Source organism: Mustela nivalis (genome assembly GCF_964662115.1).
Source record: "Mustela nivalis genome assembly, chromosome: 6".
Lineage (NCBI taxonomy): Eukaryota > Metazoa > Chordata > Mammalia > Carnivora > Mustelidae > Mustela > Mustela nivalis.
Genome location: NC_139025.1, coordinates 32,437,904 through 32,559,799, shown reverse-complemented (window position 1 = coordinate 32,559,799; position 121,896 = coordinate 32,437,904). Strand labels below are relative to the sequence as shown.

The 121,896-nt window shown below is 52.7% G+C and overlaps 1 protein-coding gene and 1 long non-coding RNA gene across 5 annotated transcripts; both read right to left on the bottom strand.

Moving 5' to 3' along the window:
• Positions 1-14,468: 14,468 nt before the first annotated feature.
• Positions 14,469-111,008, bottom strand: ACTN1 (actinin alpha 1). 4 transcript variants are annotated; one of them, XM_082733989.1, is made up of 22 exons: positions 110,288-110,892; positions 57,652-57,766; positions 53,538-53,657; positions 45,477-45,563; positions 43,534-43,621; positions 42,964-43,042; positions 39,484-39,565; positions 38,144-38,229; positions 30,750-30,842; positions 29,210-29,440; positions 27,315-27,462; positions 24,022-24,172; positions 23,458-23,566; positions 22,818-22,958; positions 22,211-22,393; positions 21,778-21,912; positions 20,387-20,566; positions 19,606-19,752; positions 18,548-18,628; positions 18,019-18,084; positions 16,651-16,809; positions 14,469-15,196 (listed from the first exon to the last, which is right to left on the bottom strand). In XM_082733989.1, exons 1-22 carry the CDS (start codon positions 110,390-110,392, stop codon positions 15,038-15,040), a joined length of 2,745 nt encoding a protein of 914 aa, XP_082590115.1. In that variant the 5' UTR covers positions 110,393-110,892; the 3' UTR covers positions 14,469-15,037. The 4 variants fall into 4 exon arrangements, with proteins under 4 accessions (XP_082590115.1, XP_082590112.1, XP_082590113.1 ...); XM_082733986.1 differs by lacking the exon at positions 18,019-18,084 and having other exon boundaries at positions 110,288-111,008; XM_082733987.1 differs by lacking the exon at positions 18,548-18,628.
• Positions 59,590-66,496, bottom strand: LOC309866354. Its single transcript, XR_014312595.1, has 3 exons — positions 63,011-66,496; positions 60,034-62,769; positions 59,590-59,899 (listed from the first exon to the last, which is right to left on the bottom strand). It is a non-coding gene; the product is annotated as an uncharacterized lncRNA (long non-coding RNA).
• Positions 111,009-121,896: the final 10,888 nt, after the last annotated feature.

Sequence of the window (121,896 nt, the reverse complement as noted above, 5' to 3'; positions counted from 1 at the left end):
AGCTGGCTCTCCTCCAGTTGTCCGGGCCTTTCTAGGCCATTCTCTCTGGTTCAGATCACTCCTTCCAGTCTTCTCTCCAATCTCAGGGTGTCCGGAGACTCAGGCAACTGATTGGGGTCCCCTGACTGGGAGAAGACCCCACCAAAGGCTGCTCTGCTCCCACCCCAAACTGCAGGCTCTGTGAGCACAGGACCAGACCCACTGTGCCACAGCTGCTTCACTGTGACATCTGACCACTACAGATGGGAGCGGAGCGGGGAGGGAGGTCTCCTGCGCTGGCCTGGTTCCCATAGGCCTGAGCTGGGCTCAGGTGGGAGGCCCCTTCCCCACCCCAAGTAATCTTGCTGCTCCTCAGTATCTCTACCACCTTCCCACCAAAACCCAGAGGCTGACAGGTTGGGGACTGATGTCCTCAGATCCGAGGCACTTCCCACCCCAAGCCCTAACCCTGGTCCTGCAGTTCCCAGCCCTCTCCAGCACCCCCTCCCTCCCAAAGGCCTTTGGTGGTTTCTCTCCACCCCCTAAGACCGCTTAGGGAGGATATTTTACTTTCCCAGTCAAGCTCAGAGATGCAATTTCTCCTCCTAAGAGGTTAAGCTAATTGCTCTTCCCAGAAGAAAATCCTCCGAGGTTTTCCTTGTGGTGGGATAGGAGGTTTGAAAATTATACGTTCAGGGCAACATCAGGTTACTATATTAAGTCCAGTTTCACAGCAGGGTGGCCCCTGGGGAGCACAGGCGCCACCTACTGGCCTAAAGCAGGATCGCGGCAAGGTCCTCCCAGCCGGACTTGATTTCCCTCGTTTTAAAAGTCCCGTCACAACTGTGGTGTCTAATTTATTATGTTAATTGTATATGTTAATTGTGTGATTTCCAGGGATGGAGATATTTAAACAGTGCCAGACACAAGCGCATCAACTTGTATACATTAAATATCCACAGCTTTCTAATTACCAATCAGACCTCGGTAAAGCAGTGTTTTTAAAAAGTCCCAGGCACACAATTTATAAACCTTTGGCAATGAAGAGATTATGTTTTTGCATTCACAGACATACAAATATGCTGACATCTAACTGATGATGATCCCTACCACTTTGCTTATCAAATTAGTTATGCAGCTTTTAACCTATTAGATGGCCTTTAAGGTTATTTATTTGTTTGTTTGTTTGTTTATTTTGAGATTTTATTTCTTTGTCAGAGAGAGAGAACACAAGCAGAGGGAGCAGCAGGCAGAGGGAGAAGCAGCTTCCCCGCTAAGCAAGAGGCCCCCATTTGAGTCTTGATCCCAGGACACTTAACTGACTGAACCGCCCAGACATCCAATCTTAAGCTCATCTTCAAACAAAAGGGTTTCTTAAACATTAAGGTGGGAACACAAATGAGAGGTAATTTTCAGCCTATCGGATTATAAAAGCACATACTCTTCAAAACAGCAATCCCATTCTTGGTAATGAACCTTACAGACACATCCACATTCATGGGTACAAAGATAATGTTCAGGAATTTCCCTCTGTAGCCTCATTAATAACAGCAACATACCAGGAAGTGTGGGATCTAATCCCAAAACTCACTCTCTTAAATTTTAAAAAAAAATCTATTAAGCATTTTCCAAAGAAAACCGCTTTACTCGGTGTCCAACTACCCAGAGTAAACTGAGTTCAGGGTTAGGGTTTCAGAGGTCACTGAGGAGGAGTTCCGTGAATGGGTCAGTAGGTTTTGGTGTGCAGATTTAACTTTCATACAAAAGAATAAGACAAAAAACTACAAACGATTTAACCAAGATATCTCAAAACAACAACAAAAAATTTTTGGAAACAAAATTTTGCTTCATTGCCATCAGCCTTACCTTAAAAGTGTGGCAAAAGGAAAGTCAAGTCATTGAGTTGGGCATTAAAAGAAAACATTTGACAGGACAGAGAATTGAAGGGACAAGGGCCTGCGTGGCACCAGCCTCAGTGGCCAGTCCCTGGAGTGCTACAGACCAAGGAAGCATGTGCCTGTTTCACTGTGTCCTAAACTTCTGTGTGCCTTAGCTAGGAGAAATCAGAGAGGCCTGTCAGCCTCCCAAAAGATAGGAGACCCATGTGGGCCCACATTCATAGCCCCTGGAGGACAGAAAGTCCAAGACATAGTCTGAGCCACTGTAGACCCTGACTTCCTTTCCCTTGAAACTGAAAGGACATACATACCCCAGCCCCCAAGCACCAGCAGTGGGAGGGCAGCAGCCTATGCAAGGGAAAGAGAGGGCAAGAGGTTCAGAAACCACGTCTTTAGCCCAGCCAGGGGCTGGGTGCTCAGAGAGGGGTTATAACATTCTACAATATTCCAGAGGCAGAAACGTCCAGAAGCATAAAAACCACAAATGAGAAGAAAAAAAGAACTACAGCATGTCATCAGTGCTAAGATGCGCATATTTTCACATTTTATTATCTCTGAAATCTGGATGGTCTTACCATTGACGGCAGATCAGTTAACATGGCCACTTAGTTTTCTTTCTTAGAAGAGCATAAAATAAAGATGATTTTATTTTTTAAATGAGGTAGAACTGACAAATAAAATGGTGAGATAAAGTGTACAAGATACACATGGTAAGGGGTGCCTGGGTGGCTCAGTGGGTTAAAGCCTCTGCCTTCAGCTCAGGTCATAATCTCAGGATCCTGGGATCGAGCCCCGCATAGGGCTCTCTGCTCAGCAGGGAGTCTGCTTCCCCCTCTCTCTCTGTCTGCCTCTCTGCCTACTTGTGATCTCTCTCTCTGTCAAATAAATAAATAAAATCTTAAAAAAAAAAAAAAAAAGGTACATGTGGTAAAAGCATTCTCCCCCAAAAGATGCCTCTTAAAATATTCAACAATATCTCCATAAACTGAGAAATAAAAAATTGACGACAGGTTAGAGTCGACAAAATCCAGTATTATTTATTGTACACCAATTATTGCTGGCACCATGTTGGTCAGCTAGCATTCATGATTACACAGCCCCGGGAGCCTGAGCTCGCAGATGAGGAATGAGACCCAAGGTAAATAGCCTTCCCCAGGTCACTAAGCTAGTAAACAGCCAAAGCAGGATTGATTCAAACACAGGTTTGCTTGCCCCTATGCTCCCCCGTAGGTTGTCCGAGTCTCATGCCTTCTAGATAAAGGGGGGACAAGATCAAAGCCAGTTTGTCATTTCTGTCCTCAGGCTCTGGCTAATTCTTCAGGATAAGTAGATCATTCTCATCTGCTCTATTTGAATCCTTAATATTCAGCTTCAAGCTCAGAAGCTTCTAGAAGGCCTGGTTCATGCCTCCTAGCTCACCTGGTGCTGCAGCTGTTCAACAAACTTGACCTCTCTGGCCTATCTCTACTTCCCGTCCTCCTAGTCTCTCACTGTGGGTTCCCTGTTGCCTTCCCAGCCCACTGGGTCTTTACTGACCCAGCTTGCTCCCCGAAGGCCCTGGGGAAAGAGGCTGCAGAAGCTTCCAAAGGTGGCAGTTTGGGGAAAGACACAAATTGCAATTTCTCTTGTTAGACTGGAACTGACGAGCAGGATGGCCAAATTGGGTCTCCCATGTTCAAAATTAGCTGGTGGGGCCACTGACGGGCCTGCCTCGCTTCCAGCCTGGGGGCTTAAGGAGGGCCAGTGGGGTAGCAGATAAAACCAGGGTCGCTGTCCTCCAGAGACTGAGGGACACTTCTCCTTTCTCCTCTTCTAGGCTGCAGCCGCCTGCTTCCCAAAGGCTTGACATTCCCCCACATGCCCCTTACCCACCCTCCATTGGGCTTTATTCTTGCTGACCGCTGGGTGTTCAGTTTCTCCCTAACAAGCCTGGTGGATTTGAAATTTATGCTCGGGGACTCAGGTCTCAGCCAAAAGACTACCTCCAGGCAGCCCGTGGCTCTCCCAAGCCCATGGGTCCCTTCCTCTCTGCCCAGACACAACCTTCTTTGCCGACCTCAACTCTCCTACCACTGTGACTTTGCTACTCTCATCAGCTCAACAAATATTCATACCCAGGTTGGAGTGGACACTGCTGATGGCTGAGATGACAGGCCACCACAGAGGCACCTGGAGGAGGAGCAGACACACACACACCTGCGTGCAGCGGGTGTTCCAGAAACAGGGCTGTGCAGAGCCCAGGCCCCTCCTCTCTACCTCGTGGGCAGGACATCAACTTGGTGGATGGAAGTCAGCCCCGGTGGGAGCACTCACATCCCAGAAATCAGCAAACTCTGCAAACCAGAGATTTTCCTATTTGCTGGATATTCCTCGGGGTCTAGCTTGTCAACGAAGCAGCAGCATGCCAGGGGCTCTGGACCCCCGGGTGGAGGGGCACCGGCTTGGTTTGAGTATTCCCTAAAACAGACCCTCGGTCAGGGATTTAAGAACAAATGGTTTATTTGGAAGATGACCACGAGGAGCCGCAGGGCTGGGACGCCCAGTTGCGAGCCAGCTAGCTTCCCTCCTCCCAGCCGGCTGCTCTGGTTCCTCAGCTTCCTGCACAGGACCTGTCCCTTGCAGGCAGCGTGTCCTGCTCTGATAGTGCTCTGTGGCCTCCCATGAACAGCAGCCCCGCGATGACTGCAACTTGGCTCCCAAATGGCCCATTGCAGCTCACATCTCCCACCCACTCCCCCAGATCCCAGGATTGATGCCCAACCCCCAACCCCTCGACACCTGGGACGGCTGCTCCATAGGCCTGGCAAAGCCTCCTCACGCCTGCTCCCAGCAGCTGGGGCATTTCCGCTCAACAATACAACTACCTACACTTAACTCTGGGCCCCTTGCCAGACAATGCAAATGTCCCCAGCAACCTCAAGGTGCTTAATTTCCACGGGGGTGTCCGGGGAAGGAAAGGAAACCTTTTTTTCCTCTACCCATCTCAGGTTCATTGACTGGGGCACTGTAAATTAGACTAACAAAAGACAGATTTCAGAAGTATTTTCCACTTTCTATAGAAGCATTTCTATAATAGCAAACGTAATGTTAGAACAAAAATTTTCCTCTGAGTTTTGTTTCCATAGGTATTTGGACTTGAGTCTCAAAAAAAAAAAAAAAAATGAACAAATACTTCACGACTTTGAAAAAGCAAGGTTAACAAGTGATAGGTCTTCTGGAATGACTCAGGTTATTTGTCCATTCTAAGCTATCTATCTATCTATTTATCTAAGCGGGCTCTATGCCCAGTGTGGAGTCCAACACAGGGCTTGCGCTCACGCCCCTGAGATCAAGACCTAAGCTGATATCAGACAGTTAACCGACTTCAGCCTCCCAGGCACCCCTGTCTATTTTATTTTATTTTATTTTTTTAAAGATTTTATTTATTTATTTATTTGACAGAGAGAGAGATCACAAGTCAGCAGAGAGAGAGAGAGGAGGAAGCAGGCTCCCTTCTGAGCAGAGAGCCCGATGTGGGGCTCTATCCCAGGACCCTGAGATCATGACCTGAGCCAAAGGCAGAGGCTTAACCCACTGAGCCACCCAGGTGCCCCCCCTATCTATTTTATTTTATTTTATTTTAAAGATTTTATTTATTTATTTGACAGAGAGAGAGAGTTCTCAAGTAGGCAGAGAGGCAGGTAGAGAGAGAGGAGGGAGCAGGCTCCCTGCTGAGCAGAGAGCCCGATGCGGGGCTTGATCCCGGGACCTTGGTATCATGACCTGAGCCAAAGGCAGAGGCTTTAACCCACTGAGCCACCCAGGTGCCCCCCACTATCTATTTTAAATGCTAGATCTTCCATCAATCAGATGGATGATTATTGATTCAAGCCATATTTCTCTGTAAAAATCATAAATCTGAAATAATGATCATTATACTTTAGAGGAAAACCTCAAAACAGAGGGAATTCACTTACTGCTTTGAAAGGTAGATAATTGAGATAATTTTTAATCTTCATATACTTTTTAATATACCAAGTTATCCTTCACTTTGAAGTACCAAAGGAAGTAAATGACAAAGGTTGGAGTTTGAATGAAAAAAAGATCAACAAGAGAAAAATAGAAGTTTATTAACACGTTCCTCCCACATACGCCAGAAGCGCTGAGCTGGGTAACTTAGAAGGGTGGTTAGAGGGCGCCTGGGTGGCTCAGTGGGTTAAGCGTCTGCCTTCAGCTCAGGTCGTGACCCCAGGGTCCTGGGATGGAGTGCCACGTGGTGGTGGGGGGGGGGGGTCCCTGCTCAGCGAGGAGCCTGCTTCTGCCTCTGCCTCTGCTGCTCCCCCTGCTTGTGCTCTCTTTCTCTCTTGATTTAAATAAATCTTTAAAAAAGAAATTGTATTAACTTAAAAAAAAAAAAAAAAGGGTGGTTAGAACTTGAGCTTAAACAGCACCTGGACAGAACAATACATTTTTAGGGAAGCAATAAGACAAAGAAAAAAAGACTTTGAGTTTCTAGGGCAGCAAATTGTGGGAAGGCAAATGCGGAAATGAATGGTAAGGAGGGGCTAGTTTTTAGCAAGGTTTGGTATGTAGGCTCCTCTGGGGCCGCTGTGGGCAGAGAGAGTTCTCTCTGGTGACCAACTTCCGTCTTTTCCAGTAGGGAGGGGAGAAGGGGACCTTTTCCCAATTGTGGGTCCTGCTTTCCGGCCAATAGGAGGACAGGGAGCCTTTCTTGAATCTGCTTCTCAATCACCTTCAGTTCAAAATAATCCCTGTGCGGAAGTGGCCTATTTCGGAGGGCATCATGGGAGACCCACTGCAAACCCAGAGTGGGATGCTGAACGAAAGGAACCTCGAGTAGAAGAAAGCCGGGAAGGGAGGGGTCGCTCTCTCAGAGGCATCGTCATCGGCACACTGGGGACACTGAGCTCCCACAGTTACCAAGGAGGGGGACTGAGACTGTGTCCATAAGAGCACCTATCAAAATGCTTGGCAAGCAGACGTGAATTCAATCTGCGTATAGGACTAGAAATTTCTTCTTGGGGCGCCTGGGTGGCTCAGTCACTTAAGCATCTTCCTTAAGCTCAAGTTATGATCTCGGGGTCCTGGGATCAAGTCGCTCATTGGGCTCCTGCTCAGTGGGGAGTCTACTTTCCTTCTGCCAACCCAGCGCCGCCCCCCACCCCCGCTCATTCTCTCTCTCTCAAATAAATAAATAAAATCTTAGGGGGGGAAAAAAAAGTTCTTTCTTGTGTCCAGACAAAATCATCCTCCTGGCAATGATGGGATTTTCCTTTGGTGCTTCCCAAAGTGCGCCCCATGAACCTTCTTGGCTTACTTACGGAATTCTACCCAGAACGTTCTAAGGACAGATTCCCAGTTGTCTTTGCCCCTCTCAGGCCCTACTCAATCATATTCTCAAGAGAGGGAGCCCCGGACTCTGCATCTTGACAAACTTCTGAAACAATTCTTGAACACAGCAGAGTCTAAGAACCACTAGCAGGTTGAATGAAACCCCGCTTCTACTTCGGGGATCAGAGGGACCTGCACTGATATCCCAGTTCTGCACTAACCTAAGATTTCTGTGACTTGGTTTCCTGGTTTTTATCTTTATTTTCTTACATATTTATTTATTTATTTATTTGACATGGAGAGAGAGAGAGAGCACAAGCACGGAGGTAGAACAGAGGAGAGGGAGTAGCAGTCTCCCCGCTGAGCAGGGAACCCGATGCGGGGCTCAATCCCATGGCCTGAGCTGAAGGCAGACGCTCAACCGATGGAGCCACCCAGGTGCCCCGATGTCCTGGTTTTTAAAGAGATAATAATAATCTGTGTGAAGATTAAATGCATGTAAATGACTTAAGACTTGGGCTTGAGCAAAGTTAAGGGCTCAAGAAATGTTAGCCATTGTTTTTCCCCTGCTAAGTGTGCACCGTTGTTTCTGCCATCCTTCTGTGGCACAAATCAAGGGCCCTCCCCATCCCAGAAATCACCCAGTCGAGACCCGTTGTTGGTAGCTGAGCTAATGGAAGCAGGAGAGGATGTCCCGGTGAGCGCTTTGGTTTTCCTCCCTGCTGTTCTCCACCTGCCATGCGCTGTAAGGACACACTTGGCCACTGGAGGGCAACATCGACCCAGCTCATGTTAAGACCCGCTTTCCCAAATGGCATTTTCAGGTAGTAGTGTGCAGAGGGAAGATGGAGGCCCTAATGGGGGCTTACTGGACTCTGGGTACGTTGTTTTACCGAATGCCCACCCTCCTCCAGGCAGCGCTTAGTGGACAGATGTGCCCTAAATATAACCTATAAAGAAAAGTTTTGCAAAAACAACTGTTTTCCCATTGCCTTGAATTATAAAATGGGAATTTTGCTCCTAAACCTGGGGTCTCCGGCAAGCGCCCAGGGACAGTTTTCTGAGTGCCCACCATCCTGACACCAGATTTCCCCTCTTCTCTGCAAGCCCACAGCAGGCTCCCTATCCACCCCCCACCCCGGCCTCCAGCCACCAGATTCACGTGAGGAACTCGCGGGGTGCAGCCTAGAGAAAGGAGACGGCTCCCTCCCTGCACACTTGATGTTTCTTTCTCAACCTGGCAGCAGGGATAGGTTCTCCGACCAGCAGGTCCCAGTGTTCTAGGACAGTGTTTGGACTGAGTGTGAGAATCCCTTGGAGTACATCTCAAGGGTCAAGCTCTCAGGTCAAGTTGCTCTCAGACATGTCCCCGAGAATGGGCTGTGTGTTCATTTGGCTTAGCCCCACAGCAGTCTCTTGGTGGCTGTTTGTGCTGTAAGCTCAGTGGGCAGCTGGACTGACTCCTGTTGGGGTAACACTGTGAAACTGCAAAACCCGAGACTCAATGCCATCCGAGGAGGAGGGAGCTGGTACGCCTTCTTCCTGGAAGCTTCTTCCTGGTAGCCCGCCTTGTCCTCGTCCTCAGCCAGCGTGGTGCTTGGTGGCTCTGGGAGCAAAGTCCCCAGGCACAGAGATGCAAGAGCTCGAGGTGAAAGTTGACTGGGTACGAGTAGGACAGTGACAGCAGTTGCCTCTGACTCGGATGCTGGCCACCCATGGTCCCAGCCCCAATTCTCCTGGCCTCCAGCTGCAGCCCCTCATCAGGGCCGGGAATCCATTCCTTCCCACTTTCGTGGAGCATGTCCTGTTTGTTGGCTGGCCAGCATCCACCTCTGGAGAGTCCACTCCTTATGAGAGTTTTGTGGGGAGGCAGAGGCTGTGTGTCGCTGGCAAGTAAGAGTCCTGTCACACCCAGTCCAAGTTCAGGTGGCCTGAGTGGGGCTGCACCCTCCACTCCCGGGGAGCACACAGGCCAGGCTGAAACCAGAGAGCAAATCCCATTGCCCTGGCTGAAGCCACCATGTTCCATACCTCTGGGGGACTTTATCCGGGTACTCCCGCAGCTCTGCCTCAACCTACTTCTGTGACCTCAAGCAAGGCATTGCTCTCTGGCTGTAATCTTCTCCTCTGTCAAATGGCAAGGTTGGACTCCGTGACCCCCACATTCCACACTAACATTCCACATTCTGGTCCTTCATCCCACCGTTCGCCCGCCATGGAGGCCCATTTAAGCTTCCCTGGAAATCTCTCACCCCTCCCGTGGCACTCCCCATGCTCTTACCTTGTAATGGCTCCTTCCTCTCTTCCTGAAATGCTGCTTTCCCCACTGGGCCCAAATTTGGAACTAAAAAGAATTTTTGCCGTGAGTAGAGCCTGAGAGGGCTCCCAGAAAATTCTGGGAAGGACAAGGGGACAGCTCCATTAGATCTGATCCGAGACGACTGAAAACGAAACAAAATCCTCAACTCCTGATCTTCTCCAACAACTTAGTGTCCAGACTGTGTCCTGCTTGCAGCCCTCAGCCCCGTGCCACCATCCAGCTCCCCCACCTCCTGCTGGGCCCAGCCATTCTGGCCCTTTTGGGTGTAGCTTCCATCTCCCTCCTCTGTGGGCTACTGTGTTTAGGGTTAGGGGGTCTGGTCCAAAGGCTGTGGCCACCCCCCAAGCACCAACATCGCCAACTCGGGCCTTTGAGCCTGGAGTGGTTTCTCCAGAGCCTCAAGCGTCTAACCCAGGCCACTGACATCAGGGAGGCAGTCAGGCTTCCCAGAGACCTGGACAACAGAGCATGAATTAGTTTCCTACTGCTGCTGTAACAAACTACCACACACATAGTGACTTAAAACAACACAGATTTATTATCTGTGTCTAGCTCGGAGCTCCCCCAGGTTCCATTCTAGATCCGGACCACAACAGAGCAAACATCACAATAAAGCCAGCCAGCTGAAATGTCTGGTCCCCCACTGCACAAAAAAGTGGTGTTTGCACTATACCGTGGCCTAGTATGTGTGCGATTAACATTGTGTCCCAAAAAAACGACGCACATGCCTTAATTTTAAAATGCTTTATTGACACAGAGACATAAAATGAGCAAATGTTGGAAAAATGGCACCAAGACTTACTCAACTCAGGGTGGCCACAAAGCTTCAACCTGTAAGCAACACATTATCTGCGAAGTGCCATACAACAGGGTATGCCTTATGCCTATGGTTTTGGAGTTCAGAAAGCCAAGGTCAGTAGCAGGGCTGCATTTCTTCGGGAGGTTCTAGGGGATAATCCATTCCCCTGCCAGTTCTAACTCCTACAGGCCGTCCACATGCCTCGGCTTATGGCCCAACAGCGTTCCAGTCTCTGCCTCCATCATTTCTCCTTCTCTGACTTAGACACTCTGGCCTACTCTTTCTGAAGGCCCACCCAGACCATCTAGCATAATCTTCCCATGTCCAGACCCTTAATTGCCTCTGCAAAGTCCCATCTGCCATGCAAAAGACGTCATCACAGGCTCCAGGGACCAGGGCCACGATTCAGCCCACCGCGGAGCTCTAAGACTGGAAGAGCACTCCCCTTACTAGGATTTTTCTAGGGCCAGGCCTTTTTGCCTTACGAATATTTAAAATAGCTTAACAAAGGACAGATAATTTAAAAAAAAAAAAAACTGTGTTAATACTTACTGTCACCAATTAAATGCCTACCACCGGCCAACTCAAACAGAAAACAGCATTGTTGACAACACGTGGTGGGGGGGGGGTGGTTAAAGATTTTATTTCTTTGACAGAGAGAAAAAAACAGCAACAGGGAACACCAAAAGGGGGAGCAGTAAGCAGGGGAAGAAGGAGAAACAGGCTCTCTGCTGAGCAGGGAGCCCAATGCGGGGCTCGGTCCCAGAACCCTGGGACCAAGACCTGAGCCGAAGGCAGATGCTTAATGACTGAGCCACATGTGGGGAGGTTATGCGCCCAGCTGGGAAGTAGCAGGGCCCACCCGAGCCCATGTGTCTCCTCTGAAAGGCACTGATGTCGAAAAAGGTTGTATTTCTTCCCTTGGTGACAGGAAGGCAGACCTGTCTAGGGCTGGGTATAGGGGAGGTGACCCAGAGGCATGCCTCACCCCACCTTTCAACACCATCCATGCCCAGCAGCCCTACCCTTTGGCACAGGCCAAAGAACCCACAAAGCCTCTAAGCTCCTTACAACCTAAGGAAACCTTATTTGTTCTCAGTTCTGGTAACCCGCTCACTCTACTGACTGTACCCTTCGGGCATCAGTCTTGTATCCAGGGGACTGTTCTGAGTTGGCCCAGTGACAGGACACAGCAGATTCCTGAGACAGGCCTGGGATGTGGAATGTTCGCAGCATTTTATGGAAGGCTTGACAGGCCAGAGAAAGAGCAGCTGTATTTACGGACTGGCCTTTATCAGGCTGTCAACAAAATCCCTCCAAAGGTATGCGGCAGAGGCAGATAAAAACACAGAAGAAATCCATGCCCTACCTCGGCAGGAAAGATGCAATGTGTTCATCCCACCGACGCAGGCTCAACCTTCGTCGGGGTAGGAAATTCCATGCCCCCAATCATTCAGAGTAAGCTGGAATGGTTTATGATGAAAAGTGGCCAACAGTGAGACACAAAAGACCATCAAGGGAGTAAGGCGACAGGCTGCAGAAGAAGTGCCCGAGGAGGGGCCTGGGCTCAGGGGCCCTGGTGACCCAGCAAACAACACCCGACTCTAGAATCGATGCCCTGAGATCCCCAGGGCCTTGGGGAAAACCCGGAAGTGGGTGAACGCCTCATCTTGTGTCCTGCTTCAGACTCCCCATGTGACACATGTCACAATCCTCAACCTGTAACCCGAAAACCCAGCAACGAATGCCAGGGGAACTTGAGATCTCCTAGGTAGAAAGAAATAGAAGGATGAAATAGATCCAACTCTTGGCATGAAGATTCAGAGGTTTTATACTCATGAAAACCTGTGGATTAATTTAAGGAGCTTGAAGTCCTAAGAGAATCTGGCATATATTCACTTTGGGGTTTTTACCTGGAATGTGAAATTGAGATTAGATGTGATTTTCATTTTAGAGGTAGAAGGGAACTGTCAGTAAACAGCTTTGAGTTGCCCCAGAGGACTCGACTTCCATTTATAGTATTTCAGTTGCTTTGTGCTGAGCAAGAATTTGTGGCCTCAATTTAAATTTGCCTCAGTGGGGAGCCCGATGTACCGGGAATAGTTATTAAAATCTATAAGTATGCTTAAAATATTTACAGGAACTTAATTATTTTGGGAGAGTTAAACGGGGTTGTTTGGGGAGTGGTTAATTGTTACATGTGTGAATGATTAGAAGCAAGAAAAAAATGACATTATCCATATAAGATGAGTGTGATGACCTAAACAGCTTCAGAAACGGATTTTAGAATGTTTACCTCTTTAACAGACTGAAAATTTTAAGTAACTACAGCCATCTGCACACACATAAGCACACTTGAATATTGGGAATATCAAGTAAGGGCATTTCTTTAAAGGATGTGGACTAACTCAGTAAAAGCATACTTTCGTCCCAATGACACTTACACAATTCTTTTCTAACCTGAGTGGTGACAAGGCCAATTGATCGTACCTCTAGAAACTGTGGTATAGTCAAGTGCTTGTACCTTGGGTTTAGGAAACCTTCGGGTTGGAACAATTTCCCCCTCCTCTACTCCTCTACCACTGTGCCCTCAGTTAGACTTGCAAGTAAATAGCTAATAAGACAGGGAATCTTGTGTATTAGCCTCTTTAAAAGAACTTTGAGCCTCTGAGGCCAGGTTCTGGCCTTGTTCCATGTTCTTCCCCCATGGGGCTGCACCCACGGCAGACCAACAGTGAGCATTTACCGGACTTTTAACCAGCTAGTGGTTAATCCGACAGGAATGTCCCCAAAGCAAATGCCAACCTCTACCCCATGTCCTTCCTTCTAAACAGTCTGCTTGCCTCTTTCCCTGGGCAGTGAGTATTCTAGAATGTTCTAAGATTCTAGGAGCTCTATGGATATGCACTGGCTTTCCAACAGCACTGTTATTGCCACTTAATGGCTGAAGGAACTATAGTACAGTCTCCCCACTTTGGAAATGGCAGTCTATTGCACTGGTATTACCACCGATAGTCTTCTCTCCCTGTCCTGTAAATAAGAAACAGCCTCAGGGAGGAGATACAGGTAAGGAGGAAAAACTGGAGAAGTTAGAGGGGGGCACACAGATGCCCTGGGGAGCTTGTTAAAATGCAGATTCTGAAAGTCTGGGGTGAGGCCCAAGACTGCATTTCCAGCAAGCTCCCAGGTGATGCTGGGAGGCTGCTATTTGCAGGACATTTTTTTTTTTAAGATTTTATTTATTTATTTGAGAGAGAGAACGAGCGCAAGTTGGGGAGGGGCAGAGGGGGGCACAAAAGCAGACTCCCTGCTGAGCAAGGGAGCCAGAGATGGGGCTTAATCCCAGAACCCTAGAATCATGACCCGAGCCAAAGGCAGACACTTAACCGACTGAGCCACCCAGGCGCCCTGACTGGATGACATTCTGAATAGCGAAAAACACGAGGACTCTTTAAGACAGTTCAGTGTGGGGGCGCCTGGGTGGCTCAGTGGGTTAAAGCCTCTGCCTTCGGCTCGGGTCAGGATCCCAAGTCGGGCTCTCTGCTCAGTGGGGAGCCTGCTTCCTCCTCTCTCTCTCTGCCTACTTGTAATCTCTGCCTGTCAAATAAATAAATAAAATCTTAAAAAAAAAAAAAAAAAGACAGTTCAGTGTGTTCCCTTATAGGAAAAAATAGGGAGGGGCACACAGGTATCACAGAGCTGATGCTACAGAAAACAAAGGTAGGACTTATCATTACAGAGTCCCTTCTTTACACATCCATGACCTTATCTTCAACTCATTTAAGAGGCTTCTGAGGAAACCACTTTTTTTTAAATTAAATAAACATAGCGAAATATAGGAGGATGGAATGTGCCAGGGTCAAAAACCTACTAAGTTTGGGTAGAGGTGGACCCCATCATCCTTGACCCCACACACCCTCCTGGAAAACAGTAAGCAAGGAGCAGGCCAAGAGAGGTCATGGTAGCGCTGTTGCTTTAATACGGTGTGTGACAAGTAGTATCAAAATCGTCCACACTCTCCAATCTTGTTCATTTTTAATCAGCAATATTAAAACTAAGGGAAAAAAGTGCGTTAACCACACCTCTGGGCTTAAAAACGAGAAGACAAGACACAGAAATTCTCTTCCTTAAAAAACAGCCATTTCAAAAGATTTTTTTTAATATCATAAAATATTTTCATGGACAAGTGAGCTAGCAAACACACATGCACCAATGTGCCTTTTGACAAGATATCCCCCTACCCCCACCCCTCCACTCCCACAGCAAGGTGGACATGAGATTGGAGAAATGAATACAGCAGATGATACAGAGAGAAAAAAAAAATTGATAAAAAGTATAGAATAGAACGTTGTGCTTGGTTATTGTCCTATGTCACAATAAAACAAAACATTTCGGTGCAAACAGTTAATTTTTCCTCTTTTCCATTTAAGTCTGGTGGAGAAAAAAATACTTTTTCTATAATAAAATATGTGGTTTTTTGGTTTTTTGTTTTTTTACTTTTTTTAACGTAACTTTTTTTTTTCTTTTTTGCAGAAAATAATTTTGTAAACTGTCACTTTGCGGGCAGGGAGGCTCGATGCCACGTGGGTCCCAGCTCTCCCGGTTCGAGGCAGAGCACAGAGACCACACCCGGGCGGGAGAGGGGGCAGCGGGGGCGCAGGGCAGGGGCGCACAGCGGGCAAGGCAAGGGCGCTGGCCTGGGCAGGCGGGTTAGAGGTCGCTCTCGCCGTAGAGCGCCGTGGAGAAGGACATGTAGTCCAAAGCACCTGGCACGGCATCGGGGCCGGTGTAGGGGGCCATCCGCGCGATGCAGTACTCGGCCTGGTCGGGCGGCAGCTCTCGGCGCAGCTCATCCACCGTGATGTAGTTCTGGGGAGAGAGCCGGCAGGGGGACCCGGATGTCACTATGGGCGACAGCACCCCGCCCCGTCCCCTACTCCTGCTTCTGGATACAGAGACGTGCGCACACGCACAGATCCACAGGTGTATTCCGTATACATATATAACGTGTGTTTTTATAATGCATACACGTGCATACATACATATGTGTGCATATACAAAATACATGTTCCTTTTCAATCTCCTGTTTGCCATCTCTGTAGCAGTCTGGCCTGTTTCCAAGCTAATTCAAATGCTAACTGTACCTGTTATTTCAGGTATCACTCTGGTCTGCAGCAATCACAGGCTAGAGCCACCCGCAGGGACTCTGGTAACACAAGGGAGGCACACCCACTCAAGCAAGCACTCTGAAGATGATGAATTTCCACAAATACAGTGAGCATCCAAGCGGGACATCGCCGCGGGGGGACAGCTACCTCCACCAGGTTTGCAAGATGCAGGCCTGCCCGCGCCTCCCTGGTCCCCAGCCCAGGTCTCTGCGCACCCGTGACAGGTCTACTGGGAAGTTGGTTCTCTGGGGAGTTTAGCCTCCAGAACAGCTCACTCGGAGGCTTGGCCCCACGAGGTGGGCCCCCAGCACCTTGCCCTACCTCTGCCAAAGCCCCCTACGAACCAGCTTTGAGGAGAATGGGGTCACCCCTAGGTCACTCCAAAAGCCAGGAACCCAGGCCCCTTTCTGGACTTGAGAGACCCAGAGTCACTTGAAGGAGATGGTTTCCAAGGGTCATTCCAACTCCAGGTGCCAGGACTCTAAGAGTGTGTCCTTAAACTTTAGGAACTGACCTTCAGGAACTTCTCTTGGCTCAATCTTTCGCTTTTATAGACTGAGACATTTCAGAAATGATGCTCCCCACTGGCTTTGGCTTTTTATAACTCCATTTTTTCAGTCTGAAGGAAGGATGGCAGAAGGCCTATCCTATGAATTTTACAGAAAGGAAATCTGACCTCCAGACATCCCCGCTTTGCCAGTTTCTGCTGGCACTCCCACTGTTCCACTGCCAGGCAGGGCACTGCAGGGAACTTGGGAAATTGGGAAACCCAAACTGACTGCTGCTCAGGGTAGACCAATCAGACACACGCTACCCTCCCACTCCCTGATGGTGGTCCGCGCCGGCGTGCAGCGCAATAGCAGGGTGAAGTCTGAGTTCTCAGACGACCCTTCCATCACCCGGTCACGTCCTCACCCCACTCTACCCGCCTCCACGACTCACCACTCCCACCTGACTACGAAGGGGTCCCGCTCCCCGGAAAGAGACCCCCTTAGACTCACGCTGTGCCCGAACACCTTAGCTGATCCCAAAACATTACAGAAATGGGGGGAGATGGACAGCAGGGGGAAGCCCAGTGGAAGAAGGGGATGCAGGGTGCAAGTGACCCCCCCCCCGCACCCTGCACAGACAGCACCCACGCCACCGGAGACCCACCTTGTCCCCAGCCAGGATCTTGAAGGAGGCCATGACCTGGTCTGCTGTGTCTGTGTCGGCCGTCTCCCGAGACATAAAGTCAATGAAGGCCTGGAACGTCACTACACCCAGGCGGTTGGGATCCACGATGCTCATGATACGGGCAAATTCTGCCTCTCCCTAGAGAGAAGAACCAACCCCAGGCCTGTCAGCCTCTCAGCCGCAGGCTGCCGGGAATGTCTCATACGGACCTACGCCCCTGGGGGCTCAGAGCTGCCTGAGGCTGCTGGGGGTGGGGGACACAGCGGCCCCTGGGGGCTGTCCTAAGGGCATCACAGGGACATTAGACCCAAGAGCGAAGACTCCGTTCAGGCTTCCCACACCCCCCAGGCTCCCATCGGAGCACATGATGACAATGCTGACGACAGCTGTAATGGCTGCCAGTCGCGACATGTACCGCGAACCGCACTCTTCTGACGGCTGGATGCCTTTCACCTCTTTTCTCATCCCCTCCCCCATTGTATGGCGCAGGTCCTTATTACTTCCATGAGGTTTCCAGATGAGCAACTGGAGGCCCAGACAGGCTTGGTGACTTGCTCAGAGTCACACAGCCAGCAGGTTAACAGAGCTGGGATTTGAACTTGGATGGTCTGGCTCCACAACCTGCGCCCCCCCCCCACCACAGTGTACTTCCTGTGTGTCAGACCCAGGAGCCACACTCACAAAGTTCCTTTGGTGAACCCTGGCCGCAGTCCCGTAGGGGTCCCCTCACCTCACCCCGCTCCCCAAGCTGGTGATGACAGAGCTAGGGTTTACTCCTGGGTTCCCTGCGTCCTAAGCCTGTGCCCTGGCCTGGCCTGGGGCAGCCCACAAGCTCTGCCCTTTGCACTGAGGCCTGGCACCTGCCTCGCGGCCCAGCTCAGGCCCCCGAGTGTAAGGTTATACCATGGAGGAGGCCGTAAAGGCCAAGGGGTGGTGGGCGTGGCTGCAGCCACCCCCCAGGGCAGCCGCAGAAATCTCTGTGCTTCCTGAAAGAGGAAGTCGAGCCAAACCCTACCCGGAAGTCCAAACCTCCAGTCCTTTTTGCTAGCCTTGGGGGCCAGCCCCACCAGCCACCATGGGAGAGGAAAAGCCCACCACCACAGGAAGTACCAAAAAAATACACCGGCACAGAGACCGAGGTGAGAGGGCCAGACCTCTGGGACACACGCTGTCCACGAGGCTGGGCCCAGCCTGCAGGGCTCCATCTTCCCCATGGACCAGAATCATGAGGCCCCTCCAGGGAGGGCAGCCCCTAGCCTGAGGGCTTCCAGCCTGCTCTCGCCAGGCCTCGGCTTTCCTGGCCAGACAGCGAGCCCTCGTCAGAACAGAGGGTGGGGTTTACATTACCATGTTGTAACCCATGGAGATAAGGCAGGCGCGGAAATCATCCGTGTCCATCATGCCTGTCTTCTTCTGTGGGGCCAGTGGCACCAAGACACAGGAGGGTCAGAGGCAGGAGGAGGAAAGGCCGGCCCAGGGCCAGGAAGACAGGGCACAGATGGCCAGAAGGGGAGGTCAACATGTATGATTGGGGGCGTTAGGAAGGAAAAAGGAACACAGGAGGAGATACATCCATGGGGAGGAGAGAGAACAGGGAGAGGCAACAGTCCGTCCACAGGATGGAGAGTGACGAGGAGAGAGGAAGATGGGCCCCGGGCAGGTTCCCACAAAAGACGACAGAGGTCAGAGGTCGGAGCAATGGGAAGAGGAGCCCGACACGGGCCAGGCAGGGACAGCAGGAGAGGACGAGCCCCCGAGGCCCACAGGAAAGGGGAGACAGGGAGATCCAGATAGAGAGAGAAAAGAGAAAGGAGAAACGCGTTATTTCTCGCCCCGGATGCCACCCCTGAGTGTGCTCCATGCAGGAGGCGAGTACCTGGGGGTCGTTGCCAATATCATAACCCAAGCTGATGAGGCAGGCTTTGAACTCCTCGGGACCCAGCGTGCCGGAGTGATCCTGGGGCCGCCGTGCGCCAGGCAGCGAGCCATGCGGTGCCAGGGAGGTGGAGGCCGTGAGGGGAGGGGGTGGGCCATGCCCCAGGGGGGAGGGTGGTGCGTGTGGGGAGACATGGGGACAAAGGCATGCGGAGGGAGAGGGTGGAGGGTGGAAGGGGCAGGGGAGGAGGGGAAATAAAAAGTGCACACAGTTAGACACACGGACGAGGCCCAGTGGGTGCCCTCTCCCTGGCACACGCAGCCCGGCTCCAGGAAGCAGGCCAGAGGGGACCATGGTGAGCCAGGAGGGTGAGAAGCTCCCCCAGAAGGGCCCAGCCCACCCCAGCCCCAAGGCCCTGATGCCGCTTTCCAAGAGGGCTTCACCCACCCAGGAGGCTGGAGGACAGGGAAGCAGGCAGGGGTGGTGGGCAGCACCGAACCCCAAGCGCCCAGCCGTCTGGCTACCCAGAAGCCCCAGGGCACTGGGAGGGATGGCCCACGTACAGCTCAACCTGTCCCAGAGCTGGGATGAGAACCCAGGACAAACAATGCTGATGCCCCCAGAGTCCCCCAAAGGCTGCTGGGGAGTGAAATAGGGGAGGGGGCCTCTGCTCCTCTGTCCTGAGGCAGAGGCAAGCTACAGTCCCCACAGAGAGGGGACAGCAGGCCGGCCCCTGAGGCTAGGGTAGCCTCGCTCCCAAGGACTGACTCCTCGTGGCAGGAGAACAGGTGTCGGGGGCCAGTGATCCTCTCTCCACTCACTATATGAGCTCTTGGTCCAGAAAAGTGGGGAAGTTCACAGCCACACCAGGACAGGCTTTCTGAGACCAGCTGTGCGGTCCAGAGTCAAGGCAAGCTGCCTTCCTGCTTCCCTCCTCCTCTCCCTCCCTTGCCCAGGAACTGGCCCAGCATGGCTGCCCACCTCCTGGGCACACTGCCTTCCAGGGCCCTGGGGCAGGGGCTGGGGACTGCTCTAAGTGCAGGCAGTGGGGCTCTCACCCGGTCAAAGTGGTTGAAGGAGGCCCGGAACTCATTCATCTGCTCCTGGCTGATGCCCTTGGCATCTCGGGTGAGGATCTGATTCTCCACCTCGTTGATGGTCCTGGCGATGGTGGTGAGGAGCTGCTCCCAGCCCACACGGATGTGCTGGGGGGATGAGGGGCCTGTCAGTGAAGGGGCCCCAGGCCTGGGCCTTGGCTGCTCCCGGCGACTCCTCCCCCCAACCGTGGAAATGGCCCAAGCCACCAAATCCAGACTTCCAGCCAGATTTATAGTATCACTGGGCCAGAGGATCCAGATGATGAAAGGGGAAGCACAGGAGGGCAGTGGCCTCCACCTGAGGCAGCAGAGACCAGAACTGGTGGCCCGAGTCAGGGCAGGAGGGAGGGCCCTGCATATCCGATTCCATAGCCACACACACTTTCCTTCATGGTCCAAACCAGTCACTGCTTGGAAAGCGGGTGTCTAAGCCAGTGTCTGGAGATCACCTGCAGCTGAATCACAGGGGCCTGTTCAAAACATAGACTCCTCTGCCCTTGCCCAGACCTAGGGAATCAAGTCCTAGAGCCGAAGGCTTGAAGTCTGCATTCTCGACAAGCTCCCTGGGAAATTCAGAAGGGCCCGAAGACCCAGAGCTCCAGAGGAGAGCAGTGGCGAGTATGCCCTCACTCCCAAGCGAGAGCTTGTCCTCCTACTGTGAGCACTTTCCTTGGAAGATGGGTAACTGCCCCCCTGCCCCAGCCTGGACGTCCCCTGGAGAAGCAAGACCGGTGCCACCCACCTCCATAGTGTAGTTGGTGTGCTTGTTGTCGAAGATGAGCGCCTCCTGGATGAGCTGGTGGTCGCCCTCCAGCTGGTCGATCTTGGGCTTGTAGTTGACAATGCTCTTCTCATACTGTCGCAGGTGGCTGAGCTGGTCCTCCAGAGTCCCGTGCATCTCAATGGAGATCCGCCCGATCTCCTGCTCACCGGGAAGGAAGCCCTTGTCAGACTGTCCCACTCTTGTCGCTGGGGTAGGGACTGGGGCACCCAGGTCATTGGTCAGCCCCTCACATGATTCTCCTTGGTGCCTCCCCTCGCCTGCCACCCCAGTATCAGGGAACCCATCAGTGATAATCAGTCCAGCAAGAACAAGATCCAGTCAGCAGGGACACACTTTGGTATGGAAACAGCATTGTAAAGGGGTATGAAAAGCACTATCACTAGATGACATACCTCCCGTCTCTCGGGTGCCTCTCAGGCTCAGAAGGGGGCGGTTAGGTCAGTTCCTAACCTAAATGCTTGCTCCTCTGCTTGCCATTCAAACTCCCCGCCCAAGCTGTGTTTCCAATGATCACCCACCTCAGGGACTCTCTCTGCCCACAGAGCCAGCTTCCCCACAGCCTCAGAGCCCTTGAAGTGTCTCCTCAGTGGCCATGCACCTGCTGTTCTGCTCCTAGGCTGCCTGCCTCCGCCTGCCTCAATCCTACCTGCCCCATGGGCCGGGCCTCAGCCCCCTTTCTGTCTGTACGTCATCTATGGAAACAAAACTTGTTTGTAAAAGCCTTTTCTGTGCACTCAATTCGACCCAGCAAGTATTTCCTGAGCAGCTACTATGCACAATGCATGGTTAAGCAGGTGGGGCTGGGGTGCAGGAGAGACAACCATGAGCTTGACATGGTCTCTGCCGTCAAGGAGCTCACGGGAACACCATGCTCTAACCCAAACAGGGCCCCTTTCCTGATCTACATATAGTACCCCAGGATCTGGCCCAATAATTCAGCAAAAAACCTCCACACTTGCCCAAGGCCCAGTTCTCTCTCTGTAAAGATCCTTCTCTTTGACAAAGTTCTCTGCTCAGAAGGAAGGGACACCTGGTCAGCCAAATAAGTCAACGATATATCAGCGATTCAGCAACGATACATCTGTGGCACTTTCTCGTGTGACTCTTTAGTGGCAGCCCTGAGTGGGTCTTTGTACCCAAACCAGAGATCGGGATCAACCCATTGGCCTTCCCTGACAGGCTCCATACCCCCTGTAGGGCCACAGACCCATCGTGGGCTTGGGACCAGCATTCCTCCCGGGATCCTGCCTAGGAGGAGAGAGGGCAGCCTGACTGGCTGGGACAGTGCTGGGAAGGGGCGGAAGCCTCCCGTGAGGGGAGCCATCCCTGCCTCCCGTGAGGGGACCCACCTCCATCTTGGTCTGAATCCAGGGCCCGATGACATTGGCCTGGGCTGCGAACTGCTTACGTAGCCTCTCATTGTGCTGCTGGCGGGCGTGCTCCTCCGTCAGGGCCTGGTCCCTCCGTGGCACCAACTGCCGCACCTGGGGTGGGGACAGTCACAGGACGTGGGTAACGGGCCAGCCGCGTGTCCCATACTTCAGACTGAGGAAATGGAGGAGGCATGAAGGGAAGGAGTGAGGCAGTAACAGAACAGGAGTGACCAGGTCCAGAAACTCCATCGCTCGTTAACTGGACAGATTGAGTGCTTACCGTGTGATAAGGAAAAAAAAATAAAATCCATGAACATCAATAAAAGTCAACCAAAAAAGGGGACAAAATCCATGCCCTTATAAAACCTTCTGTAGCCCAGCCAATGCCCCACCCAGCCCTTCCACTCACGTGGTCCCATTTGCCATTGATCTCCTGAGGAGTGATGGTTGTGTAGGGGTTGGTGCCCGCCATGTTGACGTGGTAGGTCTGGACGATCTTGGACACCTCGTTGTGGATACCCAGGATGGCCAGGCGCTCCTTGTCAGCATCAGGGAGGGTGGCCTTGAACTGCTCATGGGCTGTGGTCAGTCCCTGAGTGGAAGAGAAGTAGAATGACGGTGCCTCGTGTGGGCAAGATGAACTAAGGGAGCCCTACGGGTCCCACAGTAGGGGGTGGGGGCAGGAGGGCCACTGAAAGCCTGGCTCCACACCAGCAGGGAGATGCAGAGGCATCAACCAAGGATGCTCATGGCTGAGAACCAGGTGGGCAGGGCTGGCCACAGGGAGGTGAAGGCAGAGCCATCTAACAAGAGCTTCGTCCTCAGGACTGGTGAAATCAGGAGCAACCACCCCTAAAGTGTACACCACCCACTGTCAGGACAAGGACAGGGTCTGCTCCCCCAGGTGACCTTCCGTAACCCAAGCTCCCTTTGCAAAATCTCTTAAATCCAATCCCCTGCAGCTGTATAAAAGAATGGGGGAGCTATTTACTGCTATGCAATGAGCTGCAGCACACCTGGATCTCTTCGATGGTGTGCACGATGAAGGTGTCCTGCAGATCCTCCATGGCCCCCTCCATCCAGTTGTTGAAGGGTGCAGCCCGCTTGGCGTACTCCAAGTACAGTTGGTCAATGGTTTCCAGCAGCTTCTCTGTCCGCTGGGAGTGAAAATTGGAAGGGGTGGATAGGGAGGTATTCAGCAGAGTCCTATCCAGAATTGCCACTCTCTGCCCCCTGACCCCCATCCCAAGCCTCCAAGGTCCTGCTGTCCTGCCCCAAGGGGTCTAGGTGTGGAAGACCAGACTAAGGCAGGCAGAAAGAATAGGCTTTCTCTGGGACACTGGTTCTTAATGTGAGGTCTACAGACCCTCCCACACTGGATTCACCCAGCCCAACCCTCAGTCTGATCTGCAGAATAGGAAAGTGCTCAAATGGCTGGGGTTGGGCTGTGAAGTGCATGAGACAGAGAGGCCACAAAGGACGCATCTCCATCAAGGCAAAGCCCAAACCAGTGCCAGAGTGAACCTTCGACACATAGGCCACAGTGGATCCAGGGAACCAGTGGGGCCTTCTGGCCCAAGGCAAAGGGAATCACAAAGCAGCAAGAGGCTCCCAGAGCTGCTAGGGGCCGGCCCCCGTCTCCCTCAGGGGCCACACCTCCAGAGCTTCCCTCCGCTTCTGGGTTAGGGCTCCCAGGTTGTCCCACTGGTCACAGATCTTCTGGCACCGGGCGTTGACACTGGGCGAGTCATAATAGTCCAGCTCGCTGGAAGGGGAGAGACAGCAAGAGTCTGATGACCCGGGTTTCCTCCAGGGTCTGCTCCCCTCTCCCCAGCGCTGGGCACACGAGTGGTACAGGGAAGCCAGGCGTGCTCCCCAAGACCTCCAGGGACCCCAAGACCCCCCAACTCCTTGGTTTACGGAAGACTGCCGGGAGACAAATGAAGGCCAGTTCTCTCCAGGGGCCCCTGCCACAGCTCACTGGAGGTGGTCTTGACCCCCTGAGGCCGAGCAATAGCTCTGGTCCAGCACTAATTACAGGGAAGGACCGGATGCCCTCAGCAGCAGGGGCACGGGCTCATGCTCCGCCTGAGGCAACACTCACTGCCTTCTGTATGGGTGCCTTTCCTGCCCGGGAGCTCACTGTACCCACCCTCCTCGTTTTGCACAGCTACATCCCCTTCCCACTGCAGCCCCAGCCCTCGGCCCGGCCGCTCCTACTTGAGCTCCTGCGCAATGGCGGCGATCTGCTCCACGCGGTCCTGGTGCGCGGCCAGATCACTCTCAAAGGCCTCGTGCTTCTTGAGCAGGGCCTTGATCTCCGAGAGGGTGGCGGTCTCGTAATCCTTCTGCCGTAGCATAGCCTCTTTGCCTGCATTCGGGGGAAAGGGATACAAGGCTGAGCAGAAGCCAGAGGCCCCATCTTCTTGGACCTGCCCATCCACCCCTCAGGGCTCCAAAAGCCCCACTTCCAGGGCATGTCCCCAGATGCCCACCATACAGCGATCAACCATCGGCAGTCTGAGAAAGCAAGACGCAGCTGAACATCTGCCACAAGTCCGGGTTGGGGAAGGTGCTACTTTCCATGGGACGTGTATGGGGCCACGAGGAGTGGTTACGTCCGAAGGCTACGCTGGGCTATGCCCTGTGGTACAGCCGGGAAAGAACCAGCCAAGCGCCCCATCTTTCTCCAGCTACTGTTGCAGGCCCCCAGGAGCCCTGCAGGGACCCCTCCCCTTGATTATCTGGCTGTGGTCCGCATGTCACAGCACTCTACACAGAATCCAACAGTGGCCAGAACCTTCTGTGACTGTCAGGGGCGCTGCTCTCTCTTTAGGAACAGGGCGGGCTGGCACGTCTGGGATTTCTGCTTCCCAGGAGGAAATGGGATGAGAAATGAAGCCCCCAGGACTACTGCTACGTGACATCTGTCAGCTGTCTCATGAAGTGTCTGGTCCAGCACAGGGGACCCAGCCCGGCCTGCACGCCCCCACCCTGCACATCTCGCTGGGCCCGTCAGGGAAGCTCAGCCAGTCTCAGCAGATGAAGGCTGGGCTGTGGAGGCTGGAAGGACCGTGCCCAAAGGGGCCTTTCTTTCCTCCCCTCTACCTTTTTTTCTTTTTTTAAAGATTTTATTTTTAGGGGCACCTGGGCTGCTTAGTCATTAAGCGTCTGTCTCTGGCTTTGGTCATGATCCTGGCATCCCGAATTGAGCTCCCCATCGGGCTTCCTGCTCATCGGGGAGCCTGCTTCTCCCTCTCCAGCTCCCCCTGCTTGTGTTCCCTCTCTCACTGTCTTTGTCATAAATAACACAAAATCTTAAAAAAAAAAAAAAAAGATTTTATTTTTAACTCATCTCTACATGCAAGGTGAGGCTCAAACTTAACGACCCCAAGATCAAGAGTCACATGCTTTTCCGACTGAGCCAGATAGATGACCTGCTACTTCTTATTCTTTAAGTCAGAATAATAATATGTTAAGTTTACCAGGGAAAAAAATTAATGATGAGCCTACGTATCTACTCTTTTTCCATCTTTCCTTATACAGATGCCGTGTCACAACCCTCAGGGAGATGGAAGCTGTGCTTTCAAACATTCAGCAGCCCATCCTCAGAGTCTCTACTCTGGCTTCAGTTTTCACCTGTGTCCCCTCTGGTGGCTGAGTCACCACCGGTGTGACCACCTGTCCCCCTACCGTGGGGCGTCCAGACCCCTCAGCTTGTGCTATCAGAGAGGGTCTCCTGGCAAATCTCCCTAGACGTGTGATTTTCCCCACGTTCAGGGTTCATGCTTCAGACAGGTTCAAGAACTCCTGGGTCAGCAGGCGGCACCACGGCCAGGTGTGGACGTGCCCAGCGAGACTGCTTTGCCCAGAGGTTGTGCCCGCATTTGCTGCCCTCACACCAGCCATTCTCATGTCCCTGCTGGTAATGGACCGGCTGACGGGGCCAGCCCCTGCTCTGTACCTTCCTGTGAGCTGTGCCCGGGCCCTGGGGAAGCTGTAACTGACACACGTGAGTTGGTGTGATTTCTACTTCCACTCTGCACCAGGTGCACCTGGCAGTGGGGGGGCAGGGGGTTTGCAGAGAGCAAGCTTGCACCACTGTGTACTTGCAACATGGAGCTAACCCAGGCCCCCTCAGGCCAACTCAAGCACGTGCCCATCCCCCACCATGCCACAGGATATAGCCCGTCCCTCACCGTCTCCAGCCTGAGATCTGATGGGGGAGCATGGAGACACTGCAACCTACCTCACCAGCCAACAGAGGCTACGCCAGAGGTTCCAGCTGAAATGGCTGGACCCTAGGAGACGGGCAGTGTGGGTCCTTCTCCACCCCTGGCCCCCAGTTCTAGGAAAAGTCTACTCTAGGTATGACTCTTCTTTCTTTGGAGTTAACTTCAACTGCCAACAGGGAGACACCAGGTGTGGCCCCAAGTGCCTCCAAGTTTCACCTCTGTTAAAACGGCAAGGGCTCTAGGTCACTACCACTGGAGGCCAGAAAACAGCACCAGGGCATGCAGTGGAGGAAGAATCCCCAGGGCTACCATTTACGAAGTGTGCTCTACCTGCCAGGCACTCAGCTAAGCATAAAATGTCCTTACGATGCTTACCGCTACAGCAACCCTAGGTAGGGGGACGCATACCGAGTTGAATAGTGTTCCCCGAAACCCAGGTCAAGCCAGAACTTCAGAATCTGACCTTATTTGAAAAAAGGGTCTTTGTAGATGCAATTAGTTAAGATGAGGTCATAGGAGACCAGGAGGGCCCTAAATCCAATGACTGGAGGCTTTATTAGAAAAAGGAGAAACACAGAAGCAGCCATGGGGGATGGTGCAGCGACTGAACAAAGCCAATGACACCAAGGACAACCACTGAGCACCAGAGGCCAGGAAGCAACATAGACAGCCTCATCCTTGGAGCCTCCAGAAGGAACCAACCCTGCTGACCCTTCTGCTTTGGACTCCCTCCTGACCTGGGAGGGAGCACGTTTCTGCCATGTGAAGCTAGCCAGTGTCTGGCCCTTGGTTCCAGCAGCCCTGGATGCTGACACAGGGGAGGGCGCTTGGTCCCCTGCATGTCACAGATGAGAGAACAAGACCTGGAGGCTAAGTTGCTGGTCCAAACTTACTCTGCTTCTAGGTGGCAGAGTCATGATGAGAACCCAAGCTAACAGCCTTAGGGGAGAAGACATCATCGCGGTGACCAAAACCAACAATGAGTCACACATACATAGCCTCGTCCTAGGCAAGGAATCCTTCTCGGTGCTTCCGAGGTGCTCATTCATTCTGTTCCCCTAAACCTACCAAGTTGGCACTATGATTATCCCCACTCTACAGATGAGGAAGCAGAGTCCCCCAAAAGGCCAGTGAGTTTGTCTAAGGAAGAGCAACTAGTAAGAGACAAAGCAAAGCAAAACAAGCAGCAAGACAGAAAGGAGCTGGGGCTGGTGGTCTGGCCGGTGGAGCATGGAAGCTGGTATCCCCTGGGGAGGCAGGAGGCTGGGCTGGCGTTACCATCCGTCCAGGCCTCGTGGATGGAGGCCTTCTGCCGGAACTTCTCTGCCAGGTGGTCGAGCCGCTCCAGCCTCCGGATCTCATTCAGCAGCCACTCCTCGTAGCCCTTCTCCGCCTGCTCTAGGCAGCCCCACGCATTGTTGATGTCCTGTAGGGATGGGAGGCACAAGGTCAGGCCCTGCTGGCCCCCGAGAACCCCAGCCCCTTCCCGTCAGCCAGGCCCCCCCAGCGCCCCCCCCCCACCACCGGTGTTTCCCAGGCTCTGGGGCACCAGGCCTCCTGGGCAGGACATTAGGCCCAAGACCATATAGGCCACCCAGCTATAGGGCTTTGGCGTGCAGCCCTGTGGGGAAAAAGTCCGAGGCCCTCTGAGGCCCAGGACACTGACAATCACAGGATGTAGGGCGAGCCGGGGAAAGGAGCAACAACTGAGTGAGGGAAGCAGGGATAGGAGCCTCCCAGGATGCCCACATCTCTGGATGTGTCATGAGCTCTGGGCAGTCACCTGGAGCCTGCAGGGACCTTGGTCTGGCTGAGCTGGCCAAGCATCTGAGCATAGGGACAGCTGCTGAGCCCAAACCCACAGCCCTTCAAACCTGTAGGGTCGCGCCTACAATGAGCACAGGGTGCCCGCTGGGCAGACAGGGGCAGAACCGGCCTGGATGCCATCTGGGGGCCCAGGAACAGGCTGCACCCACCCGGGGGCAGGAGGGCCCTTCTAACTCACACAGCACCCTCCAGTTAGCAGGGGCTCTAGCCATCTAAAAGCTGCTATTTCAGCCTGGAATCTGGAAAAAGACTGCAATTGGAGACTCTTTCCTCTCCTCCAGGGTCCCCGGGGATCCTGCCTCCTTCCAATTTGCCTGCTTTCCCCATCCCCTGCCCTTACTGCTTTATATCCCCACACTGTCTCAGGACTTGTCATTTTAAAGGGCAAAAGCTTATCCTGGTGAACTTTTAAAATTTTTTTGCTTGTTTCCCTGGCTCATAATGTTCCTTCCCAAGTCTGAGGACAGGATAAGCAGGAAACAGAAATAACCTAAGTAACCTACAGGAAGAGAATTTAACAACTTGGAAAACCATTCATGATATAATTTTAGTTTTTTTTTTAAAGAGGCTTATGAAATAAACATGCTTTAGGATTTTCTTAAAAATGATATTTACATAAAGATGTTTTTCCAAAGAACATTTTTTTTCGTAAGTAGGCTCCATGCCCAGCTTGAACTCACGACCCTGAGATCCAGATCTGAGCTGAGATCAAGAGCTCGATGCGCAACTGACTGAGCCACCCAGGTGCCCCTAAAAAACATTTTCTTAAAGTTGATATTGACAACTGAGATTATGAGTAATTTCTATTTTCTGTTTTTTGCCTGTTTGTATCTTTGAAATAGCCTACCCCCCCCCCCAAAAAAAGCCATTACATTTTTTGTATGGTAATACACTTCGGGTGGCTCAGTCAGTTAACTGCCTGCCTTCAGCTCAGGTCATGATCCCAGGGTCCTCGGATCAAATCCCACATCAGGCTCCTTGCTCAGCAGGGGGCCTGCTTCTCGGTCTGCCAGCTGCTCCCCCTGCTTGTGTTCACAGTCTTGGTCTCTCTGACAAATAAATAAATAAAACCTTAAAAAAAAATGAAGTAAAATAAAGTGTATGAAAAGATTCCACAGCAGTAAAAAAATTATCCTGACTGCTACGGATGGAGCCCTGTTTGGCTGAATATGTAAAGAGGTATTTTGCTTACAAAGATGTTTTTTTGAGGGGTGGGGGGAGAAGATGGTGCTGGGAGGGCGAGTTTGGCCTGGAATAGTGGCGAGGAGGGGGCTGAGCCTGGGGGAGGGGCAAGCGGGGGAGCAGCTGGTGGTCCGTTGGGGGGCCCCGGGCTCCCCTGCACTCACCGAGACCATCCTGCCCTCGGAGGGCATGAAGGCAGGCCGGTTGCTGAGGCGCAGCTTGGTCTGCAGCGTGTTGAAGTTGATCTCCAGCTGGCACTTCTCCTGCACCTTGGGCGGCTTGTGCAGGCGCCGGTAGTCCCGGAAGTCCTCCAGCTTCTGCTGCATGGCCTGCATGGTGTTCTCCGGCGCCCGGTTCTCCAACCAGGGGATCGTGCGGCGGATCCACTCCAGCAGCTGGAGGGCGGAAGGGGTAAGGATGCTGGGAGCCGGTGGAGGGACTGCTTCCCTCTCCTCGTGGCCTTTTGGTCCTTCCCACACGGGGAGGGCCGGGGGGAGTGTGCCCTCCTGACGGTACACTCTGTCCCGACTCCCACTCCCCAGCCACGAGGCCAGGTCCCAGGCCACTCCCCACCCCAGTCTGGCCACCAGCCTCCTGTTTGCCTGGGGAAGAGGCTGACTCCAGCCCCTGCTCTGCCAGACCTCCTGGAAGGTCAGCTTGACTAGGAGGAGACCTGAGCTCGGGCTCCAGCTCTACCACCTGGTCGGGCCTCCGTGTCCTCAGCCGGATCAGGGAGGGGGTGCCCAGTTGTTTCCCAAGGCCCTTGTCACCTGGCCACCTAGAATTCTAGAATGAGGATCTCTAACTCAAAAAGGAAGGGGCTGGCTTCTGGGACACAGGCAGGGAATGACGGCCTGGATGAGGTGACGATGGTGGAGAAGGTGTGGGGGAGGGAGTGTTGGCGGTCACAGGAAATAGAATGAGCGCCGGAAGGGGTCAGCCTGTCCCCTAAATTAACTCCTTGGCATAATCACCTAACCCCATGGGGTGAGGTGCTGTGATCCTCCCCCAGGTTGCAGTGGGCTGACTGAGGCACCATGAGGTCACATAACCTGCCCAGGTGAGCAAGCCGGCACAGCAGAGCAGAGAGGAAGCCCGGCACTTGGGTACCTACTACGCTGGACGGCAGATCCCCTAAGAGGTTGGGCTCAGAAGGCTCAGTTCTTTTAAGGAAGAGGCAAGTGGAGCCTTCAACCACATACAGTCAATGGAAGAACAGCAGACCCAGCACTGTCTCCTCCTGTCCCCTGAGTAGGCCCAGCTGCTAAGCTAGCTGGAGCCAGCCCTGGTCCCCCTCCAGTTCACATCCTCCCTGAACCAGGCGTCCTCCTTTTCTAGGCCAAGCCACTCAAAGCACAACAGTATACCAAACTAGAAAGAGATCTCTTGGCTTAGCTCTCACCTGACAAGTGAAAAAAACCAAGACCCAGAGAGGTGCAGAGTTCTCCAGGCTCACTGTTTGTCGATGAGAGAAAAGGCCGGGGACTCGGCTCTCTGGAGCCTGCAGCCCAGCCCGCCTCTGCCTCCTGGGAGAAGGGGAGAGGAGCCCAAGCTTCCCTGGATCTGCTGTGCTGGGACCAAGCCTCAGACTGTGCCCCAGGGACGGGTTTGAGGGGGACACGTTCTGGGGGCTCCCTCTTTCCCGCAGGGTGGGGTAGCAGAGCCTTGCTTGAGCAAGGCCAGGAGAAGCCATGAGGTACCCACATCGCTGGCCAACTTCTCATAGTCTTCCATGAGCTGCTCATTCTCCTGGTTGACGGCCAACACCTTGCAGATTCGATTGGCTGCTGTCTCCGCCTGGCAACAAGAAAGCGGGTGGGGGGGATACGCACGGTCAGCCCAGGGTAGCAGGAGCTCCCACCCCAGCAGCTCCACGTGGCAGGAAGGCAGCTCTCAAGGCTCTGAATCCACATCCTCCTTGCCAGCCTCTCTACCAGCCCATGCTGGGTCCCACAGTCAAGGGAGCCCAGAGAAAGATCTTCGTAGCTGAACTGGGGATCCCTGGAGAAAGACCTGAGTTGGAGGCCAACCATTGCATGTTGGGAAGACACTAACATAGTAATGGCCGATACAATCAAAACGTTCCGCTCAGGTAAAGAGATGAGAAAATGCACACACAGCCTAGAATCCCAAGTGGAGGATTCCCAAAACTCAGGCTCTCAGGCTAGATCGGGTCAGGATCTCGGGAGATGCAGAGATTCACAGCTGGGAGTCTGGAATAAGGTGCTGACTGAGAGGCAACAGGGCCTCTCGAGATCGCTACTGAATCTGCTCCTGGCTCAAAGCCCTAAGAATATCAGAGAAGACTCAGAGACCCTCTACAGCACAAAGGAGAAGACTTAAGGATCAACCCAGCATGGGAAGAATGGCCAGGCAGGCGCCTGCGGGAAAGCTAAGCACGGGTCTTTGCGCTGAGTGAGAGCTGGGCTTCTGCTAGCCTTTGGGTCCTGGTGACAAGAGGAATGAGAGAGGACTGACTGGAAATCAGAGGCAAAAGCCCAGAAACTCCAGGGGACACTGCCTTCTTAGTCTATGAAGGGTGCTGTGGACCCAACACCAGCAAGGGCCAGATGGCCCTAAGTTACCAGTTGCTCCGGTGATTTTTAAACTCATCTTTTCGCATCATGACCCGCCTCCAAGGGAAGGGGAACGCAGAGCCTTTTGGGGGTCCTGGGATAGAAAGCCTAGGGACAGGAGCAGATAATACCAATGAAAAAACAGATATGCATTCTGGGGCCCTAGAGAACAGTGACCCTGCAGATGGCAAGAGCATAAGGGACAGAAAGATGGGACCTCACAACCAGCTGATGAATAACACAAAATGAGCTTTTATTGCAGCAAGATAAATGGAGGCTAGGCATAAGGAAGAACTTCCAGAGAATGAAGGTGCTTTCAACCGGAAAGAAATATTTAAGATCCAAGTGTTTTTTCTTTGCAGAACTTTTCAAATAGGACATATCCCACTGAATCATGTGACTACGAGAGGCTGCTGGGATGCGTGTGCGTGCGTGTGTGTGTATGTGTGTGTGTGTGTGTGTGTGTGTGTGTAAGCAGGTCAGCATAAAGGTCCTTTCGAACTCCAAGTCAAGAGACTGCACTCGCCAGGATAAGGTGTTGGAGCAAGGAGACCTCCCCCAGGTTCAATTGTGGGAATGGCCACAGGCCCCCAAGACGGGATGGGTGCTTTGAATCCCAGGTCTCAAGACACCGAGGCAGGGAGTCACATTCTTAGACCCTCACCCCTCTGCCCTCCAGCCTAACTCTGCCCTGGAGATGCCGTGGCCCCTTCTCACGTGGAACCCCTGAGGGATCATCCTTCCTCTTAAGAACAAACAGGTAACCACAGAAAATTCCAAAAGGTGACGAGGAAGGAAATTCCTTCCTTGTGGGGTCCTGGAAAGAGCAAGGTCATAGGAAACAGGCTGATGTGTCCCATGAGGAGGGCTGGGGATAGCAATCCACCTGAAGTCACCAGGGCCACTTCCCTTGAAGACTGGGGAGGGAGACCTCCAGGTGGGTGGGGCAGTGGTCTCCATAGTAACATAGGTAAGTCAGTCCAGCGTGCTGAGCAGGTAGGTAAGAACCAGAGACCGCCACGCACCACAGGCAGGCAGCAGCTACCACTGCCATGTTTCCTGGATAAAGCCCTCCTTGGCCTCATTACCTTCCTGATTCATCTTGAAATTCTGAGTTCAGTGGTCCTAAGCTTTGACCTGTGTGCTGCTTTGTCAAACCAACAGACTGAATGAGGCCTGAGTTCATGGCATGGTAGGAGACAGATCCTGGGAGCCTCCCCTGGGAGCCCTGCCCTTCCTTCGGAGCCTGCCTGCTCCAGGGTCAATAGAGGGTCCTTTTGGATAAAGTCTGGGGGAGCCAGTCCCACCTCTTTCCCAAGCCTGCAACTAGGCCTGCTCACACCCAGGTGGCTTTACCTGAGGAGACTGAGAAAAGCGATCATTATAACCAGGAAATGTGCCTTCGGAAAGAAAGCACAGGCGTCACAGAGCAAGAGTTTAGAAATGGCAACAGCCCATCTGCAAACTCCTCCCAGCTCCCACAGTTCCCTCTAGGAAAGAAGCAGGCTCCTGGAATCCAGACTTGATTTTAAGGAGAAAAAAAAAAAAAAAAAAAAAAAGACAGAAAGATCGCTGACCCGTTTCTTCCGCTCACTGCATAACTCCCCCTGTAGCAGCCTACAAGGTGACACTTGCTACCACACTGGTCCCTTAAAGGATCCAGTCATCCGCCACCCCCCACCCAGGAGGCCACAGAGGCCACGCAGGGAAGGCAGACCTGAGGGACGCACTCGCTGTGGTGAAGGCAAGTAAGGTCCTTGAGGGTGGGACCGAGGCCTACCTCAGTTGTCCCACTTTCTAGTTTTCTAGAAAAGATTTCTCCCATGGCTACAAGAACTTCATCACTATGGGGGATTCGGGAGAGAGGTACCGAGGACCACCAAGTCATAAAGACACCTCAGAGGAAAGATTTGTTCTAGGGGAGGAAACATTCATTGTCTGAGAGAAAGAGAAAGCGAAGCCCCATTAGGGGCTTACCACCCTGAGAAGTGCTGGCCTCAGGCTCTCCTGGGCTCTCCCAGCAGGAGGAGATGGGCTGCTTTGGACGGAGAGGAGAAACCAGACGACCCAGGCCTCTCTGATGTTAACAGAATTTGCAAGAGATAAGGGACATAAGCACAGATATCTTTACGGGGCTGAGAAAGTATTTTATAACATCAGGCAAAAGGACTACTTGTAAATGCCAAAGGAAGGCTTCTAGAAATTTGCATTTACCCCCCCCCTTGGTTTATTTTTTCATGACTTACTTTAAGTTGTATTATTATACAGCTTAATGCAGAACAATCTGTTTAGTTTCCTATGAGTGTTTTATTTATTTATTTATTTTTAAGTGAGGGACTTTTTTTCTTGGAGTACTTAACAACTTAGCTATCCCACGTGAAATGCAGCTCTCCCAGGCCAGACTGCTGCCCTACAAAGCAACATCAAATTCGCTGGTCCAGGTAGTGAATTCAGGTGGCGTCTCGTCTGTCATCCAAATGTGGCCAAATGACGCACAACGGCTCTGCCACCCACAATCCACAGGGATTCACGTGAATGCCACCAAAATGTCATCTGTGATCTTTTTCGTCAAAAATTTCCCATATCTACCTAGAATTGTCCATTTCCTTCCTCCCACAGCTCAGCCCTTCCCTGTATTTAAACCAGCACCCAACTCCAGTGTCCCCACCAACAGGGCCCACAGGGAAAGGGGCTCAGCACGCTCCCTGGCTGCCATCTCTGGCTTCCCCTGGGGGCCTCGCTCCCTGCTGGGAGACCTGGCCAGCAGGGCGAGCTCACCCTCCCCTCGCAGGCTGCACTGTCTCCCACACTGGGACTGCCTTCCCCACCCTTGCCACATCTTCACTTGAGGACCCCTACCCAACCCCGAAGACTCCCAAGCTCAAGGACCTCCTGTTCAAGAAAGCGTCCGCGTTATGCAGCCCAGCAGCCCCCCTGACCTGCCCCTCCCCTGCTCAGGTCTGCAGCAAAGTGGGCACTGACTGCACCACAGCCACCCATCGTTGGCTTCTGGGTGTCAGGGCTTCCCCTAGAGAGACCATGTATCCCTTGAAGGCAGGAATGGGGTTTCTTTCCCGCAGGAGATTCACAACATGAAAAAAAGCAACCGAAGGGCCAGACAGATACAAACATCACCATCTACTCCTCAAAGTGCCCAGAAGTACCTACAGCAGAGCCAGCCTGGGCCGTAGATCGCTATTTCTCACGGTCGTTCCCAACAGACCATGAACTTTAAAGCACCAACTACATAAACAGAAGCTGTTGCTTTCTGTTGATTCTAAATTGACATGGGGGAAGAGGAGGGGAAAAGAAAACTGAGAAAGAATCAGAACCCAAACCATCATGTCAAACAGAAGTTGGTCCTCGTCCGACAAGGAGGACCAAAATGTCATCTGTGATCTTTTTCATCAAAAACTTCCCGTTATCTACCTAGAATTGCCCATTTCTAGTAGACGTGCACTTGCACGCCACATACCTGTATGGGCAGGAGGACCACTAGACACGCGTGCATGCACACATGTGTAGACACGAGCCTGCACATGAGGCACTCTGCTGCCTTTCTAGTTCCACCCTCCAAGGCTTGACAAGAGAAAGACAGTGGAGGGGACAGAGGGTACTGGGCATGGGTTTCAGGATCGGCATGAGATATGGAAATGGTCAAGACAAGAAGAGTGTGTGGGTCTGGAAGAGCCCTCTTTCTTCCGTAGGAGAGGGCGAAGTTTCCCCTCCCCTGGCCCGCTTGGCTCTAAGCAGGTGCCTGAATCCTTGGAAGTGTTTAGGGTTGACTCTGGGAGAGGCTCTCAACCCCAGCCTTGAGAGGCACACCACCACCCTTGCCCCACTCCCCGCCCCACACTGGTGACCTTGTCCTTGAATGTGGACCAAAGGAGCATGAAATGGTTGCAACAAGGATGAGAGGGAGGGAGGAAGGCATGGGGGAGGTGGCATGAGATCGGGGTGAGGGCGGGGGGAAGCAGGCTGCTACATGCACACACACGTACACACACACACACGCTCTCGCACGCACGCACTCCCATCCGAGCATCATCATCAGCCAGGACACAGGGAAGGCCAGTGTCAGCAGGCATGAAGCCCAGGACAGAACCCTCGGAGGAGCTGCAGAGAGGGACGAGCTAGAAAGAGGGAAACCCCGCAGCAGAGCGCCCTCTAGCTATGGATGCAGGCAAGTGGGCCCTCTGTGGGTATCAGGGTGGGGGCCGGGTGGGGGGAGGGGCCGCGGAGCAAGTAGACAGATGCTGCTCACAGCCTGGCTGAAAGGTGGGGGGTCAGAGGGGCCAGAAGAAGTTGGCAAGAGAGCAGCAGCGGTGGTAGGACAGAGAGAAATCGGAAGCAAGAGGCAGACCAGAAAAGAGGCTGGAAAGGGCTGGGGATTCTGGGAGGGCCAGGACACCTGTGAGGAAGCCTCCAAGCAGGATAGCTTTCCTGTCTCCGTGCCAAGAAGGCGAGGCCGGAAGGAAGGCAAGGAGGGTTCTGGGTGCCCACCCAGCCAGGGAACAGGGCTGCAGCTCGCCCATACGGTGTCTCTGAGGAATGGCTTAAACGTGCCTCTTCCCAAGGCACTTCCAGTGGAAAACTATCATCCTGGTATGGTAGAGCCTATTTTTTCCTGCCATCTGCAGGATTACTTCAATAACAAGTATTCAAATCCCCACGGTCTATGGGGCACCCATGCCTCCCTTGTGGCGCGTGAAGCTGCACCACGTCTACGGGGGAAGGCAGGGCAGATTTCTCCCTGCCCTGTCTGCTGGGTAACTTGAGAGGATGGTCCTGCTGAAGTGGGAAGGAGAGAAAACGAAGGGGTTCCTCAATGTTTCAGGGAGTAGTCGGGAAGCACAGCCCGGAGCTCCACCACCTGGGATAAGGGCCCTCGACCTGGGGTCCAGGGAAGGAGCAGAGATCACAAGCTCCTTTCCCATCTAGGGCCTCCACTAAGCCCAGCGTGTGCGGACAGAGACACACGGGGCCAGCCAGAGGCTGGGGCTCCCCGGCACCTTCAGGTGTCCTGGCCAAGGTTCAGGAGAGCACAAGAGGCAAAGGGGCCTTCTCTAGCCCCTCCTGTCACTGCAGGGGCCACGGCCCCATCTGCCCGCGGCTGGAACATCCCCGGAGGACGGAAGAGGTGGGTGAAGGGCGGCAGGGAGAGCGGGCGAGGCCGAGGGAGAGCTCACCTTCTGCGCACCCAAGAAGGCGTGGCAGTGACATGAAACAATAGGTCACCTGGCCTTCCCATCCGGCCTTAGCGTGCCTACACATCTGCACAGAGAAGGAGAAGAGGTTGAGAGGAGAAAGGGGAGCGGCAGCAGCACAGAATAAACCCAAACAGCCGTGGTGGAGAGAGAGAACACAGGACAGTTGCAGAGACGGCAAATGAGGGAGGGGGCAGAAAGAGGAGAAATGAGATGGTGGGAGGAGAGGGGCGGGGGGTGCGGGGCAGAGCACAGGCTGAGACAGGGAAGGGGGGAAGAGAGCAGAGGGGAAGGCTGGGCAGAGGTGGGGGAAGCACCCCCATCATGCATATGGAGACAGGTCACTCGGACCCCATGCGGAGGGTGGGAAATTGGCCTGAGCACATCCACGTGATGGGACAGGTCCACGGCCTGAAACCACGAAGGCCCAGCCTGTGGTCTGTAGTTGTGTCGACCTGCATGTTGTGTTTGCAGGGTCCGGCCCGTGAGAGGGGTCTAGGAGAGGGGACTCTGCTGCCTGAGCTAAGCCGGGTAACGAAAATATTCAAATCTTCAATGTCTGTGGCATGAATGGTGCTCTTTAGTTGTGGTACCCTTGTGCAGTGCAGAATATGCACAACTGGACTCTAAACTCAGGTCTCCCTGAGCAAAACTGAGCCAGGACATTTGAAGGGGCTCACGGCTGCCCACCTCCTCCTTCCTCCCCCACCCCACTCCAAGGGTTTGTGCTTATGTCTGTGAATACAGAGTGCAGAGTGACCCCACATGCGGGTCCCAGGCAGGATACAGGAGGATATAAAAGGCACCAGGGTCCAAAAAAGCTGTGGATAGATTTGCTAAATCATGCCCGTGAATGGGAGAAAGGTGGGGGCTTCGTGACACCTTTGTAAAATAAGTCAGTGGAGACAGGAGATACCTCCCCAGGGGACGCCCCATAGCTCCATGAAAGCCTGTAGCTTCAACAAAGGTGGGCACAGAGGGGCTGCTGCCCACTGCGCCTTCCAGGCATCCAGAACCCCCAGCCTGATTTCACACATGCAGCTCTTCCTGCTCAAGCCAGCCCTCTGGGCCCCAGAAGGCAAGCTCTAGCCCAGTCTTCTCAGAGACTGCAGCGGAAGACGAGAGAAGGAGCAGAGATGCAGGGTAGGAGGCGCCGAGCAAGGACAGCACGCCACGCTGGCCCCACGAGCTAACTCTACCAGAGACAGACCCTCTAGGACCCCCTGCCAGGGAGAGGCGGGCAGGGCGGGAGCACATGGTTTGGGGCCTGGCATGAGGTGTGCTGTGCGAGGAAGGAGCAGGGGGCCCCAGGTACCTTCTGGGCTCCAGAGAAGGCATGGTAGAAGCTGGACACGTAAGTCATGATGGCTTTCTCATCTGGGCGGGCGGTTCCGACGATGTCTGGCAAGAAAAATCCGGAGTTAAAAGCCAGCTGGCGAACACATGACGCTCTTTGTGATGTGACGTGGAAAGAAGCTTACAGAACCTCTAAGTCTTCTATGCCCAAATGCTGAGCCTGAACCCTACCCGCTTCTGGCACCAGCCTCCACTTACGGGAGGAGAGGGAGCAGAGAAACAGTGTCCCAAGGAGGCAAACAACAAACCCAGAATAAGGACCATTCCATGAGCAGCCAGCCCTGCTTCTGCAACAAGTTCAACGACAAGAATAAAAAAGAACAGGGCGGGGGGATGGGGGGTATGCTACAGACAGGAAAAGACAGAAGACTAAATGCTACATGCAGTCCTTATTTGGATCCTGATTAAAACAAACCAACTCTCGAGAAAAATAATCAGGGAAATCTGATTTTGAATTGGGCAAGAGATACATCAAGGAATTGTAGTCACACAACTTCCTAGGCATGAAATCTGCTTTATGGCTGCAGAGAAAGAGACCCATTATTTTTAAGGCATGTATTCTCAAGTATGTAGTGGTGAAATGCTGTGATGTCTGGGGTTTAAAATATTTCAACTAAGAAAAATCAAAGGCGGGAAAAGTGACAAAATCTAATTGTGTCTTCGGGGGGGGGGGTATACGGAAGTTCATACACTGTTCTTCCTGGTTTTTACTGATTTGAAAATGGTCCCAGATAATGTCACCAACGATCACCTCTCCCTCCTAGACTCCTAAGGGCCCAGGCAGCTTTCTAAAAAGTCACTTGCTTTTCCATAAATGCTGACTGTCCCCCTCCCTTTCCTCTACAAGTCAGGTGTGGCTTTAGATCCCAAATCTCTAACCACCCCTGCCAAGTACTCATCACTGAGAGCTCTCTGTGAATGCACTTCTGTTTGCTTTTCTCTCATTAATCTGTCTTTTGCCAGTCTAATTTACGGGATCCCACCAGGAGCCCCTAAGGAGGTAGGGGAAAGAGTCTTTCCCTCCCCTACAACGAGGAACACTGCTCCACCCCAGCACCCACTACCCCAGCTCCAAGACAGAGAACCATCCTCAGGGAGCAGATGCCGATCAGGTAGCCTCCCCTTCAAACCCTAGGGAATGAGGAATCCCTCACAGGCAGGTCCCACCACATCCCCACCGGGGTCCCCAGATGAGGTCGCAGAACCAGGCCTCCCCCCCTCCCACCTCGGGCCCCACCCGTCTTGGCCACCATAGGCCAGTGAGGGAAGAGCCAAGGCACAGAAGGAAACACCTTTTACCTTCAGCATCCAACATCTTGGGGATGTCCAGGTACTTCTCTGCCACATCAAAGGCTGTGTTCAGATTTGTGAGTGGGTCATCCTAGAGGAAGAAGAAGATGAAGGCATGGTGGGGGGGGGGGGAGAAGTCTGGGTGATCAAAGATGGGGGCACGGACAGGATGTCTCTGGCCCCCTGGGTTTGATCCCCAGGGCCCAGCTCTTGGTGTGCACAAGGCTGGCTTCCCTCTAGAGCTTGCTGGGTGGGTGGTTAAAGGGCCATTTTTCCTCCTCAGTTTGTCAGAGAAAAAAGGTGAAGCGTATTGGCCTGCAGCCCAAGAAAAAAATGGCTAAAAAGCACACGCTGAGAGCAGATCACTGACCTGGGCGCCGCTCCTCCAGGCTTCTGGTTTCGGCTATGCCGCTCAGCACCCCAGCCTCGGCCTCCCCTCTGCTATTCAAGCAGCTCAAGGAGACCTCGAGCTGCTCCCTTTCCATGAAATTTGGCAGCTCCTTCAAACAGCCACAATGTGACTATCCTGACATGTGCTACCATCTCCAGAACGCGAATTGGGGACTGAGAAAGCAGAGCCCCTGGGCACACAGTGTGGGGGGGACTCGGACCGCCACAGGACTCACAACCCCACTTCTGGGGGTACCGCCCCAAGAACTGGAAGCAGGGACTCAAATTGCTATCTATCCGCCCATATCCAAGGCAGCATCATTCTCAAAAGCCGCGAGGCAAAATTGACACAACTGCCAGCTGCCACATGAGCAGGCAAACCAAGGCGGTGTCCCTATAATGGATGGGTCCCCGCCTTCCGAAGGAAGGGGAGTCACACCTGCTACCACCTCGGTCAGACTTGAAAACATTTGCTCAGGGAAAGAAGCCAGACACAAATACTGTATGACTCACTCACACGAGGCATTCACAGCAGTCAAGTTCAGAGTCACAAAGTAGGACAGTGGCTGCCGGGGGCCGAGGGCAACAGGGAGCGGGGCGTGACAGTTTCATGGGTGCAGGGTCTCAGCTGTGCAGGACCAAGAGCACTCCCGCCCCCGCCCTGAACACCTCAGCACGGCTCAAGTGTTTAGATCACCTATGCTTTGTGTTTCTACATACATTCCATTTTATGTTATGTAAGTTTACCATAATTAAAAGAATTTTTTAACGAGCGGGGGGGGGGGCGTAGAATAAAACCACCACACAGTGATGGGACTTCCTTGCTGGTCTTCCCACGCTATTTCTGGGTTCCCCAGACTAACCTACAGCAGCCTGGTTTTGTCAGCCCAGGACTCAGTGTCCCCATGTGCTAAGACGAGAATCACAAAGCTGCAAAGAAATAAATAGATTCACCCGGATGCTTTCAGGAAGAAACTGCTCAAACTAAGAGTAGGTAGAGTCCTCCTGGGAAAGTTTCTGATAGCTTCCAGAATGATTAAAAAAACAAAAACAAAAACATAAACAATGCCAAGCTGTGGAAATCACTTCCATCCAGGACATAAAGCAGCCCTCGGGACCAGGCTACACCTGCTGGCCATGCTCAATTTCCACAAACAGCCAGGGTCCCATGCCCAGCTAACACCACAATGGGAAGGAAGAGCTTCCCAGCCAGAGTCCCAGAGCTCTCCAGCATCCAAACACCGCTTGGCTCCAGTAACCTGTACTTTCTAGAAAGCATCCGCGGTTCAGTACGACCAGGTCTGTGCTAGTATCTGGGCTGGATTTTAATAATGCTACTGAATTAAAAAGAGGAGAGACAGACACAGTGAAACAGTGAAAAGACAAGACACATGAGTGTGGGCAGCTGACCAGGCAGCAGACAAAGAGCCCTAGATTCTCACCTCCTGGAAGGCTAAGACCCTGTAGTCTGTGGCATGGGGGAAGGGACCAGACAGCCACTGTCAGCAGGGCCCCACTTTATACAGGGTGACAAACAGCTATGGATTAACTAACTGGCTGTCCCCTCAGCACACAGACACACAAACAGACACATGCATGCCTATGACCGAGGTGCATCAGACAAACAGTTAGGGGGTATGTGATGATGCCTTTGAAAAAAAAAAAATCATCACCTCTAGGGTTTCCCACCTCAGCTCTGTCTGATTCGGCCACATAGCTTTCAGGTAAGTCAGGGGATTCTCAATCTGATTTTCTTCCTCGCAAAGCAGCTGAGCTAGAGCACAGGGACCCTTCCACCCACTAAGATGATGGCTTGGGAAGAGCTGGACCACTGACCAAAAACATGTGCAGGGCCAGGCCGTGGGCGAGGGGCATCTTGGTGGCTCAGTTGGTTAAGTGTCTGCCTTTGGCTCAGGTCACGTTCCCAGGCTCTTGGGATCGAGCCCCACATCACGCTCCCTGCTCAGCCGGGAGTCTGCTTCTCCCTCTGCCCCTCCCCACTGCTTGTGTGCTCGCTCGCTTGCTCTTTCTCTGTCACTCACTCTCTACTAAATAAATAAAACCATTAAAAAAAAAAAAGAAGAAGAAGAAGTGGGCCCAGGGCCCAGCCTCAGACTTTGGCCCGGCTTCGAGCCACCAGAGGAAACGGGAGTCTACCCCTTTCCTCCGCCACACCCTGGAAATGGGAGGCCCTGACACCATCACAGAGTTGTCAGGGCAGCTCCCACAGTGGCAACATCAAGCCTGGCCTCTGAGGCCACAAGCCAGGTGGGGTCTTCATTGAACACTGCGTTCTCCAAGCGTCAAGATCAAGTGGAGAACAGGCATTCCTAGAAGCTGCCTTGTCAAGAGAGTCACACAGGGACTGACACCATTCCAACCTGAGCTCCCGATCATCAGCTGGGGGTCGGGGGAGGGCTCCACGGGCAGCCTCTGGGCACCGGAATGGGCTCAGAGGAAAGCTGGTGAGTGAGTTCAGAGTGGTCCCGGACAGACTTCTCCAAGGTCTAGGCCAGCCCAGACCCCAGAACCACCTCAAGATTAAGAACAGCTTCCGCCTCCCAGTCTGCCTCTCAACCCATGCACAGGTTCAGGAAAACCCCCGCAGCTTCAAGCCAAGAGCCTAAGTGAAACTGAGCAGCAGCTAAAGGAAATCCCCCAGCCAAACTGCAGCAGTGAGTCTGGCGGGAACGTGCAAGGGCTGCCCAGCAAGTCCTGGCCCTGGATAGGAACAGACGCCCCTAACATACAACAGCTTCAATTACGGAAGCAACTACATCCACTTTATAAACCCCGGAAAATAGAAGGGGAAAATGGTAGTGAGGGTCCCATGACCCCAACAATGCCCTACGGTGGTTCCCATACGCTATGGGCTGTTCAGGTCAGCAAGGGCACAGTGTCGTGCACGTGGGACACCCACGTGGCCCTCACAGGGAAGAGGCTTTCCTCTTACTTCTACAGATTGTCTCTGGGGCCAGTCTAAGGGGAGTGACACCCTGACCATGGCCATGGGCCCTCAGAAGAGGGCCCCGGTCCAGCCCTTCCACCCCCCGCCAACACCCAGGAGGGACCCAGCAGAAGTCAGACAGGCTCACGTACCTTCCGCAGCTTCCCGTAGTCAATCAGCTCAGGTCGGTGTCGGTGGATCAAGGCACAGAAGCCAAGGCCGTCCTTCCAGCTGCCCAAGGGAGAAGGTGGGGCAGGCTGGTGAGTGGGGCCAGGCACCACCCAAGGGGAAAGCTCTAAACCAGGACTGGAGGGGCCCACCTTTTTTCCAGAGATGAACACACAGTGCTTCGGAGCAGGAGTGACTTAAAACAGGATGGGAAGGAATATTTCTTCCTGCCACAATCCCGGGCCCTGGGTTCAAGATTCTGGGGGGCCTGGGAAGCTAAGACACCTACTGCATCCAACTCTACTCTTTACCCAGGTCTCTGTTGTTCCCCTGCCTCCCCCCCACAGAACTTTCTGGACACTCTCCTTGGGGGGGAAGGTGGCATTGGAAGGTATGTGGCACCCCTCACCCCCCGCCCCGCAGAAAGTAACTTCTTCTCCAGGAACCTCTGCTCTGTTCTAGAGCTGAGACTACCCCCAGCCAAAGGGAACCAAGGAGTCTTGGTGGGGAACAATCCAGGTTCTGCAAGAACCTGTCAGCCTCCAGCCACTGACCTTATGTGGAAGTTCTGGATGTTGACGTTCTTGTAGGGGGCTGTCTTTCTCTGACACCACAAGAGCAGCCCTTCTTTTGCAGAAGTCTCTGTGAGGAGGGGGACAACGGGAGCAGAGGTCAGTGGGCTGGCTCAGCACAGGCAGGGGTGTTGGCTCATGGGAACCCCACCATGCCCACAGGGTCCATGCTCATTCATGAGGGGTCCATACAAAGACCCCTAGATTCCAACCCTGGGGCTACTAGGCCACTAAGTCTGTTTCCTCAACGAAGTTTGACAAGTTATTTGAGAAACAGAGAAGCAAGTGAGGCAGCTTTTACAAACTAGCCACATAACACATTTAAATACTGATATAATGGCCTTCCAAGCTTTCAGAATATCTCCCCCATTATTTCCCTTAATTCAAAGACATGGAGCATTACAAAGTAAATCAGCAATCTATGTCAGGTCTATGTCTGATCCATCTATGAAAAGTCCCAGGATCTCTGGGGAGGGGTATTCCGGCCATGCAGAGTGCACAGAGCCGTGTGTGGGGCAGAAGTGTTAGAATATCTAAGAAGTTTCCTTATATTTAATGCATGGATGGACATCACTGCTGTGTGAAGCAGACCCGTGTCTGTAAGGTAAAGCAGGTGGGTGTCTGAGGGGACCCCAGGAGTTACGAGCACAGACGGCAAACCACACTGTCCCCTTGTGCTCACATCCATGAATTGCAGAAATGGTACCCGGAGGAGAGGGTTCATGGGTGATCTCATTTACTTTCAATTCACAAAATGGATTTTTAAATGACATGAAATGATTTCTGCAAAGATAGTATTTCAAGCACAAACAAACAATAAAAAAAAAATCAGCAAAGCTAATGCTTCTTCTCAGCTCAAGCTCATCAGCTATTTTACAAGACTGAAGTAACGACAACTTAACCAGAGCTGAGAAGGAATCAGTCCCCAAAGAATCAAACTGAGCTCATCAAGAAGGCAATTTGAAAATGGATTTATAGCTACCATCACTAACAAGATCCATGTTCGAAGTGACTACTGTGGACACCTTTTCAACTACTTCAGCCCTAAACGTAGGCCTTCCCATGGTTGTAGCATCACATGTCAAACAAAAATTTCCATAACAAAGCAATTTATTCTACATTCTTTCCATCAAAAGAATTACTTTGAATAAAAATCTACGATTCCTGGGCCATGAAAATGAATAAAAACATATTTCGTAAAGTTTATGTGTTTATTTATTTATTTATTTATTTTAGGAATCTCTGCACCCAGTGTGGGGCTTGAACTCACAACCCCAAGATCACGAGTCAGCACACTCCACCAACTGAGCCAGCCAGGTGTCCCATGAATAAAAAATACTTTAAAAATATTATCTCCATCTCACCTGTTTAAAATTTGTTTTGGTATGTGTGTTTCATGATACAAATAACAATATCTCAATATAATTTATTACAAAATAAATGTACACACATCAGATATAAAGCTCAAAAAATGCCAGAGTGTGGGGCCCCAAGTTTAACGAGATGGCAGCCCCAACCTAGAGCGGCCTCTTAAAGATCTGTGAAGTGGCCACAAGAGGGAGCTATGGGAGCAAAGTGGAGGACCTCAGGTCCACCAGGAGCCCTGCTATATGGCCTCCCGGCTGCCCTTTTGGATTTAACAACCCAAGAGCCAATACTTCCCCATGCACCCTTGGGCAGTCCCCAAGTGAGTGGGATTCCCTGGGGCCAATGCACCAGTGGAAACCAGCACCTGAACAGTTCCAGTTTCTCTACAGAAACTAGATGCCACCAATGGGCAAGAAACCCAGGAGGCAGCCCATGATTAGGCCCCCACTGAAGGGGGTCAAGGGTTCCCCAAGCTGAGCTCAGGGAGGAAGACGTGATGGTGAGGGTCGGGGAGAAAAGGGGGCTTGGGAACTAACAAAGCAAAGCAGGAGACTCACCTTCCACAGAGATGTCCTGGATGGCAAAGCGGAGGATAATGGTCCAGATCATGCCCAGGGTCATTTTCACGTTCCCATCCACGATTTCTACAGAAATGGCATCGGGACACTATTAGCTGGGGCAGGATTAACACTCCCGGAGTGCCCACATCACTGCATGAACCATGCAGGAAATCAAAGACCACACAGCTCCACCTCTAGGGAAAGGAAGTTGTTTTTCAAAGTACCATCAGGTTATCACAGGTGCCAGGAGAGAAGCCTCCTTGGGGGTGACCGGGACACGAGATAGGTGTGATCCATTCTGGTGGGTGCATCACAGAAGGCAAGAGAGACGGACAGAGAAGAGGGACAGGTTTCTAAATCATCACAAATGTTCTGGCAACTCTGTGAACCATCCACACCCAAAAGTGCAGGCACAACTGAGAGGAATCGATCAAAAGGAATCAACCCCATGCCATTACTTGGGCACTAATGTTATTTTTAAAAAATCAAACAACAAACTTCACAATTAAGAGATAATCCATTAAAAATTCAGTCTAAGCAACACTTTAAGAGACTTTTAAAAAATGCTGTAAATTCTATGAAGTCATTTTTTTCCTTTACCAGGCCCGGAGGCAGGGAATATAAACAGAAAAGAGGAAAAAAAAAAAAAAACCTCTCTTTAAGGAGCCTAAGACATGGAGCCACTTAATAGTCTTGGGAGCTGAACTGATGCCAATCAAATGTAGACTCCTTACCCTCACCTGTTTCCAAACCAGGAGACAGTAACCCAGCCCCACGGCAAGGTACTCAGCTAACCATCTGGTATCCAAGAAATATCTTATTTTTTCCAACCTGAAAAACTGACTGTAGGAAAACCCTAACAAGACCGGGAGAAGGGGTAACTTCCAGGAACTCCCAATATCCCGAGCCCACGTCCACTAGGGTCTTTCCCGCAGACCCTTTAAGCAAGAGTGAATTCCACTAAGGAAATTACATTCTAAGATCTTATCATCTTAAGACCTCGAAAGGGAGGGCAAAACCGCATGCTGCTGTAGGCTCAGCAAGGGGCAGAGCATTGCCGGCAATACCTGGGTGGGGGGGGTGGGCAACTCTGCTGAGTCCCCATCGGGGTGCCGAGGAGGAAGAGGGCCCATGTCGGGCAGTGGACAGCCTGTGACTCTTCCTGCTCACGAGGGCCTCACACAGCCCTCCCAGAGCCACAGACACCAGTGGGCCACAGACCAGAGTCAGACTGCTGGGTGAGAGATGGAGAACTGAGCAGCACACAACCACCTTCCTTAAGCAGTAGAACAGCCAGCCGGCACCGCGCAGAGCACAGTGGGAGACGCGGTGAAGGTTACTCAGTGAAGAATCAGTCCTTCAAGACTTGGTTCTTGTGTTTTGTTTTGTTTTTAAGATTATTTGTTTATTTATTTGACAGAGAAACAGCAAGAGAAGGAACATAAGCAGGGGGAGTGGGAGAGGGAGAAGCAGACTCCCTGCCGGACAGGGGAGCCCAATGCGGGACTCGATCCCAAGATCCTGAGATCATGACCTGAGTGAAAGGCAGATGCTTAAAAACCGAGCCACCAAGGCGCCCACAGATTTTTTTTCAAAAACGCCCTTTCACTTGTGATTTCCAAAGGTTTCGTAACGTTTAAAGGGTTGATATAAATTGATAAGGAAAAAGGTCTAAATTCACAATAAGCGAAAGACTTGAATAAATATTTCACAAAACACAAAATATAACCAATTTATACATATGTTCAATCTCTCTTGTAATTAAAGAAGATAACATTCTGGGACGCCTGGGTGGCTCAGGTGGTTAAGCGGCTGCCTTCGGCTCAGGTCATGATCCCTGGGTCCTGGGATCAAGTCCCACATCGGGCTCCTTGATCCGCAGGGAGCCTGCTTCTCCCTCTGCCTCTGCCTGCCTCTCTGTCTGCCTGTGCTCGCTCTCGCTCGCTCTGACAAATAAATAAAAATCTTAAAAAAAAAAAAAATAAATAAATAAATAAATAAATAAAATTTAAAAAAAAATGTTAACATTTTCCTAGCTATTAAATTAGCCACTTGAAAAAACAAGGAACACACACCTTCACGTGGGTTAATGTGTTAAACAAAGGCTTCCGACCACACTGTGGATACAAGTGTAAACTGGTGTGAAAAAACACTTTCTGGGGTGCCCGGGTGGCAGACGCAGTTTAGCATTCGACTTGTGGTTTCGGCTCAGGTGGTGATCTCTGCGTCGTGAGATCGAGCCCCGTGTCAGGCTCCATGTTCACCACGGAGTCTGCTCTAGATTCTCTCTCTCTCTGCTCCTCCTGCCCACACATGCTCCAGTGCTCACTCGCTCTCTCTCTCAAATAAATATAATCTTTTTTTTTGAAGATTTTATTTATTTATTTGACAGACAGAGAACACAAGTAGGCAGAGAGGCAGGCGGGGGCGGGGCGGCGGGAAGCAGGCTCCCTGCTGAGCAGAGAGCCTGACACAGGGCTCAATCCCAGGACCCTGGGATCCTGACCCGAGCCAAAGGCAGAGGCTTTAACCCACTGAGCCATCCAGGCGCCCCTCAAATAAATAAATCTTTAAAAACAAAAACACACTTTCTGGAAAATAATTTGGCAACAGGATCAAGCACCCTGAAGTTTTTCGACTTCCGGACAGTGAACTCTCCCTCTAGAAATCTATGCCGAGCCGACGGTCGGACACGCGGCGTAAGGCTGCTGTATGACAGGGCCTGTTGTAGGGTCATTTCTTGTGGCCCGAAGTTGGAAAGCAGAAATACACCCAGTACAAGGTGTGATGGAGTAAATGCCCTCCCTGCCCATCACCCATTCGCTCAGGACCTCGGTGGTTTCCCACCTGCCTCAGAGTCCACGCCCATGACCAGTGGGGCCCTGACAAACCCCTCCCAACTCTCCCGTCACGTGGCCTCCCCACAGCTCTCTCCTCCCCAGATAAGCACGAGACTTGTCCCCCACCTCCCTCCATCTCCGTTTCATCTTCTCCTGGAAACCTCCCACCTGCACTTCCTGCTGGAATCTTCTCCACCTGGGGTGTGTGTGTGTGTGTGTGTGTATCTGCGTGTATGTGTATCTGCGTGTGTGTATATCTGCGTGCGTGTGTGTGTGTGTGTGTGTGTGTGTGTGTATTTTCTCTCTCTCCCCTTCCAGACCATAAGCTCCATGAGGGGAACAATTTTTCCATTCTGCATCACTGCTTAGAGTCCAGCAGAGGGAGTGCCAGGCACAGAGAAAGCCCTCCATCAACATCTATTGAATGAATGAATGAATGAATGAATGAGGGAGCACTGGAGGGCACAACCCACGTGCGGGTGAACGGGCAGAGGTTACTCAGGCCCGTGGCTGGGAGATCATAACCGCACTCGGGCTCCTCCAAGGCAGGACCCAGGTCTGGAACAGAGTGCCGCTGTGCTCAACCATGAACACAGCCACTAAGAATTGCCTTCACTAGTTTTTAATGACCTAGAGAAATCTTTACAATATGGAAAGTGGAAAAAGCAAGTGTGAAATTTTTCATGGACAGTGTTTCCAACACACGGGATTATTTTTTTAACATCTAGAAGAGGCTCAGGTGGCGAGGTCTTAACCTTTCCGAGGGCAGAGGCTGCAGCACTGGCCCCCTGCCTCTATTCCATCCCATGGCTCCCCCCATACCTGACCTGTGAAGGCCAAACACCTAGGCCTCCTGTGGCCTCGAGTGCAGTGCCCTCCCAGCACTAAGGGAGACAAGAGGGGCTTCTTTTTTGCCTACTTATTCCTCCCTCCCTTCCCTAGAAACCCCAGGGATTTCTGCTCACTGAAGTCTCACTCATACCAGATCCTGTAGGACACAGGAGAGCCAAGTACAGGCAAAAAGAGTGGGTTGACATCCCCTACGGCACCCCAGCCTCAGGGCCTGCTGCCCCCCTATCCCAACCCCAGAGCATAGCCCCTGCCCCCCCCCAACCCCGAGGGTCCCCAGAACAAATCCTTTTCCCAGGCATCTGTGGGTCTGGATCACGGATGCCCATCTCACCAGAAGCCTTATGTCAGGGGACTGCCAGGAATGCTGGGTCTCAAAGGAGGGTCCCAAGGCCACACTGGGCCATGGGGACAAAACACAATGACAGACTAAACTGTCTACTATGGGTACAGGAAGAAGGGGAGCCATGTTTCTGCCGTTCCTGGTCTACAGCCTGCCACGACGCATTCACACCCTGCACTGACCCCTGCCCCCACCCTATGGAGGCAGTCACCCCGTGCATGACTCAGATGGTAAAATGAAGACATTCCGCATGACAGAAACTAGACCGCCGGGGGTCACGGGCTCCCAGACCCATGCTTCACCCCCAGTACAGGTGACCCATCATCAAGACCACGCCGAGGCTCCTGGCACTCAAAGCCATCAGGCCTTCCCCGCCCGAAGATCTTCAGATAAAAAATCCTTCTGGTCCTCTCACAGGGTTAAATACCAACCACTCACCTAAGTCAAGTCTCAAGTCCATGAAGTCTAGACATTCTAAACCAAGTGTATTCTAAACTTTTTTTTTTATAAAGATTTTTTTTTAATTTATTTATTTGACAGACAGAGATCACAAGCAGGCAGAGAGGCAGGCAGAGAGAGAGGAAGGGAAGCAGGCTCCCCACTGAGCAGAGAGCCTGATGCGGGCCTCGATCCCAGGACCCTGGGATCATGACCTGAGCCAAAGGCAGAGGCTTTAAGCCACCCAGGCACCCTCAAGTGTATTCTAAATCAAGGATCTATTCTAATCCCACCTGGATATAAGGAAATCCCTTACTTTCGGCCTCTGTGCAAACACCATCGGGGACTGGGACCACAGGCCCCTCCAGAGCACCCATTCCATTCCCAGAGGGCCACCTGGGCCTGGGTTTGACCATCAGGGGCTCACCAGAGTCTAGTCCTGCACCCTATGATAATCCTTTAAAGGTCTGGGGTCTCGCCCACGCCAGGCCTGCCCCCGTCAGCTCAGGATGCCCCTCAGCATACCCAGCAACATCTCTCCCACCCAGACCCCCATGAGTGCTCACTCCGGGGATCTGCTCCACTGCGTTTTATGTTAGTCTACAGCAATAAACCGCATCTCATTATAATAAACAAACCCCATTTGTGGCCTCATCCAGTTTCCTGGCACAGCAGGGCAGGCATCCCAGCACATGATCTTAGAGCTCAGTCTGAAACAGGAGAGGTGATTTCAACGTAGAAGGCTCGGCCTACAGCAAGGAATCCCGAGGGCAGTGAGGAGGTCAGGATTATCTCATTTTAAAGGAGCCTTTCAAAATCTTCAGAGAAGCGAGGCCCGTGTGAAACAAATCAGAAATAGTGGCCAGCTTGGTTGACTTCCTGGAAGGTCAAAGGCACCGGATAGAGTTTATGCCTGGGTCTGTCTTTGCTCCTCACCCTCTGCCGGAACAGGCACAGCCAAGCGGACCCAGCCCTCCGTAGCTGAGGACAAGCACATAGTAAAGTCCTGCCCTCGGCCCCCACACGCCGTGTCTGCAGCGATGGGAAGAGGTTCAGATCTCAGCTCTGGAGCCCGAACTCCCGGGTTCAATCTGGCTCTGCCCCACGGAAGGAATCTACCCACAGCCTGTGCTCAGCCACACCACCGGCTTCCACCCGGGCAACTCTTCTCAGCCTCAGCTGCGGGGATTACACAATGTGGCTGATGACAACCACCCGACAGGCCTGCTCACGGGCAGAAAGGGAGAGCCCAGCCAAAGCATCCTGTCTAGCCAAAGAGCTGGGAGCAAGTGCTCTTCTCTCCCATCTTCCCCTTTCCTGCTCCCCTTCGGACCTCAGAGGGTTCTTTTTAATTTTAAATTTTAATTTTTTATTTTTTTAAAGCGTAGAATTATTGCTCAGAGTTTAAAAAAACAAAAACAGAAACAAACAAACAAACAAAAACCTGTTAGGTAGCTGTTTTTCTTTCTAAAAATCTGGATTTCTGGCTTTTTTCGAAAAAAGATGGAAAGCTCTTGCCATGATGGACCTGTATCCCCCCGCCCCACAGCAACAATCAATCAGACCTGCCTGGCAGGTGCCCCGATTAGGAGGAAGGACCTGCTTTCCCCAGTTCTCCACAATCCCCACCCATCCCTACCATCACCCCAGCTCTCCCTTACACATCCTTTACTGCCCTGCCCCAGGGGGACATGTAAGCTTACACCAGACCACCCCAGCCCTGCTTCTGGTTTCCCAGCCCTGCTTCATGGAAACTTTTTCTGCCAACTCTTTAATCTTCCCTAATAGAGCAAACTACTCTTTCAAGAAGCAGAGACTATGTTTCCACTCAAAAAACAAGTACCCCGCTAGGTGTGAGTCCTTCAAACATCTCCTGAGCACCTGCTGTGCGCGCCACACAGACGCAGAAGACATGGACTTTGCTTCACAGCCGAGGGTGTGCTGGGACACACTTGGTGGCACCCATGACCACTCAAACGTGAACCTGAGTCCCCAGAAAGCCTGGGCTTGGTGAAATTGTTCTGCAAAAGCCTGATAGGAAGTATTTTCAGCTCTGCAGGCCATTCGGTCTCTGTCACAACTTTTCTGCCAATGGTAGCAGGAGAGCAGACAAAGAGAAATGTAAACAGACAGGTGTGGCTGGGTTCCAGCATGTACAAAAACCCGTGTCGGCCGGATCTGAGACCGTGGACTGTGGTTTGCCGATACTGCACTAAAATTTGCCTTTGATGTAACAATATAAAATCCCTCCATTTCTAGAAAGGAAGGTGGGGGCGGGGAGAGCTTTAGACTCCTCCCACCAGAGAAGAGATGTGCTCCTCTGGTTTACTGGAGCGAGCCCCCCACCCTCTTCAAGAGAGGGGTGGGGGAGATGGGGGGGGGGTGATTTCTCCGACACAGACCTGGTCTCAACTCTGGCTTTGCCCCTTATAGACACTGGGACCTTCAGTACGTTACCTCATCTCGTTAGGCATCTGGTTTCTTCTCATCCAATGAGGGTAACGCCGAGAGCCACCAGGAGGCCATGTGAGGGATCAGTGAGATCGTCTCCCGCCCAGAACCCGCCAGGGCGTGAGTGCTCCGGCATTCACAGCCACGCGCGCATGTGAAATGGTGAGTGAACGGATGGAAAGATTCCCAGCTTTAGATTTCTGGTGCTGCACCACAGGTGCCCAGGGAGTCCTGATGAATCCACGGGGCACAGTGCTGACACGGCCTGGCTACGGTGTTCCGTTCTCCTCCACCCTCCCCAAATCCTTCCAGAACACCACAGTGCACACCGAAACAAACTGCACTGCCTCGTTTAAACCATTAAGAACAAATAACAATGGGGACAGTTGGTTAAGCAGCTGCCTTCGGCTCAGGTCATGATCCCAGCGTCCCGGGATCGAGTCCCGCATTGGGCTCCTTGCTTTGCAGGGAGCCTGCTTCTCCCTCTGCCTCTGCCTTCCACTCTGTCTGCCTGTGCTCACTTTCGCTTGCGCTCTCTCTCTGACAAATAAATAAAATCTTTAAAAAAAAAAAAAAAAAAAAGAACAAATAACAATGTATACTGAGCTTTAAAAAAAAAAAACTGTTTTCAAGTGAAAGGAAAAAAGTCAAGAACCTAATCTGTAGAGAAATGCTATTAGGAAACGTTCCTGAAGGCTTCTGGACATCAGTCTTCCCCACAGACCCCTGGGAAGACCTCCACCCAGCGCATGTCTGACACTCTCCAGGCAACAGAATTCTCTGCCTCAGGCAGCAGAGTGCAGGCAGGCCCGTGGGTGAGGGAGGTGGCACTCCACTCTCACAGGATCTCAAGGCACCAGGATTCAGCTGGGGGTGGGAGGGATCTAGGTCAGGACCAGGGAGCAGGTCCTTGGTTTTCCAGGGGGCAGAGCTGATGTGGGGGGTGCCGAGATTGGACGGAAAGTGCAGCTGTTACATGAAGAATCCGCAGGTTGACCAGATGGAGGTGCTCGCTGCCCCCCACTTCCCAATGCACCCAGCAGCGTGGGAACCCAGGAGTCAGGGCAGAAAAGGCCAAGAGAACAGGGAGCAGAAAATCAGGCTCTGCCGAGCAGCCAGACGGCGGGCCTCACTCACCTTCAGCTCCAATGGACACGAGCTTGACCCCCTTGCTGGCTATGAAATCCAGGGCCTTGTTGACATTGGAGATCTTGTGCACTCTCATCTTGCCTCTCTCCGGCTTGGCCAAGCGCTCCCCTGCATGCAGATCAAGAGGGAGGGCAGGGAAGGTCGAGTGCTGCTTCCTGGGAGCATGGCTGCTCTCGTGACACTCTCGCCCAGGAGCAGCGAGGGGCCCCCTCGCAGGGAGTGACAGGGAGAGTCGACCCTGCCTCTTTCCTGCCACTTCTCAGACCTCAGTGCTTGCCCCCACCCAACTGATCTGTATTAAGCCGCTATGTCTGGGACCTGGCAGGCGCTAGGAATACAGGGGTGAACAGAACAATTCCCTGCCTTTGCACACTTCTGGACCAGGAGGAGACAGAGCTTCAACAGAGAAACACACAAATACGTGTAAACGTATTTGAAGGATAAATGCCTAAAAAGAGGATGCAGAGGAGGACAGGTGGGGCATGAAGGAGTTGTGGAATAGTCAGGAAAGGCCTCTGAGTGGGAGGGCAGCTGCGCTGCGACAGCAGCCAGTGATGATCAAAGCAGAAGAACAGCACATGCAAAGGCCCCGAACCCCTTCTACTCTATACTGCTTGGTCTGGGAAGATGTGTGGGCACTTTAGAATATTCTGAAAAAGGCCCCTAGTGTTCAAAGAAAGCTTCCCACGGTGTTCCTCGCTTGCTCGAGAACCACCACCTCCTGTGGGCATCCTTGGCTCAGCTCCAAGCCAACTCCCCACCCTCAGTCCACCCCCTCCTCCAACACAGGTTCCAGGGTCAGAAGCTGCAGGCAAAGAGCTGGTTCTCCAAAGACCCCATTAAGAGCACTTTCAGCTCAGAACAGAGGCATTCAGGGACCTCTTTAAACTAAAACTCAAAATTAAAATGTGCAACATGCATGCCCATCCCAGGGAAGGACACATAGCTTTAGAGTCTCTAAAAGGCCAGGGATCCCAGGAGGCTGAGTACTGTCCCAGAGCCCAAAACTCAGGACCACTGCACCTGCCATGGTCTCCAGCCCCACCCAGCCACAATCCGCCCCCCCCGCCACACCCAGGACATTAGCAGCCTGGCCAAGAGAGCTCAAGGAGCAGGACAGCCACAATGTGGTAGCAGCGCTTCTCCAGGGGGCCTCCCAGGCCCCCTCCACCCCAGCTTCTGGAGAACAGACTTCCTGCCACAGATGTGATTAGGCCTGGCAGCTCCCAAGGAAGCACAGCTGGGGTTTAATGATTAAATTAAGACCTTCCACTTGCAGCTCTCCCAAGGCTGTGGCCCCTGCTCAGCCTCCAAAGCGAGGTACCCCATCAATCCCCTGGGCAGACGAAATGCCCCGGGGACTCCCTCCCATTGGACGGATGAGGCAGCACCCCATCCCGCCTCGCGCCCTGAAGCTCTCCTGCTGAAGCCCTAGCCCTTAGGTCCTGCCAAGCCTGAGCTCCCCAGCCAGCCCCCCAGCTGTGTACCCTGGCTGGAACAGGACTTCTCCATCGGGACAGTGAAGGCAGCGAGGCCGAGGCCGGCAGTTCTCGCAATTCCAATGCCCAGCTCCCTTCCCCTGCCTCCTAATTTTGGAAATTAGGAGGTCTGGGGTGTGCCTAGGACTTTGCATGTGGATAAGCTCTCCTGCAGATTCTGGCGGGGGGTGGTCTGGGGACACTCTTCAGAGGACCACTGGGGGCACCAGCCCCTTCCTTCTGTCCTCCTACTCCCCTCGCAATGCTCAAGGAAGAAAATGCAATGTCTCAGTGACTCAATGTCCCCCACCCCAAGGAAAGAGAGAACCCCAGTTCACGGACGTGCACAGGTCCCCTTGGGCACAGGCCCGCCTGTTCGGTGGGGAATATGCAGCTAGTCCTGCTGAAAAGCCGGGCATCCGGTCACTCCAATATTTGCCGGCCATCACACACATGCCAAGCACCGTTCTGAGCCCTTGGGACACAGAGATGAGACCATCCCTGCCCCAAGCAGCTGAGAGTGGGATGCGAAAAAGCACAAATGGGCCCAAAATGATCATACCGTGGGCAAATGACATGACAGGAATGACAAGAGGAATTAACGGGGTGTGACAGGAGCCCAGAGCTCCTGTCACTCCTGAGGACAGCCACTCATTCGGGGAAAGCCTTCCTGGAGGAAAACCCTGAGCTGAGCCGGGAAGAATGAAAAAGAGCACCACCAGGTTTGTGTAAACTAAAAGAGGAGGCAGGGGAGAACACTCAGAAAGGCAGTTGGAGGAGAACAGTACGGTGGATCCTAAAAAATTAAACCTAGAATTACCATATGATCCAGCAATTCCATTTCTGGGTATTTACCCCAGAGAACGGAAAGCAGGGGTTCAAACAGATATCCGTACATCCAAGTTCACAGCAGCGCTAGTCGCAAGAGCCAAAAGGAAGAAGCAGTTCCAGTGTGCACCAGAAGATGAATGGGTACACAGAACGTGGTGTGTATGTACAGCGCAATGTTAGCCTCAAAAAGGAAGGGGAGAGGACACATGGACGAACCTGGAAGACATTATAATGAAATACGCCACAGAAAGACATATATTGTAATTCCACTAATTCCACTAATATGAGGTGCCGAGAACAGTCACACTCATGGAAACTAAGACAAGGGTGACTGCTGGGGCGGAGGGAGAAGGGAGCGGGGGGGGCGGGGGGGGCTGGTGTTTGATGGGCTTGGGGTCTCCATGCGGGGGGACGGAGAAATCGCAGATGGATGCTGGTGTATCTGCACAACAAAGGGACTGTACAAAATAGTCCAGGAAATCGAAAATGTTCAAAACACTTGATTTTCTGTTTCGTGGGTTGTACCGCACACACACAATCCCTCCTTCCCATCTTCATTCACCCACACACAAATTTCACCTGCAGGAGGATATTTAAAAGTTCCGGGGAACGAGTTGGCTGGAGCTGGTGCAGAAGCACAGAGGGCAGAGAGCCCGTCCCTGGTGAGGACTGCGCGTCTCTTGGGGTGACAGAGGGTCTGAGGTCTGATACCTTTCTGGGAAGTTAGCTGAAAATGAAACAGGTGCCAGCTCACAAAGGATCCTGCAAGCTATGTGAAGGAATGTGGGCTGTAGGCTTCGAGCCCTGGGAAGGCACTGAAGGGCTCTGAGCAAGAGACAGCGAGACCTTATTTGGGCCTGAGCCGGCCCCTTGGGCTGCCATGCAGAGGATGGACTGCGGTGGGGAAGAAGCTGGGAGGGGTCCAAGGCCTCTGCGGATCATCTAGGTGAGAGCTGGCAAGGCCCACACTGATACCACATAGCAGAGGTTAAAAAGGCTAACAGAAGAAGGAAATAGAAGGAATGGAACTTGAATGCCAAGTTGGAAAGCAAAGCAAAGGAAGCATTGTCTCAGAGCTCTACATTAGGTTTAGGAGAAGAAGACAGAGAATATAGGAGGAAAGAGGTCTGTCGGGGCCAAGGGTAGTCTGCATAGTCTTGGGCACACTGAGGGGATGCTGGGGGGACATCTGGGTGGAGGTGGGGCCTGAGGGAAAAGGCTGGACTGAAACCAGGTCTGAGCATCACCGATAATTGAAGTAGAAAGTAAAGTGAAGAGAGTAGCTAAGATTACCCAGTGTATAAACCAAGGCGTGAATGTTGGAACCACCAACCTCGAAGGCATGGTGGAGGAAAGGTATTCCTAAGAAGGCAGAGGACTACATTCAGGGGGAGTTTGTCTCTCCAGATTTCTGGACATCCAAATTCTTCACTGGGGGCCAGATAAGGGAGTGGGATCATCTGGATAGAGGTGGAGAGGTACTAGTAGAGCCAAGTTTGGAGATGGTCAGCCATGGTGGACCTTCTTTCTTTTTGCCAATGAGGGTGCTGAGGCAGAAAGACAGTGACTTGTCCAAGGACACGTGAATGGTTGGCAGCAGAGCCAGGACCAAACCCAGTCTCCTAGTCTGAATTCACACATGGCGCCCCCAGCTTCTTCCAAGAGACCCACGGCTCACCACAAGCAAAGGCAGAGTAGAAGCTAATGTGTCAAGGCAGCGTTCCCCACCCCCACCCCCGGGGCCGAACCCAGCAGGCAAGCACCTCACCCTCGGCCGGGGTGGCCCCCCTCACCTGAGATGACCTCCAGCAGCAGCATGAGCTTTAGTCCGTCCCGGAAGTCCTCCTCGATGTTCTCGATCTGCGTCCCCGCCTTGCGGAGGTGGGAGTTGCACCATGCCGTGAACGTCTAGGCAAAGGGAAGACGAGCAAGTGGTCAGGCTCCCCACACATCCCAGAGTCCCTGAGGCCTTCATAGGGGCCTTGCTGGGTCCCAGGCCCCGCCGACCACGCCCTCTCCGGGCGCTGTGTGGATGATATGGGCGGGCAACCCTGGGACGGACCCTCCTTTGCGGCCTCTCCATGCGCCGTTAGAAGGGCTGGCAACTGACCTCTTAGGTTCTTAGGCTTAGTTTCCATCCTCATAGTTACAAGGCAGAATATCCCAGGGGAGGCAGAGTGAGCCTTAATTAATTACCAGGGCAAATGAGTTGAATAAATCTTTGTCCACTTGGCAGCTGGCTTAGGAAAGAATTAGTGAGTCTTGTTGAGTTCACAGTTCACAGGCGGTATCAGGACAAGGAGAGAAAGGGGAGGACCCCAATGCGCCCATGTATGTATGTGTGTGTCTGTCTGTCTGGCGTCAGGGTGTCAGGCACTTCCAGCTGCAAAGGTGTGAGGAAGAATTCCAGAAGGGACTCTGAGGAGACTAAATGAAAGCCCATTCCAGTCTGCGGGCAGGGGTTGTGGCAGGGGCAGGGGGCAGGGGAGAGCAGCAACACTGAAGAAGCCCGGGATCAGCCAAGCAGTCCCGCAAAGACAGCGCCACCTCGTGGCTCCCACAAGGAACAGGCTGACCCCAGGAACAGAGACAGAAGCAGGTGCTTCCATTTCCCAAGCCGGCCTAGAACTGGGGCGGGGTCTCTCCCCAGAAAGAAGAGCTCTCCAGCTTCAGATGCAATCTACTTCTTGGCAACTCCAGAATTCTATGCACCAAACGGCATCTTCAACAACACAGGGTCTCAAGGGCCCATGTCCAGCCCCCCGCCGCCCCCAGCAGCGCCAGTCAGCAACCCTCCCACCCGCCCTGCAAAACTGCAATGGTGAGCGGTGTGTTACTCAACCAGTAGCAGGCACACCAGAACCACCCCTCCTCCTCAGAAAGGTCACCAGACTCATGACCCCCTTCCCCCACCACTTCCTCTTGCCCTGGGGGGGAACAAAGGGAAGTGGCAGGGAACAGGCAGAAGAGAGGAATGGCACCCCAGTGGTCGTGAGCAGAAAAGAAACGGCTGCTCGGGTTTCTGAGCAAGAGCTGCAGAGCCAGTGAGCAAGAAGGAGGGACACGGTGTCAGTCCACGCAGGTGGGGAGGAGGAGGCAGCGCGACAACACCCCAAAGTCCAAGCCTCGTCTTTAAATCACGCCTCACGAGGCGACTTCGCTCTCCCTAAAATGCTACTCCACTCTGCCAGTCGGCTCCCACGATGGAGAAGAGGCTTGCGGGTGCTATCCAGAAGCTTTGGGAAGACTGACACACAGATGAGGATGAGCAGGGATAGATTCTGATCCTCAGGCTGGAATGTCCTCCATGCCACGCTTGGCTAGCTCACACTCATCTTCCAAGATCAGGCTCAGCGATCACCTCCTCCCGGAAGCCTTCCTGACAGCCCACCGCCACACCTGGTTTGGGGGCATAGAGCCCAAAGCACCCTGCACCCACGCCATGACTGCCCCTATCCCAGTGCACGGTCACTGCCTGGACACTTGTCGGAGAGAGTGTGGCCTCAGTGCTCTGCCTAGAGTTCCAGAGCACAGGGTAAGGGACACAGCAGTGACCAAAAGAGCAAAAACCCCTGCTCAGCAAAAACCCCCTGTGCAGCAGACATTCCAGACAATGTAAAAACTGGACAGCTGGGTGAAGGAGCATGGTGAAGGAGCCTTGCAAAGCTAGGGGGATGGGGGGATGGTTCTAGAAGACCCAGATGCACTTGTGGATGATGCCGGGAGGTATCCGGGCATCGGGCTGTTGGGCCAAACAGTGCCCTTGGGGACCCTCCACCCTCCAGAAGCGTAAGACCACTCAGAGGAGGTCTGTTTATTGGGTGCCCTGCCCCTAGTGTTGGCGCAGCGAACTGGCAGGAGACTAGGGGGTACTTAGCCTTTTTCATTTTGTTAAAATTTTTTTGTTGTAAAACATATTAGGGAACTTTCTCATGTTGAAGAGAATTTATCTTGTGAGTTCCATATCCTCTCCCAGCTGTGACCTGTCCACATACTTCCCGCCCCGGGTGTCACCACGATCGGTATGCGGGGGGAGGGCAGCTTCTTCTCATCTACCACCATCTGTAATTTCCACCACGCCTTGCTCTCACCTCCCTTCCAGGCCCACACTCAGCCTCTGCCCGGGGTTTCCTACAGACTCCAAGGGAAGTGCCCCCCCGCCCCCGGCAGGGGACAATTTCGGGTCCAATGTGGCCAAGGTCCTGGTGGGGATCACCCACACTGGCCACAGCTGGGGGCCATGAGATCTGTTTATCGCTCAGCTGTGGAGCGGGGTTGGGGATGAGAGGAAGAAGAGGCTGGTTTTGAAAAAAAAAAATACTGCTTTTGCAAGAGGAAAATGCTGTTGAAAGCAGCCGACCCCATTTCCTGGGGAAGCCAGGCTCAGCACTCTGGGAGACAGAAATGCACCTGTGTTTGCTCATGGCTCCCACACAAAGCCCTGGTTCTGAGGCCTCTGGAGCTGTGCGCCACTGGGAGACCCTCAGTCTCCCATCCTGGGCCCCACAGGTGACTGCCTTGAAGGGGCGCCTGAAGGAAGTTCCACCAATAAGCAGCACCTCTCACGCTGCTCAGGCCACGGGACGGAAGGGGTGGAGGTCACTTGCGGGCTGAGACCAGGCATGTCGGGGTGCACCACATCTGGTTCAACTCTTTTCCAGCTGTGTGACTCGGAGATTACCCTCCCTCAACTTCAGTTCCCTGACCAGTAAAAGCCAGACAGTGACGGTGATTTATGAAGTCAGGAGGGTTAACTAGAAAACACTTGTACATTGCCTGTCACTTTGAAAGTGTGCCATCGGTGATAAGGAGGAGGAGATAAAGCAGCTGCCCTCCCGGTGGACTCACCTGCTCTGTGCCCCCAGCCTGCAGTCTCCTTCCTGCCCTCAGCCACCAAACTCTGTCTGGGTACCACCCCAAAGTGCAGCCCTGAGCTCCCAATATGACACCCCGTGTGTCTGAGAACTCTGCTGTGCTCTGGGAAAGGACTAACATTGTGGTGTGGGGTGCAGGAGGCCCATGACTTGGACAGCGGCTCTGTGGATCCTCACCAAAGAAGAAACCAATGGGGCAAAGGAGTGGGGAGGACAATGTGAGCACCACACAGCCATGTGCTCGCCTCCAGCGTACAACCCCACTGTTGTGTCTGGACTGAAGAGTCATGGTTCCCTGGCCAGGGCAGCCCTCCAGGAGCTCCTTAGTGAAGGACTTATTAAACTAAATTCAAAACACAGAGTTCCAGTCATTTCCACCAGATGAACAAAGGATGGAGCTGTCCCACTTGCTGGTGAAGATGTGCGAACAGACCTTGGTCTTTACGTTCACCCTCCAACATTATCACAGAGGACGACACCTGCACCTGCTCCTTGGCAGTGCCCCAAAGCTCCAACAAGGACAAAAAGCCAACAGCTACAAGTGATGCCCATAGTTAGAGACCCAGGGCCCAGCGCCTCCAGCCCATGCATCCCAGTGTGGTGAGGAGTGCTACCCCAGCTGGGCTAGGGTCCAGCCTCACTCAAATGAAAGGCAGGGGGCCGTCTTATGGCCTTAGTCCCAACCTTGCCTCACCCTATCGGACCTTCCTATTGCTCCAAGAGCCCCATCATTGGGTCCTTCTTCAGATCAGTCTAAAGAGACAGAAGCTGCTGATGGGGGACACCTGGGTGGCTTAGTTAAGCATCTGCCTTCCGCTGAGGTCATGATCCTAGGGTCCTGGGATCGAGCTCCCTGCTCGGTGGGGAGTCTGCTTCTCCCTCTCCTTCTGCCCCTCCCTTTGCTTGTGGATGCTTCCTTGCTCTCGCTCAAGTAAATAAATAAAACCTTAAAAAAAAAAAAAAGAAGCGAAGCTGCCAATGGGCCTTTGGTGGATGCACTCTGCAGCAGAAATGGGCTCAGGGGTGCTGGGAGATCTCAGGAAATGTGCTTGGGGCCCCATGCTGGAAGGGCTCATTCCTTTCCCATTTTACCCTCCTCCAGCTGCAGCCTCGGAGGGTGCTGGGAGACAGGGAGGGGCTGGCAGAGAACCAGAACCCGGGTTCAACCTCTCTCAGACCTGGTCTACCCACCTCCAATCTGCATATCTAACCCTATCTAATGGTTGAAAGTCAGGGCTGCCAATAGGCCTGGCCAGGCCCCAAGTTGGGGGTGGGGGGACAGATGGACATGTCCTGACAGGGGAGACAGGGGAGAAGAAGGAGGGTGCTTGAGCCCAGGCTGAGTTCCATGGAGCTAGCCATGGGGAAGCACCTTTGTCTACCTTCTTTCTCTACGGGCCTCAAAGTCCTGCTGTCACAGAAAATCCTCTAATACTTTTCCATTACGTCTTTAACAAGTAAATATTTCCCCTAAAATGTGCAGAGAAAACAAGTGGCTTTTGAGAACGTGCTGTCGCCCACTCCCAGCTCAGAGACACCAGAATGGGACTTGAGTCACACGGATCTCCTTGAGCTTCTGTTTTCGAATCTGTAAAATGGGAATAGACAATAGCATCTAGTCGGCAGAACTGTGATGAAAATGAAATAAGATATAAAAGTAGACAATAAAAACTTAGAAAAAAGAGAATATTAACCTTAATATTACTAATTTATGCTAATGATGATAACATAGTATTAATATACATCTGAAATACAGTAAATGTGTTAGAAATAGTCACTAGCATCATCATTATTGTCTATACCTTAAGATTCCAAAAGAGTATCTGTATTATTATATTCAGCTTGGTTCTGGAGTACAGAGGATCACCCCATAAGCACAGGTCAGAGGCTGAACCTTTAAAGTCAAGCAGCGTTCAGAGCCTTCATCTTAGTGGGAGAAGGAGTGGTCAAACGTGAGATGCTAAAACACGGGAAGTCAGGGCACTTGACTAGAGGATCACTCTGGACAGCAAGCATTTGGGAGTCTGGAAGGATTCACTTTATTTTTATTTTTTTTTATTTTTTTTTAAGATTTTATTTATTTATTTGTCAGAGAGAGAGCGAGTGAGAGCGAGCACAGGCAGACAAAGTGGAAGGCAGAGTCAGAGGGAGAAGCAGGCTCCCTGCGGAGCAAGGAGCCCGATGTGGGACTCGATCCCAGGACGCTGGAATCATGACCTGAGCCGAAGGCAGCTGCTTAACCAACTGAGCCACCCAGGCGTCCCGCGGAAGGATTCACTTTAAAGAAGATCATGCAAAGCTGGGTCCCACCACTTCTGGGTCACGTGGTAATGGTGGGCAAGCGACTCAGTGTGGCTTTGCTCAAGGTGTTCACCTGTAGAGCGGGTTTAATATGAAGAGGGTAAAAACACATGGGGCCAGGGGGTTCCCTAAGATGAGGCATTTAAATTACGGAGAAGAGCCTGGGACAGAGTGGCTGCCTGATAGTTACCTATTCTCACTGCTACCACAATAATGAGAACTACCATTATTACAAGTTTTTGCTGCCCAATACATTTTGCTGAAGAACGTTAGAGCCAGAAGCGATGCTAACAGCACCCACGTCAAAGCCTCCCTTTACAACAGAGGACACGTGACCAGAGAAGGCAAGTAGCTCTTCGCAGGCCACCAAGTCGGGTATGGTCGCAAGCCAGCCTCCTGACTCCCCGTGCCACACACTTTCCGTTCCACCAGGACACTGCCGATTTCAGGCTGCAGGTACGGTGGGCTGAATCTTACAAAGTATCATTGAAAATGGGTCACTGTGAAATGACACCAGCAACCAGATGGAATCTGGGTGACTCGGGTCAGCTGTGGCACAGAGTCTGAGCTGATGGCCCATCAGGAGAGCTGGTGTGGGAGGGGCAGCCTGTCTGGGGGCAGCGTGGTAGAGAGGTGACGGGAGCAGAGCCAGGAAGAGGCAGGCGGTCATCAAGACATGGGAGAGCATTCTGGATGGCGAACAGATCAGAAACATGTCTTTGCGGGAAACTCTGAGAACTGGGGCTGTCTGACCAGAGGACAGAAGAGAGGACTCAGCGGCTCACTTCAAAGATTTGAAAGACCTTCCCGTGGATGAGCAAATAAGTCTGCTGGACAAGTCAGGAGGCAAAGTAAGGAATATAGATTTGAGAGCAAGACTGACCAGGCCCAGTCCTAGCTCCTGTGCGACTGTGGGCCAGTGACTTCACTGGCTTGCCCATCTGTAAACTAGGTGTAAGAACAGAACCCACCTCCAAGGATGGTGAGGGGATGGGTGCAGCAAATACACGGCAACCGCTGAGCGCGATCTCCCATGCGTTAGGTTCAAAGAATGGTGGCTACTAGTATTAGGATGGAGGACAGTGCCGGGAAGGCTAGAGCTCAGTGTGAGAACAGACCAAATGTCCAGTGTGCTACCTGCCAACAGCATATGCTTGGTGAGGGTGCTGCAGAGAGATCCACACACCCCCCGGCACGATGCTGATTCTCTGAGAGACCAAGGCAGTCCTTGAAAAGGTTACTTTAGAGATATGTTCAAAGAGCTCAGTTACCAAGAGTCACACTTAAAGGTGTGGGCAAAGCTTCTCAACCTCTGTACTATTGGTACTTGGGGCTGGTTTCTTGTCAGGGGTCGGGGGGGCCTGTCCTGTGAATCACAGATGTTCAGGATCTCCCCTGGGGGCCCTCCCGTGAGACACCACTAACATTTCCCCATTTCAAGTGGTGACAACCAAAGGTCACCATCCCTTGAAAGCCCAGAGGAGACAAACACATGCCCTAAATAACAATATTAGCAGCTAACTCTACAAGCACATCTGTGGACTAGACCGTCTTCTGAGTGTTTCACCCTCTTTAACTCTGACATCTTCGCAACACCACTCTGAAGCAGGGGCTCTTACCGTCCTCATTTTACGGATGAGGAAATGAAGCCTCAAAGAGGTTAAATAAATGAGCAGAAGGGGCAAGTGTGAGGAAAACGGGACTGGGGCGCCTGGCTCGCTCCGTTGGCAGAGCAAGTGACTCCTGATCTAGGGGTTCTGAGTTGGAGCCCTACATTGCCTATAGAGATTACATAGAAACAAAATATTTAAAAAAAAATTTTAAAAAGACTCCTAGGGTCTCTTAGCCCCTTAATGGGAGAACATGGAATCTTCCTAAGTCTCCTAACAAAAAAAGTGGCACACACAGGAACAGGATCGTACAAGGTATTGATGGCAAGTACTAAGCATGCAATGGTGTGTGCATTGGCACCCCTGCAGCCACCACAGCAGGGGTGCCAGCCGCCTAGGGATCTTGCAGCAAAAGCTGACAGGACTTCCTGTCGGGGAGGCGGTGGCTCCCCTCACTTGGGCTGGATCGAGGACTGATACCTGTCACCAGGGAGGACAGTGAAAGGTACCACTCACGCTGCCATACTTGAACTGAAACAAAGGGTATCTTATCGACTGTCACTTGTTACCTTGGCAAAAGTAAGTTTCTGTTCATTCCCATGGCAGGGTGGGTACCCAGACAAGGCCCCGCAAGATGTCACAGCAGGCGGGGATGACGTCACAGCGGGCAGGATGACGCCCTACGTCTCCTGAGGAAAGCTCCCCACCAAGGGGAACTGAAGTGCACGCAAGCCCTAGCCCAATGCTTAGGCGCTATTCTGGGCAAACACTGCTAAATTAAGGCCACGAGTAAGAAAATGTTCTTGTCAGCATTACTTGAGAGGAAAAAATTAGAAACGGCCCCAATTATACTAATAAAGTATCAGTAACGTAAATTATGATTCATCCACTTAATGGAACATTACACAGCCAAAATGAGAGGTTCTGAAACTATGTATTATTATGGAAAGAACCCTTAGATACAATTAACCAAAAAGCAGGATACAGAACCGTATGTACAGCAGCAGGGTCAAAGCTAAGTGAGTGATCCCAGGAACGTGAAAAGCACCTGAAACAAAACCCATCCACACGTGAAGACGCCATCCACACGTGAAGACGCCGGGGCTTCAGGAAGCGAATGCCCGACATTCTCTGCTTCCCTGGATCAGGCATCTGCAAATACGACCTGCATTAACGATCTGCTCCCTCGCCCTTCTCCCTGCGAGCACTTTCCTTTTGGATGTTTACTTGCCTCAGAACACAATCCAGGCCGTCCACTCTTGGCTGACCTCACCAGAGAAGCCTCTGTTGACAAAGGTGCCTTTTCTATTGGTCGCACGACAGAGGAAACAAGATAACCCACCTGCAGCCCAATAAGATGGCCTGGCCGTGGTGGGGAGACAGCAGCGCCGTCTCATCCCGCCGCCCATCCATCCAGGCCTTGGGCTCATGTGCAGCCCACACCTCTCCCGGGCACACCCTCCCACTCTCTGGGATCACTCCAGGGGAGCCATTGTTAAGAGGACCTGGTGTGCGCATGTGATCCCAGATAACTGACCTCGACCCCTTCCAGCTATGGAACCCCAAACAAGTCCCTCACACCTGGCAGGCTGGAATCCAGCGACTTTTCCCATCATAATGTGCCTAATTCAAAGACGGAAGCACAGATGAGAGCTACAATTGGGGTGAGCATAGCATAAGGTATAGAATTGTCCAGAATGACTACTGTACACCAAAAACCAATGGAATGCTGTGGCAACTATACAATCAAAAAAAAAAAAAAGAAGGCACAACCACAAAGAGCACCAGGAGCAATCTTCTGTTCCTTGTAGGGCTGATTCCGATTGATAGGCTCTGCTCCTTATCAAAAGAGGCCAATATGGGACGCCTGGGTGGCTCAGTTGGTTAGGCAGCTGCCTTCGGCTCAGGTCATGATCCCAGCGTCCTGGGATCGAGTCCCATATCGGGCTCCTTGCTCTGCAGGGAGCCTGCCTTCCACTCTGTCTGCCTGTGCTCGCTCTCACTCTCTCTCTCTCATAAATAAATAAATAAAATCTTTAAAAAAAAAAAAAGAGGCCAATAAATTCCATTAGGGACAGTTTCATCTCCATGAACTCCAAGTATGATCAGTGTTTCAGTCTCGAGACTGACAGCTGACCTGCTGGGAGCTCAGGGGAACACCCACAGAAGCTGTATGCTGGAATGTTCCTGGAAGAGAGGGGAGCTGGGGCCTCCTGACAGGGACGGAAGGACATTTGTTTTTTACAGAATACCCTTCTGTTTCTTTTGAATTTTATACTGGATACAGTCATTACCTATTAAAAAAAAAAAAAAAAAAAGAGCTATGCAAATGTAAGAAAAGTCTGTCTGCAAACATACGCATTTATCTAAGTTAGACCTCTGGGATGGGAAACAGGGAACTTCCCATTGCTCTGGGAATTCTGGGGGGGGGGGGTGCGTGCTCATGTATTATCAGGGCGTGGGGAGATGTTTCCAAAGAAAAAAAGTAATCAAAAGGAAAAAAACTGTCCCATCTACTTAAGAGAATTAGGAAGAGAATCAAATAAGATACCACACAGAGAAAGGGTTCTGAAAAACTTTCAAGTGCCTTATCCATGTAGAATATTCCAGGGAAAGTCATAATCGGGGGCAGGGACAGGAGGATAAGCCAGCAATGACACACACATCCACCCCAATAGCTGGTAAACTGCTAATCGTGGGGTGAGAGGAAAGGCAGCACTCCCTAGCCAAGAGGCTCCAGAAAATCCCAGTCTAGTTTCTCAGCCTCTTAAAGGTGGTATGTGGCTGCTCATTCTCAGTGCATCCCCTCTATCCCGGGAGCAGAGCAACCAGGGACGTGGTCTAGGCTCCCAGAGTCAAAACCAGTTCTGCAGCAACCCCTCCCCACAGGTGCTCCACCACAGCTGCCAGTTGGCACAGTGGGTGGGCATCGGGCCCGGGACCCTCAAGGGGGCTGGGCCAGCACATGCACAGGGTCGAGTTCTCTGCAGCATCCATGGGCACTGCCAGGGTGCCTTCTCTCTCCCGCCGGCCACCCTGCAGACCCTCTGGTCCCCACCCGTGGCCAGGCCAGCCAGGGTGTGGGCACTGGGTGGTGTGTGTAGGCCAAGAGCTGCCCAGAAGTGATCTCAGATGCCCACTGCTCTCATAACATAAACAGGAGTATCTGGTTCACTTATCAAGGGCACGCTGCCAGCCTTTCAAAGCAAGCTGTCAGCTGGCTCGCTCGGAGATGAAAAGCAGAGTCCTCAAGAACATCTCCACCCAGATCTGTGTACTTTCCCCCAAGCTGGGAGCGGTTGCTGACAAAGTTGAGAACCACCGGGCAGCTTCCTCTGTTTGGAAAGGGTACCTCTCGCACAGCTTGCCCCCCAGGCCACATGAATGCTGGCATCCTAGAGACTCAGGGTGCAGGTGGCTGGGGCGCCCCAGGGAGCTGGACTGCAGAACCGGGCAGAGCTGGGGCTGCGGTCCTAGTCTACACCTTTCACCAGTTCTCTCTGGGCAGGATTCTTGGTCTCGGCCTCAGGATGCCTACCTATAAAATGGGGATAATAAGACACAGCAGGATGCCTGGGTGACTCAGTAGGTCAACTGTCTGCCTTCAGCTCAGGTCATGATCCCAGAGTCCTGGGATCAGTCCCGCATCTCAGGCTCCCTGCTCAGCGGGGAGTCTGCTTCTTACTTGGCCTGCTCTGCCTGCCATCGCCCCTGCCACCCCCACCCCCACAACTTGTGTTCTCTTTCTGACAAAAACCAAACAAACAAAACCACAAGACCTACACAGCATGGCATCAGAAAGGACCAAATTAGATCTTATGTACTTAATCAAAGATGGCCTGGCGCTATGTCGACAGCAGACTCAAAAAATCTCAATCCAGGGGCGCCAGGGTGGCTCAGTGGGTTAAAGCCTCTGCCTTCAGCTCAGGTTGTGATCCCAGGGTTGTAAGATCAAACCCCACATGGGGTTCTCTGCTCAGCGGGGAGCCTGCATCCTCCTCTCTCTCTGCCTGCCTCTCTGCCTACTTGTGATTTCCGTCCGTCAATTCAGTAAATAAAATCTTAAGAAAAAAAAATCTCAATCCAGCCCGCCTCCGTTCCTCACTGGCTGCGGGACCTGAATTAACCTGTCTAGGCTTCCATCGCTTCATCTGACAAATGGGGACACATACTATTCCTACTTTGCAGGTTGCTGTCAAAATGAGGCCAAAGGAAGCAAACACAACAGAGCAGGAACCCATACACATCTGGGGTCATCCTGCTTTCACTTCCCAACCCCTTCTGTTTAATCAAGGTTAATCATTCACAGAGCTCTACAGGCTGGAAAGAAAGCCGTCCTATGGTGGTTTTTCCTGTGGTTGTTTTTTCCCCCCCAAGGAAACCTGGAAACCAGCCTGCCAGCCAGGGGAGCAAGGGCCTGCCCATTCCCTCGTTTATGTCCACCTGCAGCCCAGGATGGGAGACAAAGGAGCAGGGGCCTGACTGGCTCAACCCAGCAGGCCCTCCGACCTGATGAACACACCCGGGTTGGGGAGAGCTCGCACTGCCTCCCTGAAAAGGCCCTCAGAAAACAGAGGGGAGCCTGGACAGCTCAGCACCTTCCCTCCTGTGTAGGTGGAACTTGCCAGCTTCTGAGAGAATGGGAAACAGTTTTAAAAGACTGGTGGCCCTGTGATCCCTGGGAGGAAGCCAAGGCCATCCCCTGAGCTCCTGGCCCACGAAGGTCCGCGACCTCCGCCATCTCTACGTCCATAGCCAGAGACCAAAGAGTGGCGGTGCAGCCGTCGGCCACCGTCAGCCAAAGATCCCCATCCCGGTGGCCTTTGTGATCCCGATCCGCCGGGCCTCAGTTGTCACATCAAGAAGACAAAGACAAATATGAGCATCTACTCCTCACGGTGGTTGGGTGGGAGGGTTGTGCGAGCGAACCCAAAGGGCTTAGCCCATGACCAGACGCAGACTGAGGGCTCGCTGGATGTTCAAAACCAAAAAGCTATCTACAGAGACACAAAGTGAGTCCTCGGTGCTTAGGACTGGGAGCAGAGGAGAAAGCGGGGTGAAGCGAAGGGGCACAGGCTTTCTTTCTGAGGTGATGAAAATGTCTTCAGGGGAGCCTGGGTGGCTCAGTCATTAAGCATCTTCCTTCAGCTTGGGTCATTATTCCTGGGTCCTGGGATCGAGTCCCACCTGGGGCTCCCTGCTCAGGTGGGAGCCTGCTTCTCCCTCTCTCTCTCTCTACCTGCCACTCTCCCTGCTTGGGCTCTCCTCCCTCCAACTCTATCAAATAAATAAATAAAATCTGACAGGAAAAAAAACTATTCTCAAGCTGACGGTGAGGAGGGTTGCACAGCTGTGAGTACGCTAACTGCCTTCCAACCATACCCTTGACATGGGTGAACTGTATGTAAATTGTATCTCAAAAAAGCTGTTATAAAAAAAAGACAAAAGTAGACTAAACTGTTCCAGGACCCCACTAAGCCTTTTACTGAGGTGCTGTTGTTGTTTACCCGTTAGTCCCACTGGCAAGAAACCAGCCACAAAGGCATGCCCTGGACCCTCCCCTTGTCCAGGCATCCAGGCGCGAGGGTATGGACTGAACCAGGCGCGAGGGTATGGACTGAACCAGCCAGCTACTGACTGTGGCCCGAGAGCAAGCTAGCAGGAGGTTTCCAAGGTGACAGGGACGGGTCTCATCTTTGGTAGGGTCAGGCCTGAACCATGAGGTACAGGAGGTACCACTGGCCTTCTTGATGTCTCCCCAAGGAACAGCTAGCTACTCTACGGGGCAGCTCAGAGCCCACAGCATCTGCTCCTGGCCACCCCTGCCGCAGAGCAACACTTCGCTCTGGAGACCAGTGTGACGACAGCCTGATCCCCACCGTGGACCCAGAGCGGGCCTCGCCTGGGACGCCTCCCCCACATCTGGAGTCCAGTCCTGGCCCGCAGGTCCGCTGGCATACAGGCCTCAGGAGGCTGGAGCTCACAGGAGTAGCCCACACATTCCTTCTCCAAAGAAGGAAAAGCCACCCAAAAGTGAGGTCATTTGGTTTTTCTGGCACTGACGCTCACAGCTATGGGCCACTCGGTTCCACAGAAAGCTTCCCTGGATGACAAGGATTTGGCCCAGCCTCATATTCATAAAATATGGGGCTCTGTGGTCTGGCTGACTTGCCCATAGCTGGAATTCCCTGTGTTGCTGAGGTGTGACCCTTGACTTTGCCTCTCAAAGCCTCCATCTAGGAGACCACACTCCGCAGAAACAGGCCTCCAAGAGGACGTGCACTGTGTGCGAAACGGTCAGTGGGCACCACGCGGGAGTGCGGGAGGTCCCCTCGGTGCGCGTGTGTCCCTGAATCTGGGTCAGCACGCTGTGGCGGGCCCCATGGCCCAACACCTCCGGCCCTGGCCTCCTTGACCCAGCCAAGGACACATGACCGATGGGCCCTCGGCACCAACGCCAACGCCGCGATGCTCCCACCGCACTCTGGAGGGGACTGCCACCCAGTCCATGTGACCTCCCACCAAATACAGGTAGAAATGTGGCCTCCCAGGGGAAAGCTCCAAGCTCCGGGGAACCCAGAGATGCCCCAAGCAGAAAGCAGAGGTGGCGGTGCCAACTCAGAGTCTAGGGCAGTGTGGGAGCAGCACAAGCGGGTTGGGGGGTAGGGCGCAAACTTCCTGAGCAACAACAGACTCAGTGCCACTCCCCCAGGGAACGGGGCTTTCTGCAGAAGATCTCTGTCAATCTCCCTTGGGACAGCAATTACCCCATGCCTAACAGGAAGTTTCTGGTTCCTGGAGCCCTGAATGGAGAAAGGGAACGAGAGGCGGGGCACAGAGTACCTCCTGAGTCACACAATTGTCCCTTTACACCTAAGAGACTGGTCAACAATTAGGATGTTGTTGGGGTCCAGGGAAACAGGGACTCGTACGCCCTGCTGGAGAGCAACCCAGCACTAGGTCGGGAACGACGGTGGGCACACCTGCTCGGCCCCCCAGCAATGCTCTGGGCTGGAAGTCGCCCTCCCAGAGACCTCCTCCCGCGGTGACCACGGGGTCCAAGGGAGAAAATTCATCTTCCCATCAGCTGTGTTGGAAGGGGTGCGGTTGGGAACAATTCGCAGGTCCACTGTAAGGAAGACAGTGGGTAGAGTGGCCGGACACGGACCTGCAGTGACAGTGGGCTGTGAGCTGAGGGCCTAGTTAGGTCAGTTCTCCTCACCGAGGTCCCGGAAAATAAAGTTTCTTCTCTCAAAACCCAAACACAGATCAGCACATTATAAAGCAACACAGAAACCCCCAAATCCCCCAGTAAGGCCCCAGAGACAACCTGTGAGCCAAGGAAGAGCACAGCCAGGCCCAGGCTGATGCCACCACTGCCCACACCAGACAGGAGTATAGGGGTACGGCGCATTGGCAGCCAGCATGGCAGGTCTGCTGGCCACGTGGCCAGCCCAGCTCAAGGGACAGGGCAGCAAACGGATCAGCAGCAGGAAGCAGGAGGCTGAAGAACAGGAATGTGTCCACATTTTAGGCGGGGCAGGTGGGGAGGAGGAGAAGTGTAGTTGTAGGTGGGTCTGGCCAGGACTCTCCAACTCTGCTGGGACCAGGCAGGACATGGGGCATCTGTCTGTGGGGGCGTGTGATTGCAACCTCCCCCAAAGCAGGAAGAGCCACAGGCACTCTGTCCCCCAATGCTGGGCTCAGCCTCAGAAACTGTGCAGAGAGCAGGGGCAGCCAGAGGGCAACATAGCCTCCCCCTAGTCCAAAGAAAAACAGAGTGTCAAGCCCCCCAACAAAAGGGGCACTAAAGGCAATGGGGACCTCTGGCCTCCAGGAGGGGGTCAGAGAGGGAATGAGATCAGAGAGGTTGGCTATCCTTACCACTTTGTGAGGCACCCAACACTTCAGCAAACCTACTCAACAATCCTGTGCTAGAGGAGGAAACCAAGGGTCAGAGGTGCTCACAACCTTCCCAGGCACCCAGCTAGTGAGAGGCAGAACTGAAATCTGAACCAGGGTCCATAGGACACCAAAGCCTCAGCCCCAGGAAGCCTTCTATTTTCACATAGGCTGGGAAATAAAGGAGGAATCAGCCAGCACCACCTGCCCCAACCACCCAGCTTCACCCACCATCCTGCATCAGTCCTGCACCTGTCTAGAGCCACACAGGTACCTGTGCAGCTCAGGCCATCCCTGGGCCTGGATCAAGGAGGGTAGCTAAAGGTCAGCCTAGGACACAGGGCTAAGAGTCACCTCCAGCGCTCAGATCCAGCCATAAGAGAAGGTGCTGGACCTGGTGGCTCCCTGGGGATGCAGAATGGGCCAGGCAGGTTTTTCTTCAAGTATCAACTTTAGGGAGGTAGAGAGAGGGTTTGAACTCTGGTCTCTTTTGGCTTTCTGAACAAAGCCCATTGACAGAGATCAGGAATAATTAAAGGGGCAGCCAAGTCAGGGGTGTGTATGCCAGAGTGTGGGCAACTGGCTTGTTTGGGCTTGGACTGGCCTGATGTCAGCAGCCTCCCCCAGAGCGGTCCACTGCAGATGCCCTGACTCGCCCAGGCTCCAGGATCCCCTGCCTGGGAGCCGGGAGCTGGGAGCCAGATTCACATGGGCCCTGGGGTCACACGCTGGGCTCCTAAATGAAGGAGCCTTCAGTCTGCTGGGGATGACAAATGTTAATCATTCATATAAATGACTGTATATTTGCAAGCTGAGATTAAATGCATATGGGGAAAGTTCCAGAAGATCTGGGGCTAAAAAGGGGCCCTAACCTGGTCATGTGTGTGCAGGAGTGTGCATTCACACCCATATGAACTGCTGCCTTGAGGAAGTCAGTGGATATTCTTCTTTTTAAGATTTACTTATTTATTTTAGAGAGCCAGAGAGTGCAAGTGGGAGGGGCAGAGCAAGAGGGAGAGACTCTCAGGGAGACTCGGCCCTGAGCGTGGAACCCAGCACGGGGTTGGACCTCAACACCCTGAGACCATGACCTGAGCCTGAGATCATGACCTGAGCCAAAACCAAGAGTGGGTCATTTAACGGGCATTTTTAATGAATTTTAATAAATTTTTAAAGCTGGGATTTTAATTAGATGAAAAGACTGTGAACGTGAAATTACCAGGTAATTTATCATCCAAACCGGGGCACTTCAAAATAAAAGGAGATGCTGTTAATAATTACATCGGGGATATCAACTGATGAACAGATAAAGAAAGTGTAATATATATATATATATATACACACACACACACACACACACACACATATATACACAATGAAATATTACTCAGCCATCAAAAAGAAATCTTGCCACTTGCAGTGACACGGGTAGTACTGAAGAGTATTACACTAAGCGATATAAGCCAGAGAAACACAATTATCGTATGATCTCACTCATATGTGGAACTGAAGTAACAGGACAGAGGAGCGTAGAGGAAGGGAGGGAAAAACAAAACAAGACAAAATTAAAGAGGGTGACAAACCGTAAGAGACTCTTAATCACAGGAAACAAACTTCGGGCTGCTGGAGGGGTGGGGCTGAGGGAATGGGGTAACGGATAATGGGCATTAAGGAGGGCACACGATGTCGTAATGAGCACTGGTATGGTATGTAACTGATGAATCACTGATCTCTGCCTCTGCAACTAATAAGACACTGTATGTTAACTAATTAAATTTAAATTTAAAAAAATAATAATTACATCAGGGTAACAGGTGCAAACCAAGCCACAGGGTCACCCTATGCAGGTGTGTGGGACTGGGCGTGGTCAGGCGGCGATTCCCCATGCAGACGGGGCGAAGGATCCCAGTGCTCAGGCACAAGGACCCCCTTGCTCAAACCACTGGAGATGGTGCAGGAGGAAGGTAGGGGGCGGAGGCTGAGGTCAGCCAGCCACCAGGACTTGAGGTTTTGCGGGAGGTTAGGATGGTTTCTCCTAAGAACAACAGAAGCGCCTGAAGAAGTCTGACTTCAGCGGAGGGTCGAGGGGTGAGGATGAGGTGGGTGCTGGAATCCGGTACTGGCTGACCCACAATTACACCTGCATCTTGGAAAGAGACTCCTAATTTTGGTGCGAAGCACAGATCAGACGTGGACAGGAACGTCAGCAGAGAACGGCCAGGGGACCACACAAAGGCCCGGGCAAGAGAGAAAAGTGGCTTAGACCAGGGTGACAGTGGTGGAGACAGATAAGTGGGTGGGCGCAAGTACACCTGGGGGTCAGGGAGGGATCAGAGGTCACCATCAGATTTCCTACCTGAGCCAAGAAATGAAGGAATGAATGGATGAAGGTGCCATCCACCGAAACCCGGCTTTCCACCAATTCCCCTGCCTACCCAGACACCTCCAGCAGCTCACCATGACTACCAAGGAGGGTCTCGGCAGCTCTCAGACTGACAATCCAGTGTGAAAGTCAAGAGAGAAAGGATCTGAGAGACCAGGATACCCTCCCAAGCCCACTGTCAAGTACTCGGTCAGCATCGGCACCATTAATCCTCCCAATCTCCCTTATGAGGTACATACTATCATCAATCCCATTTTACAGATGAGACAGCACACACAGAGCTCACAAAGTCACTCAAGGTCACCTCAAACAGCACATGGGGGAGCCAGAATTCAGGCTGCAGAGCCCATGCTTCTAAGCACAGGCTCGGTCAGCCTGGACCTCCTCTCTCCTGACTCTCCCAAACGCCCAGCAGCAGGTGATGTGCACAAGCCCAGCATGAGGCTTGTCCCCCCTCACTGCCCACTGGCCCATGTCCCGCCAACCCAGGCAGATCACCCTCCAGGTGTGGAGCCCGCACAGGAACACCTGAAGCTCCCCAGGGAAGCTATCCTAGGGAAAGGCAATCCTACTGCACAGAAGGGACAGACAAGCTGAGCCTTAGAGCAAAGAGCCTAATGGAGCAAGTCCAGTGAGTCCCACCCTCCTCTCCGAGACTTTCCACCAAAATCTGGAGACAAGCAGGCTGAAATCATTAAGAGCTTCTTGTAGGGAAACTGAAATGGGGGGGGGGGGCACACAAAGAACCTAAAAAGGTTTTCCTTCCATGGACCAAGCCAACCTTGGGAATAGGGGAGGCAGCAGACTCCTGCCCCTGGAAGGGCCATTCCTCACTTCCCACACACTCTGCCCTCCACTGTCTGAGCTGGGGGTTCGCCCTGCCTGTACTTCTAGAGGGCTTCCCAGACCTAATCATAACAGGGGGGAAGGACGGGAGAAGTAGACACTAGCTACCCACAGGACTTCCAGGATTCCACCAGCGGCCCTGTTCACCCGGCCCCTCCTGCCTCCCTACCCTCCTTCCATCTGTGGATCCTCAGTGGCCCTGGAACAAAGCCCACAGCTCCCCATGCTCAGCTGGGGCCCGACTTTCAGAAGGCACACCTGGGGAAGCTCCACCTGCCCCACAGCCCTGCCACCCACTCACTGTAGCTGGTCTGCAAGGGCCTCCCTCAAGGGGCGGCAGCAGCAGGTCACCGCTGTTCCTCCCCCCTGCTACCACCACAGCCATGAAACTCACCTCCTTCCTGTCACCCCACCTCTCTCCATCCCCCACCTTTTCCATGCTTCAGTAGAACGCTGGCGGGCACAATGGGCACACACGGCACTGCGAGGTCCGAGTTCTAATTCCGCTTCCACCACAAGGGAACACGGGGCCTGAGTCTGTCCCAGGAGCCTCACGGTCTCCTCACTAAGGAAGTCTTTGAGAGGTGGCGCCTGGGTGGCTCAGTCGGTTAAGCCACTGCCTTCGGCTCAGGTCATGATCTCAGAGTCCTGGGATCGAGCCCCGCATCGGGCTCTCTGCTCAGCAGGGAGCCTGCTTCCTCCTCTCTCTGCCTGCCTCTCTGCCTGCTTGTGATCTCTCTCTGTCAAATAAATAAATAAAATCTTTAAAAAAAAAAAAAAAAGTCTTTGAGGTTATGGGGGGGCCATACCTGCCTCACAGCTGTCTCCGTGGGCTCTCGTGAAATCAAACAATAACAGCCGCTGGGACAGGAATCCGAGAGTAGCAAATGCGAAGAGTTTCCAAAACCGGCCTCATTATAAAACATGCTGAAGATGCAGATCCCACCCCAAGAACCGCCGTTCTGGTTCAGGAGTTCTGGGGTGGGACCCACGAATCAGCATTTTAACAAGTAACAAGTACTTCCAGTGAATCCTGTCATCGAGCAAGCCGGGGTAACTCTAGGCTCTAGAAACGCAGAGGAAGTCTGCACCACCTCCCCTGTGCAGAGAAGGAAAAGAAGGGTTTGCTGAAAGCGCTCCCTGGGTCTGTGCGCACATAGCAAGTGTGCAGGGAGCCCACGCTTAGGGAGCCCATCAGGTCCTGGACACCCACCAGGGTGGCCGATGTCCCTCCTCTCAGTTAATCCTGGCAGTGACCCTGCAGGACAGACTGCAGGACACAGGAAGAAGATGGCAGAGCTTCCCTTCACCCCGGAACTGCCCACACAAAGCTGGGCTCCTCTCAGCACACTGCAGCCTTTGAAAGACGGACTTTCCCGCAGGGTAGGACAAAAAGAAGACAGCAGCAAGCAGGACTACTCCTGCTCCCTCCCCCGAGCCTGGATGGGATCCAAGCACGGGTGGTCCCAAGCATCCTATCCTGCAGGAGAAAGGGGCATCCACTCCCTGGAGAGGGAGACTGCTAGAGTCCCCAAATACAAGGAGGACAGGAGTCCTGGAGCCTGCAATCTAGGAAGGTAGGGGGGACCCACCTAAGAAACAGTCATACGGTGACCCAGCTTAGAGAGAGTAAGAGGGTCTGGCAGGAGAGGGTGCCGGGATCTAAGAACACGTGGCACTGGAATGAAGCCCAAGGTACCCCGGCCCTTTTCTTCCTCCAAAACACGTAATCCCTGCTAAGCGAGATGCAGCTGCCCCCATGACAGTGATGGGGGGTGGGGGGGGAGATCCACCCCTCCTCTCCTCATCCAGACTCTCCCAGGGGGCTCAGGGCAATGGAGGAAAGCACCAGGCAGTCCCCAGACCTCGCCTTCCTGCACTGGGTCCTGACCCAGGCCTGCTGGCTGGTGGCTCCTCTCCCACTTAAGAGGACACGGCAATGCCCACAGCTTACATTCAGTGACACCTGCTTACCAAGCAAGCACTATGTACCGGTCATCACGTGGACTCTTCACCACTACCTTGTAAGTCAGATTTTGACCCCCATTTCAGAAGTGGAAAAACTGAGGCTCCAGAGGGTTAAGCACCCCAGCTGGCAAAGACCAAGCCCTCAACCGAAACCCAGGAGTTCCCTAGCACCCAGTTCCACAGTTCCTTCCCCTGCTGCCTCTGCCTCCCTTGCTGAGCCTCAGGGAGCCAACATGGGGCAGAAAGATCACTACACACATTGCCAAGTGGGGCACCCAAGAAGGAATGATGCACAGATCCCTGTAGGGAGCCAGGGTCCTGGCTAGTGGTGGAGGTCTACACCAGCCAGCAGGCAGAAACCGGTTTACTCCACACGCGGCTCTGGGATGGAGCCATATTTGAGGGCCCAGCTTGAACCAGTGGTCCGCCACAGGGGCAGCAGATGTGGAGAGGAGTTCCTGCTCTGTTATCAAGAAACAGACAGGGGCTCCTGGGTGGCTCAGTCGTTAAGTGTCTGCCTTCGGCGCTGCTCATGATCCCAGGGTCCTGGGATCGAGCCCCACATCAGGCTCTCTGCTCAGCGGGAAGCCTGCTTCTTTCTCCCTCTGCCACTCCTCCTGCTTGTGTTCCCTTTCTGTGTTTCTCTCTGTCAAATAAATAAATAAAATCTTTAAAAAAAAAAATAAACAAAGAGGACTGCTCTCCAAAGGAAGCTAGGAAATTTTATATTAATCTCTGTAACGGGCCAAAAATCGATCTCACAATTACCCTCCAGGAGAGCCTCTGGCACAGAATCAGCTCAGGACAAGGGGTCGGGGAGAGTGGGGCCCGCAGGTTCTGGGTCCCCACTCCTCCCCAGAGTGGCCAGGACGCTGCAGTCCCCCTCCCAGGATCTGTAGCAGGAGCAAGGCTGGGACCAGGGCCAAAAAGGCCCTTCTTCAGCAGAAGATGCCAGAGCTTCTCATTAGCTCAGTTGCCCCAGACTTCTCCAGTCTTCTGTGCTACAACCAGCAGTAGCCACAGTACCCCCGTGGTGACCCAGCTGGCCAGCCTGCCCACCTCTGCGGGCAGCTACTGGGGCAAGGCCAATGGACCAGGGACCTGGCCCTGAGGAATGAGGAAAAAGGGCAGGTGTCCAGAGCCCTCTGCTAACCTACCAACCCTGCCGTGGGGGCTCAAAGTGGCCAAAAAGCATAAACAGTCAATACAAAAAAATAATAATAATAAAAATACAAAAAACAAAATAAACAGCCAATCCATAAAATGTAGCAACTGCACTTCCGGGTAGATACAGAAAAGAACTGAAAGCAAGGACTCAAACAAATATTTGTATATTTGTGAATATACAAATATATTTGTGAACCCGTGTTCACAGCAGCATCACACACCACAGCCAAAGGGTGGAAGCGATCCGAGTGTCCGCCGAAAGATGAATGGGTCAGCGGCATGTGGTGTACGCAGGCCAGGGAGTACCGGTCAGCCAGGAAGAGGAAGACCGTGCTGACACAGGCCACCACACAGATGAACCCGGAGGACAGGAGGCGAAGCGCGTAAGCCAGATCTGAAAGGACAAAGGGTGCACGACTGCCCTTCAACCCGGTACCTAAAGCAGTCAAATTCACAGGGAAGATGGAAGGGTGGCTGTCCTGGACCGGGAGGAGCGGGCCATGGGGAGTTCGTGTTTAACGGGGACAGTTTCAGTTTTGCCAGATGACAAGTGTTCTGGAGCCTGGATGGCGGTCTAGTCACACGACACATTCACAGTAAGTGAATGCACTTACTGTCATTGAACAGCACACTTAAAAATGGTAAAATGGGGGGCACCTGGGTGGGCCAACTGGTTAAGCATCTGCCTTTGGCTCAGGTCATGATCTCAGGGTCCTGGGATCGAGCCTTGTGTCGGGCTCCTTCCTCAGTGGGGAGCCTGCTTCTCCCTCTACCCCTCCCCCTACTCACGATCTCTCTCTCTCTCTCTCTCTCTCTCTCTCTCTAACTAAAATCTTTTTAAAAAATAGTAAAAGTGGTAATCTTATGTATACTTTACCATAAACTCTCTCTCTCTATATATATATATATAAATACAGAGAGATGAAGATTAAACACAAAACCTTATGTGTGGCATAGAAAAAATAACCATTTACCTGCGGGGAATTTTTTTTTTTTTTTTACCACGAGCAAGTTATACTCTTGTAATAAATCAGACATAAAGAGTTAACAACCCGACACGATTCAAATCATGACAAGGAGCTGCCCACTCCACAAAATGGGGCAATGCCATCGCCCGACTGTCCCCTTGCCACCAGCGCCAGCCTGCCCAAGAAACACACCCCGCCCTGAAGGCAGGAAAAGTGGACTTTCGGGTGGGGGCCAGCGATCATGCCCAGGGCCTCCCACCCTTTATGAAAACAGCAGCAGAGCTGTGCCCCCAGGGCCAGAGCCCAAGGACTACTAGGGTGCCCCTCCCTGGGCTCAGACTCCAAGATGACTCCAGCTCTGGGAGGAAATGAGCCAGTCTGCCCCAGTTCCCCTTCTAGGAAGCCACGAGGGAATGACTTAGCCCAGTCCCTGCACAGGAGGGCTCTGGGGAAACCACCGCCCATCCTCCACCTCCACTTCAGGGACACAGGAAAAGGGAGACGGAGAAACCGTTCATCTGATGGAGGAAGACACAGGGTGGAGAAGGCGCAAAGGACAGGCGGGCCTTTCCTCTCTCCACCCTCCATTCCCTCCGCGAGCACACAGGACGGCTGCAGCTCCTTTTGGCTCTGAAACCAAGGGCTTCCGTACCCGCTGGCTGATATTCCAGAACTGGGAAAGGGCTGGAGAAGACAAGACATGGCCTTGGAACAAGGAGAGCCTCGAGACAGGGACCCATGCCCGGTACCCCCCTGCCCCCCACCCCCACCCCAGGAAGCAATGCTTCTAACAGGAGCACTAAAACCCCCACCCTCAGACCACGCCACTCATTCACTTCATGTTTTCTAAGCTCTCGCCCTGTGCCAGGGGCCGTGCCGGAGCTGGGAAACCAGTGAGCTGCCCAGCCTCGAGGCACTCACAGCCTCCCGGATGTCTCCACCCACCCCCTGTCCCCATGCCAGCCCTCAGAGCAAGCAGGACCTGCAAAAGTAATACAAACTGCAGGCAGAAGGAGAAGCCAGCCATACGGGGCCCGGAAAAGAGCACCAAGTCAGCTGAGAGTCAGGAAAGTGGTTTGAATCCCACGTCTGCCGCTGATTTTCTGTGTGACCTTGGACTAGCTTCTTCAGCCCTCTGGGCCTCAGTTTCCTGATCTGTCAAAAGGGATCTGAGGCTGGTGTCTGCAGGACCCTCCAGTTGACAGCCTGGAACGCTCCTGGGATGCCGGGATCCCAGCAGCACCGCTGACCCCTGACCATCCGGGACCTGCAAACTCCAGACAGGCTGAGCTGACAGCAGGCCAACTCCGGGGAGTTCTGGGGCACCAGGGACAGAGCTCAGCCCCGCGATCCCAGCTGCTGGAGGCCGTCTGAAGGCGAACATCTGCTGGAACTTCAGGGATAAAATGGACGTCAGAGAGTTCTCAAAGTCGGAACCTTTCAGCTCAGAATGGGGTCACAGGACCAGGAGGAAGCTTTGTGCATTCTCGGTGCCCCAGTGCCTAGTAGGGGAAAGGGGCGCCCCTCCCGCCCCAGCTCTGCCGGATCTGAACCATAAACACAGCCCTTTTCTGAAGGGAAGGGCTTAACACAAACCAGATGTGGTAGGGACTTTCCCCCACCCCCTCCTGGCCCTAAAATTAAACATTTGGTGTCTCCTCTGCCAAACTCACTTGAAGGCCGAGCCTTAAAGAGCCAGCACCTCCAGTTCTCACTCTCACACGCTCTCAATCACATCCCTGCTTAAACAAAATGTCAAAGTCCCCAAATGGTAAGTGTGGATGGGGCGGCCCCCCAGAAGCGCCTGGCACCGAGGCAGGCCAGGGACAGATTTAAAAGGAAAGGTCCCTGGAGAAGAAAGGCCGCTCCTCTACCACCAGCCCAGGAGGGACCAAAGGGCAGTCTACCAGAGGTGGTTCCTGCGCCTGGGATTTGCCCCTGGAAAGTGCGGAGAGGGCTTGCAAAGTCAGGGCGGCTGGCTCCTAGGGAGCACCTGTCCCTCGAGGACTCTGGAGATTCCTAGAAGAGTCCATTTTAGGCCTAGAGCTGACAGTCTCTACAGATGAGTAACAGGCGTCTTCTTTCTCTCTGCTCTCACGCCAAGGCTGCGAGGACCCAGGCAGAGCCCACCTCATGAGAACTGGACTCTGCTGGGCTGCCAGACTGGTTGCTCCCCTGTCTGGAAAGCTCTCCTGGTCCTGCAGGTCCTTCCCACCCCAGCTGAAGGCCCAGACCATCCACCTATCCTCCGCCCACCTCCCCAGGCCCCTTATCAGGGCCAGGGCCATGCCTCAGCACCAAGCACTAATCAGCAGGCCCATCTCCCCAACCAGGTGACACATGTCCTGCCCTTCAGCTCCGGGGAACCACTCTGTATACCTTCTGTGCACTCCACACAGAACGCGGCATACACTGAGCATGCTCAGTACACAAGGTAAAATCTCACGGAGCCGCCATTACTCAAGCAAAGGGCCGGTGACCTCAAAAAAATATTTGGAGAGGGATGGTGCTTCAGGTAGAAATTACCTGACTTGGGGCGCCTGGATGGCTCAGTGGGTTAAAGCCTCTGCCTTTGGCCCAGGGTCCTGGGATCGAGCCCAGCATGGGGCACTCTGCTCAGCAGGGGGCCTGCTCCCCCCTCCCCCTGCCTGCCTCCTCTGCCTACTTGTGATCTCTGTCAAATAAATTAAAAAAAAAAAAAAGAAAGAAAAGAAAAGGAAATTACCTAACTTGCTATAAAACTGAAATACTATTTTTTCTTGAAAAGTATTTCATCCCAGGGCACCTGGGTGGCTCAGTGGATTAAGCCGCTGCCTTCAGCTCAGGTCATGGCCCCAGGGTCCTGGGATCAAGGCCCCAGTTGGGCTCCTTGCTCAGTGCAGAGTCTGCTTCTCCCTCGCCCTCTGCCTGCTGCTCCCCTGATTGTGTTTGTTCTCTCAAATAAACAAAATCTTAAAAAAAAAAAAAAAAAAAAGTATTTCATCCTACAACCTCAACAGAGACATTTTCATTTTTGCTTCTTATTTTTGTTTACACCAGTTTTGACGGCTGCAATGGATTACAAGGCACATACCGTATAGTGTTCTGTAATAATCAGCAGACCACTGAGTATTTCATTTCTGTATGATCTTTATAAATGTCGTTTCAAAGGCTGAAGAAATGTCCCGACACTATCAGGTAAGAGAAGGTTTGTGAAATTCCTCCCCTAATGTTCCCTAGACATGGAAGCTTGGGAGCTTTTTTTCCCCAGATAGCACAGAGAATATCCTTAGGCATTTTTTTTTTTTAAAGATTTTATTTATTTATCAGAGGGGGGTGGGGAGAGAGCGAGCACAGGCAGACAGAATGGCAGGCAGAGGCAGAGGGAGAAGCAGGCTCCCTGCCGAGCAAGGAGCCCGATGTGGGACTCGATCCCAGGACGCTGGGATCATGACCTGAGCAGAAGGCAGCCGCTCAACCAACTGAGCCACCCAGGCGTCCCTCCTTAGGCATTTCTATTTCAGCCGGACAGCTGTCTTCGGACAAAATCCTGGAGGCTGGGGGTGTAGAACCACCTGGCCGAAGGGTGTGAGCACTGGCACAGCTTTCACCACCTTAGTGAGCCAAGACACTGACCCACGGGCCACACCAATCCCGAGCACCCTCAGAAAGCCGGGGACCCACTTGTTTAATCAACTAGAACCCTGCCCGACTGCATGCTTCTTCTTGGCGAAACTGTTTCTCAGTTAACTGTATTGCCTGGAAGATTTCGTTATCTCTGGGCCTTCAGAATTAAGGGCGCCACGGGTCCTTTAACTTGTGCCTTTGCTCCTCCTCCACACTAACCCTGCTAACCCTAGTCCATTCTGATGTCACGAGCAAGTCAGGGCTCCCCTGAGGCCTGCTCTACCAAACTCAATCTCCCCCACATCTGAGATCCCTGATCGCCTTCCCACACGGTGGGCCCCGCAGTTCCACATCCCCCCTGAGAAACTCCCAAGAGAGACAGGCAGCCAAGGGCTCCTTGACCTAGAGCCCCCAAAATGATGCCCAGGGATGTCGAACTACCCTGGTAAACGGGAGTCTCACAGGCCTTGTAGGCTTCCCGTTGCCTGGGGCCACCTCCAGCGGCCAGTCTGAGTCTGTGCCAACAAAACACACTGCTACTGGCAGCCGCCCAGGCTGGACAGACCCAGGAGCGTGACAACGAGAAGGCGCCCACGGTCCAGAGCCAACCCAAACCCCCCCAGTCACGCCGTCTGCCTGAATGCTAGAAGCCAGACAACAGTCAGCATCTGGCTCCGTGGACACTAGAAGGTCAGAGGTCACGAAGGTGGGACAGGGCAGGGTGCAGGGCGAGGCAAGATGCAAAACTTGAAAAGCCCTCTCTCCACAGGAAACCAAACAACAGAGCTGGACGGTCACTGGAGGACACAGATGTTTGTGCTGGGGGAGCAGGGAGGGTCACCTGTCTGGCAGAGGGGGCCCCTCAAAAACCTTAGGGTGAGAAAAGCACGGCCTCTACCTTGAGCACTGAAGGATTCCTTTTTTCTTTTCTAAAGGTTTTATTTATTTATTTGACGGGGGGGGGGGGGCAAGGGGGATGCACAAGCAGGAGAAGCAGGAGAGGGAGAAGCAGGCTCCCCACTGAGGAGGCAGCCTGCCTCTCGGCTCAATCCCAGGACCCCAGGATCACAGCCCAGAGCCAAGAGCCAAAGGCAGGTGCCTAACTGAGCCACCCAGGTGCCCCCTGCAATGCTGCATTAAAGCCACCTTGCAGGAGCACCTGCTGGCTCAGTCAGGAGAGCAAGCTGACTCTTAATCTCAGGGTTGTAAGTTCAAGCCCCACAATGGGCATGGAGCCTACTTAAAACAAAAACTGGGGCGCCTGGGTGGCTCAGTGGGTTGAAGTCTCTGCCTTCGGCTCAGGTCATGATCCCGGGGTCCTGGGATCGAGCCCCGTATCGCGCTCTCTGCTCCACAGGGAGCCTGCTTCCTCCTCTCTCTCTGCCTGCCTCTCTGCCTACTTGTGATCTCTGTCTGTCAAATAAATAAATAAAATCTTAAAAAAAAAAAAAACTGAATTAAATTTAAACATAAAATAAAACAGCCTTGCAGACAGCCAACTGGCCCCAAACAATATACAGCCAGGAAAGCAAGAACAGATTTTCCTTCCTTTCCTTACTTTCCCACTAACTGATGTGGGTTTAGAACCCAGAAGAGACACTTGGTTAACATTCTGGGAATTCTTCTACATTCAGACTGAAGCAACAAGATTCTCCAGGGAATCCTTCACAGAAGTCTCTAGTGTCATCCAAAAATTAAGCAGGGTGCTTGCTAAAAATGCAGATTCCTGGGCTCTGAGCCCAGAGCATTTGGTTTGGCAGGTCTGGGCAAGGCTCAGGAGGCAACAGTTCATACATGAACCTTATGTGGGCCAGGGACCCCCTCCCCTTTTAGTAAATATGGCCTTGGAGTGAAACTCTCCCCGGGGGTGGCAGAGAGTGGACATGCCCACGGGAACCAGAAGACCTACAGGGAAATTGTGGTCACCTGGAGTGGGTCCTCAATCAATCAAGTGTAGGCAGGAGGCCTGTCACTGTCCTCTGCCTCACTCCTCAGAGCAAAGCACAAGCCGGCTGGCTTCCTCAGGAGTCCTTCTCTCCTTCCCAATTACCAGAAGTCTTAATTGGACCAGCCTTGACAGTTCCTTGCGGTTTTCTGGGTGGGGAGAGGCGAAGAGGGTAGCGTGTCTCCAAATCAGACAGAACAAATCAATCCCGGCCCGTGCACATGGCCGCAAGCTGGGGCAGCGTGAGGCCCTGACAGGAAGCTCTTTACCCGGACAACCCGAACAGCAGCTGGGACATTCCAGTGGCTTCCCCCTTCAGTGCCCCAGAGAAAATGTTCCAATGCCAAGAATCCCTCTGGCGAATCCCACGGCTCTAAACGTCTGGTCATCCACAGCCCTTGGACACCGGAAAGCTGGGCAATATGTTAGATGGGCTGGTCATAGGACACTCAATGTTAGGGACACTCAGCATTAGCACCCATTAGCACCCCTAGGTGCACCTCTGATACACCCACAGGTGGGCACAGAGGCTTGGGGAACTCTACGACACCATCACAGAAGGGCCACCCTCTTCCTCCCCCAAGAAACACCCATGGACCTCCAGATGCGGTGCCCAACCAAAGCACACCCAACTCCACATATCCAGGGCTCAGTGAGGCTGAACCACAGGGAGGGCCAGAGCTGCAGGAGAAAGGAAGCTTCTGTGCCTCGCCTCTCACGCCTCGAAAATGATGCAAACATCCAGGGGTGTCACTGGTGCATGAGTGCTCCAGATGCAGCACCCATGTGGGCATTTGAGGCCACCTAGGAAATCTTCAGCTGGCTCTCAGAGCTCCCAGGGACTGAGGCCTCCGCAGGTCAAGTCATTTCATGAACAGTCCAACTTCCTCTTCCCATCCCAGCATCTGGGAAATTCTGTCAGATACGTAACCACGCAGGTGAGAGCAGAGCTGCCCAGGGACAGAAGGAAAACCACAGGTTGGGGGTGCGGCCACCCTCAGCCCAGACCTAGCGGCCCAGCCAAGAGTTCAGCAGGGGCCTGGCCAGCTCAGGAAGCCGGCCCTCCCGCCCCCAGGCTTCCTCCCACAGATAGGGGTACACGAGAGTGGAGCCCAGGCCAGGGAAGTGAACGGGGAGAAGTGAGAGGCGGCAGCTTTAGTTCTCTTCTACAACTTAACCCACTTCCCTCCAATGTTACCAAACACCCTGGTCCTTCTGACAAGCCTCACAGAGAGACAGGGAACTTGGAGACTGTGGTCAGCAGCCAGATCTGGGCAAAAACTTCCAAGACATGGATTCCATTTCTCCCTGAAAGCTCCTTCAGCTTGTGCCCCTGGCCCTGAGATCTCGCCCTGGCATGCTTGGGGCGGGGGGGGGGGGGGGGGGTCCTGAAGAATCTGCTAAGTTGTCACTGGGGGATAATATTTCACATCTTCCTCCCAAATATTTAAGTCCTGACAGTTTTCTGAGTCACCTTCCACACATTTAACACTAGATGAGCATGTGAGCAAGGCCTTCAGGTTAGAAATGTAAGCCCACACCCAGGCAGGCTAGTGGCTAAGATATTTTGGGTCAGGGGAAAATCGGGCACCCCTGCCAGGTAGGAGACACCTAGGACGGCCATTCAGAGGAGACTGTCCCAGCTCCGACCCCGGCCTGACAAGGGGCAGCAGGTTCACTCCAGCAGTGCCCAAAACCAACAACTCCATACTCTTCAGCATGGTAGAATTCCAGGTCATCTCTCTTCCCGTCCTTATACTTGGCTATATTTTCCACAATAAGCATTACTTTCCTTTTTAATTAGCTAAAAAAAAAACCCAAAAAAAACAAAAAATAGGTTGTATATTGCTGGTGGCATATTAAGTCAATCCATCTTACAAAGGCGACTGATGAATATGTAAAATGGTCATCTCCAATTAACTCCGATCCCAAATATTCACCTAAAATGCAGGGAAGTGTCCACATGAAAAGAGTATTTACAGAGGCATTAGCTACGATAGCCAAAAACTGGAAAGCATGGAAATGTCCACCACTGGGAGAAGGAAGAGGAGAAAACTGTCACCTCGGTGAGGAGAGAAGCAGCTGGTAAAGGTGCCACGCCAGGCACAGCCTCAACAGGCAAGCCAATTTCCCCCCCGCAGGGCCTCATCCCTGCTCTGCAGCAAGAAGCCTGGGCCAGAAATGCCTGGCTGAGACAAGGAGCAAATCCGAAAGAGCTTCTAGGGGACATCCTTGACCTCTACCGCCTTCCTTCTGAAAAGGGAGATGGGCCACACTCTCTCGTTTTCCTAGCAGAAGAGCAGTTTTGGTCCTCACATGCCTCATACCTCAAGCAAATAATTCTCCTCTCTGTAAAGCTCTTGGAAAACCTCGAACAAATACAGCGCCAGGAGTCCACACGGAAGGCTCTCCAGGCCCGAACAACCGGTCTCAAGTGAGGGTCTCCCATAAGAAGCATCTGCAAGGAGTAAGGCCTCACCTAGGCTGAACCTCTAGAGGCAGAGGATGACATTTCATTATTGTCTTTTCACAGAAATGCCTTCATCTAACTGTGACTTAACATCATGTCTCCTGGGGTGTGACTTAAGAACCAATATGCAGGGGTGCCTGGCTGGATCAGGTGGGACAGGTGACTCTTGATCTCAGGGTTATAAGTTGGGTGTGGACATTACTTAAAAATAAAAATCTTTAAAAAAAAGAAAAAAGAGAGGGCGCTTGGGTGGCTCAGTGGGTTAAAGCCTCTGCCTTCGACTCAGGTCATGATCCCAGGGTCCTGGGATCGAGGCCCGCATCGGGCTCTCTCCTCAGAGGGAGCCTGCTTCCCTTCCTCTCTCTCTGCCTGCCTCTCTGCCTACTTGTGATCTCTGTCTGTCAAATAAATAAATAAATAATCTTTAAAAGAAAAGAAAAAAGAGAAGAACCACTATTCAAAAAAAGATCTCTGTGTTCCATGAAACCACTACTGACAGCATCGGCTGGCGTACCACTCTCCTAAAATGGAAAAGTTCCTGGTATTCAGTACTTAGAAAAAAGTCTCTCTCTCATGAACTGATATACTTCCTTTTATTAGAAACAAACGTATGATAATTCAAATTTCCCCTTTTGCTCTTGCTACCAGGAAGCTCCAAACTAGGGTCAAGGCAAACTTACAAAAACTAACCTCTTATAACACGGTTTTCTCAACTGCCTCCTCCTCACCCTGACAAAACTCAGATCTTGCAACTTTAAAACTTTGTTATACAAGAGTCTTCTAATGTGCTCTTCTCTAACACTTTCTGGAGACAGGCAAAAAAAAAAAAAAAAAAAAGGTACAAATAAAAAAATATTCATGAAGCAAACTCTATACTTGGATCTCATTTTCTCCAGGGAAGGAACACAAAGGCTGTGCAGCTATGTATGGAAAAAAAAAAAATCTTTGATAAAATCCCATGTGGAGAAATAAAAAGCAGAACTAAACTGTATATATACTATGATTACCACTATCAAAAATAATGCATGTATGAGAGTGAAAACAAAAACAGGTTTCTGAAACAATGAATTGTGTGTTTAGGCAAAAAGATTCAATGGTCATTTTTCACCCCCCGGAAGTTGTTTATCTTCTCGAATGGAAACAGAAGCCCATGTGGGTGAAGGAAGGAGGCAAGCAGAAGCCAGAGCTCCCTGGCGGCTCTGGGGACCCGCACCTCTACTGTGTCCAGTTCTTCTCCAGAGACGACAGCCCACGTCAGGCAGAGAAGTACTGGTGGTCTGAGGCACAGCCTCGCCCTGGAGAGCAAGTAGGAGGCTGACTCACCACCTCGCAGGTGGAGTGAGCTCATTCCCTTCCAGGGCATCCTCAGAACTAGAAACCCACAGCTGAGATGGTTCCCATGGCAACCAGCCAGCACCTCCTCCACCTGTGCCAGGGGTCACCCACCCCACCCTCCCTAGCCTCAAACCTGAGACCAGAGTGAACCGGGGCCTTGGGGGCCGGGCAAGGCAGGGCCCTCCTCCCCCCATCCCACCCCCCACGGGCTTAAACAAGTCTACCCAAACACACCCGAGACCAGAAAACTCATGACCCCGCAGTTCATTCCTTCTCTGGAAAGTCTGATCAATTCGAGCTAGACTCCATCTCCCCCACACAACTCCCACCAGTAGAGTACTTCTCTCCCCTGGGCCTTGCTACATGGCCTGGAGACTTCTCTACCCAGCCAGGATCCTTCCACGACTCCTGACACGGCGGGTCCCATCCTCCCCACCTGACACGGCGGGTCCCATCCTCCCCACCAGACCGCATGGCTCTCCAACTCTCTCAACATGCAGTGTCCAGTTCAGACAGCCGAGCAGGACTCAGGACAAGCCCAGAGCCCGCGGCTGCCCCCTAATATGGCCGCACTCGCCCCTCTGCTGACTCACCGGGTATGCTGCCACCCACCCCCAGGCCTCTTTCTCTCCGGCTGCTCCCAGCCCACTCCTTCTCGCTCATTCCCTGCCCCACCCTGGCCAGAGACTGGTACTCATCGCTCATGCCTTTGGTCACACTCTTTGCCTGGTTCACGTCCCCGCCCTTTGCACCACCCCCCCGGCCTGACTCACCCGGACATTCCCCAGATTTGATTTTTAGCTCACTTTATAACTCCTACCTGTCTCCTCCAGGGTGGGTTGAGACCTTCCCCAGGCTCCCTTCACTAAACTGCATGTGACATCTTTTACTGTGACGAGGAAGAGCCAGTTAACAGGTCTGCCGCCCCCTGGCCTCTCAAGTACCTGACCCTGACCTGGAAAGAGCAGGTGCTTGATACCTGTGAAATCTAGGTGGTCAGCACATCGGTTTTCGCTGTACTATTCTCCATACTCTTTCTCAGATTTAAAAACGTCACTTTAAAAAATGAAATGACCCACAGTGTGAAATAACTAAATGAGTGTGCAGATGATCATTGGCTACAAGGCCTTCGGCCCTACAGTATGTCTCACCACCTCAAATATCTGGCTGAACTCATCCTTCGGAGACTTTCTTCCCACCCTGGGGCTGCGGCCGGGCCATGTGGCCAGTTACCAAGCAGTTCAAGCCTGGAGCACGGCCCTGTCCATGCCCGGAATGGAGGTGACACGAGGGTGAGTTTGCATTAGGGCTGTAAGGTCACCTCACCTGTTTGTCCTTTGTACACGTGAGTAGAGCCGTTCACGCGACACGCAAGCACACGCATCTCCCAGCAAACTAGCCCAGAGGGCTAAATGTTAACAGGGCAGTTTCGCTGCTGGGTCATAGGTACAGTGGGATTCATTATTCCATCCTCTACTCCTGTATCTGAATCTTCCATAGTGTAAGTTTTTGTTTTTAACTTATTCATGCAACTAATATTCCCTAAGTGCCCTACCACTTGCCAGGCATTGTAGATAAAGTGAGAAATAGGAAACAACCCCCTCTCCCCTGCCCATGAGTTGAAAACTGGATTAAATTCTAAATTATTGGGCGCCTGGGTGGCTCAGTGGGTTAAGCCTCTGCCTTTGGCTCAGGTCATGGTCTCAAGGTCCTGGGATCGAGCCCTGCATTGGGCTCTCTGCTCAGCAGGGAACCTGCTTCCCCCTCTCTCTCTGCCTGCCTCTCTGCCTACCTGTGATCTCTGTCAAATAAATAAATAAAATCTTTAAAAAAAAAATCCTAAATTATTTGCTATCTTATTCCTCCTGGAAAATTCAACACCTGATGGCACGTGCGACGTGAAGACAATTCTGATCTCCCCAAAGGGCAGAAGAGCTAAGGAGGGGCTTTTGGGTGCCGTGTCTCCTGGGCTTGTCTCCTCAGCCCTGCCTCCATACTAAATGGGACAGCCCCCCCATTTAGTACATGGCTGTGGGACGCCAAGGGTGGGCCGCAGGGCTGCTGCCGATCTCCCAAGCCCACGGGCAGCCAGGCCAGGATACCTGCCAAACAAAGACAGCTTTCCCTCAAAGAGCAGGACCCAAACGCCCTTCATTCTATCATTACAACCTTCCTAAAGCCCTCTGAGTATCAGGGGCTAGGCCAGCTTGGGAGATTGAAAAAAATTCCACACGGAGGTCCCCGACTTCAAGGGAATCACGGTCCTATTGAGTGGAAACCCTTGGACTCAAATCCTTGCTCTGCCACCTACTACCAGCTGCAGGACTCAGGGTGAATTACTAAACTTCTCTGGGCCTCAATTTTCCCATCTGTAAAATGGGGATACTAATGCCCACCTCGAAGTGGTGGTATGCGATTTTATGGGTCAGCGCATGGAAAGCCCTTGTCCCGGTGCTTCGTGGTAAAAAGCCAAGCCCGGCGTCTGGCACTCAGCATTAGAAGAGTCACTTCCAATGACTCCTGCATGAGTGTTACCCACCAGGCCCCTCTGGCCTAGAAACAGGCCCCGGTGATGATGGAGCTTGAAAGGCAAAGAACAAACTCCCAGAGGCAAGGCTAGATTCCAGACAGGTCCAGACTGGCTCTGGCTGTCCTTGCACCAACACCCTGGCCTGCCTGAGCTATCTTGAGTGATGCCTCAGCACAGCCTAACGGGTAAATGTTGCCCGCGAACCTGTAAAGCTTCCCATCCGGCCAGCGCCTCCTTCTCCCCAGCCTGCCCAGACCCAGGATGCTGCAGCCAGGCTAAGCACTGTTTCCTTGCCAGTTTGGGCTTTTGACTTTTGGAGCCAGCTGCCACAATTTCTGTTCCCTCTGGGCCTTGGGGGGCATGAGCAATTCAGCCCCCACAGACCTGATGACTCTCAGGTGCAAATCTGAGTCTCCAGCACATTTGACTTCTTGGGGTTTTGATCCCCTCACCTGTAAATAGCCTTGATGCCTTGTACCTTGTTGTGGGGATAAAGCAAGAGCGTGATGTGAAACGCAGGGCCTACAACCACCAGAACTGGGCCGGAAGGGAGAACCTGGGGCACCTCCACAGACACGGGGTCAGCCCAACAAGACATGGCCAAAATCTTGAGGTGCCAGGGCAGCCAGGAGAGGCACAGCCAGCACCCCTGGGCTCCCAGGAAGGCAGGGACTTCCGCCTCTCCCCAGAGGCAAGGCCCAGTAGAACCTCATTCCCAAGACCAGTGTTGGGGATGGCCAGTGCCTGGGGTGCCACATGGAGCAAAAGGGGAAGAGAAAAGACATGGGGAAGAAGGGAAGAGGCCAAGAGAAGCCCACATCTAGCCCTGACATGTCCACTGCCTCACACAGTGCGGGACCTGGGTGTGCAGCAGCGCTGACAGCAGAGCACCCCCCATCCTATCACTAAGCCCCCCACATTGTAAGGTGAGGTGCAGGGTTGGCTTGTCCAGCATCATGCAGCAGCCATGGGCAACCCGAGGTTCTGCAGTAAGTGAAGGAGTGTGTGTGTATCTGAGGCCCAAGGAGGGTGGAGACCCAGTTCTGTCCCTCATGAGGGGCTCTCAGTCCCCAGTCAGGGTAGTGGTGAGGACTGTGGGCTCTGGCCAGGCAGCCCTGGTTCTAAGGCTAGAACACCACGCAAGAGCTGTGTGGGCTGGGACAATTATTCGATCTCACTAAAGCTCAAGTTCTTGTGTAAGTGGAGATGAAAATGGAAGAGTACCTTTACTCCACAGTGTGGAGTTTGTGGTTTAAAGCTCATCACTGGGTGATGCCACAGGGCTGGGTATGCGGGCGTGTTGAGCTGTAAATATCAGGACCGCGACCACTAGTCCCATCCACGCAGCCAGCCCTGACCCTTCGGCTCATTCCTCCCTCCCTTCCTCAACGGCAATCTCAGAAGGCAGTCCCAGGAACATCTGAGTATAAGGACAGTCATACAAACGACTCACCTGTCCTTCACCACCTCCAACCAGCTGCCGTCATGTGTGAAACCCACCTGAACTCAACCACCCACACGCTAACCAGAACTGCAACAGCTCCATTCCTCTGCCTTTGGAAACAGCAGCTGAGGCTGCCTGCCCGCCTGTCTGCAGGTGTTCTACAGCCCACCCACAAGCATGACCTCAGAAGATGCTGCACAGGGGCTTGAATAAACAGTCCTTAACCAAAACCAGCCCCATGAGGAATGAACCCAGGGCAGTGCTTCCTTGCATAAGTCAGATTACCACTATGGACCTCAGTCTCTTCATCGGTGGGGGAAGAGGGGGGCGAAACCAGGTGACAGTACAGTCCCCTCTGGCATTCTATGGTTTGATTTCTTCCCACTGCTGCAAGGGAAAGAAGGGCTAGAGCTGGGTTCTGGAAGTAAACAAAGTGAAGGACAAGGCCGCCTATTGACACCCCTTGGGCGGATTCCAGGCTGAAATCCTTGCTCCCTGGTGCAGGCTGGAGTTTCTCCCACCTCGCACCAGTCCCGTGACGCAGCTAAGCCTACACAAAAGACAGATTATGAAAGGTCTACCTTGCAGTGGGCAGAGATGCTCTCCCACCCCCAGACCGCACCTGGAGCACCCAGGCCAGAAAGCAGAGCTAAGGGACCCTTCACCAATCCCAAATAAGGCTCCCTCCCCTCCATAGGCATCAGGCTACCCACATGGCCACACCCAAGCAGGCATTTCCAGAATAAGAGTACATGCAGGGCCCAAAACCCAGAGCACCACTGGATCCATAAGGGAAACTCGTTCACCTGGCCCCACCCACACCCTGCCTAGAGGGTGGGAACAAATTCCTGAAAGCTGAGGACACGGTAGACTTCTGAAGATAAGAGTCTCTGTGTGTTGGCAGAATAGTTCAGTTCAGGGCCAGGCTGGGAAGCCCAGGAATCAACCTCAAGATCACCTCTAGAAGTGCTTGGCTCTACCAACCCCCATCAAGAGGGCAGAAACATGGAATGCTGGCATTGCCCAGACCTCCTCCATGTGATGACACAGGTAAGCCATTTACAACACGGCCCTCCCACCGTGCTCTAACCCAGCCCCCTCATGTTGCAGGTGAGGCTCCCCGCGTGGCTTGTCCAGCATCACACAGGGCCTGGTACATCCTGCACGCCTGTTCTCCGCATTCCCAGGCCATAGAACAGGGTCCTCCATGGCACTCCCAAGCTCTCTGAACTGACAGTCCAAAAAGAATGGCTTTTCCACACCTGCTCCTTTCCTAAACGCCACCCACCAGGGTCCCCACAGAAAGGGAGGCAGGTGGACCAAGGTCCTGCTGGACTCCACATGCTGGTGAACGGGAGGCTCTGAAGCTTCTGTCCGGTTCTACCGCCCCCCACCCCCAGGCTGCTGTGGCCAAGGACAGCAGGCTGCTGACATCCTCTGCCTGAGAGAGAACCCTGAGGGCTAGGGCTGGAAGGAGGTTTTACTTCCTTGGAGGCCCCAAACCCATACAAGAAGACCAGAAACTCCCTAAGATTTTCTGAAGTAGGGGCCCTAGCCAAATGCGACCAGGGCAGGGAGCAGAGGGATGTGTCAGCATGGCCAGGACCTCAGCAGAGGAATCCGAAGTTGGCCACTGGCCACAGGAGGAAAACACACAGCTGGACTGCCTAAGAGGGAGCTGGGGGGGCGGGGGGGTGGAGTGCACAGATTCCAGGCCGACCAGCATTCAGACACCCTGAGAGGGGGTGCAGAGCAGCATAGCAGGGCCTGAAGTCATCCTAGTCTCAGACCCCACCTCCAGCTGATGCTTCCCTGGCCTCTGGCCTTCTCCAGACTCCTGGCCACATACCTCTGATACTGGGGAGCCAGGAGGGCTCTGCTCTGGGCCCTAGATTCAGCCCCTACTGCTGTGCCCCTTGGTGACCTGGGCTTTTGCCACCCTGCCACACCCCCTCCCAAGGCACCCACTGTGACCACTCAGCACATCTAATACTTGCTGAGCACCTACCCTGTGCCAGCAGGGGTCTCCCGAGGAGTTACCCCGCTCACGGTGCAGGAGCCCATCTCCCTCCCCAGGCCTGGGCCACCCAAATCGAGAAAGAATGCAGCTTCTCCTTATTTTAGGGAGAGGGGGAGGAGGCACTAGGTGGTATCAGCAAAGTCACTATCTTTATCAGGACCTCCACAGCAGACTGCAAAAGTAGCCCCATTCTTCGCCCCTGCCTGTGTCTAGCTCCTTTGCTAGTAAACTTGAGGTGCCTGCTTGCTTGTTAAAAATGCAAATTCTCAGGCTACGTCCCAGAAAAACACAAACCCTGACAATGGCATCCAGCATCTGTATTTTACCAAGCCTCCTGGGTGATTCTGGAGCCACCCTTCCACACTTCCAGGCTCTGGGATGAGGTGCCGTGAGTCTGTCTAGATCACAGAGGCATAGCCTCCAGGAGGCCCAGATAACAAACCCCCTGGGGGGGGGGGCTCCTGAGACTTCCCCCCCCAGGCCCATGTCCAATCATCCAAGGAGCCCCAAGTCATTCATAGATCAGTGACCTCCCGAGAACTCTCCAAATGTCCTCAGAGCCAAGCGTTTCACAACAATGCCCAAAGCGAGGGTGATGAGGGCTGCCAACACGCCTGTCCCTTCCAGCTCCCCCCCCCGCCCCGCCCATCCTCTGCCCAGGTGCTAAGTGGGCGAGGCAAGTGCTGAGGGGCCAAGAGCCAGCAGAGAAGGAAGAAAAGGCCAGAGCCAGGAAACCAGGCCAGGGGCACGGAGACATAACTGGAATCCCACCGGCCACCCCTGGGGCCCGGCCAAGAAGGGCTCAGATGTGGCTCCCCACCTCGGCCTCTTCCCAAACCTTACATGCAGAGGACAACTAACTTCCCAATGCTGCAAGATGCCAGTGTGAGACATAAAATGCAAACTCATTTAGAAGCACTCCCAGATCCACAGTAGCTTTCTGTCACTGCGCATCTGCTTCATCATGAAGCCATAAAAACCACAACTGCTACTCTGGGAGGAGAAAAACTGGCAAAGCAGCGAGTCCCTAAGAAGCTGACTCTTGGAGGCCCCGGGAAAGGAGGGTGGCGGGCAAGGGTGCAGATGGCCCCCAGGAAATGGGAGCCGGGTGCCCAAACACATGTGGGAGGAAAGGAAAGAGGAAACTGAGGCTGGTGTGCAGTTGCCCTTCCTCCTCAAATACCAGGAGTCTTTGAACCCGGGAAGGGGGGGGAGGGGCAGGGGGCAGAGCAGCAGGTGTAATACCGAGAGCAACCCGCAGAGGCAGGAAACCCAGCTTCTGGTCTTGCCTCCACCTGGAAGCCCCCGTGCCACCAGGTCAAGTCCCTCAGGTCCTTCAGCCCCTCCAGGCCTCCACCGTGGTCTCCCCCATGAAACGGGGTAGGGTAGCGGGCCAGGCCAACCTCAACGGCTCCAGGGCACAGGAAAGGCATGAGCAGAAAGGACAGCATGCACACACGGTGCCGTTGGCTGTGCCACCACTTAAAATACAGATGACTACACAGGCAGGGATTGCACAACACAACACACCCTGAGGACAGAAAGCACAGAGCACCAGACCGCGGTACTTCCAGGGAGCATGGGAACAGCACAGGAGACGGGCACCCCAGCACCTCACCTCTACCAGTAACACAGGTGGTCTTCGCACACCGTCCTAGAAAAAACTAGAAATACCAGCTGGAACTGTCTGGGCCTTTCAAGGCCTTTCTAAATTTCTTTACCTCCAGCTAAGTCATCTCATAAGGGCGCTGTAAATAAATGAGGGGTGCCTGGCAAATAAGTGAAGCGTCTACCTTTGGCTTGGGTTACGATCCCAGGGTGCTGGGATCAAGCCCTGAACCGGGCTCCCTGCTCAGATAGATAAATAAGTAAGTAAATAAATAAATAAATAAATAAAATCTTTTTAAAAAGACTAAATGAATTACTATCTGGGAAACACTTGACCATGCCTGGCCCACAGCTCCCTACTGGGCTGGTGCACGCGGGGCGGGGTAATGCTTGGCTCCACGTTCCCAGGCCAATTCCCTGGGCCTGGGCCTCCTGAACCAGCAGCTCCCACAGAAGGGGAATCAGGGACAGGTCCCCAAGCCTGACACCCCTGTGCCCCACTGCAGCCTTCCTGCTTGTGGCAGCAGCCCACACAGGCCCAGTGGACGGACACCCCAGTGCAGCATTCCTTAATTTTTTTTTTTAATTTTTAGTTATGTACAACGAACCTCTAAATTAAGTACTGTTTAACTGAAGCAAAAACAGTGGCTTTCACAGAGACTCAAGTTTGGGGAAACGTCGAAATTAAAAGAAGGCCTTGGGGTTTCATGCCTGCAAAGATGCCTCCAAACAGTCCCAGCCAGGATCCAGGATGAAGGGCAGGAAACCAGGGGTCTGGCCCCGCTTCCCCTGCTCCGGGAAAGCAGGACTCAAGAGCCGCCGCCTCCATCTCCCGGCTCCCAGAGCCAAGTCTGGAAAAGTACTTCAGGTTCCTGGAAAGAAAGGCCTTTCCGAAATATCAGGAACTCCACTGGAAATTGCCATTATATATGACCAGGAGGATGTCTGTGGTGTTTGCAAGGGAGCCACTCCTCTGCCAAAGTCAAGACTGCGGCCAAAATCAACACAGGGGCTTCTGAGAGCCAGAGAGACACACACATGTACCTGCATTCACACGTGTGCATGGCCTGCACACCCAAGACAGACATGGAGGCCTCGTGCCCCCTTCCCACTGCAGACCACAGACTGGGGGGCGGTGGTGATCCTGTTTTCCTGGCGTTGGTACTGAGAAGAACTGAAAGCCTCACTTCTCTCCCTCCTCAAACATGAAGCTGTGACAGTGGAGAGTCCCACATCGAACACAAGGAGAGAAGACAGAATCCGGACGGCACCAAGCCCCCACCCACCCACCCACCCACACGCAGGGCTCAGGGCTTGCCCTCCAAGATGGAAAGCCAAGTTCCATTTGGAGGCCTGCACAAAGGAGGCCACCCACCCTGATGTACCCACCCCTCCTGGCGTTTCACCTACAGAGGACTTGAAAATAGAGCTCAGGGGCGCCTGGGTGGCTCAGTGGGTTAAGCCGCTGCCTTCGGCTCAGGTCATGGTCTCGGGGTCCTGGGATCGAGTCCCGCGTCGGGCTCTCTGCTCAGCAGGGAGCCTGCTTCCTCCTCTCTCTCTCTCTGCCTGCCTCTCTGCCTACTTGTGATCTCTCTCTGTCAAATAAAATCTTAAAAAAAAAAAAATAAGAAAATAGAGCTCAGCACCTTCCATTCTGTTCCCGCCCGTTTCTAATCAGCTTTACAGATGGCTTTTAAAAAAATAAATCTTCGGGCCCATAAAAATGCTCCCGTGTGGGCCCTGCCCTGGCCTGTGTCTGCGCTCTGACCGGGCCCCTGGTACCAACCAGCATGCAACAGGTAAACCAAGGCAGAGAGGAGACAGCTTGTCACTGGTTCCCTCCCCCACGCCCCCTGACCGCTTTTCCACCACCCACTGAACCACTTGGGGCCTCTGATTTACACCCTGAGCTGAAAGTGGAGGTCACGAAGGGCACTGTCCTCCCCGCCCCCCAGGGTTGTCCCCTGCCCTGGCCTGCAGCACTGAAAAGCCTGAACTCACTCCAGCCTGAGCACCCCAACTTTCCCTCCCCAGCTTTCTTAGCAATCTCACAGTTTAAACAAGAACCTCCAGCTTTGGGTTCCATTTAAAATCAAAATAAACAGTGAGCCTAGGCTCCCTGGTTCAAAGCCCGTTCCCCCGGTGACCAAACAAAGGGAAAGACAACCAAGCAGGTGAGGCTCAGGGAAGCACAGCAACAGAGGAGGGACAGGGTTGAGTCCTGAAGCAGGGAAGCCAGTTCCCAAAAGCCAGGGTCAGCTCTACAGAGGCCACCGGGGATAGAGGGGGCCCTTCAGGCTCAGGGGACCTCAGTCTACTCCTGTTAGTTACTCCTTCTACTCAGAAGCGTGGAGAAATAGAATCAGAATGCTCTCCTAGGGCACCTGGGTGGCTCAGTAAGTTAAGCCTCTGCCTTCAGCTCAGGTCATGATCTCAGGGTCCTGGGATCGAGCCCCACATTGGGCTCTCTGCTTGCAGGGAGCCTGCTTCCTCCTCTCTCTGCCTGCCTCTCTGCCTACTTGTACTCTCTGTCTGTCAAATAAATAAATAAAATCTTTAAAAAAAAAAAAAAAAAAAAGAATGCTCTCCTAGGGCACCTGGGTGGCTCAGTGGGTTAAGCCTCTGCCTTCAGCTCAGGTCATGATCTCAATCCCAGGACCAAACCCCACATTGGGCTCTCTGCTCAGCGGGGAGCCTGCTTCCCCTTCTCTCTCTGCCTGCCTCTCTGCCTACTTGTGATCTCTGTCAAATAAATAAATAAAATCTTTAAAAGAAAAAAAAAAAAAGAATGCTCTCCTACCTTTTCAATCAAGAAAAATAACTTCGGGTCGGCCCTGCTCGCCTGACTTGGCCTCTCACACCCTTCAGTCAAAGACTTGGATTCAAAACCAACTCAGCCCATGTTCAAGCTGAAAGAGAGACCCTGGCAGTCATTTAACCTTTCTGAACCTTACTTGCCCTCTGTATAGAAAGGGAGTAAGACCTCACAAGTTTGCTCATCATGATTAACAAAGAGAAAACCACATGTGAAAGCGCAAATGTTAAAAATCATGAATCATGGGGCACCTGGCTGGTTCAGTGAGTAGAGCGTGCAACTCTCAGGGTCATGAATTTGAACCACCTACTGGGCACAGAGTTTACTTTAAAAACAAAAAAAGGGGGGCACCTGGTGGCTCAGTGGGTTGAACCTCTGCCTTCAGCTCCGGTCATGATCTCAGGGTCCTGGGATCGAGCCCCACATCCAGCTCTCTGCTCAGTGGGGTACCTGCGCCCCCGCCCTCTACGCCTGCCTGCTTCTCTGCTTACTTGTAATCTCTCTGTCATAAATAAATAAAATGTTAAAAAAAAAAAAAACCACAAATCCTGGGGCACCTCGTGGCTCAGTCAGTTAAGCATCTGACTTGGTTTCAGCTCAGGTCATGATGTCAGGGTCATGAAATCAAGCCCCACATCTGGCTCCACACTCACTGGGGAGTCGGCTTGATACTCTCCCTGCCTCTCTCTCAGCTCCTCCCACTCCTGTGCTCGCTCTCTCTGTGTCTCTCAAATAAATAAATCTTTAAAAAAAAAAAAAGCCCCAACCATGAATCCTATAATGAGTGCTTGATTATAAACGATCTTTAGCTGTTTCTTACGATCTCCTTTACATAAGCCTTATCTCTCAAAACATAAACTACAGAATACCAAAAGGTTTGTCGGTACTTATGGTTAAGAATTGAGTTCCAAGGTCGATCTGCCTGGGCTCATTCATAACCTGGCTTACTGGCTGGTTGACCTTGGAAAAGATACTGAACCTCTCTGAGCCTCAGTTTCCCTGTCTGCAACTAGGAAAATAACAGTACCTTCCTCCAAGGGTTGACAGATTGAAGTAATTCAAACCATACAACCCTCAAATAGTGTAACAATCAGTCATTTTACTTTTTTGGGGAACCAAGATATTCTTAATAAATACTGGTGGGCTCATATAAAGCAGAAAATGCTCCTTTCCAGCCCTCCCTTTCTCATCTTCTCTTCCCTCCCCAGGAGGTAGACACTGTTTACATAACCTCCCAGGTCTCGGGCTTGGGAAATACTTTAAACCAAAAGGTTCCCCCTTAAAGACCAAGGGCAGGGCGCCTGGGTGGCTCAGTGGGTTAAGCCTCTGCCTTCAGCTTAGGTCATGATCTCAGGGTCCTGGGATCGAGCCCCACATTGGGCTCTCTGCTTGGCAGGGAGCCTGCTTCCTCCTCTCTCTCTCTGCCTGCCTCTCTGCCTACTTGTGCTCTCTTGTCTGTCACATAAATAAATAAAATATTTAAAAAAAAAAAAATAAAGACCAAGGGCATCAGCACCTTCCTTCCCAGGCCCTTCTCACTCTGCAGCTGGCGAGCATGTTACTTTCTCTCTCCTGGCTTGGGACTTTCATCTGTCAGGAGTGATCATCCCACGTCTCCCTTCCAAGGCTGCCGTGGATGCTAAACGGAGAGAATATGTCTAACATGCAAGCCACGTGCAAGAGGCGTTTCTCTGTGTCCCCCACCCTGCAGGCCTGGAGAGGACCCCATAGCCTCTCAATGAAGAGCAGACCCCAGCCCCAAAGTAGCCAGCTACAGCCAAGGACCAAGCAGGCAGTTTCCAGGGTAACAGCATCCTCTGCATTTACTCCCGGATTTCCATCCCTGGCTGCTTTTGATTCTCTTCCCGCCTCTGTAGTGGGCTAAGTCACCTCTTCCCACTATTGCTAAGCAACCCTGAGAGCGTGCAGCTGCCTCCTGGGGGAGGACCCTGGCCCCCGCTTCCCAGGACTCGGGCCCTGGGGAAAGCTGCCTGCCCCCCCCCCCCCCCCGTGGACACTCCTACCCCACCCCACCCCATTAACCCTGGGGATGGAGGAAGGTGGGAAGCCCTCCCAGCCAGCAGGGTTTAGAAGAGCAGGTGTGGTGGGACTTGGCCTTGGGGAAATGAGGAGAGCCACCTCCTCCCTCCCCACCCCAGCCTTCTACTTGCCTGTGCTTATGTGTGATCTATTCTTAAGCAGTTTCCAAGCACAGGGTCGCATCAAGCTTTTTATGAAAGATGCCCCTCTTGATTATTTTCCTCTTCTGTGGCTCTCCCACTCAGTCCCCATGAACCTGGATCCCTGACCTCAGAGTAAACAGTGAGCAGCAGAGAACAGGTAGACACAAAGGAGGAAGAGGGGCCAGGAGACAGCACCAGAAACTCCTGAGAGGCCGCTGAGCTCCGGAGGTGGGAAGAAGGCAATTGTCACTTTCTCCTCTGTATCACTTAGCATGTTCTCAGGCTTTTTAAATGAAGACACAATCATACCATACAAGTCACCCATCTGAGCGGGTTCTAGAAGTTCTGCTTATATAGTATATTTATATATATTTAGACTGTATTTACATACATTTAGTGTATACATATTTTGAGCAAGTTTTAGTATATTTAGTATATGGTTTTTCATGTATGCACAAGGTTGTACCACCATCGCCACTATCTAATTCCAGAATGTTTTCATGTCTGTCTGTCTCTGGTCAGATGTTCCCAGATAACACAAGCATTTCTTTGATAAGCAGCCAAGTGGTGAGGAGGCAAACAGGGGAGCCACACTGCCCAACCTGGGTTCCAGACCCTCCTCTGACAGACTGTGTGATCTTGGAAAATTACGCTGCTGCTCTGAGCCAGCTCTCTCATCTGTAACATGGGGATAAAGTGCCCGCCTCACAGGACCAGATGTGCTAATTCAACACAGGGTCCCCAACACAGAGCCTGACCCTTGGCCTGTACTCAGGTGGGGGGAGCCACTATAAATATGATAAGAAAAAAGCTGGTTGGTTTTTTTTTTTTTTTTTTTAAGTACAGTTCTACTCCCAGCTCTGGTCTGGGAAGAGGACTGTGCCCAGGCTGTTGGGGACTGCCACTGTTTTTGCTTATTTGTCTGGGAGGGCTGAATGGGGAACACATTGGGGGGCAGGGTATGTTGGGGTCATCATGGTCACCCACGTGGCTTTGGAGCCGATGCATCACTCTACCAGACTCTTGAGGTGCCTAATGTGCTGAGAACCTGCCAGATAATCCCAGGCAGGACATGGGAGCAGGGGTTAGGGTAGACAAAGCAGCAACGAAAGCACCTGACCAGCCCTCTCTGTAAAAATTTACCCCCTACCCACTGAGAAGGAAGATTTCTGGGAGTTTGGACTTGATGCCTACCTAGCCTGGGACCCAGTGAGAAATCCTGATGAGGTGGGGTGGGGGGATGCCTCGCTGGTTCAGTTAGTGGAATATGAGACTCTTGATCTTGGGGTTGTGAGTTCAAGCCCCATGCTGGGTATAGAGATTACTTAAAAATCTATTAAAAAAAAAAAAAAAAAGAGGAAAGTGGGCTTCCAGGCTGGCTCTGAGCACTGATTTGCTGGGTCTCCTGCCCCCACCACTCCCAAGGCCTCTTGCCTCCAGCAGGACCAGGTCTGGGCAATTAGTGCTTAGCAGGACACTGGTACCTCAGCAGTGAGACCCTCCTGGGGCTGAATCAGGAGTCTGAGTGGGCTGATCCAGTGTGGCCAGGACTTAGGAACCAGGCTAAGGGTTTTCCTCCGCCTACAGCCTCTTGGCCATGACCTCTCCACGGACTAATCTGTCCAAACCAGCCAGTGGGCTCTGAAGCCTCTCCAGTGTCGTTGGTGAGTAACCGAGCCCAGGTCCCTAGGCCCCGGCAGAGATGTGTGCCCACTGAGCATACTCAGTGGGGAGAAAAACAAGGCTGGGGGGAAGGCGCCCTGAGACCACAGGCCTTTGGCTGCATACCCGCATCGTAGGAAAAGCCTCCGTGAGTTACATGTGGGGGCAGCTCAGGTCAGGTGAACTGTCTGGAATGGTCCCCATGATGCTTGCACAGGTGAGTGGTACAAAGAGCCTGGTCTCTCAGAAAGGTGAGAGGTCAGGTCGGGAGGAAGAACGAGGAGGGAGAACAATGGGAGCAGGTGCTGGCCGGTGAGCTGAAGCAGCTTAGACACGCCTGCCCTCTGGTCTGCCCTTCCACACTTCTCCTGGCTCCCTCCTGCCCGGCCCTCGTTTACACACACACACACACACACACACACACAGCCCAACTGCCAAGAAAAGGGGGGGGGGCTTCCCAGCAGAATCTTCCAACGCTGCCAGTCCTTCAGGAAGCAGCTCAATGGCCCCAGCTCTTCCCCTTCTCCACCAGCGCAGACAGGGAGCAGGGCTGGCTCCTGCCCCACAGCAAGCCAACACCACACCTCTGGCCCTCTGGGGCGCTGCCTGGTGTGACGTTCTAGCCTTCTGCTTCCCTCTCCACCTAAACCAGGATGTGCACGACCCCAGGCGGGTGGAGCGCAGGACACATAACCCGGATTCAGCCAATGCTCGCTGCTGACGGATTCCGCCAGGGGAATTCGTTGATGTTCTTACACCTAGAAGGGGCTAGAAGGTAGCGGGGCAGAGAGACCCTGGCTCTTCTCTAGAGACACACAGCAGCAGATCTCAGAGCTCAGGCTCAGGCTGTTTTAGAAGCACAGAAGGCACCAGGCTTCTTGGGACAAGTCCTCAAGCCAGGCTTACAGTTTGGAGCCACTGGCCAGGTGCCGAGCTCTGGGCCTTCCTAGAGGAGAGGAGAGGCCCAAATCCCAACCACCACCAGCAAACTACAGGATGCCCGTTTGGTTTGACCTCCTCACACCTAGAACTTCCTGCAAGGAAGGGCCCATGGGTCCAAGCCTCCCCCACCCGCACCCCCACTGCAGGGAGCATAGCCTTGGCAGCGCCCCCTCAAGAAGTCAGCTTCAGGAAATTGGTGCCTGGGGGCCTATCACTCCTACAAGCCCTACTCCAGTGACCAACAGCCCCCCAGAATCTCATCACTCCTCAAAACTGGGCAATGTGATTCTCAGTGAGCTCCGGGCCTTCTCGCATCCGTCCTAGGGAAGCCTAGGTGACAGCCACAGCCAGCCGTGCAGCCCCAAGGGTCCACGCCCCCGTCCAGCGTTCTTTCGGGTTTTGGCGATCACTGGCAAACCATGGGGCACGTGTTCTCAGAGCAACCACAAGAGACAGGTTTGGGAGGGAAAGCGGCTGTAACCAGTCCTAGAGCAAAGCATGGCTGGCAGGTTGCCCGGAGGTGTGGGCAGGGCCTCAAGAATGCCCTCAGCTACTTGACCGTGGGGCCTGAAGACACTCCAAGCCGTATCCGGAGGACTTCATGGTTTGGGATCATTTTACCTGTGCTGTAACAAACTGACAGAGCTTTCAGGAGCTTCACATTCATCTCTCCATCCTGGATACCCGGAAGGTAAGTAAAGGGTAGGCAAAGATTCTATACCACTCGACAGTGAAGGGACAGAGCAACCAGAAAGGTCCTGTGACACAGAATGAGCCAGAGTCCACTTCAAGGCCCAAGGTCAACAAAGACACAGCTTTGCATACTCCTAGCCCCATAGGAGTCGGCTGCTTCTAAGACGGGTTTATATGCTACACCTTATCTCCAAGAATATGTGGGAAAAGCCACAGAAACTCTGGCTCCTCAAGAGTTAACATGTATTTACTGAGCACTCACTGTTACGTGCTATGCTAAATTCCCTACACACCTTACTTGGTTTAAACCTCCACTCAACTCTTATCGGGCAGGAATGATTAATTTCCTCATTTCCCCACTGGCATCATCAGGCACAGAGCAGGCAGGTGACTCACTGAAGGTCACACAGGAAGTCCATGGAGGGGGGCCAAGATGTGAACCCAGAGTGCCCAGAGCACGTCTATCTGCAGAGGCTGGAGCCAGGATATAGCCCCAAGATGAGGCGGCTTGTCTGGAATGTAAAGTATCCCATCTCTGGCCCTACCTCCCATCCCAGAGTTGGGAGCCCTGCGTGGTACTATGTTTCCCGACACCTTGCCCTGTACTAGGCACCAGAGACCAGCAAAGAACACAAGAAGCTGGGTCCTGCGGCCATGGCCACAGGCACCGACTGAGGTAGGCAGGAATGCAGAACAGTGAGGGGCAGGAGGACTGAATTGAGTCAGTTCTCTCTTCCTGCACATTTTTTTTTTTAAGATTTTATTTATTTATTTGACAGACAGATCACAAGTAGGCAGAGAGGCAGGCAGAGAGAGAGCGCGAGAGGAGGAAGCAGGCTCCCTGCTGAGCAAAGAGCCCGATTCAGGGCTCGATCCCAGGACCCTGGGATCATGACCAGAGCCGAAGGCAGAGGCTTTAACCCACTGAGCCACCCAGGCGCCCCTCCTCCTGCACATTTTACTTCTACTGGGCATCACTCTGGTTTTTGCAGCCCTAACCTTCAAGGCAAATGGATGTCCTGTAAACCCCTCCAGGTAAACCCCTCCATAGCAGGCCTCCCCCTGGACCAGTAGCCTTGGCCAGCTCGTACAATGGTCCTGCAGGCCAGCAGGGAGTGTAAACAAGGAGCCCATCTTCCTGAGACCAGGCACGATGTGGGTGCAGAATGGGTGCAGACTCGGGACGTGGGCCTTCATTCACCTGCCAAGTGAATGCCTATTTCAACACCATTAGTTCAACAAACATTGACTAAGCTCCTACACGTAAAAATAAAATAAATAAATAAATAAATTTGTAAAAGCCCCAGGACTGGCACCTGTGGGAATACCCATTAAACCTGAGCCTCCAGGATTCAAAAGACAAGAGAGCAGAGAGAATAAAACTTAACAGCTGGAAACTGCCATTTTACAAATCTTTGTCAACCCAGCAGGTGGGGATATTAGCTCCTTTTTATACATAAGGAACTGGAGGCTGAGCGGTTAAAGTAACTCGCCCCAAGGTCACAAGTCTGTCAAGTGGAAAGCCAGGGTGCTACTCAGAGTCCATGCTCCCTCCAGCTGGCCTGGTATCTGGCGGGCACACATAGGACGGTGTGCGCAAGACACACGTGAGCCAAGAAACCGGGGCTATGGTCACCTGGCAAAGATGGGGCGTTCAGACCTGCTCCCTTCAAAAAGGCAGCTTCAGAACTCAGCCTTGAAGGTCAGGAAGATGAGGAAGGCCAGCCTACTCCCTAAACCACTGCATTTTGTGTCTAGAGTCAGGGAGGCCAGCTCCGTGAACTCTGCACAGAAGCATTCTTTGAAGCCGGGCCAAGCCACAGCCCACCGATGCACAGACTTCTACCTGCCTCTGCCTAGGCCTCCCCACTCACCAGGGAAGTACTTCCTGCCGCATCATTCCATCAGATGCCTGTCAGAGCCCCCGAGGGCTCGGCGGGGCGGGGCAGGGCGGGACAGGAATGCGGCCCATTTACAGAGGAGGAAACAGATCGGAAGCACCTGTCCCGAGCTTTCGAGCTTTCACTCAAGCCCCAGCACTTGGAATGGGGACTGCCTGCCAGGGTAGGTGCTCCCAAAATATTTGCTGAATAGTAGCTCAGAGAAACTATGCCCGAAGTCTCTCCAACTGTTGTAACTGCACCACAGCCAAAAGCAGAGCCTTCTGCCTCCCACCCAGAAGCCTTCGTATCCCACCACACTGTGTCCTCCCACCCACCCGCTCGCTCTCATCCTCCTGCCTCCATCCAGAATAGCCGGACTCCTCTGTCCACTAGTCTGCTCTGATCCCCCTCATCCCTCACCTCCCACACTCAGCAGGGAGGCTGTCGAAACACCCAGGTTGGGGCGCCTGGGGTGGCACAGTTGGTGAAGCATCCAACTCTTGGTTCTGGCTCAGGTCGTGATCTCAGGGTCAGGAGATCGAGCCCAGGCACAGTGCTCAGCTCAGTCTGCTTGAGAGCACGCTCTCACCCTAGCCCTCTGCCCCTCTCACTTGGGCATTCTCTCCCTCAAATAAAAAAACACATCTTAAAAAAAAAAAATAAAAGGCAACAAGTTACTTTAGGTCTGATCTCCCATGTAATACCACTTCCTTATATCCCCACCACCCCACCGAGAACTAGGTGAAATTTTCAGACAAGAAAATGAGGCCCACGTCAAGATTATAGAATTCATGGAAGGGGGAAAAAAAAAACCCTTGGATTTTCAAAGTCAGGCCCAGAGCCTATCCCACACCCCCACTCCCTCCATCAAGCCTGCCAAAGCACATGTTGGCTCCCCTTGGTCCAGAGATCTTCACAGACTCTAGACACCAAGCTCAACTTTCTTGCCTTCCTCACTACCCAGGGACAAGTGAGGGGAAGCTTCCTGCCCCTAAGATGGCTGCATTCCAGCTCCCTCCCCCCATGCACCAGTTAGGACTCTGGACTGCTTACTACCCTCTCTGTGCATTTCCTCAGCCTCAGGTGTGTCAGGCTACCATCTACCAATGTCAGCTCTTCAACCACCAAGTTTACCCCCTAGATCGCCGGATTTCTCAGAGGACCCTGTTCCCACCTGGCTACGCAGAGGCCCGAGACACACCCACCAGCACCCACGTCAGAGTTTCATGAGTCTATATATGTATATACAGAGAAAGAGACAGAGACAATATAATTTTTCTCCCCAATTATATTTAATACAGTTACTCATTTGATGATACACAATACTATACACGGGTCCAGTGACCAACACTGGGGAGACAAGAGTTTCTGCCCTCCCAGGAACTTCATTCCACAGTCCTGTCACTTGTGCCACAACGAGGCATATAGTAGGTGTTCCGTAAACAGGGATGTTTCCTCTACTCCCCATGGAAGATCCCAAGACATCCACCGCCCTAATCCCACCTCCCCCTATCCAACTTAAAATCTAGTCTCAAGAAGGCCTCATCCTGAAATTTTAAAAAGCCCCTATCCTTGCCCCCATGAGAATCTCCAAATTACCCACTCCATTCACAGCTCCACCAACAGCCCAACTGTGCCAGGAAATAAGCCTGGTGAGTGGGGGGCTGTCACAGCCTCTCCCCCAGATCCACCCCCCCCCAAGACCCTGAGAGGGTGGGGGCAACAGGAAGAGGGGGAGGATGTTTAAGCAACTGTCACAGTGCAAGTAAGTCAGCTCCAACCCAGAGACCTTCTGCCGGGCCCTATAGGGCCGGGCCAGCCGAAGCCCACGCCTGGGTCTCAGGTCGCAGTCTTTGAGGAAGCCCTTTGTGCGTGTGTTTTAAATTACCTCTGCTTGTCTGATGAAGTGAGTAAAAGGGCCCCGATTCAGGGCTTAGGATTCCTGAGTGAGCTAATACAGGATGCCTTTGGCTGGAAAAAAAAAAAAACTTCAGTCGGCTCCCTAAACTCCCCCCCTTTTAAGTTTCAAAAAGGGAATGAATGTTACCATTTTTGGACATGAGCGTTCTCCCTCAAGCCCAGCCCTAACCGCACTATCCAAAGGGACGCGCCATCCTGTCCCCCCCCCCCCATTCCCAGATCAGCGGGGGGTGAAGGGGGGAGATGAAACGAGGAGGGACCGGATGGGAGCGGACGTGGGGGGGGGCGGGGGGAGGGGGAGGAGGGTGTTCAGGGTACGTGGCCGCCTGGGGCAAGAGCTCAAAGCACAGGCAGGAAGCAGAGGCAGGGTTGGGGCGCCCTCCCCTCCCGCCCCACAAGAGGGGTTTCGGACCTCTTCCTGCCACCGGCCACTGTGCCCGGGTCCCATCGCCAGCTCCGAGCCAGCCCCTGTGACGGCGTGCGCACCCAGCACACCTATCTGGGATGCCTGGAGATGGTGGCTAAGCAGGGATTCCCCAATGACTGACCCCAAATATCCCAGTAAACAACCTCTTGTCCTGGAGCCTGTCAACTCTGATCAAGTTGCCCAAATTCGCCTTCTCCCAGGAATAAGCGGTGTCGGAGGGGCAGGACGCAAACGCAAACCCGTGTCGGCCCGCAGCTGAGTTAAGCAATAAAACGGTTTGCCGTCCTGACCCCGCCCCCACAGTGCTGGCTGGGGAACCGGCTTCTGCCCCCTAGTTTTCTCGGCTCCGGCCCCATTCCAGCAGGTCCACACCTCCAGGCAGACCCAAAGGTGGCTGCCAATCCCCGGGGCGCCCGCTTTCCACCCGGCCTGCAGGCTAGGCTTGGAAGGTGCAGAGTCCCGCGATCCTCGCCCCCCGCAGGTACCCAGCCCAGGGCGGCCCAGGAAGCGCGCTGCCACCGCACGCCATATGGAGAGGCGGCCAGGGGGCGGGGAAGGGAAGGGGGAAAATCGATCCGGAGCAAGCAGCCAGCGGCTCAGCCCCAGACTCCCAAGCACCGCCTCCCACCCCCTGCCCACGCGGGGACCGTGCAGCTGCAGCCGGGTGGCCTGAATCGCGAACCCCAAGGCGACCTGCCCGCCGGCGGCCCCACCTCCCCGCGCTCGGGCTCTGCGTTCGCGGGCTCTGGGAAAGGGGCTCTCCCCCTTCCGCCCGCGCCTGTAACCCAACACCCCACCTCGCAGCGGCCGCGCATCCCCCGCCCCCGCTTGTGCGAGCCTGGAGCCCGTTCGGAGCCGGGAGCCGGGAGCGCGGCGGGTGGAGCTGGTTGAGCCGGGGGATTGCGGCGGGCTGGGGAGGCTGCTGACCTTTCTCTGCTGCTTCTCCCAGGCCGGGTCCAGGAGCAGGTCCCGATCCCAGTCCTCTTCGGGCTGCATGTAGTCGTTGGTTTGCTGGGAATCATAATGGTCCATGATGGTGCGCGCGTGCTACGAGCTGGATTTCTTCCTCCACCTTCTCTCCCCGCGGCGGCTGCTGCTGCTCCTGCCCCGGCGTGGGGAGGGAGTCGGGCTGGGCTGGGCTGGGCTGGGCTGGCGGGGCCGGGCTCGCTCCCCTGCGCCCGGTTCCGCCGCGGCGCTGCTCGCGATAGCTGCTGCCAGAGGAAGCGGCGGCGGCGGCTGAGGCTGGAGCTCGCGGACTGCCTCCTTGGGACCTAATCTCCACGCACAGTGAGCGAGGCGGACACACTAGAGCTGCGGGAGCCGAGGCGGGCGGGGGCGGGGGAAAGGGGCAGAGCCCTCCCGAGGTTCTCCATTGGCCAGGCCGAGTTGCCCAAACTTCCCCCCATCGCCTTTCATTGGGAATTCCTGGCATCCGTCAGCCGGGCCGCGGCGCATATAGGTGGCTGGGCGGGCCCCCTCCCGGCGCGCACGCCCCCGCCCACTCCCCGGGTTCCCACTCCTCTGCCGCTCATGTGACACCAGTTTAAGCCGAACGGGACCGAAGCCGGGGGGACGCTTCCCCGAGCGTGAGACCGAGCGGCTGCGCGTCCCGGAGCTCCAGTCGCCACCGGGGACGGGACCCGCTCCGCGTCCGCGGGAAGGCGGCGAACTCGGGCGAGCCGGCCTGAATTTGCCACCCCCCCCCCCACACGCGCGCCAAGCCCCAGGCGGCCAGAGGCTGGAGAAGGGACGCGAGCAAACCCGGAAAGTATTTCATTTGTCCTGCCTAGGGTCCGGAGAAGTCAGCACCCAAGGAAAGGGGGCAGGGAATGCCTGAATGGAAAGGAATTTCCTGGGAATTTCCTGACTCCGTCCCTCCCGCCCCCGCCCGGCCCCGCCCGTCGCGACCTAGCCGACCCCTGCGCTCCGAGAGACCGGGGTCTGACCCGCGAACGGCGTTCGGAGGCCGCAGAACTTTCCCGCCTCGCTACAGGGTCCTTTCTGGCCCGACCTCCGGCCCTAAGGACCGCTCTGCCTAAGGGCTTCCCGGTGGCGCCTACATCGCCGGGCTGGGCTTCCCGGGATCTCCTGCTGGTCCCCGCTGGCTGGCAAGCAAGATCTACCCTCTTAGGCCCGCAGCACCCTGAAAACTGGAAGGGAGGGCCCTGAGTGGTCTACCTACTACACGCCCCGCCCCCAGCACACACCCCCTGACAGATGGGCAAACTGAGGCTCAAAGGGTTGGGTTGGAAAGGGGATTTTAGCACGTTTTCAGGACTCCAAGGCCAAGCCTGTAACCTCAGGCCTGACAGACAAAGCCTTAATTGTTATTGGAGGAAGAAGGAGGGTAAGATTGGCCAAACACCTCTAACTTCTTGGTGCCTGTCTGGGCTTCCTTCCCTGGGCCTAGTCAGGAGAATCGAACACACCACCCGAGCTGTGACAGATACTGGGAAGAGGCAGGCTCGACCTCCTGGTGGGCTCCTCTGGGGGATACCTGATAGATCATGCACACAGTAGTGCTTTTATATTTCTGCCCCGAGGACTGACTGAGCCAACCGGAGATACTCCAGCTTTTCCATCCAGAGGCCAGTGAAGGATTAAAGAGAAGAGTGAATCTCCAGAAAGGACCATGGATTAGGATACTTCGAAAGGCCACAGACGAAAAAGCTGAAGACTGGGCCTCTGTCTCTCAGAACCGCTGGCAGATGCTGTTGTAAGCAGATATCTGGTGTGGCTCCCCACGACATTAGTCAACCTCACATTTATGCAAGTGTTACCGGTCAGTGCCCTGCCTGCCACAGCCCCTGGCTGGGGAAGCCCTGCCTTAAAGCCAGAGAGAGTAGATTCATGGAGTATTTTATACCCATTTCTAAACTATGGCTCTAAACCTAACATAGAGGGTAATATGGTGCTGTAGCCGTTCGCTCACTCAATAAATACTCGCTGAGCCCCATCTGCATGTCCAGGAATGTGCTAGATGTTATGTATACAGAGATGAAAAGACACAATGCCTTCCCCATGCAACCCAGCAGAGACAAGACGCAGAAACAAAAATACAGCGCAAGGAGACAGCAGCTCAGACAGGGGAAAGCTCTGACCACTGAGCGCAGCCGGGGAAAGAAGGCTCCGGGTGTAACTTTTTGGAGCAGGTGAAATCCAAGTGGGCCTTCAAAGCAAGTAGTCGGCAAGATGCAAGTGTGGGAGGCTCTTCCAGGCAAAAGGATCAGTCTGAGTACACGGGGGCAGGAAACGGGTATAAAAGGAATGTCTAACATTTCAGCGTGGCTAGACTAGAAATTCAAGGCCAGGAGGGGCAAGAGGTAGGGCCACGGAGGTGGGCAGCTGCCAGCCCACAGGGCCCAGGGCAGGGTGGGAAGTGCAGATCTCAGGGGGAACAAGCCTGGACAGAAGCTGAGAGCCAGGTGCAGAGCAGCTGCAATCAGCCAGGTAGGAACGGTGTCTTGGTCCATTTGGGCCACTGTCACAGAATACTGTAGATCGGGTGGCTTCAACAAGAACACTTACTTCTCACTGTTCCGGAGGCGGGGAGGTCCAAGGTTAGATTCCGTGCGGGTGAGAGCCCGTGGCCTGGTTGCCAGAAGGCATCTTCTTTGTCCTCGTGTGGTGGGACTCTGCCCTCATGCCCTATTCACCCTCCTAACAGCATCACTCTGGGGGTTAGGCTTTGCAACATAGCAGCGTTGGCAGGACAGGAACATTCAGTCAATTGCAAACAGAGAAGAGTGGGTAGAAACACTCAGAATATAAAACCGAGAGGACTCAGAGTTTCAGTGTGAGGACAGAGAGGAGTTTTTGCTCTTCTCACCCAGTACCCCACTGGGGACAGACCATGCACTTCCTGTATGATCTACATAAGCCCTACCTATGAGAAGAGAACTACCTCCACCTTACAGAGAAAAACAGCTAAGGCTCAGGCAGGTAGCTAACTCATGCAAGGTTACATACGGATACCTGACTCCTTAACCCATGCTTTGGACCCAGTGTTTCTCAGCCCTGGGATAGCTTGACACCCTCCCTGCCAGGGAATATTTGGCAGTGTCTGGAGACATTTCTTAGTTGTCACAATTGGTGGGTCACTACTGGCATACAGTGGATAGATGCCAGGGATGCCGCTGAACATCTATGAGTGGGACAGGACAGTCTCCCCACAACAAAGAATGATTCAGCCCAAGATATCAACAGTATTAGAGACGAGAACCCCTGCCTTCACTGCCCGTTTTTAGCTGGGATGATCTGGCGAATGGTGGCAGAGTACAACCAACTGAGATAAAGAATTTCAGACTGGGGAGTAGAAGCCTGGATTGAGTTTGATTGAACACATTGAACTTGAAGTGCTCTGAGAACCTTGAGACTCGGTTGTCCAGCAATCAGTCGGCCGCAGGGCCCTGAACTCAGAGTAAACAGATCTGGGAGTGAACGGTCTACATACAGTATTGACAACCATGAGACCACCCATGAAGTATGCCTAAGTGGGGCTGGGGAGGGGACCAAGGGTGGAGCTGGGAGAAGCAGCACTTGGAAGGGCCCAGAAAGAACAAGATCCCCCAGGAGACAGAAAGGAGGGGGGAGAGGAAGGGGTCAGCAGGAACATGGGGGGTGGGACACCGCATGGTGTCATGAAATTCGAAGGTATCAAGTTTCAAAGTGAGGAGAATCAGCAGCATCAGAGGTATCAGGAAAATAAGGCCTGACAGCATTCTTTGCATGTGATCATTGAAAATTCAGTAGTGTCCTTTGCCTGTGGAATTTTAGTAGTGTGGCCAAAGCTGTGAATTTAAGAGACACTAGGCAGTGAAGAAAGGATATAGAAGGGATAGAAGGGGAAAAAAAATATATATAGGGCATTCCTGGTGGGGTCCAAAAGAGGAATTTTTTTTTTTTTTAGTAGGAGAAACTTGAGCTGTTTGTGGTTTAAAAGGAAAGATGCAGTTGAGAGGAAAAAATTGAAAATGCAAGCAAGAGAAAAGTGAGAGACAGAATAGTTCTTGAGGAGACAGGACCATGGTGATTCAAGAACACAGGCTAAAGGATGGACCAATAAGAGGAAAGGGGTGGCTTAGTCAGCAGAGCATGCGACTCTTGATCTCAGGGTTGTGAGTTCAAGCCCCATGTTGGGTAGACAGATTATTTAAAAACAAAATAAAAAAAAAAAAAAAAGAAAAGAAAAAAGAGGAAAGGCCTTGGTGCTCTGAGAGGGGGAAAGGGTTCCAAGGATGAGCATGGGTGTCCATCAGTGAAGGGGAAGAGGGTCAGGGAGTGAGTTGAAGCAATACTTGATGGTCTTAGTCTTCTCAATAGGGAGGAGACCCCGAGGGATGGACCGAAGGTGATGGATTGACCAGTCTTTCCATCCAGGACTCACTAGTGGCCTTCACACTGGTGATACTAGTCCCATACAATAGTGCGTTCTATAGAAAGAACAGAATTACTAAAATGTTAATTTTTTAGGGATACTAAGGTATATGCATGTATATAATATCCTTCTTTTTTTTTAAGATTTTATTTATTTATTTGACAGAGAGAGATCACAAGTAGGCAGAGAGGCAGGTAGAGAGAGAGGAGAAAGCAGGCTTCCCGCCAAGCAGAAAGCCCGACATGGGGCTCGATCCCAAGACCCCGGGATCACGACCCAAGCTGAAGGCAGAGGCCTCAACCCACTGAACCACCCAGGCGCCCCCCATTCTTTTTTTTCAATTGGAGTATAACATACAGGTGCACTTAACTGGCTCAGTCGGTTGAGCATGTGACTCTTGATCTAGGGGTTGTGATTTCGAGCCCTGCACTGGGCATAGAGATGCCTTTAGAAAATAAAATCTTTTTTTAAAATGGGATAGAACACATTCCCCAAGGGTGCTAATCTTCCGCATACAGCTCAGTGAAATTTCTCCTGGGTTTACCCCCATGAAACTACCACCCACATTAAGATAAAACATTTGGGTTTACCCCCATGAAACTACCACCCACATTAAGATAAAACATTTTCAGCACCTCAGGTTTCTCGTGCCTCCTCCCAGCCTATACTTGCAATCAACATAGGAAACCATTATTCTGACTTCCTGCTGCCAATAATTATACTTACTTGTTTCTAAACTTCATATAAATGGGGTCATACAATCTGTACACTTTGGTTTCTGGATTTTTCACTCGATTTCATATCTATGAGAGTTCTTTATCTGGGGGCTTACATCAGTAGTTAATTTGTTTCTGTTTTTCTGGTTTTGCTGTGTAGTATTCTGCTGTGTAAGTATATCCTAAGTAATTTATTCACTTTTTTATTGATGGGTTTTTGCCTTGTTTCCAGTTTGGAGCGACTATGAATAAAGCTGCAACAAACACTGTTTTGTTTTTTGTTTTTTAAAGTAGGCTCAACATGGAGCCCAACTCGGGGCTTGAACTCACAACCCTAAGATCAAGACCTGATTTGAGACCAGGAGTCAGATGCTTAACTGACTGAGCCACCCAGGTGCCCCTGCCATGAACATTTTTACATGCATTTTGGTGAACGCATGCATTCGTTTCTCTTGGGTATCTACCTAGGCATGAATTATTGGGTCATAGGATGGGTCTGTGTCTCCTTTTAGTAGATATTGCCAAACACTTTTTCAAATGGGTGGTAGAAATTGGCTCTCCAGCAGCAGGGGTGAGAAATCCATTTGCTCCTCATCCTTTTACCAGGTATTACCAATTTTTAAAAAAATTTCAGCCATTACAGTGGGTGAGGAGTGGGCTCTTTTTTTTTTTTTAAAGATTTTATTTATTTATTTGACAGAGAGGCAGGCAGGCAGAGAGAGAGAGAGGGAAGCAGGCTCCCTGCTGAGCAGAGAGCCCGATGTGGGACTTGATCCCAGGACCCTGAGATCATGACCTGAGCTGAAGGCAGAGGCTTAACCCACTGAGCCACCCAGGTGCCCCGAGGAGTGGGCTCTTTTTAGGGGTTTAATCTTCTATAGGCTTGTCAACCTTTTAACTTCCATTCCTGTGGCTATTCATTTTAATGGCAACTGGTTCTTTTTTCTTTTTTTTTTTTTTTTAATATTTGACAATTTTTAAAAAGATTGTATTTATTCATTAATTTGACAGACAGAGATCACAAGTAGGCAGAGAGGTGGAGGGTGGGGGGTGGGTGCGGGGAAGAGGGGAAGCAGACTCCCTGCTGAGCAGAGCCCTATGCCGGGCTTGATCCCAGCCTCCATCCCAGGCTCATCCCAGGCTCCATTTCAGGACCTGAGATCATGACCTGAGCCGAAGGCAGAGGCTTAACCCACTGAGCCATCCAGGCGCCCCAATAGCAACTGATTCGTAATGTGTTAGCTGCTTGAGCGGCGTCTGGGTGGCTCAGTCAGTTAAGCACACAACTCCTGATCTCACCTCAGGTCTTGATCTCAGGCTGTTGAGTTCAAGCCCCATGGTGGGACTTGAGATAAGGGACAACGGCAGGCATATATCGGTTTCCCCAAGTTTAATTCATTCAATATTTAGCAAGTGATTGCTCTATGCCCAGCACCACGCCGGATAAAGATGCCAGATGGTCATGTCCCTCTTAGAACAGGCAGTTGGTGCTTAATAAGTATGGCGTGAATGATGGTCTTGGAGGCTGTTTGAGCCCTCACTGGAACTGTTTGTCTGGGCTTGTTTTGGTGGGAAGCTCGAGCATGTCCACTTCATATGACTTTTCAGTTAAAAGTTGAGAAGAAAACAGCCCCTTAAAAACAAAACAAAATCCTTGGGGTCATGTGGGCACAGCCAAAATGGAGTGAGGTAAGGTCATGAGAGAAAATGGAAGGATTCATCTGTGAAGCAGTCCTGACCGTTTTCTCCCCAGAGGCTTAGCCTCTGTTGCCCCTTTTCCATTTATCCTCTGCATTTCTCTGGAGGCAACCACAAAGGAACCAGGCTGTGGGCAGAGCTCTTGCCAATCTACAGGCCAGGGGGGGCAGAAACGGAAGCCCAAGAAGTTTGCTCAAGTCAAGGTGGGGAAGACAACATGCTCCTTCAGGCCCCCCGCAGGCCTCTCCCCGGAGCTGCTCAAGGAAGGGAGGTCTCCTGACTTGCCAGCAGCAGGCTCTGAGACTAGCCTCACTCACCACCAGCCCTGCAGGCAGCTGTCCCTGCCCCAGTCTGGGGTAATGAGACATCCAGAAAGCCATAGGTGCTTTGCTATTGAAAGAAGCTTGCTCTGGAGTAGATGACCCAGTATCCTTAGAACGAAGGAGGAATTCTCTTGTCTATGAGTTCTGGAAGTACTTACTGGGCACCCCCTCAGTGCTAGGCAGCATGCTAGGAGACACACAGAAGAGCCCTATTCCTCCCAAACCTTCTGGTCTAGCTGGGCCCGAACAATGGACTTCTTCCCCTAGCATTTATCATCTAACATATACTCACAGACAGGCACAGGCCAAGAGAACAGAAACGAATTGGACTGCCCCATGAGGTGACATCAAGAATGTAGAGGGCCAGCCCTGTGTCTGGAAGGCAGCAGACCACTTAGCTGCTCAGAAGTTCCTTTTTCTTCCCCCACTCTGTGTCACTGGCCATGTAAGTCCCCATGGGGAAACACAGAAAAAGTAGGATCTGCAAGATTCTAGAAATTAAAAGTACCGTGGACCTCCCAGCCCAAAGATCTGGGTGTTTCCTTCATCGTGTCCTGAATCTCTTATCCCTACCCCACTAATGGTAATAGGGTCCTTCTTGGCTCTTCCTAAGAGAGCTAAGGGCACAGCAGTATCTGTAGAAGGCTAAAAGGAGGGAGGGAAGATCACTGATCTAGCTCAGTTGGTCAGAGACCTTAGTTTTGTTGCCAGTCCCAGCAGCGATCTAATTCATGAACACATTTTCTCCTGACCTCCCTTAGACACCATTTATGACTGAGGTAACTCTCTCTGCTTTCTTGTGTTCTTTGTCCACATTCTTTCCCACTGTCCCTGTCTGGTCTCATCCCTTTTCTTTCTCCCACACAGCTTAACACAAGGCCTAGAACACTCTAGGTGGTCCAGCTCAATTTTTGCTGAATGAAAAATGGCATTGGGCACATTCTAGCTCTGTGCCTCAGTTTCCCTCATCAAGCTGTGAGAGGCCCTGGAAGGCCAGTCCTTTGACATAGCCCATGTAAGCATTTCCTCAGTCTTCTGACCACCGGGGAAGCCAGTGCTGGAGACACGGATGTGGCCATCATGCTCATGTGCCTCAGCCCTCAGCTCCCAGTCCTCACCAGGCCCCTGCCTTCGCCATCTCTGAAAGGTTGCCTATAGGCCAGCTCCTGCCCCTCCCACCACAGGCTGTTCAGGGGAGGAGAGAACACAGTCAGTTTCCCTCTTGCAGGGCTTCTGGTGAAGGACTGGCCCAGAGCAGGCAGAAGTTTTTTTAGTTTCCATGTTCCTCCCAGTTCTCCGGCCTTGGGTGTCAGGGGATGGAACATCTGGCCTCTCTGCTGCCTTCTTTTTCATCTTTTTGCATATATCCCTACTCTGGTGTGCAGAGATAGTCATGCCGGGTGGCTGCCCAACCTCACTCCTCCAGGGAGGGCCATGCACTCTCCCCTAGTGAGCTCTAACTTCCCCGCAAATACCAGAGCAAAACCCCCACGTCACAGGCTGGGAAACTCCTGCTGAGTAGACACTCCCCTGCTGCATTTTAGGACCTGGTGGGCCAGCTGTGGGGCTGGGGAGTGAGTTGCTGCAGGGGAACTCGATTAACCTCAGCTTCCCCCTCTTAGCCGCTGAATCCCACTGGTCTTCAGAAACTCAATCCTGGAGGCCTGCCCAGAGCACCTCCTAGAAGTGAAAGAATATCTGCACGTGCACGGTGGGGGGGGGGGGGGGAGGGGGAGGCACCTGCTGGCTCAGTCAGGGGCATGCAACTATTGATCTTGGGGTCATGAGTTCGAGTCCCATGTTGTGGGTAGAGATGACGTAAATAAAACCATTTAAAAGAAAAAAGAGTATCTTCTGGAGGACAGGTATCCTTATCTGGCTGGCAGGATAACATCAAAGAAAGATCCTTGGGATCTGAGGACCTGTGCTCCCTCGGTCGGTTTAGTGCCCCACACAGTAAGAGCTTGGTGGTCCTTAAGCCCTGAGCCCTGTCCTAAGAACATCTTTCTCAGGCTCCTTCTCCCTGCCACCCATGACAAGAAGGACTGAGTCTTCTGAAACCCTTCTCTCAGTCTTGAACATAAGCACGGCCCTCTAGAAAGGATACAAATTCTCACAAAGTTACTTAATTTTTGTTTTAATGTTTCTCAAATGTTGAGGAACCTAAAACTCAGGACAAACTTCTTGAGGTTTTAGGTTACAAGTAAAATCAAAACAAGCTTACAAATCCCTGTCCACCTGAAACGATTAAGCCAGTAAGACTCAAAGTAGCCAAAGGTGACTGTTGCTACTTGCTGAAAGGAAGCTGGGGGCTCCCAGCGCTGACTGCGATCCAGCAGGTGCCGGGCGATGACTCAGTTCTCCCGCTCCGTTCTCCATCAGAACCACCACTCATCAGGGCACCATTTAACCTTCACTTGGTGGGAACACACTGTAATGCCTTAAGTTCCCCTCTGCCGCGTTCTCATTAGCACGCAACAATTAAAGGAATTTGGCGTTTTGGGTTTTTTTTTTTTTTTTAAGTTCTTTTTCAGCTTTTTGCCAACAGGATCCTTCTCTCAAGTTTCAGTATCCTGGGGTGGGGGGTGGGCAAAATAGGGGGAGGGGAGGAAGAAGAGGTGCACTCATTCAGTTATAAAATAAATAAATCACAGGGATGAAAAGTCCAGTGTAGGGAATAGAGTCAATAATATTGTCATAACTTTGTGTGGTGACAGATGGTAGCTCCACTTATCATGGTGAGTACACAGTAACGGAGGGAATTGTCGAGTTGCTACGTCAGATACCTGAAGCTAATATGAGGTTATATGTAAACTATGTTTCAGTGAAAATGTTTTTTAATTTTGGAGTGCCTTTCAGCCTTGGTCGGCAGAGTGTGCTGCTCTTGATCTCAGGGTCATGAGTTTGGACCCCACGTTGGGGGGTAGAATTTACTTAGAAAAAAAAAATGTAAGATTTTATTTATTTGACAGAGAGAGAGCACAAGCAGGGGGAGCAGCAGAGGGAGAGGGGTAAGCAGGATCTCTGCTCATGCAGGGCTCGATCCCAGACCCGAGCTGAAGGCAGATGCTTAACCTACTAAGCCACACAGGTGCCTGGAAAAAATTTCTTTTACTCTAAAAACAGTTTCAATGGGGGCGCCTGGGTGGCTCAGTGGGTTAAAGCCTCTGCCTTTGGCTCCCGGGGTTCTGGGATCAAGCCCCACATCGGGCTCCCTGCTCAGCCGGGAGCTTGCTTCCTTCCTCCTCTCTCTCTCTGCCTGCCTCTCTGCCTGCTTGTGATCTCTGTCAAATAAATAAATAAAATCTTTTAAAAAAAAGTTTCAATATCCTTATCTATAAAAGAAGTATCACCAGGGCACCCGGGTGGCTCAGTTGGTTAGGTGTGTGATTCTTTTTCTTTTTTTTTTTAAGATTTTATTTATTTATTTGACAGATAGAGATCATAACTAGGCAGAGCAATAGGCAGAGAGAGGGGGGAAGCAAGCTCCCCGCCAAGCAGAGAGCCCGATGCGGAGCTCAATCCCAGGACCCTGAGATCATGACCTGAGCCAAAGGCAGAAGCTTTAACCCACTGAGCCACCCAAGTGCCCCTAGGTGTCTGATTCTTGACTGCAGCTCAGGCCATGATCTCCAGGCTGGAGAGATGGCTCCCCACCTCGGGCTCCACCTCACCAGGGAGTCTGCTCCAGATTCTTTCCTTCTGTGTAGCACCCCCCGCCACGCACAACCTCTCTCTGTCTCAAATAAATAAATAAGTCTTTAAAAAAAGAGAGAGAGAAAGAGAGGGAAGGAGAATCACCTTGATTCTACCTACTTTACAGAATGACTGTGAACATTCATTCATTCATCCTATCATTATTTATTGAGTACCTACTATGTTCTAGACACACAGGGTATAGCAGTGACCAAAATGGACAAAAATCCCTGCCCTGTGGAGCTGACATTCCAGCAGGGGAGACTGATAATAAGATAAATAAGAAAACACTATGATAGTATGAAGGAAAAAGGACAAGCAGGGAAGGGAACAGCTTATGGTGATCTGATAATGTGGGTTTTTCTATATCACCAAGCAATTCCCTGACACCAGCAGGTGTCCAACAACTCAACTCCTTTACGATCCTACCTGGTGCCAGCATTGGGCCCCACTGGTTAAGTTCCCACACCTGCAAGATTTCAGATGCTAATCCCAAGTCCAGGATGTCACCTCGATTTTGGACTGAATGGCTCTAGATTCCAGGTCCCCACAGCCCCCTCCATGGGTTCGATTAATTTGCCAGAGTGGTTCAGAAAATTCAGACACGTTTTACTTACTTGATGATTGGTTTATTATAAAAGGATATTGTTCAGATGTAGCCAGAAGGAAGTGGTGCCTATGGGGACAGGGAGCCATTCTCCTGGGTTCTCCACATGTTCACCAACC

What these genes read in the sequence shown, in the direction of transcription:
- ACTN1 (XM_082733989.1), bottom strand. Translation starts at nt 110,392, where the DNA reads ATGGACCATTATGATTCCCAGCAAACCAACGACTACATGCAGCCCGAA. An exon ending in CCACGAGGCCTGGACGGATG is followed by an intron (nt 24,173 to 27,314) that starts GTAACGCCAGCC and finishes CCCCGAATGCAG; the next exon opens with GCAAAGAGGCTATGCTACGG. An exon ending in CCTTCAACCACTTTGACCGG is followed by an intron (nt 18,629 to 19,605) that starts GTGAGAGCCCCA and finishes CGGCGGCCCCAG; the next exon opens with GATCACTCCGGCACGCTGGG.